This window comes from Scyliorhinus canicula, chromosome 24 (assembly GCF_902713615.1).
Source record: "Scyliorhinus canicula chromosome 24, sScyCan1.1, whole genome shotgun sequence".
In the NCBI taxonomy this organism is placed as follows: domain Eukaryota; kingdom Metazoa; phylum Chordata; class Chondrichthyes; order Carcharhiniformes; family Scyliorhinidae; genus Scyliorhinus; species Scyliorhinus canicula.
In genome coordinates, this window is record NC_052169.1 from 5460109 (window position 1) to 5604287 (window position 144179).

General features: G+C 51.0%; 3 protein-coding genes and 1 non-coding gene across 8 annotated transcripts in view; 2 read left to right on the forward strand and 2 right to left on the reverse strand.

Moving 5' to 3' along the window:
* Positions 1-8677: 8677 nt before the first annotated feature.
* On the reverse strand, positions 8678-51107 carry pgpep1l (pyroglutamyl-peptidase I like). Of its 3 annotated transcripts, none has more exons than XM_038784453.1 (6): positions 51093-51107; positions 22887-22969; positions 20978-21030; positions 14062-14178; positions 12953-13179; positions 8678-9092 (listed from the first exon to the last, which is right to left on the reverse strand). In XM_038784453.1, exons 2-6 carry the CDS (start codon positions 22918-22920, stop codon positions 8777-8779), a joined length of 747 nt encoding a protein of 248 aa, XP_038640381.1. In that variant the 5' UTR covers positions 22921-22969; positions 51093-51107; the 3' UTR covers positions 8678-8776. The 3 variants fall into 3 exon arrangements, with proteins under 3 accessions (XP_038640381.1, XP_038640380.1, XP_038640382.1); XM_038784452.1 differs by lacking the exon at positions 51093-51107 and adding an exon at positions 24466-24476; XM_038784454.1 differs by lacking the exons at positions 14062-14178; positions 51093-51107 and adding an exon at positions 24466-24476.
* fam169b (family with sequence similarity 169 member B) lies at positions 24548-45067 on the forward strand. Of its 3 annotated transcripts, none has more exons than XM_038784448.1 (9): positions 24548-24610; positions 30619-30770; positions 31031-31130; positions 34456-34541; positions 36608-36779; positions 38835-39017; positions 39924-40052; positions 42268-42389; positions 44576-45067. In XM_038784448.1, exons 1-9 carry the CDS (start codon positions 24580-24582, stop codon positions 44792-44794), a joined length of 1194 nt encoding a protein of 397 aa, XP_038640376.1. In that variant the 5' UTR covers positions 24548-24579; the 3' UTR covers positions 44795-45067. The 3 variants fall into 3 exon arrangements, with proteins under 3 accessions (XP_038640376.1, XP_038640377.1, XP_038640379.1); XM_038784449.1 differs by having other exon boundaries at positions 30619-30755; XM_038784451.1 differs by lacking the exon at positions 38835-39017.
* Positions 45880-45953, forward strand: trnai-aau. Its single transcript has one exon. It is a non-coding gene; the product is annotated as a tRNA-Ile (tRNA).
* Positions 51108-98344: 47237 nt separating the features above from the next.
* Positions 98345-144179, reverse strand: part of LOC119956719 (SH2 domain-containing adapter protein F-like) — a 114595-nt gene continuing 68760 nt past the window's right edge. The window contains exon 6 of the mRNA XM_038784055.1: positions 98345-98771. Coding sequence (XP_038639983.1) covers positions 98585-98771 — 187 coding nt within the window. The 3' untranslated portion in view covers positions 98345-98584. The remainder of the gene's footprint in view (positions 98772-144179) is intronic.

Below are 144179 nucleotides of genomic sequence, written 5' to 3' on the forward strand. Positions count from 1 at the left end.
GTGTGTGTGTGTCTGTCTGTGTGTGTCTGTCTTTGTGTGTGTCTGCCTGTGTGTGTGTCTGTCTGTGTGTGTGTCTGTCTGTGTGTGTCTGCCTGTGTGTGTGTGTCTGTCTGTGTGTGTCTGCCTGTGTGTCTGCCTGTCTGTGTCTGCCTGTGTGTGTGTCTGCCTGTGTGTGTGTCTGTCTGTGTGTGTGTCTGTGTGTGTCCCTGTCTGTGTGTGTCCCTGTCTGTGTGTGTCCCTGTCTGTGTGTGTCTCTGTCTGTGTGTGTGTCTGTCTGTGTGTCTGTCTGTCTGTGTGTCTGTCTGTCTGTCTGTGTGTGTGTCTGTCTGTGTGTCTGTCTGTCTGTGTGTGTGTCTGTCTGTGTGTGTGTGTGTCTGTCTGTGTGTGTGTCTGTCTGTGTGTGTGTCTGTCTGTGTGTGTGTCTGTCTGTGTGTGTGTGTCTGTCTGTGTGTGTGTGTCTGTCTGTGTGTCTGTCTGTCTGTGTGTGTGTCTGTCTGTGTGTGTCTGTCTGTGTGTGTCTGTCTGTCTGTGTGTGTGTGTCTGTGTGTGTGTGTCTGTGTATGTCTGTCTGTGTGTGTGTGCGTTTCTAAACGGGACCCATGTTTCAAGTGGCCTGTGCGGATCTTTGATTCGGGCTGCGCCCCCATGTTCATGTCGAGCACACTCGTGTCCCTCAAACAAACTTTGCAAGAAGCTCTCGGCGTTTCGAAAGGCTGGTGCGCTGAGCACAGCTCTGGAGGTCTGTTGCAGAACTGGTTTATTTGCATCGACGAAACATCCCAACCTGTGTTGCTTGGTAACAATTAGAGACACGGGCCTGTTGTCAAGTTGAGGCTGCCGTGTTCATTCAGAAGGGCCCAATAATATTGCAGAGATGAAAGAATAGGCAGGCCCCCCAACCCCGAAGGCGTGAAGTTAGTTTGTGATATTCGCAATCTGACACTAAATACAAACCCTAAGACTTTCCTCGCCGGAAACGTTGTTCTGTTTATTTTACAACGTTTCACTGCCTGTTGGTCAGACCAAGGCAGCGAACCTACGGCAAAATACACCCCGTGCTGGAAATCAGAAATGTAAAATGCTGGAAATTCCCAGCGGGTCAGTCTGCGTCTGTGGAGAGAAACCGGTAACCGTTGTGGGTCAGCGTTCTTTTGTCAGAGCGTATATTGGGGGGGGGGGGGGGGGGGGGGGTAGCTAGCTATCAGCCCCCTGATGTGGCAACAGTCAAATGAGATTTGTGTTAACTGGATCCGGCCATGGTTTCGTGGTGAGATTCTTAAACCCGATGCCTTGGCCTGGGTGGTCCCACGGTCCTGCTGTTTGGGTTGGAAAGTGATGCCGTTGGGGGCCCCCGAGGTAGGGGAAAGAGGGTGGGGGCGTGGGGCCGGGCAGTGCGGGTCAGGCTGCCTCCTGCTGGTCACTGCTGGTAATACGCTCTGGGTGGTGTCCTTGCCGGGTGGGAACGTGTTGGAACTTGGTGCGCAGAACTTTAAGCCTTACTCCATACCGAAGCGATGCATTTAGGAGTGTCAGGGAGAGCGAAGAAGAAAGAGACCAGTAAAAATTCATTTATGGGTCGGGTGGCGGGGCGGTTAGCCCTGCTGCCTCACGGCGCTGAGGTCCCAGGTTCGATCCCGGCTCTGGGTCACTGTCCGTGTGGAGTTTGCACATTCTCCCCGTGTCTGGGTGGCCCTCACCCCCACAACCCAAAAAGATGTGCAGGTTAGGTGAATTGGCCACGCTAAATTGCCCCTTAATTGGAAAACCAAAAGAATTGGATATTCTAAATTTACTTTTAAAAATACATTTTTTTTTTAAAAATTCATTTATGGGGGTGAGATTTTCCAACACTCAGTTTCCTCGGGCTAACTTGAGTCAGTTTGATTTTGGTCATTGTTGACTTTTACACCCAGATTCCTTTTCCCCAACGAGCCAAATTTAACAGCACGGCCAGGGGAACTGGCGCTAATTACCCAGGAGGCAAAGCAGAAGCAGGATAATAGCAGCTTTGAGTAGCTACGGGGGGTCGGTCACTGAGCACGGGGGGCAGTGACTTTGAGAGTGAGAAAACTCTTGCAAAAGCCCAGCCACCCAGAAGCCATCCATCCCGATGTACCAGCAATATTGACCACAGTGACAAAAAGGAGAAAATTGTGGAACTAAGCAGCAATGGGTGCCAGCTTTGAGCGAAAGATAACAGATGTGTTCTCTGTTCTCGCAGACACTGTGTATTTTCTGTCTGAACTGTTTTGGTTTCCATCATTTGTGGGTTTCTAGTTTTCATTTCAAGTCTATTAATAAGACAGTGCTATATTCATTGCAGAAATCCAGGCGATCTTAAATGCCGTGATGGCTGTTGCAAAAAAACTTTAATCCGCATAACAAAAATAATTAATTCTTTTCCTGTGTCACAAAGCAGATCAAAGATCAAAACACGCCAATCATGGGGCAGCGTCTTGTGGTGTCAGGAGAGGAGTGAGAGGTGGTCAGGGGTACAACACTGGCTAACAGTGTAGGGTCAGTTACGAAAGCAAAACAGCACGGCGCCTTCGAATCCTGTGCCGAGAGCAGGTAGCTCTTAGAGATAACCTCCAAACTACTCATTCCATGTGTCAAAATGATGTTCCGTTGACGAAGTTGGCCCGAGTTATGCTGGTGTCAGACACGGGCGTGAAATGCCCCCACCAGCATCCGTCTAATCTGCATTGCATCCCGATTTACAATCAGAGCAGAATTGAGGCCAATAGCATCTATGTTTGGAGTTAGTCACAACTGTAAACATTTGACCAATTTTCAAAAATTATGCTGCGCATTTAGTTGTTCTCAGGGTTGTGATGACTTTAGTGTTCTTGCTTTGGAATGGGGTTAAGTTAATGGTCAGGAAGAATAACACAACAGGGTAAACTCAACTACTGACGAAATGGGCAACCACACCTTGTATACATGGAAGCACCTCTGTAGACCGGCCGGAGTGTTAAAGTTTAATTTTAAGAATGCATCTAGGATCTGATCAGATCCTCTGAGGGCCTGTATTGACTGACCTCCCATGAGGACCCTACTGTAGTCACATCCAATCCGACATGACCCTAACCAGGTTTGACAGCTTAGAATATATCATCATTGTTTTCATTTCATTGGCGTATCAGAATATACATATATATATACAGATATATATGTATGTATAATTATATCAAAAAGAATTTTAGAGAATTAGCAGGAGGTTAAGGTGGATCATGAAAGTATATGTCATGGGGGTTTCTTTTCATAATTTTTGTAACAAAAAATATCTTAATGTATATTAGACGAAACTAAAGGGTTACCTCAAGGTTACTACCAGCATGGTTGAGCAAACCAATCCAGTTTTGTCCAAAAATATTATATAATACATTTTGTAGTGTTGTCCTATGGTTTAATGTTTGTGTTAGAGATTTTTCAGGGATAATGCCTTGTCTAATGCAGATCTGATTGGTCCTATTAAGTGCTAGAATTATTTCTGTTATGGCTGGATTATTTTGGGGTCTCTGACGTAGTGTTCATTCAGTGACCTGGAACATGAAAGTGGCAAATCATTTTTGTCCTCATCTCCTACCTTCCTTGCTTCTGTACAGTCCACTTTCAACCAAGGGTACAAGGTAATCCGATCTACCCTCCTAAGCACCACTCCTTATTGGCTGGCTAGGTAATCAACTTTGGGATCCCGTCAACCAAATCCATCATCTTCCCCCTCCCCAAGGTGGAGTTATTCCACCAGCGTTCCCTGTAGTCTCTCTGGGGATTATGGCATCTTTCTCTCCTCAAGTTGCCGTCACTGGGATTCCAATGCCTTTTCTCAAGGGCTGTTGGATGGGTTTGGCTTTGAAGCGTTATGGAGTGAAGTTGCAACCAAGAGAACGGATTGGATCAAATCTTATCAAGTGTACATGTGCAAGTAATGAACAGGAGGGCTTGCCACCCTCGATCGTTTTAGCGTGTTTGGGAGCTGTTGTGTACGGTTGAAACAACATTCTCTGATCTGCTAAAATCCAGAGTAAAGCAACCCACTCGAGTTCATTATTGCTAGGAGTTTACGGGTATGTTTATTATTAATTATTTTCATTGCTGTCTGTGATCCTTTCTGTTTCAAAGCTGTCTCTCTGTCTGGACTGGGAAAGCAGCGCCGGTTGTTGGTAGCTTGCAAGTAGGGAGCCCCCGAGCAAGATTCCACCCTTTTCTGACTTGCTGTCTTACTCTGCTGCTAAAATGAAAAGTGCCTTTGGCATATGGGGGCCAGTGTGTAAGTGCCCCCCTGCCCTCCCTTGGGCTAGAGATTGGGGGGGTAGGGGGATGAGGGGGAGGCAGAATTCCGACAATCTCAAAGCGCGCTCGTGTCGAGTTTGGACGGGGGTGGTATTGGGGTTGGCACTCGCAGACGGCACTGGGGCTGAACCCAAGCAGATTTTGGTGCCTTCGAGGAAGGGGGTGGGGGGCTGGTGTTGGAGGTTGCCGATCGAGAGCGCGATCGCTGGAAAGAATGAGGTTTTTGGTGGCCGTTATTGTTCAAACACGCAGCTGACCCGCGTGCCAGGGAGTCTGATTAGATTGCCAGTTCTACTCTGGGTAATTTAGACGATGGCTTCAGGCCCTTGCTGAACTGTCTCACATTTGGGTATAGTCTGGCTCAGAGGATAGTGGCGGAGGGAGGGAAATGAGAACATAGAGAGAGGCCCAATTCCCATACCAGCCTCCCCGAACAGGCGCCGGAATGTGGCGACTAGGGGCTTTTCACACTAAAGCGATTTTCATTTCATTTCAATTAGCTCCACATCCCAACTTGAGTTAATCAAATACTCAAACCCTGAAAACATAGATGCCAGTCCTTGAATCACCCCCCCCCCCCCCCCCCCCCCCCCCCCCCCCCGCGCTTTCCTTAGGCCAACCCATCTCAGAGTGGTTTCCACATTAGTGGCCAAGACATCTATCTCTACAGCTTGTCCTTTCTCAGAGTTAAAGGGGGAGGAGGCAGGGCGGGGTGCGCTGAAGTGGGGGCTGCAATCCAGAGCAGGAGCATTGAAGGTTTTTAAATAAACGGGGTCCGCGAAGCTGCTTCTGTTGCTGTTGTAGGTAACTACACCATCCGATTGGCTGTTCGTTATTGTTTTCAGAAATGCTGCAAATGGCCCGATCAAAGCTGGTACGACAGTGCAGGTTCTTCCAGAAGAGGGTTAGAGGGGGGCGGGGGACTATAGATGTCAGCTGCTGGGGGTTCTAGGTGTGGTCTACATAGGGGTCTAAACAATCAAACCTGTGCACCCCTTCAAAACGGAGCGTGCTCAAGAACATTTTGGGTGACGGGACAAAGATACCTTTGTATCTTTGATGGGGCCATCAAGTCACTCGGTGTCGTGGGACAATGGCCACCGGTCCCCGAGTCCAGACGAGACGAGTGTAGCGGAGCATCCGTGAGTTTTTGTCATTGCTGTTGACCCCTTGTACAGTCAAGGAGACCGGGTGAAAACTTTGGTAATTATTGTTATTGTTCGAAACACACGTCATGGGTTCTGGGATTTTTTTCTTTTAAAAAGTGAGGAAGGATTGGTTCTCCCCCCCCCCCCCCCCCCCCCCTGCAAGCCATCTTGGAATACTTTGATTGGAATGTAAGGGATACTGAAGAGGAGTTGTATTCCAGACCAGCGATGGCTTGAGGGTGCAGACTGGCCGAGACCGAGTTGTCACTTGCCTTGTTTTCTCGGCTTGGAATGAAACGAGGGAATGATGGATCTGAATCACTGCACAACACAATTCCATGAGAATACAGCAAGGTTCAGTCGACTGGTCTGGAATGAAGGTCTGCAGGGTTGGGGTGGGGAGGGCGGGTTTGGTGACCTTAAATTCTCTTAAATTCTGGCCAATTCGCTCCAGAAATTATGGGGGGGGGGGGGGGGGGGGGTGCAGAAGTGGAGCTCTATCCACAGCCTGGTGACGCTCAAATCCTCAAATTGTGTCCTAGTTAAATTAAAGGCCCGAAAAAAAACTCTGTGTACAGTTAGTTCAGTTTCAGGCACCAACAGGTTAGTCTGGCTGGAAATCACTACTACCTCCTGGAGGGAAAGAATTAACACTTTAGACAGCGTATTGCAAAGGACGGTTTTTCTCTCTTAGCTGCCCTACGAGTCGTTCGTTAAATGATTTTTTTTTACATGGAACAGTAAAGATGGCCAATTTGTTAAATAAAAAAAAATGACTTGCGGTGTGTAAATTATTCATACAATTCCTGTGTTTATATAGAGATTTGATTCGTTGGTTTAAAAAAAAAATTCAGATGTTTTGTATATTCTGTTGTAAGGATTTATTCCTGTTATTTCGATATTATAGAATCTTCATCCACGAGGAAAAAAATAAAAAAAACTTGCCTATTTTGACTGGCTGAAGCTAAAGCAATTCTAGGTTTATTCTTAGCATTTTCTAGTAGTTACAGTACAAGATTTAAGTTAAATAAAATCTGTATGCAAAAAAAAATCGAGTGGCATTTATATTTTGTGTGTGTGGCTCTTTTTTAAAATAAATTTACAGTACCCAATTATTTTTTTCCAATTAAGGGGCAATTTAGCGTGGCCAATCCACCTAACCTGCATATTTTTTTTGGGTTGTGGGGGCGAAACCCACGCAGACACGGGGAGAATGTGCAAACTCCACACGGGCAGTGACCCAGGGCCGTGATCGAACCCGGGTCCTCGACGCCGTGAGGCAGCAGGGCTAACCCACCGCACCACCGTGCTGCCCCCAAAGGAGCTATATCCACAGTTCAAGTGTGCCTCAAAAGAAAACTTGGTTAACTTGCTGATGCTGTATCCCAAGTGCTAAATGATAAAATCTTTTAATCTTCTAACAATCACGAGCTAAGCAATCCCTTTTTGGCCTCATTTTATTGCAGTCGGAACGTTACAAGTTTGACGAGAGGGAGGGTATTTGGGGCAAGGTTCGGCGCTTCAAATGTAAACAGCCAATGGCACGCCAGTTATCAGAGCCCTTGATCGAAATACTTTGCAGCCTGTTGTTATCCTGTAAAATCACCGCCAACACAGAGGTTAACAGTACAGTTCAATGTACAATCCAGGGCAACAGTGTCAGCTGTAGGTTTAACACTCTGAATCAGGAAGGTGCTGTTTAATGCCCCACTTCAGAGGCTGGAGTACATAATCCAGACTGATGCTCCCAGTGTAGTGAAATGTTGAGGGAATGCGTCACGTGGGAGGTGCCAGCTCCTCAGATTAGACATAAAATCAGCGGCCCACCTGGGCTCTGCGTGCGGACCACGAGACATTATGTTGATCGTTACCACGCGCGGGGTCGCTACATTCCGCTGATTCTCGTCCGGGTAGTTTTATTTCCTACCGGTGTGGCTGAAGTGATTCGCACGTAAAGCGAGGGCGAGTGAAGTGAGACGCGTGCTGATTGCCCACAACAGTGACTGTGAGAGCTGTGCGCTCCCTCTGCCTCCAAAGTGTAAATATTTCTTTTGTTTTTCCCATTTGAAGTTGATGACAGTTCTGTTAATTAATAAATGATTAAGAAATTTCTACAACTTTAGATTTTAATCTTTTTTGTCACGAGTTGGCTTATATTAACACTGCAACTAAATTACTGTGAAAATCCCCTAGTCGCCACACTCTGGCGCCTGTTCGGGGACACAGAGAGAATTCAGAATGTTCAATTCACCTAAAGAAGCACGTCTTTCAGGACCTGTGGGGGGGGGAAACCGGAGGAAACACGGGGAGAACGTGCAGACTCCGCACAGACAGTGATCCAAGCCGAGAATTGAACCCGGCTCCCTTGCGCTGTGAGGCAACAGTGCTAACCACTGTGTCATCGTGCCGCCCATTACCCACGTCGTCCCTTGTGAAATGTTCGGTGAGTGCCCTTTTCCGCTCTTCCAGTGAGCTGGAGCAATACAAAGACTTCTTATCTGACCGTTTTAGAATCATAGAACGTTTGCGGCTCTGTTGAGGCCATTTGGCCCACCTTGTGTACACCATACGAGAAACGAGCCTATCCAGACAACTTTTAAATGGGTTGAGGATTCCACCTCAACTACCATTTAGGCAACGGATTACAGACTCCCGCAACCCTCTGGGTGAAAGGACTTTTCCTCATCTCCCCCCATAATCTTCGACTTTGAATCTATGCTCACTAGTCGCTGACCTCTCTGCTAAAGTAAATCAGTCATGCTGCTGTTGTGGGAGCTTGCTGTGCATACATTTCCGATATTACACTTTTTTTTTTATACAGTACTAACTGGCCTAAAAGACTTTGGGACAACCTACAGTGGTGAATCGGGCGCTACAGCAATGAAATGTCTTTCTTTCCAAGTTGCTGTGTGTTGAAATGCCACATGAAGGACAATGATCCACCCGGGGAAAATCCTGCTTTGGGCGATGGGAACTGGAACTTCTGAACAGGTTTATTTATTTAAGGGCGGCACGCCAGGTGCAGTGGTTAGCACGCTGCCTCACGGCACCGAGGTCCCAGGTTCGATCCCGGCCCCGGGAGACAGTCCGTGTGGAGTTTGCACATTCCCCCCCGTGTCTGCGTGGGATTCGCCCCCACAACCCAAAGATGCGCAGGGTAGGTGGATTGGCCACGCTAAATTGCCCATTAATTGGAAAAAATTAATTGGGTACTCTAAATTTATTTTTTTTTAAAAGGTTTTTTTTTTAATGAGTTTGAAGGTGAACAAGGGGCTCAGTGATCCCCTAACTCGGAGTTTGCACATGAGCAAAAGCAAAACTTGGATCGCAGTTCAGAGATGGTTCTGATGTTCTGCAGGCAGAGGGAGAGAGTGTGGCTGATGAGTCTTGTCCTCGATGTGGTGAGGGTGGGGCAATTGAGTGTCAGCTCTGTGATTCGCCATTCCTTCTCCGGACACTTTTACAAGTACTGCTCGCTCGCAATGCAGTGCGGTCTCCACTTGTCCCAGCATTTCCTGTACAATCAGCTGGAGGGTCTTTCCAATGATCTCGGCTGTGATTCCATCATTGAGCTGAGGGATGTGAATGAAGGCCGCTTTCCTGTTGCCATGGTGCAATGAAAGGTAATAGGCGTAATCGCAAAGATACCTGAGGAAATTTTTCAAGGGTCAGTTCAGGTATCCATTTTGAAGTAACTTAATATTTGCAGCTTACTGTTATATAAAACAGTGTCTGTGATTCTCCCCACACACGGTTATGGGACGGGGGTCTGTGTCTGTGATTCCCCCACACGGTGATGGGACGGGGGTCTGTGATTCCCCCACACGGTGATGGGACGGGGTCTGTGATTTCCCCACACGGTATGGGACGGGGGTCTGTGTCTGTGATTCCCCCACACGTTGTTGGGATGGGGTCTGTGATTCCCCCACACGGTGATGGGACGGGGTCTGTGATTCTCCCCACACACGGTGATGGGACGGGGGTCTGTGTCTGTGATTCCCCCACACGGTGATGGGAAGGGGGTCTGTGTCTGTGATTCCCCCACACGGGGATGGGACGGGGGTCTGTGTCTGTGATTCCCCCACACGGTGATGGGACGGGGGTCTGTGTCTGTGATTACCCCACACGGTGATGGGACGGGGGTCTGTGTCTGTGATTCCCCCACACGGTGATGGGACGGGGGTCTGTGTCTGATTCCCCCACACGGTGATGGGACGGGGGTCTGTGATTCTCCCCACACACGGTGATGGGACGGGGGTCTGTGTCTGTGATTCCCCCACACGGTGATGGGGCCGGGGTCTGTGTCTGTGATTCCCCCACACGGTGATGGGGACCGGGGTCTGTGTCTGTGATTCCCCCACACGGTGATGGGACGGGGGTCTGTGATCCCCCCACACGGTGATGGGACGGGGGTCTGTGATTCCCCCACACGGTGATGGGACGGGGGTCTGTGATTCCCCCACACGGTGATGGGACGGGGGTCTGTGTCTGTAATTCCCCAACACGGTGATGGGACGGGGGTCTGTGTCTGTGATTCCCCCACACGGTGATGGGACGGGGGTCTGTGATTCCCCACACGGGGATGGGACGGGGGTCTGTGTCTGTGATTCCCCCACACGGTGACGGGACGGGGGTCTGTGTCTGTGATTCCCCCACACGGTGACAGGACGGGGGTCTGTGATTCCCCCACACGGTGATGGGACGGGGGTCTGTGTCTGTGATTCCCCCACACGGTGATGGGACGGGGGTCTGTGTCTGTGATTCCCCCACACGGTGATGGGACGGGGGTCTGTGTCTGTGATTCCCCCACACGGTGATGGGACGGCGGTCTGTGATTCCCCCACACGGTGATGGGACGGTGGTCTGTGTCTGTGATTACCCCACACGGTGATGGGACGGGGGTCTGTGTCTGTGATTACCCCACACGGTGATGGGACGGGGGTCTGTGTCTGTGATTCCCCCACACGGTGACGGGATGGGGGTCTGTGTCTGTGATTCCCCCACACGGTGATGGGACGGGGGTCTGTGTCTGTGATTCCCCCACACGGTGATGGGACGGGGGTCTGGTCTGTGATTCCCCCACACGGTGATGGGACGGGGGTCTGTGTCTGTGATTCCCCCCCACGGTGATGGGGACGGGGGTTTGGGTCTGTGATTCCCCCACACGGGGATGGGACGGGGGGTCTGTGTCTGTGATTCCCCCACACGGTGATGGGACGGGGGTCTGTGTCTGTGATTCCCCACACGGTGAGGGATGTGGGTCTGTGTCTGTGATTCCCCCACACGGTGATGGGGACGGGGGTCTGTGTCTGTGATTCCCCCACACGGGGATGGGACGGGGGTCTGTGTCTGTGATTCCCCCACACGGTGATGGGACGGGGGTCTGTGTCTGTGATTCCCCACACGGTGATGGGACGGGGGTCTGTGTCTGTGATTCCCCCACACGGTGATGGGACGGGGGTCTGTGATTCCCCCACACGGTGACGGGACGGGGGTCTGTGATTCCCCCACACGGGATGGGACGGAGGGGTCTGTGTCTGTGATTCCCCCACACGGTGATGGGATGGGGGTCTGTGTCTGTGATTCCCCCACACGGTGATGGGATGGGGGTCTGTGTCTGTGATTCCCCCACACGGTGATGGGATGGGGGTCTGTGTCTGTGATTCCCCCAACGGTGATGGGACGGGGGTCTGTGTCTGTGATTCCCCCACACGGTGATGGGACGGGGGGTCTGTGTCTGTGATTCCCCCACACGGTGATGGGACGGGGTCTGTGTCTGTGATTCCCCCACACGGTGATGGGACGAGGGTCTGTGATTCCCCACACGTGTGGGATCGGGTGATGGGACGGGGTCTGTGTCTGATTCCCCACAAGGTGATGGGACGGGGGTCTGTGTCTGTGATTCCCCCACGGTGATGGGACGGGGGTCTGTGTCTGTGATTCCCCCACATGGTGATGGGACGGGGGTCTGTGATTCCCCCACACGGGATGGGACGGGGGTCTGGGTCTGTGATTCCCCCACACGGTGACGGGAAGGGGGTCTGTGTCTGTGATTCCCCCACACGGTGATGGGACGGGGGTCTGTGATTCCCCCACACGGTGATGGGACGGGGGTCGGTGTCTGTGATTCCCCCACACGGTGATGGGACCGGGTCTGTGTCTGTGATTCCCCACACGGTGATGGGACGGGGGTCTGTGATTCCCCCACGGTGATGGGACGGGGGTCTGTCTGTGATTCCCCACACGGTGATGGGACGGGGGTCTGTGTCTGTGATTCCCCCACACGGTGATGGGACGGGGTCTGTGTCTGTAATTCCCCACCACGGTGACGGGACGGTGGTCTGTGTCTGTGATTCCCCCACACGGTGATGGGACGGGGGTCTATGTCTGTGATTACCCCACACGGTGATGGGACGGGGGTCTGTGTCTGTGATTCCCCCACACGGTGATGGGACGGGGGTCTGTGTCTGTGATTCCCCCACACGGTGATGGGACGGGGGTCTGTGTCTGTGATTCCCCCACACGGTGATGGGACGGGGGTCTGTGTCTGTGATTCCCCCACACGGTGATGGGACGGGGGTCTGTGTCTGTGATTCCCCCACACGGTGATGGGACGGTGGTCTGTGTCTGTGATTCCCCCACACGGTGATGGGACGGGGGTCTGTGTCTGTGATTCCCCCACACGGTGATGGGACGGGGGTCTGTGTCTGTGATTCCCCACACGGTGATGGGACGGGGGTCTGTGTCTGTGATTCCCCCACACGGTGATGGGACGGGGGTCTGTGTCTGTGATTCCCCCACACGGTGATGGGACGGGGGTCTGTGATTCCCCCACACGGTGATGGGACGGGGGTCTGTGTCTGTGATTCCCCCACACGATGATTGGCGGGACCTGTGTCTACAAATTCCACGGTAGTAGTTGGTTACCAAATGGAAACTGGAGCTCCCTGAAGGACTTGGACACTTGGTATGGAGCTGAAAAAGGTGATGGGACCGTACTAATCTGAGACAGCTATGCATGAGAAAACTGGGGGAGAAAATAAGATCAAGATTGCTGACTAAATTTACTCCAGTGAGAGTCCCACAGGCTGGGAGTGGGAGAGCGGGATGATTCTCTTTCTAAAATCTTGTAGCTGCTCATTTGCAAACTTAATTTAATTGCTGCATTTATTAGAGATTTTACAAAATCGTTTTGAGGTGTGGCACAGTGGTTAGCACTGCTGCCTCACAGTGGCAGGGACCCGGGATTAATACTGGCCTTGGGTGAGTGTCTGTGCGGAGTCTGCACGCTCTCCCCCTGTCTGCGGGGGTTTCCTCCGGGTGCTCCGGTTTCTTCCCACAGTCCAAAGATGTGCAGGTTGGGTGGGGGAGTGGGCCGCGGTAGGGCGTTATTTTCAGAGGGTCAGTGCAGACTCGATGGACCGAATGGCCTCCCTCTGCATTGTAGGGATTCTATAGTTCTAAATCAGTGAACTTTAATGTTTGGTATTCACGTTGCCGTTACTTACCTTCCTGCGTCCCTGGAATAAATGATTCCAATATCCGTCCCTGATAATTTTTTACAGATGGCTCGCATGTTGATGAGGGACTCGATCTTCTCTGGACCTCCTTCTACACAACAGTGTCCCACTGGGCAGACCCCACTGACGTCGCGATCTTTGTATCCGTTATTCTTGGCCAATTGTTCCAGAATAATCACCTTCGAGGCAGTTGCTACCCCAACATGGACAGCCAGCTGAACAATATATAAAGTAGAGAGGGTGTGATCGATCTGAGGCCCAAGTGGGCCACTGTTTTGCTGTTTAAAGCTAAGTTGTATCTCTGACGTTCCACCCAGTTTGTGCCCTCTTCTGATCGCTCTGGCTCTAGCTGTGGTGCAGGTCCACGGGCACCGCACGCCCCCTCCCATCCTGACCTTGTACCCCCAGAGCCCAAATAGAGAATACCAGCACAATCTCCCTCTGGCAGCATTCCCATTCAGCCCGTCTGCTCCTTTCCCGCCATTTACGCGTACATGCGCATGTTCACAAACATATACACGTGCTCTCGTGCACACCTATGCGTCTCACTGAAAAAAGAGACATGCTGTCGAAGCTTTTCCCTTGCACTGATCAGGACAGAGCCGCAAGAATGCCGAACCTCTGTACCAAATGGGAAGAGAGGGCCGGCAGATCAGCAAGTTGATTTGCAGATGTGTGCGCACAGCCACATGCGGGCAAGGCGATTGCCTCTGGCAGCGGCGAGTAGGTATCGATCAGGACAGTGCTCTCTGAGACAGCACGGTGGTGCAGTGGGTTAGCCCTGCTGCCTCACAGAGCCGAGGTCCCAGGTTCGATCCCGACTCTGGGTCACTGTCCGTGTGGAGTTTGCACATTCTCCCCGTGTCTGCGTGGGTTTCGCCCCCACAACCCAACCCAAAAAAATGTGCAGGGAAGGTGGATTGGCCACAATAAATTGCCCTCAATTGGAAAAAATTAATTGGGTACTCTAAATTTAAAAAGAAAAGGACAGTGCTCTCTGTCTTTTCTTCCTCTGCCCAGTGTGCTTCAGTTACAAAGCGTGCGCGAAGCAACTGGGCCAGTGCCCGGGGAAATCAGCAGAGAAGCATTAAAGAAACCTGCGGCTGTTGGGTCTCCCACATCCCTGCCAACAGCTCCTGCGTTCGGCAATAATGAACAGGCAGTTCCAGAGCTTCCAGTCGAACGTTCTCCCCCAGACCCAATTCTTTCAGCTTCTGTGGAATCCAAATAATACAATGATTAACAAGATGTATAATTGTTGCGTTAAGTCTCTATCGCATCTGGAATACTGGGCAAAGCTTTAGTCTCCGTATTGCAGTAACAATATCGGATAGGGTAAAGTGAAGATTTGGGGGCTGACGCTGATGAGTCTGAGCAATTTGGGTCCATATTCTCCGGAGTTTGGGCGAATGCGAGACAATCTCTTGGGAACGTTTAAAAAAAATAAATTTAGAGTATCCAATTCATTTTTTTTCCAATTAAGGGGTGATTTAGTGTGGCCAATCCACCTACCCCGCACATCTTTGGGTTGTGGGGGTGAGACCCATGCAGACACGGGGAGAATGTGCAAACTCCGCGTGGACAGGGACCCAGGGCCGGGATGGAACCCGGGTGCTCGGCGCCGTGAGGCAGCAGTGCTAACCACTGCGCAATCTCTTTGAAACACAAGATTCTGAAGGGGGTTTGGCAGGGTGGACACTGAGAGATTGTACCCGCTGGTCGGGGGGACGGGGGCTCATTGTCAGGATAAGGGGGGGGGGGGGCAATCATTTTGGCCTGCAGTGGAGGAGAAATGTCTTCAGTCAAAGTGTTGTGAATCTTTGGAATCCCCCCCAAAGGATTGTGGGTGCTCCATTGTTGAACACCTTTAAGGATGGGGATGGACCGATGGTGTCTCAGGGAATTGAGGGATATTGGGGGGGGGGGGGGGGGGGGGGGGGGGGCAAGATCAACCCTGATTGCATTGAATGGCGGGATTGATGGACACAATTGTCAATTCCTGCTCTCACTCGTGTTCGTTTGTCTTTTCTTCCTCTGCTAAAGGGGTCGCGTTGAGCCGCGAGACAACCCCATCGTCATTGGCGGCCCTAAGCTGGACATACACAATCCTGGTCCTCACCCAGGGAGCTGTGCTCAGCCAAGGCAGCACCTGATTCCTACCCTCTTACGGTCTAGGGGAAGGTAGCATCAGCAAGACCGGCCTCTCCCAATCAGCCTCCTGTGTACCGAGAGGAGAACGTGTCTGCCTAGAGATGGCATGAAAAGATTAAACTCCATTTGTGATGCCCTCATGGCCCAAACAGCCACCGCTAATGCAGTAAATTGACTTCAATGAGGTATCAGTGAGCAGAAAGACCCTTAAAGAGTGAATAGCTCCTGGGTTTCTTTCATAAGATGTGGGCGTCGTTGGCTCGGTCAGCATTTGTTGTCCATCCCTAATTGCCCTTGAAACGAGTGTCTCGCTCGGCCATTTCAGGGGGCAGTTAAGAGTCAACCACAGAGCAGTGCAGTGGGTTAGCACTGCTGCGTCACGGCGCCGAGGTCCCAGGTTCGATCCTGGCTCTGGGTCACTGTCCGTGTGGAGTTTGCACATTCTCCCCATGTCTGTGTGGGTTTCGCCCCCACGACCCAAAGATGTGCAGAGGAGGTGGATTGGCCCTTAATTGGAAGAAATTAATTGGGTACTCTAAATTTATAAAAAAAAAAGAGTCAACCACGTTGCTGTGGTTCTGGAGTCACATGTAGGCCAGATCCGGTAAGGACGGCAGATTTCCTTCCCAAAGGGGGTGAAGGTCAGGTCGCCATGGTCCCAGATGACCATGGGCTGCTTTCCCCTTTGAGGGGGGAGAGCTGACTGGTGGTGATTCAACCTGAGGGTCAACACACCTCAGACGAGGGGCAAGGTCGAGATGGCGGGGCCTTTATGAATAAACCCGTCCATTGACAGGAATTGAACCCTTGTTGTTGGCTCTCGCTCTACATTAAAAAAAAATCAGCTGCCCAGCCAACCTGATGGATTTTTACAACAATCGATGAAAGTTTCATCATCACCGAATCTCACTTTCCGTTCCAGATTTTATTCATTACATTTCACCAGCGCCCATGGTGGGAATTGAACCCAGGTCCCCAGAGCATGAGCACGGGCCTCTGGATTACTAGTCCAGTGGCATTACCAATATGCCACTGCCTCCTCTAACATGGGAGGGCAGGAGTTTGATATTGTTGATCTTCAGGAGAAGGTAGGTCATTTGGCCGAGCCATTAACCGCAAATCCATCTCATCGTATTGTCAGAACAACGTTGGCACCTCAGGATTCGGAAGGATTGTGACCTTGGCTATCGTCTTTTAACAGAGTTCTTTCAATTCCCCCTGACAACAGCAACATCAATTTGACCTGCTCATTCAAATCCTTGAACCAAAAAGGCATAACGATACCCAAAGCTGTGAATCGGGGGAATAAACAGCAGGTTTGTCTGGTCAGACTAAAACACGATGAATCTTCAGCTGCGAGGAATGGCCTTGGAAACGAACTCAAGATTTCAAGAAACTGCTTTGAATGAATCACAAATACTTTCACACAATACAGAAACTGCCCTTCACAGTACAAACAAGCTAAACCTCCCCTGGTTTCCTGACGTTATTTACGCTGGAATTATTTCAGAAGGGATCAGTGACACACAGGTAGATGAGAGCATCTGGGAAACCAAATAAATAACCAAATGAGATTTCTTTCCAACTCTATGTCCCAAAAGGCATCAGTTATCTCTCTGGTTCGCTCTTCATTGACTCAGGAAGGTGTGAATTCAAATCCCCAACTCCGGAGACTTGATTTCAAAGCAGTACAGAGGGAGTGCTGTATTGTCAAAGCTCACGTCTTTCCCCTGATGTTAAACGGGGAGCCTGTCTGCCTGAAAGATCCTTTACTATCTCAAATCGAAGAGCAGGATGCTTCTCGTTTGGAGGGTAGGTCTTATAAGGAAAGGTTGAGGGAGCCAGGGCTTTTCTCTTTGGAGCGGAGGAGGATGAGAGGCGACTTAATAGATAATGAGGGGGATAGATAGAGTGGGCGTTCAGAGACTATTTCCTCGGGTGGATGTAGCTGTTACAAGGGGGCATAAGGTTCAAGGTGGGAGATGTAGGAGGGATGTCCGAGGTAGGTTCTTTACTCAGAGAGTGGTTAGGGTGTGGAATGGACTGCCTGCTGTGATAGTGGAGTCGGACACTTTAGGAACTTCCAAGCGGTTATTGGATAGGCACATGGAGCACACCAGAATGACAGGGAGTGGGACAGCTTGATCTTGCTTTCGGACAAAGCTCGGCACAACATCGAGGGCCGAAGGGCCTGTGCTGTGCTGTACTGTTCTATGCTCTCCCTGGATCCTTGGCTGAAATTTATCCTTCAAACATCGCCCAGCACATTGCCTGAGAGTGCTCCTGGAGGGGCCAGGCAAGGTATGGGTTTAATGCCCCCTCTGAAAGGCAGTGGGTGGAGTATTCCAAATAAATGGCTACGTGTCAGGTCCTGACTGAAAACCGACGTGTTTCTCCCCAGAGTCACAGCCAACTTTACCGCCCTGCCAGATCAAAAATCGGTGGGACGTAATTAGCACCATCACTCTGACGGGGGTGGGGGCCTCATAGAGCCGGCAAACCATCAGACAATAAGTCATAGGAGCAGAATGAGGCCACTCGGCCCATCAAGTTTGCTCTACCATTTAATCATGGCTGATATTTTTCTCATCCCTGCCTTCTCCCCATATTCTTTCACCCCTTATTTTTTTTTTAAATATAAATTTAGTCTACCCAATTCATTTTTTCCAATTAAGGGGCAATTTAGCGTGGCCAATCCACCTAGCCTGCACATATTTGGGTTGTGGGGGCAAAACCCACGCAGACACGGGGAGAATGTGCAAACTCACATGGACAGTGACCCAGAGCCGGGATCGAACCTGGGACCTCGGCGGCGTGAGGCAGCAATGCTAACCACTGTGCCACTGTGCTGCCCATTGACCCCCTTATTAATCAAGAACCTATCCATCTCTGTCTTAAAGACACTCAGTGATTTGGCCTCCACAGCCTTCTGCGGCAAAGAGTTCCACAGATTCACCAGCCTCTGTCTGAAGAAATTGCTCCTCATCTCTGTTTCAAAGGATCGTTCCTTTAGTCTGAGATGGTGTCCTCTGGTTCTAGTTTTTCCTACTAGTGGAAACATCCTCTCCACGTCCCACTCTATCCAGGCCTCACAGTATCCTGTAAGTTTCAATAAGATCCTCTCTTATTCTTCTAAACTCCAACGAGCACAGACCTAGAGTCCTCAACCGCTCCTCATACGACAAGTTCTTCATTCCAGGGATCATTCTTGTGAACCTCCTCTGGACCCTTTCCAAGGCCAGCACATCCTTCCTTAGATACAGGGCCCAAAACTGCTCACAATACTCCAAATGGGGTCTGACCAGAGCCTTATACAGCCTCAGAAGTACGTCCCTGGTCTTGTATTCTAGCCCTCTCGACATGAATGCTAACATTGCATTTGCTTTCCTAACTGCTGACTGAACCTTCACGCGAACCTTAAGAGAATCTTGAACAAGGACTCCCAGCCCAGCTACACAGAGAATGGGGCGCCATCTTTTAAGGGCACTCCGACCAGCGAGAACTCTGAACCCCTTCCCACCTCCCCACGGCCATGGAGGACCCCCACGGGAGCATTGGGACCCACTGTTACCCCCTTCTCAGACCCCATGGTGCATTCTCCAGCACGCGCTGCCAGAGAGCACTCACTGTCCAGCCTTGGCCCTCAACCCCGGGACATCCAGGCACCTATCAGTCGTGTGGTCAACACGACCGGGGGAAGGGATCATCACACAGGGCTAGGAAAGTACGGCATAAAACCGATTCATTTTATTTGAATTGGTGGAAATCACATTCACACCCTTCCAGCGGGGCGGGGGGGGGGGGGCAGGGTAAATCTCAAACAAGATCTCGCCAACGCAAACCCCGTTATGACCCGCTCATGAGATTTAGCTGCCTCAACGGGAATGGCACCCCAGGCCCCGGAAACCGCGCCCAGTACCTCTGACAGTGCAGCACTCCCTCAGTACTGACCCTCTGACAGTGCGGCACTCCCTCAGTACTGACCCTCTGACAGCGCGGCGCTCCCTCAGTACTGACCCTCTGACAGTGCGGCACTCCCTCAGTACTGACCCTCTGACAGTGCGGCACTCCCTCAGTACTGACCCTCTGACAGTGCGGCTCCCTCAGTACTGACCCTCTGACAGTGCGGCACTCCCTCAGTACTGACCCTCTGACAGTGCGGCGCTCCCTCAGTACTGACCCACTGACAGTGCGGCACTCCCTCAGTACTGACCCTCTGACAGTGCGGCACTCCCTCAGTAACTGACCCCTCTGACAGTGCGGCACTCCTCAGTATTGACCGTGCTGACAGTGCCAGCACTCTCTCTGATACTGACCCTCTGACACTGCGGCACTCCCTCAGTACTGACCCTCTGACAGTGCAGCACTCTCTCTGTACTGACCCTCTGACAGGTGCGGCACTCCCTCAGTACTGACCCTCTGACCGTGCAGCACTCCCTCAATACTGACCCTCTGACAGTGCAGCACTCACTCAGTACTGACCCTCTGACAGTGCAGCACTCCCTCAGTACTGACCCTCTGACAGTGCAGCACTCCCTCAATACTGATCCTCTGACAGTGCAGCGCTCCCTCAGTACTGCCCCTCTGACAGTGCAGCACTCCCTCAATACTGACCCTCTGACAGTGCAGCGCTCCCTCAGTACTGACCCTCTGACAGTGCAGCACTCCCTCAATACTGACCCTCTGACAGTGCAGCGCTCCCTCAGTACTGACCCTCTGACAGGGCAGCACTCCCTCAGTACTGCCCCTCTGACAGTGCAGCGCTCCCTCAGTACTGACCCTCTGACAGTGCAGCACTCCCTCAGTACTGACCCTCTGACAGTGCAGCACTCCCTCAGTACTGACCCTCTGACAGTGCGGCACTCCCTCAGTACTGATCCACTGACAGTGCAGCGCTCTCAGTACTGACCCTCTGACAGTGCGGCACTCCCTCAGTACTGACCCTCTGACAGTGCAGCACTCCCTCAGTACTGACCCTGTGACAGTGTGGCACTCCCTCAGTACTGACCCTCTGACAGTGCAGCACTCCCTCAGTACTGACCCTCTGACAGTGCGGCACTCCCTCAGTACTGACCCTCTGACAGTGCAGCACTCCCTCAGTACTGACCCTCTGACAGTGCGGCGCTCCCTCAGTACTGACTCTCTGACAGTGCAGCACTCCCTCAGTACCGACCCTCTGACAGTGCGGCCATCCCTCAGTACTGACCCTCTGACAGTGCGGCACTCCCTCAGTACTGCCCCTCTGACAGTGCAGCACTCCCTCAGTACTGACCCTCTGACAGTGTGGCACTCCCTCAGTACTGACCCTCTGACAGTGCGGCACTCCCTCAGTACTGCCCCTCTGACAGTGCGGCACTCCCTCAGTACTGACCCTCTGACAGTGCGGCACTCCCTCAGTACTGCCCCTCTGACAGTGCAGCACTCCCTCAGTACTGACCCTCTGACAGTGCGGCACTCCCTCAGTACTGACCCTCTGACAGTGCAGCACTCCCTCAGTACTGACCCTCTGACAGTGCGGCGCTCCCTCAGTACTGACCCTCTGACAGTGCAGCACTCCCTCAGTACTGACCCTCTGACAGTGCGGCACTCCCTCAGTACTGACCCTCTGACAGTGCGGCACTCCCTCAGTACTGACCCTCTGACAGTGCGGCACTCCCTCAGTACTGACCCTCTGACAGTGCAGTGCTCCCTCAGTACGGACCCTCTGACAGTGCGGCGCTCCCTCAGTACTGCACGGGGAGCGTCAACCCTGATTTTGTGGTCAAGCTTGAGCGCACGACCCCTGGCTTTGAGCCAACGCTGACACCGATGGACTGTCAGAGAAAACGAACGTAAATGAAGCTCTTCTGTTGGCCTCAGTACCTGAACTGCAGTCCAGCTTGGGTTGGTGACGTACTGTCGGAATGGACCAAAGCCTGTGAAGTGGAGGAAAGGCAAGGCTGACAATCGGGCAAGATAAATCTCACCAGCTTTAAAACCGTGTGAGATCCAGTGACCGGGTGTATTCTTAAAGTTGAGGAGAACTAAACAATTCTGATCTAAGTCCACGGCACACAGCGTGGTGACCATTTGGAAAGGTTGAATAGGGCAGGGGTTGAAGCGAATATTTCAGCAACTTAGAAACCAGAGATGGAGCGTTGAGATAAATATTAATATTCCCCTTTCACCTTGACCAGTCAGCTGGATCTCAGTGACTTCCTCTGTCCCAGACTGTTCCAGCGACTCTTCCTTGCATCTTCTTGCAAGGAAGCATCTGAAAGCTCAAGTTAAGGTTCATAGGAAAGCTCGTCAACTGTGAAGGAAGTCAGCCTCTGGGTCGACCTCTTCCCATCACTGTAACAACAGCAGAGTGTATGGGTTAGTGAAAATGAAGTTGTCTCCTCTAGCCGGCCATAGGCTGCTTTTCTCCCTTTGAGGGAGGGGGCTGACTGGCGGTGATTTAACCTGACGGTCACCACACCTCAGGCCAGGCTGAGAAGGCCTCATGTAAACTCTCAGCCAGCACAGGACTTGAACCCACACTGTTGGCCTCGCTCCCCATCACACACGAGCCAACTGAGCTGACCATGTGGGTTAGGAACAGGACATTATACAATGATTGAGGTAGGGCAGCATGGTGGCGTAATGGGTTAGCCCTGCCGCCTCACGGCGCTGAGGTCCCAGGTTCGATCCTGGCTCTGGGTCAGTGTCCGTGTGGAGTTTGCACATTCTCCCCGTATCTGTGTGGGTTTCGCCCCCACAACCCAAAGATGTGCAGGCTAGGTGGATTAGCCACGCTAAATTGCCCCTTAATTGGAAAAAATGAATTGGGTACTCTAAATTTATTTTAAAAAATAATATTGAGATATATACATGGAAATGGAGAGACCAATCAACAGTGTCCCCAGATCCCAGCAAAGTGTCTAATGCCTCGCTGACAGATCATTGCGGACAGGTTAAATCCCTAAATGAGTGAATTTTCTAAGACACAAGTTTATACAGAGGGAAACAAAATCAATTATCAGATACAATTAACAACATACCCTTAATTTGCACCCCAAAATAACATCTCATTCTATGTGGAACACCTTTTGATCATTATACCTGACTCAATTGTTTTTTTAAAAATTTTGAGTACCCCAATTATTTATTTTTTCAATTAAGGGCAATTTTAGCATGGCCAGTCCACTACCCTGCACATCTTTGGGTTGTGGGGGTGAAACCCACGCAGACACGGGGAGAATGTGCAAATTCCACACGGACAGTGACCCAGAGCCGGGATTCGAACCCGGGTCCTCAGCGCCGTAGGCAGCAATGCTAACCACTGTGCCACCGTGCCGCCCTACACCTGTTGCAATTGTGACTCAATCCAAAGAATGGAAACTTTATTCTGAGTCTCAACAGCCTTTGGATGCAGAAAAGTCAACCTCACCAGATCCCAAAGGCCCCTTTCTCCAGCAGTTGGTTTTAAACAATTCTCGCTCCTCCCAGTGCAAAGCAGCCCAGCTGCCATGGACAACAGCCGCTGCAATAGCTGGCCGAGGATTCCTATTCCTGACCCAGCCAGGCCTGCCGGGTGGTTGCTGGGCAAGGGGCATGTGTCGGGCCTGGTTGTGATGGCTTCATGTTTGGACATCTTGCCAAGGGTGAGCAGGAACGAGCTGCCTCTGACAGGGATGAGGATGGAGAACAGAGATAGTCCTGGGGGCGTATAAAGAATCGATTCTTGTGCTTAAAACGGGGGAAATGAAATAACAGAGAGGCTGCACAGAATATAGAGAGTCTGTGATACCAGTAAGCAGCACGAGTTGGGAGCTGGAATCCATGGGGAAACGTTGGGACGAGCCGACAGTCACCTCTCCGTCTTCGACAGATCTAAACGAGAAAGACTTTGCATTTATCTAGCACCTTTCACACACCAATAACGCTTCCCAGCCACCGAAGGACCTTCTGAGGCTCAGGCACTGTTGTGTTGCAGGAAATGCAGCACCCAATTTATACACAGCAAGCTCCCAATAACAGCAATGCGATCACCATCAGTGTGACTGGTCAAACAATCGATCGGTGAGGACGCCAGGGAGAATGGGCTTTGAAATAGAGGCGGCCGGCGGATCTTCTGTCATCCCTAAGAGGTCAGGCACAGTCCCGGTTTAGTGTCTCACCCAAAAAAAGGCGGCACGTCTGAATGTGGTGCGGCCCCTCAGTACTGCACTGGGGAGCATTGGCCTGAATTTGGTGCTGGGGCGGGACTGGTACCCACAGGTTTCTGAGTCAGAATTCTGAATTACAGAGAACAAGACAGGCCATTCAGCCCGACTGTTCCGTGCTGGGGTTTCAGCTCCTCACGAGCTTCCTCCCTCCCGCCCGATTCAATCTCAACCTACCCGTTAATTCCTATCGCCCTGGTGATTATCCTAATCTTTATGATGTCACGGAGAGTCCACAACGCGTTGTATCAAAGAAAGCTTATTTACGGGGCTACAACGTACAGCTCCCGGTAGATCCCAACCAGGTCTTAACAGGCGGGGGCTTAAGTGCTCGACCTTATATACAATATAGATTGAACCCCCCCCCCCCCCCCCTCCCCCTTAACGGGGGAGCTCACACTCCGTGAGGGACATGGGGAAGACCATCATTCCTGCTCTGTAAGTCCCGTGTGGGTTATGACACTAAGGTGCATCTTAAACATAACTTGCCCCAATCACGCTGATGGGATCCACCCCCGTTACACATGGAATCCTCCCCCCCCTCCGCCCCCCACCCCCCATAGGCAGCCTGAAACATCGACTGACAAACTCCAAAAATAAGTTAAAAAAGCAGGAAAAAAACAAATCGAACCCCTCTCCCCCCCCCCCCCCCCCCCCCCACCACTTAGTGTTTAGTAGCAACAAGTTCCCGAAAGTGGACGATAAACAAACTTTACGAATTGTACAGCCCCTCCTTAGCTCAAATTCCACCTTCTCCGGGGTCAGGAAATTCCGGCAGGTGTTCCCCCCCCCCCCCCCCCCCCCCGTGCGCCCCCCCCCCCCCCCCCATCACCACGCCGAGGCACAGGGCGGCGAGGTTGACCTCCTTTCCCAGCAGGATCGGCCTCCAGGCAATCAACGAGGCGAAGGCTAAAATGTCTGCCCCCCCCCCCCCCCCCGCACCCACCTGCTATGGCGTCCTCCCACACCGCTGGCAAACACCCTCCACCCCTTCAAAGAGTCAGCTCATCCTCGCCCTCGTGAGGCGCGCCCTGCAACACAACCTTCAGCCGTGTCAGCCCCAACCTCGCGCACGAGGGTACGCCATTTACTCCCCCTCCAAAATAGCCCAATTCGCCTGGACAAAACTCCGGGCCAGAGATTTCTCCCCAACCAGTAACTTACCTTTCGAACCTGAGGAGGGGGGTGGGGGGGGGGGGGTGGGGGGTGGGGGGGGGGGGGGGGGAGGGAGGGAGAGCGGGAGAGAGAGAGAGAGAGAGAGAAGGAAGTGGCAGTGAAATGGAGATCGTTCCGACTCTGACTGAACGAGGTAAGCTATCAGCAGAGGGTTCTCTTCCGCAGCTCCGTCACCGGCTTGTGAACAAACAAAATCACTGTCTGACACACTGCTGGGGGGGGGTGGGGGGGGGTCACTGTCTGACACACTGCTGGGGGGGTCACTGTCTGACACACTGCTGGGGGGGGGTGGGTGGGCCGGTGGGGAATAAACCCCTCAAGGAATCCAACTCTTTCAAACTCAGAGACAAGATTTAAAGAGGAGTTACGGGAGCCCAATCTGTAAACAGAGATCTCCGCCTGCCTGTGGCTGTTGACTTTACTGAGTGACAGCAGTTCCTAATATTAGACCCTGCTCACCAGGCCTTCGCTTGTGCTAACAAGAGAATTTTAATATTATTTTTTCACTGGCCGGGCCAGTATTTGTTGCCCAACATTAATTGCCCTCGATCCCAGTGTCTCGCTCGGCCATTTCAGAGGGCGCAGGAGTCAACCCCATCGCCGTGGGGCCTGGAGTCACGTGTAGGCCAGACCGGGTAAGGCCGGCAGATTTCCTTCCCCATTCGGGAACCAGATGGGTTCAGATTTTAATTCATTAAAAATTTAAATTTCGCTGAGTGCCGTGGGGGGGATTTGAACCTGTGACCCCGAGCGTGTTAACCTGGGCCTCTGGATTACACGCCCCATGGAGCGTGGCCGCTCTCATAATATCTACTCGTGCACATAATGGAGTGCAGACAGGCAGCGATTGACACACAGGATGACCAGTGAGCACACAGCACAGAGCAGCCAATCACCAGACAGGACACGCCCACTACAAAGCCAGAGGGCGCTAGGTTTCCCGCTCTCTCTGGACCCAGCCACTGAGACAGTCAGAGTCCACGAGCTAGCCAGTGCAAACACCATGAAAATGAAAATCGCTTATTCTCACAAGTAGGCTTCAAATGAAGTTACTGTGAAAAGCCCCTAGTCGCCACATTCCGGCGCCTGTTCGGGGAGGCTGGTACGGGAATCGAACCGTGCTGCTGGCCTGTCTTGGTCTGCTTTCAAAGCCAGCGATTTAGCCCTGTGCTAAACCAGCCCCACCATGCAGTAGCTAGTAAGTCTGGCCAGGCTACTACTAGGTCTCCAGTCAGATCAGTATAGTGTCGACCCACAGCTGAATATGTTTATCAGTTCTATCGTTGAATAAAACAATGTTGGATCTTCTCCTGTGTTAGACGTCTGTTTCTAACTTCCCTGCATCGAGTGCACGCCACATCGAACCAACCTGCCGGACACATCAGCTGCTGTCTTCCCACAGATTCCTGACAGTGAGCACATAATCTTGGCTGACTCGCCCAGTAAAGTAAAGAGATAGTGCTGCACTGTCAGAGGGTCAGTACTGAGGGAGTGCTGCACTGTCAGAGGGTCAGTACTGAGGGAGTGCTGCACTGTCAGAGGGTCAGTACTGAGGGAGTGCTGCACTGTCAGAGGGTCAGTACTGAGGGAGTGCTGCACTGTCAGAGGGTCAGTACTGAGGGAGTGCTGCACTGTCAGAGGGTCAGTACTGAGGCAGTGCTGCACTGTCAGAGGGTCAGTACTGAGGGAGTGCTGCACTGTCAGAGGGTCAGTACTGAGGGAGTTCTGCACTGTCAGAGGGTCAGTACTGAGGGAGCGCCGCACTGTCAGAGGGTCAGGACTGAGGGAGTGCTGCACTGTCAGAGGGTCAGTACTGAGGGAGCGCTGCACTGTCAGAGGGTCAGTACTGAGGGAGTGCTGCACTGACAGAGGGTCAGTACTGAGGGAGTGCTGCACTGTCAGAGGGTCAGTACTGAGGGAGCGCCGCACTGTCAGAGGGTCAGTACTGAGGGAGTGCCGCACTGTCAGAGGGTCAGTACTGAGGGAGTGCTGCACTGTCAGAGGGTCAGTACTGAGGGAGTGCTGCACTGTCAGAGGGTCAGTACTGAGGGAGTGCTGCACTGTCAGAGGGTCAGTGCTGAGGGAGTGCCGCACTATCAGAGGGTCAGTACTGAGGGAGTCCTGCACTGTCAGAGGGTCAGTACTGAGGGAGCGCTGCACTGTCAGAGGGTCAGTACTGAGGGAGTGCTGCACTGACAGAGGGTCAGTACTGAGGGAGTGCTGCACTATCAGAGGGTCAGTACTGAGGGAGTGGTGCACTGTCAGAGGGGCAGTACTGAGGGAGTGCTGCACTGTCAGAGGGTCAGTACTGAGGGAGTGCCGCACTGTCAGAGGGTCAGTACTGAGGGAGTGGTGCACTGTCAGAGGGTCAGTACTGAGGGAGTACCGCACTGTCAGACGGTCAGTACTGAGGGAGTGCTGCACTGTCAGAGGGTCAGTACTGAGGGAGTGCCGCACTGTCAGAGGGTCAGTACTGAGGGAGTGCCGCACTGTCAGAGGGTCAGTACTGAGGGAGTGCTGCACTGTCAGAGGGTCAGTACTGAGGGAGTGCTGCACTGTCAGAGGGTCAGTACTGAGAGTGTGCCGAACGTCACGGCAGTAATGTCGCTTGCTGAATTGTGTGAATTTGGACGGCTGAGAGAAAGGCGGCTGAAAGATGAGACTCTGACTCGAAAGAAGGTGATAGACGTGTGTCGAAATGCTGAAGTTGTGAAATCTTGCGCCTGGTTTAGCACAATGGGCTAGATGGCTGGTTTGTGATGCAGAACAAGGCCAGCAGCGCGGGTTCAATTCCCGTACCAGCGAAGAATTCTGAATTCTCCCTCTGTGTACCCGAACGGGGGCCGGAATGTGGCGACGAGGGGATTTTCACAGTAACTTCATCGCAGTGTTAATGTAAGCCTACTTGTGACAATGAAGATTATTTATTTATTTATTTATGTCAGCTGGAGTACACGTCTGACACATGTATGGCACACGTATGGCAGAGCAGAGCAGGAGGTACATTATGTTGGGAGACAGGCCAAAAGAGCTGAGCATTTGCAGAGGAAGGGCAGGTTGCAAATAATGCGGAGCAGAGCTGGCCCTGGGAAAGAGGAATGATCCAGCAGCGGGAAAGTCGTGTTTTAACTGCACGAAGGAAAATCATTTTGTGCACAAGAGTCTGGCCAGTGAAAAGCAAAACAGGGACGGCCACTGGAGCGACAATAGCAGCTATGCCTGATCAAGGACAATTCAACAAGTTGGTGCAGTCAACTCTGCTGGAGACAAAATGGTTTGTGAGTGTTGCAATCATGGTCGCAGAGGGAGGGTAGCAAATGAGCAGGAAATAGCAGCCCCTCAACGGAGCATCCTTCACAGATCTGTGGGAAGCGGCTCAACCTGAGGGTCCGAAACTGAAGCCCCCGAAAGTTAGCTTGAGGCTGTGTGACGACACCGGACTCCTCCTGCGAGGATGAATTAGTCTGCTATCCCAATGCAGTGGCAAGGGTGAACAGCTGGGCTTCCAGATCCTAGATCGGGGATGCAGCGGCCTCTTGTTTCAGCTGGGAGCAGGTCTAAAGTTTGGGCTGGTGACTCTGAACATTCCAGGGCAGCACGGGGGGGGGGGGGGCGCAGTGGGTTAGCGCTGCTGCCTCACGGCGCCGAGGTCCCAGGTTCGATCCCGGCTCTGGGTCACTGTCCGTGTGGAGTTTGCCCATTCTCCCCGTGTTTGCGTGGGTTTCGCCCCCACAACCCAAAAGATGTGCAGGGTAGGTGGATTGGCCAGGCTAAATTGCCCCTTGATTGGAAAAAATGAATTGGGTACTCTAAATTTATAAAAGAAAACTCTAAACATTCCAACAGGCAAATGGCAATGAAAGACCCCCCCAGAGGGCTGGCGTGGACAAGGTGGGCCGAATGGCCTCCTTGCTGCGCTGTAACATTTCTATATTCCGATGGATCCCAGAGAGAGGGAGACAATATTCCAGTCTGATGGCCTGCCAACGCAGAGGCACAGGGCAAAGGTAAACATTCCTCAGGATAGCGTTCCCAGTCGGAGCTGAACTGGAAAAGTTGAAGGACAAGATTCTAGCTGAGTCGATACTTTTGAAACCAGAGTCTTCAGTGAACCAAGCCGTGCGAGATCTGAGGCCACGCAATGGTACCAGGAGGGACTGACGGCCCACAATTCCACAGTTGGCAACTCAAAAGCGAAAGTTGGAAAAAAATTCAACCAAATTCACCCACACATTTCCAAACAATGAGTGAAGCTATTCCATCACGGCGCTGCGCCGGTCGTGGTGAAGCTATTCCATCACGGCGCTGCGTCGGTCGTGGTGAGGGCATGTCACCAGCTTCACCGAGCACAGCACCATCAATCCCAGAGGCTCCAGCACCCGAAATGGAACGACAAGTCTCGAAGGCAACAAGGCCCAAACCAAGGCCAGAATCTGGACGAAGAACATCACCCAGATGAACAGTCAATGTCAACACGCGTGTGTTCCATTCACAGACCTGCACAGTTTGAAGACTATGTGTGCAACGCATGTGCGGAAACTGACTAGTCGAACAAACGTTGTCAATGTATCAGAACAGTGGGTGAATTACAACCATTAATGTCAGACCAAATTTGTATATTCAGATACCTAATGCAGTGATGTGGGATATGGGAAGAGACCCCTGTACATTATATTGTCTTTTGTTCTAAAGTACCTTTTCTGAACATTAGTCTTTTGAAGTGACAGTATAACTTTGTACTAGAGAAGTGCGAGGGGCAAGGTTTAGAGGAGATGTACAAGGTCAGTTTTTTTTACACAGTGGGTAGTGGATGCCTGGAACTCGCTGCCGGAGGAGGTGGTGGAAGCAGGGACGATAGTGACGTTTAAGGGGCATCTAGACAAATACATGAATAGGATGGGAATAGAGGGATACGGCCCCCGGATGTGTAGAAGATTTTAGTTTAGACGGGCAGCATGGTCAGCACAGGCTTGGAGGGCCGAAGGGCCTGTTCCTGTGCTGTACTTTTCTTTGTTCTTTGTTCTAGTGGGCAACTTGCAGTCACACAGGATCGTGAATACACATTTTGTTCACCAAAAGAATGTTTGTATCTTTTGTTCAATATGAAAGGGGGGGGGGGGGGGGGGGGGATTTGGGTTTTGAAATGTAGCCAGCCTGATTGACACCTCTTGCTTTCTGCAGTCATGTGACTAAGCCATGAGGCAGCCTCTGGTGGCTGACATTTTCCGACCCATTCAGTAAAAGCCTCTCCCAGCAAGTCACTGTAGAAATAAAGATGTCCTTCGGCTTGCAACAGTCTGGGTTGAGGGAGGGCTGTTGACCAGAGAGAATTCGCTGCCCTCTGTCCAGCTGGGGAGGATGATAATAAACTGGAGGACCAGACTGATCCTCTGGCGACATGGGTTCGAATCCCACCACAACAGCTGGCGGAACTTAAATTCAATTAATAAATCTGGGGCAGCATGGTGGCGCAGTGGGTTAGCACTGCTGCCTCACGGCGCCAAGGTCCTGGGTTCGATCCCGGCTCTGGGTCACTGTCCGTGTGGAGTTTGCACATTCTTCCCGTGTCTGCGTGGGTTTCGCCCCCACAACCCAAAGATGTGCAGGGTAGGTGGATTGGCCATGCTAAATTGCCCCTTAATTAGAAAAATGATTTGGGTACTCTAAATTTTAATTAATTAATTACTAAATCTGGAATATAATATCAGTCATGGCGAGCATGAAACGGTGATGAGATCTCCATCTGGTTCAGTAATCTCTTTGGGAAGGTGTCGTCCTTACCCAGTCTGGCCTACGTGTGACTCCAGACCCACAGCTATGTGGTTGACTCTTACTTGCCCCCTGAAATGGCCGAGCGAACCACCCTGTTCAAGGGCAATTAGGGATGGGCAACAAATGTTGACCTTGCTGGTGACGGCCATGGAAGAATGCATTTTTAACAAAGGGTGTCATTCAGACCCAGTCTTGCTGTCGGCACCTTGGTTTAAAGTGTGATCTGACAATGTAGCATTCCCCTAAACGTTTCCATCTCTAAAGCAAGCACTGTCTCGGAGGTGTGAGCACGACCTTAAGGACCGGTTGACAGCACAAGTCTCGGGACCAAGGCAGTACTGAGTTTTTAAAAAATCGTTGTCTCTTTAGTGACGAGCTACCCTGTGGACATCTTAACCAACCGAGATTGGGACGCTTTGAAACAGTCATCTGAGGCCTACCTATCCAGGCTTTCTGAGGGAGACGAGGAATCCATTGAGTGGTTTTGTCTAACCAATGGAGAACAGGTAACCAATCAACAGGTAACCAATCACCAGGTAACCAATCTTCTCCAGAGAGGAGTCGTCGAATATATTCAAGGTTGAGTGAGACGGACTTTTGATTGACAAGGGGGGGGGGGGGGGGGGCAAGGCAGGAAAGTGGAGTTAAGGCCACAATTAGATCGGCCACGCTGTTGTTGAATGGTAAAGCATGGCTGATGGGCTGAATGGCCTTAACTCCCCTGCCAGTTCTCGTGTGAGTGCCCTGCTGCCGGAGTGACACCCCATGTCTGTCCCTCCAGCTGCCGGTAACACCATCCGCTGTGACCTTCCTGCATGTCCACAAGGAGGTCTCTGAACACAGGATCCTGGCCCTTCTCCATCGACAGGATAACCAGGCAGGTCAGTAATGCCTTGCTCCACTGCCTTTCCAGCTCTCAAACTGGGAGCCGGAACGTTTGAAGTGCGCGCACGCCAGTTAAAAGAAGCAAACAAATACAAAAATAAATTGAAAGGCCAATGGGATGTTAGCTTGTATATCAATGGGAATGCAATTCCAACACCCGGATGCTTCAGTTGTACTGAGCGTCGGTCAGATCCCATCCCGGAATACTGTTGAATTCCCCTCGGGAACGGTGGGGTGAAATTATTCAAGTGCATGAGCAATTTTTTGTGTGTGTGTGTAATACCTGATGCCCACCACTAGATGCCACAAGAGAGCTACAGATATAAATTCCACTGAAGTCACATCAGTTCAGGACTTTAGCCCGGCTCGCATTAGCGGGCGTCCAGCCTTCGATATTCCTCCTCGTACTGGACACACAAATCTTTATTATATCATAGCTAACACCCCCCCCCCCCCCCCATCACTCACCTCAAGCTCCGTGTTTATCCTATGAACACATAGGAACATGAAAGAATGAAATGAAATTAAAATTGTTTATTGTCACAAGTAGGCTTCAATGAAGTTACTGTGAAAAGCCCCTAGTCGCCACATTCCGGCGCCTGTTCAGGGAGGCTGGTACGGGAATCGAACCGTGCTGCTGGCCTGCCTTGGTCTGCTTTCAAAGCCAGCGATTTAGCCCTTTGCTAAACAGCCCCTCATAGGGGCTGATTTAGCACAGTGGACTAAACATCTGGCTTGTAATACAGAACAAGGCCAGCAGCGCGGGTTCAATTCCCGTACTGGCCTCCCTGAACAGGCGCCGGAATGTGGCGACTAGGGGCTTTTCACAGTAACTTCATTGAAGCCTACTTGTGACAATAAGCGATTATCATTATTCTGCTATTTTACCTTTACACCACTATCAGGACCTTCTTTAGTCCTTAACGCTGCCACTGACACTCCCTCTGTCTCGTGCCGGACACATCTTTGTCAAATCCCCCAGCTCCCACCACTCACCGACCTCCAGTTTTGCACCCCCTGCTCCACCCCCTCTGTAACAGTATTAGACCCATCACATTCCTCCCTCTCTCTATCTCTGAAGAAGACTCACTTGGAGTTGAAACGCTAGCTCTGTTTCTCTCCCCATAGATGATGCCGGATCCGCTGATTATTCTCGGCAATTTTCTTGTTTTGATTTCAGGTTTCACAGAATTTACAGGGCAGAAGGAGAACGTTCAGCCCATCGAGTCTCCACCGGCTCTTGGAAAGAGCGCCCCACTTAATCCCACGTATCCACCCTATCCCCGTAACCCAGTAACCCCACCTAACCTTTTTGGTCACTAAGGGCAATTTAGCATGGCCAATCCACCTAACCTGCACATCTTTGGACTGTGGGAGGAAACTGGAGCACCCGGAGGAAACCCACGCACACACGGGGAGAACGTGCAGACTCCGCACAGACAGTGACCCAAGCCGGGAATCGAAACTGGGACCCCGGAGCAGTGACGCAACAGTGCTAACCACTGTGCCACCCTGCAACCTCCAGCATCCCCAGTGCTTTGTTTTAAAATTGCAGCCGCTGTTTCTCTCGATTGTCATTCCTCTTTCGTCCTGAGCTCTGACATCCTGCCCCACGCCCTTACCTCTTTCCTCCTCCTCCCCCCTTCAACATATCCTCCCCCGCAGTCAAACTTCCCCAACTGTGTATCTCCTCCGCTCCCTCCCTCACTCTCTGTACAGGTTACCGAGCCATCAGCTTCTATCCTAACCCACCCCTCTACTGTACCCCCCCACCCCCACCCCCCACCCTGAAAACTCCCCCACACCCTGCCCCCCTGTCCAGCCCTTCGCCCAACTGAGAAAGTGTTTTTAAGCGTTTGACGCAATGCACAATTATTACCAGCAGATGGTGGCAGAGGGCTGTGCAGAAACAATCAGACCCACGAAGACAGTGGTCAGGTCCAGGGATAGGGGTTCTGCAGTTTCCCTCTTTAATCCCCTCGCTCTCCCAGAGTTGCTGCTCTGGGCTGATATTAAAGAAAGCCTATTCAGCCACCCTTCTAGACCATCCAAATTCCTGTCCAACTGTTTAATAAATGGGGGTCTTGGCTTCACTAAACTTTGCTGCAGTTATTGCAAAAATCCATTCCTTTTTTAAAATAAATTCAAAAGTACCCAATTCATTTTTTCCAATTAAGGGGCAATTTAACGTGGCCAATCCACCTACCCTGCACATCTTTGGGTTGTGGGGGCGAAACCCACGCAAACACGGGGAGAATGTGCAAACTCCACACGGACAGTGACCCAGGGCCAGGATTCGAACCTGGGACCTCGGCGCCGTGAGGCTGCAGTGCTAACCACTGCGCCACCGTACCGCCCTGCAGAAATTCATTCCTGTTTGGGCCCAGCATTTATTGGCCATCCTTAATTACCCCTTGAGAAGGTGGTGGTGAGCTGCCTTCCTGAACCGCTGCAGTCCGTTTGGTGTAGGTACACCCACTGTGCTGTTAGGGAGGGAGTTCCAGGATTTTGCCCCAGTGACAGTGAAGGAGCAGCCGATATATTCCCAAGTCAGGGTGGTGAATGACCTGTAGAGGAACCTCCAGGTGGTGGGGTTCCCAGGTATCTGCTGCTCTTGTCCTTCTAGATGGTAGCGGTCGTGGGTTTTGGAAGGTGCTGCCTAAGGAGCCTTGGTGAGTTGCTGCAGTGCATCTTGTAGATGGTACACACGGCTGTCGTTGTGCGTCGGTATAGAGGGTTTGAATGTTTGCGGAAGGGGTGCCAATCAAGCGGGGCTGCTTTGTCCTGGATGGTGTTGAGCTTCTTGAGTGTTGTTGCAGCTTCACCCATGGTGAAAAATATTCCAACCGTGGAGAATATTCTGTCACACTCGTATTCATCACCTGTCCCACAACCACTTCCTCTGCCTCGCTCCCTACACGTCTCTCCCAGCTCCCACCAATCACTGACCTCCTGTTCTGCTCCACTCCTTCTATAACATTCCTCCCATCCAATGTGAAACACAACCAGAGAGTTGGACCTTCCCAAGTCCCAAGGGCCTGAAGATGATGGGCTGGAGTGTGAGAGACCCCAAGGGGCGGGGAGGCTGTTTAGTCGACAGTCAGGCACCGTTCAATCGGGGAATACATTTTTTGGCTTTCTATATGGTGCGAGACGCAGTACGCCACGAGGATGGAGGTGCAGCAAAGTGCTGGAGCGTGGGAGGCGAGTTATGTGGTGAAATCTCCAGGAATACGTTTAATCGCAATTGGCGACCTTATCCGGGGCCCGGCTGATTGGTTCTGTCACTGAATATTTCTTCCATATTTCCCGTTTTCCTAGTGGTCGCTCTGTATCTGGGTGGAAGGTGGTGGTCGTTGGCCGATACCCTCAGGACCTCCAACAGTGCCAGGCGGGAGCTGGTACAGGTGAACCTCGCGCTGGGCGCATGCTTTATGGAGGCTAAGGGGGGGGGGGGGGGGGGGGGAGGAGGTGTCGAGGACTCGTGTCCAGTCAATGGCTCACAGTATGGCTGGGATCAGTGCTGCGCTCTGTGTTGTGGTCCGTTCAGGCAGACACCCCCCCCCCCCCAGTCATTAGGACCCCTCAGCAAGTCAGGCCAGTTTCCTCCTTCTTCACGGTGACTCCTGCTGGATTCTGGAGCTTTAGCTGTGGAGAGGGTGATGCCACCAGAGTCAAATAGCATGCCCATGCCCAAAGGATGGGCAGGCACCAAGCTGCCACTGTCAATAGGCTACAAGAGGGCACTCAGAACCCAGATGCGCACATTCTGACGAGCGGTGGATTTGAAGGATATTCCATATCAGCCAGAACACATCCCAAACACGGGCACCCCCCAAACAGCGTGTGAGGGCGACTGGGAAATACTCAACACGGGATTGAGAAGGTGCAGTTTGTATTGAGCACAGACACTGAGATTAGATCCAGTTTCTATTGAGCAGACACTGAGATTAGATCCAGTTTGTATTGTGAACACTGATATTAGATCCAGTTTGTAATGAGCACAGACACTGAGATTAGATCCAGTTTGTATTGTGAACACTGAGATTAGATCCAGTTTGTATTGAGCACAGACACTGAGATTAGATCCAGTTTGTATTGAGCACAGACACTGAGATTAGATCCAGTTTGTATTGAGCACGGACACTGAGATTAGATCCAGTTTGTATTGAGTACAGACACTGAGATTAGATCCAGTTTGTATTGAGCATAGACACTGAGATTAGATCCAGTTTGTATTGAGCACGGACACTGAGATTAGATCCAGTTTGTATTGCGAACACTGAGATTAGATCCAGTTTGTATTGAGTACAGACACTGAGATTAGATCCAGTTTGTATTCAGCACACACTGAGATTAGATCCAGTTTGTATTGAGTACAGACACTGAGATTAGATCCAGTTTGTATTGCGAACACTGAGATTAGATCCAGTTTGTATTGAGCACAGACACTGAGATTAGATTCAGTTTGTATTGAGTACAGACACTGAGATTAGATCCAGTTTGTATTGCGAACACTGAGATTAGATCCAGTTTGTATTGAGTACAGACACTGAGATTAGATCCAGTTTGTATTCAGCACAGACACTGAGATTAGATCCAGTTTGTATTGTGAACACTGAGATTAGATCCAGTTTGTATTGAGCACAGACACTGAGATTAGATCCAGTTTGTATTGAGCACAGACACTGAGATTAGATCCAGTTTGTATTGAGTACAGACACTGAGATTAGATCCAGTTTGTATTGAGTACAGACACTGAGATTAGATCCAGTTTGTATTGAGTACAGACACTGAGATTAGATCCAGTTTGTATTGAGCACAGACACTGAGATTAGATCCAGTTTGTATTGAGCACGGACACTGAGATTAGATCCAGTTTGTATTGAGCACAGACACTGAGATTAGATCCAGTTTGTATTGAGCACAGACACTGAGATTAGATCCAGTTTGTATTGAGCACGGACACTGAGATTAGATCCAGTTTGTATTGCGAACACTGAGATTAGATCCAGTTTGTATTGAGTACAGACACTGAGATTAGATCCAGTTTGTATTGAATACAGACACTGAGATTAGATCCAGTTTGTATTGAGTACAGACACTGAGATTAGATCCAGTTTGTATTGAGCACAGACACTGAGATTAGATCCAGTTTGTATTGAGTACAGACACTGAGATTAGATCCAGTTTGTATTGAGTACAGACACTGAGATTAGATCCAGTTTGTATTGAGTACAGACACTGAGATTAGATCCAGTTTGTATTGTGAACACTGAGATTAGATCCAGTTTGTATTGAGTACAGACACTGAGATTAGATCCAGTTTGTATTGAGTACAGACACTGAGATTAGATCCAGTTTGTATTGAGTACAGACACTGAGATTAGATCCAGTTTGTATTGAGTACAGACACTGAGATTAGATCCAGTTTGTATTGAGCACAGACAGACTCTTTTGTGGATGGTTTCAGGTACAATCAGTCGCAGAGCAGATTGTGCTTTACCTGCTGAATCGGATCATCTATCGGAAAAGGGAATTTCTCCCGGGAAACCCTCTGTTTCTTCATCATTCAGCAAACCAGTTTGCAAAGGTTTTTTGGAAGGATGGTGAGGCAGTGGGATTTTACACTGTGCAGCAGAAAGGTAACTAATCATTTCACCCAGTAACGGGGCTGTCTTCATATCCCGGTCAACTCCAGTCAAACTGCTCCTTACCCTGTTAACCCGATTCCCTAACCCAGCAACCAAAACACCTTTAAATCAGAAACGAATGCACGTACTAATAACCTTTAGACCAGGAGTTAACTCAACAACTAATACCTCTAGGTCATTAGATAACTCATTAACTAGCTTCTCTAGATTCTAACTTAACGCATTGATTAGCACTACTAAATCATGAGTTAATTCAATAACTAACAGCTCTAGATAATGAATTAGTTCATTGACTAATGCCTCTAGGTGATGAATTAACCCATTAACTCACAGCTCTATCTTATGTGTTAACCCATTAACTAATGCCTATAGGTCATGAGATAGAATCATAGAATCCCTGCAGTACAGTAGAATGCCATTCGGCCCTTTGGGTCATCACCAACTCTTCGAAAGAGCACCCTACCAATGGCCAATCCACCTAACCTGCACATCCTTGGACTGTGGGAGGAAACTGGAGCACCCGGAGGAAACCCACGCAGACACGGGGAGAGCGTGCAGACTCCGCACAGACAGTGACCCAAGCCGGAATCGAACCTGGGACCCTGGCCCAGTGAGGCAGCAGTGAATCCAGCCTGTCTAATCCTGTCAGAAATTTGTACGTTTCTATGAGATCCCGTCCCACTCTTCTAAACTCCAATGAATATAATCCTCACTGACTTAGTCTCTCCTCATGTGACAGTCCCGCCATCCCAGGAATCAGCCTGGTAAACCTTCGCTGCCCTCCCTCCATAGCAACAACATCCTTCCTCAGAGAAGGGCACCAAAACTGCCCACAATACTCCAGGTGTGACCTCACCAATCGACATTCCTGTGGCTGATCCCACAGGACATTCCGAGGAATTGTCCAGGTTGTAATCGGAATAACTTGCTGGTTCTGCTCTGACATGAGGTGACTGGGATTTCCAAACAAATGTAGACGAGATAACTGCGGGATGGTCCAAGTTCGGCCAAGCTAATCGTGCGTCAGTCTTTATTGCAAAGCGGTTTGGAGTATACGTTTGGTCAGACCACACCGTTTTTGTTTGCTCGAGACCAACATTCATTCTCTATCCCAAATTTCGCTGGAACTGAGGGGCTCATTAGGACCATTTCAGAGTCACAATGCTATGGATCTGGAGTCCCGTGTTGGCCAGCCCAGGTAGGAATGACAAATTTCCTTCCCTACAAGACATTGGTGAACCAGTTGGGTTTTTACTACAATCGACAATCATCATTAGACCTTTAATTCCAGTTACATTCTTTCCAGTAACCGTTGTGCCACCATACCACCCATTAACCAACAGATATAGCTGTTAACCCATTAGCTAATGGGTCCAGGTCATGAGCTCCATATCAAGAGTTAACTCAATAACCTCAACCGCCATAATGTCCTGCAGGGTAGCATGGTGGTTAGCATAAATGCTTCACAGCTCCAGGGTCCCAGGTTCGATTCCTGGCTGGGTCACTGTCTGTGTGGAGTCTGCACGTCCTCCCCCTGTGTGCGTGGGTTTCCTCCGGGTGCTCCGGTTTCCTCCCACAGTCCAAAGATGTGCGGGTTAGGTGGATTGGCCATGCTAAATTGCCCGTAGTGTTCTAATAAAAGTAAGGTTGGGGGGGGGTTGTTGGGTTACGGGTATAGGGTGGATACGTGGGTTTGAGTAGGGTGATCATGGCTCGGCACAACATTGAGGGCCGACGGGCCTGTTCTGTGCTGTACTGTTCTATGTTCTAATGTGATGTAGTTATGGGTCTATAAGCAGACTGGGTGCTTCAACATCACAGATACTTGGAGAGAACCTCACAGGCTTTGGCCACCCATTGTGGATACGAGGTCTCAATCCCACAGCATCATTGATGCTTTCCCAACGTACCCCCATCACTGCTTCCAGGGGGCGGTGGAGGGGGGCTACTGATTCTTCTGGAGCCCCCCCCCCCCCCCCCCCCCCCCCGAGATGTGTTTTGTGTTGATGAGAGGTGGTGGGATTATCTCTGCTTGCCTTGATCCAGGTAGCTTGTGCACTGACCACACCAGCCAGTGTTACCAGCTCCCCGTGTTGGACACTGTGTTTGTCAGGCGGACTCACCAACGACAGGGCATCGCGTTGAAGATCCTGCAGGACTTCTGCTGCACCTTCTGTGAAGATGAGGCTGTGGGGATCAGCAGACCCATTTCTGCAGCCATGTATAAAGGTACCAGACAGTAAACCGGTGCACGTCCTCATTCGGCGAGCTGGGCAATATTTGTTTTGAATTGAGCAGCGAAGGTCAGGTTTAATCTGAGCCTGGGCAGCACGGTGGCACAGTGGTTAGCATTGCTGCCTACAGCGCTGAGGACCCGGGTTCGAATCCCGGCTCTGGGTCACTGTCCGTGTGGAGTTTGCACATTCTCCCCGTGTCTGCGTGGGTTTCGCCCCGTAGAGGTGACACTACCACAAGGGGGCATTAACAACCCATATAAAAGGACAGGGCACACATGCTCTTCCTCTTTCCACAGGCGACACTTAGAGAGTAGGACAGGGGCAGATCAGAAGCATCACACCCACCGCATGGCTTAGAGCAGACTGGTTAGTTAGACTGAGTTACTATGGCAACATTAGCAGGAGAGTCGAACTCATAGAGAACTGTGCTGATGGTTCAATAAATTACATTGAACTTACTTCAAAGCCTGGAGTATCTTTTGGTCAAAGCTGCATCGAGTTGCAGCCTGTGTTATCCCAGAGTACATAACACATCATGACCCATACTTTCTGAAAGATGACCTGTGAACAATCCGGTCAGGCGGCTGAGTCAGGGTGTGGATTATCTTGCGTTATAGGGGCCAGGAACATTCTTGGGGCCAACGTCCTCCCATCAGTCTTGAACTCTCTGATCTCCCTCCCGCGGGCGAGGGTGTAGTGAGGCTGGTGCTGGGCTGGAGTCGACCCGACAGCGATTCTCTGGATAAAGATACGGAGTGGGCTGGGGGAGCGGCCAGGGGTTGTGATACTGGGAGGAGGGGGGGGGGGGGGGGACCTCTATCTGTGGGGTTAGTGCGGAGGGTGGATAGAGGAAGGTTGGGGAGGAGGACGAGTTGCAAAGTAACATTTTCTGTTCCAGTTTGTTCCAAGTATTTGCCGTCACGGCCCCGGGATCAGGATTGTCTCTGGGAAGTGGAGGCACCGGGAGACTGGAGCCAAAGGGTCAACGTGTGGCTGCAAATCCAAATGGGAGATGTTCCCTCAGTCAGTGAGTTCCTATTTATCATGCTTCATGTGTACCCCAGGCCCCAGACCATGGAAGTGTCGAGGAACAGGACAGTCTGTGCACATAATAATGTTGGGGATGTTAACGTACAGGCCAGTGTTATTGGCCCAATGGGTAACACTCTTATCGCTGAGTCAGAAGGCCATGGGTTCAAAGGTCACTCCAGAGACTTGAGTACAAGATCATAGAATTTACAGTGCAGAAGGAGGCCATTCGGCCCATCGAGTCTGCACCAGCTCTTGGAAAGAGCACCCTACCCAAGGTCAACACCTCCACCCTATTCCCATAACCCAGTAACCCCACCTAACACTAAGGGCAATTTTGGACACTAAGGGCAATTTATCACGGCCAATCCACCTAACCTGCACATCTTTGTACTGTGGGAGGAAACCGGAGCACCCGGAGGAAACCCACACAGACACGGGGAGGATGTGCAGACTCCGCACAGTGACCCAAGCCGGAATCGAACCTGGGACCCTGGAGCTGTGAAGCATTTGTGCTATCCACAATGCTCAATTTAGATCTAGGCCTTCGCTCCCAGTGCAGTACTGAGGGAGCGCTGCACAGTCAGTGAGGCTGTTTTACAGCTCTGAGATTAAACTGAGGCCCCAGTACCTGATGACTAATATTGGTTAATCTGCCAGATGTCTCTTCACTCAGCAATATCCAGGTCATTATCACAATGCTGCCTTTGGGATCTTGCTGTGTGCAAATCATCATAGAATCCCTGCAGTGCAGAAGGAGGCCATTCGGCCCATCGGGTCTGCACCGACCCTTGGGAAGAGCATCCTACCATGGCCCCATTCCCCCTACCACTCCCCCACCTCATCCCCGTAACCCTACCCAGTGTTTGGGCATCGAGGGGCGATTTAGCAAGGCCAATCCACCTGTCCTGCACATCTTTGGACTGTGGGAGGAAACCGGAGCACCCGGAGGAAACCCACGCAGACACGGGGGAGAAAGTGCAGACTCCGCACCGACAGTGACCCAAGGCAGGAATTGAACCGGGACCCTGGCGCTGTGAAGCAGCAGTGCTAACCATTGTGCACCGTGCCGCACTCCCTCTTTGCAATACAGCGTGGACCCTTCAAAAGTACTTTATTGCCTGTGAAGTAACTTCACCAGCGACCTTAAAGTGATGACTTCTGGTTGGTAAACGATGTTTTAGCAAATATTCCCGTGACGTTTTGTGCTGTAAGGAAAACAATCCCAACTTCTCTGCTCCAGGTCTCTGAAATCCCTTCAGGAGAACGTGAGGATGTGGAACCCGCTCCCTCAGGCAATGGTTGGGCAGATCGGACGGATACATTTCCGGGGAAGCCGAGCAGGGAGAAGAGAATAAATGGGTTAACCACGATAGATTTTTAGGGCGGCACGGTGGCGCAGTGGTTAGCACTGCTGCCTCACGGCGCCGAGGTTCGATCCCGGCTCTGGGTCACTGTCCGTGTGGAGTTTGCACGTTCTCCCACGTGTCTGCGTGGGTCTCGCCCCCACAACCCAAGATGTGCAGGGTAGGTGGGTGAAAAATGTCCCGGATTTCACTTTCACACTGGCTAGCCAGAGGCTGTCTTGGGGAGCGACTGACCTGTTTAAATTAAGTAGCAGTGAAGGAAATGCAGCAAATACTGTCTGGGTGGCACATTCAGATGCAGCGATCCTTCACCGTGCTGCCTGGACTCAGCCCGATAGCTCAGTCTCCAGACACCTTTTTCAAAATGTTGTATCAGCCCCGGACACTAGGTCCCTCCCCCCCCGGGATGGAGTTTGCAGCGAATCGGTCCTCCCGCCAACTGTGAGAGCAGACGCACCACGTGTCACACATCTTTAGCCCTCAACGGGCTAAATTGTCTGCTCGATGGTCGGCGGCCGACTCCCACGTGCGCCCGTCGACCGGAATGTCGCGTGAGTGCATGACGATCTTGGGACGCATGCCGAAAGTCCTCTCGCGCGGATTTGTGCACTTCTAGGTCGGGCGGCGTCCGTTTTTCGGGGGGCGCTCCATTCTCCGCCCAAGCGGGCGATGAAGGGTCCAATTTTTTCTTTTTCCCCCATGCACTTTGAACCCATTGGTTTATTCAGTATGGTTTGTCCAGTTGGGTGGTTGGAGAGGGGAAGTCCAAGCAGAGTGGGGATCCCCAGTAATGGGCCCCAATCCTGTTGTAAAGCTGCCGTTGTCTTTGTTTAAACTGTGTTTCAGACTCCGCGGGAGGCGGGAACTCCTCGCTTCACAGCCCAGGTGAAGAGAGGAGCCAAGGATCAACAGACGGAGACATAATCGGACAATCACCTCGGGCCAACGCCTGCGATCCACACCCTGAGGTAGACAGAGCGTCGCAAACGTCACCACTCACAGCGCAAACAGCCAAAACCTTCCACAAAGTCTACCAACTAGAAGATCAATAAGAAGATACAAAATAGGAGCAGGCGTAGCCCATTCTGCCCCTCGAGCCTACTCCGCCAGTCACTAAGATCGCGGCGGATCTGATTCGGCCTGAACACCACTTTCCTGCCCCGTCCTCCGTAATCCCTCAACTCTCTTCAAAGATCAGGCGAACTCAGCCTTGAATATATTCAATGACCCGGCCTCTACTGACCAGAGAATTCCAAACAAGCCGACGAGGGAAGAAATTCCTCCTCATCTCTGTCTTACATGAGAGACCTCTTTATTTATGGAACTGTTCTCCCTAGTTCCCCCCCCCCCCCCCCCCCCCCACACACACACACACACACACACACAGTATCCCAGCAGATGCACGCGAGAGCCCCCAGGATCCCCTCCGAGCCACTTGTCATCCTGACTTGGAAATGTATCGGCCGCTCCTTCTCTGTCGTTGGGTCAAAATCCTGGAATCCCCTCCCTAACAGCACTGTGGGTGTACCTACTCCAAGGAGGCAGCTCAACACCACCCTCTCGAGGGCAATAAGGGATGGGCGATAAAGTCTGGTCCAGCCAGCCAGCGACGCCCATGTTCCCAGAACGAGGGTTTATTTAAAGTTCAGAATTTGCTGATACCGGATGTAAAAAGGGAAATTTGATCCACCATTTGCCACCTTTTCAACACAAACAGTGGCCGGAATTCTCCGACCCCCCCCCCCCCCCATTGCCGGGCCGGAGAATTGGCGAGGCGCTGCACGAATCGCACCACGCCGCCTCAACGTAATTCTCGGCAATGCTTGTGGGGCGGTCCGTCTATGGGGGCGGCCTCAGTAGTGGCCTGGCCCGCAATCGGGGCCCCCCGATCGGCGGGCTGGCCTCTCTGCCCCCCCCCCCCCCCGGCCTCCTTTCCTCCGCACCGGCCCCCAGTAGCCCTGCGCCATTTGGTGTCAGGGCTGCCGCGGGGTAGGCGGCCCCTGTGCATGCGCCAGTTGGCGCCGGCTCAACTGCGCACACGCGGACCCCGCGGCACCGGGTTCAGGCCGGGATCGGCAGCTGGGGCAGCGGAGGCCGCTCCAGCGCCATCCTAGCCCCCTGTGGGCGGCAGAATGGGGTCCCAGAACGGGCGCTGACGCCGGAGTAGAACACTCCCGTTTTTACTCCGCCGCCGGCAATTAGCCGCCCGCTGGGAGAATCCCGCCCAGTATCTTTGTATTTTTATGTGGTAACTGATACTGAAAAGCAGAATTTATTTTTGGTTAGAGGAGTGTTATTTTTTTCCAATTAAGGGGCAATTTAGAGTGGCCAATCCACCTACCCTGCACATAGAACATAGAACAGTACAGCACAGAACAGGCCCTTCAGCCCTCAATGTTGTGCCGAGCCATGATCACCCCACTCAAACCCACGTATCCACCCTGTACCCGTAACCCAACAACCCCCCCCATTAACCTTACTTTTTTTTTAGGACACTACGGGCAATTTAGCACGGCCAATCCACCTAACCCGCACATCTTTGGACTGTGGGAGGAAACCGGAGCACCCGGAGGAACCCCACGCACACAGGGGGAGGACGTGCAGACTCCACACAGACAGTGACCCAGCCGGGAATCGAACCGGGGACCCTGGAGCTGTGAAGCATTTATGCTAACCACCATGCTACCCTGCTGCCTGGGTAGCATCTTTTTGGGTTGTGGGGGTGAGACCCACGCAGACACGGGGAGAATGTGCAAACTCCACACGGGCAGTGACCCAGAGCCGGGATCGAGCCCGGGTCCGCGGCGCTGTGAGGCAGCAGTGCTAACCACTGCGCCACCGTGCTGCCCGGTTAGCGGAGTATTTGACAGGTGCAGGAACCACATATAAGAATCTTCAATCCAATGTAACTGAGATAGCCACACCTGCCACTTCCCCCATTTAGAGAGTGCTCTAAGGGCCCAACTCCTCAGCATAGATTTGGCAGAATCCAGCTTTACACATGGGGGGGTGGGGGGTTCCTGCGGGAATATAGTCAACTCAAACTGAGTACGGAAATAAACAGAACCTTAAAATGTGCTTCAAGAAGGAGGAAAGGATGAAACAGCAAGTATAAAGAAAATACCTCACTGTGCTTGTTGTGAATTTATCTCAGGTTATTCTGGAACCTTCTGAAGCGATCGGAGGACTGGCGAGCGACAGTCAGGCACTGACAGGTCAGAGTTCAGGAGAATCGAACATGATTGAGGGGAAGAAAGAGGAAGCTCGGAGTGAGGCAGACACAGCGACAGGCAGGAGAAGACGCGACACAGGCCTTCTGGAAGCTTCCAATTTAAAACAAGTGAAGTTGACAGCCCCGCCTCTTTGTGACTGAAGAAGATTCACATTTCAACCAGACACTTCAATCCTCCAGTCACATATCGATGCATTCTGTCTAATCTTTGAGACAAACACTGGTCTATATTGACTTGCTTTCCACTTCCTCTCAGATAAGAACGTCCATCCTTTAAGTCACCTCCTGGGGAACCCAAACACGGAAGTGATTTGAAGAAACCGGGACAGACCTGCATTTATATGACATCTTTTGCCACCTCTCAAAATGTTTCACAGACAATGAAATACTATTAAAGGGATGTTTAACGCAGGCGTTATGTATTCGACCTTCACATCTACTTCAGAAATTGCAATTTAGCAAAATCCACACACACACACACACACACTGGTCAAATGCCACTTATGAATAAAGTTAACACTCAGCGGCTTAGAGATTCATGCACCAAGCCCTTGAGGGAGAAGCTTTCAGAAGTCAGTCTGGGAAACACACCTCCTTTCCTCAGAACCCACAGCAGAGAACTCTAAAACTGAAACTAAAAACAACAGAGAGAGGGCAGGGCTGAAAACGAAACTAAAAAACAGATCCAGCCCCCCTCCCCCACGAGTGACATCACAGCCTGCCTAGCTGTTAACCCCTTAATCGCATCTTTTGCAGACATATAGGGCGTGACCTACTGGCCATATCTCGCCCGCCGGTAAATCACGAGTGAAGCCTCCTTTAGGCTTCCCGACAGCCCCGAGGCCTCGTAGGATCTAACCAAGTCCCACAATGGACGGGAACAGGCTGCCCTCGTGTAAGTAGGCCTTAAACCTGAAGGGAATTAGGCTGTGGGTTTGGACACTCCTTGATTTTGGGAAATAAATAAGGCCTTTTTCATAACTGACGGCTCCAATTTGGGACAGCTTCAGCACCTGTTCATTTTCAGAGACCCATGGATCAGATCCCGAGTGGGCTACGTGGTGGGCAGTGTCACCTCGATGGGATTTTAATTACAGGTCCAAATGGTGAGGGACATGGAAGGAATTGGGAATCTACTCTGCCACATCTGCAGAATCACAACCTTCGGGTCAAGAAAGAAAAGTGTGAATTGTTCAGTTCTTCTAGCAACTCTCTGGGTCACTCGTGGCCGGTTAGCTCAGAGGGTTAGAGCGTGGTGCTAATAACGCCAAGGTCGCGGGTTCGATCCCCATACTGGCCAACAAAGCAACCCCCTCACAAACTCTCTGGGTCACATCATTGATCGTGATAGATAGCATCAAGATCCAAGGAAGGTGGCTGAGATGCTGGCGATCCACTTTAATGAGGACACGGGGAGTCCGCATCAAGTAAAATAAAGAACCTTGGTCTATTTACAAATGCAGTATATACTATTGGATCTCTCTCTGGTCGATCTGTTACCCAATGCTGAATGGAATTGTCCCGCCCCTAGCCGAGGTGCTCGTACTCTGCGAGAACCACGAGGAAGATAATTATTCGAGACCTGTGCGTGTTTGGAGTTTGGGAGAAGACTCAGTTAACCCCGACCCCCACCCTCCAGCACGTGGTTGAGTGCAGCTGAATTTATATAGCGCCTGGAATGCTGCAAAAACATTCACGGGGCACTAATCTGACAAAAATATACAAAAACGCGGACTGGGTGCAGTCAGGAAGAATGGTTGAGTTACTGATGATCGGTGAAAAATAAGTTTCTCAGCGAAGATGCTAACACAATAAATACATCAAAATTCAAACCTTAATGAAATCATTTCATATAGTCGTCAACAGACTTTCCATTGCAGTCAGATATCCAAACATACAAACCTGTTTCATTGATATAACCTGGGGCATTTAACACAGCAAAACTGGTGCTTAATAACAACACTTTTCTTTTTTTTTAGAGTACCCAATTCATTTTTTCCAATTAAGGGGCAATTTAGCGTGGCCAATCCGCCCAACCTGCACATCTTTATGTTGTGGGGGTGAGACCCACATAGACACGGGGAGACTGTGAAAACTTGACAGACAGTGACCCAGGGCCGGGATCGAACCCTGGTGCCCAGTGCCGTGAGGCAGCAGTGCTAACCACTGCGCCGCCGTGCCGCACAATAAGAAATGAAAATCGCTTATTGTCACGAGTAGGCTCCAATGAAGTTACTGTGAAAAGCCCCTAGTCGCCACATTCCGGCGCCTGTCCGGCGATCGAACCGTGCTGCTGGCCTGCTTTAAAAGTCAGCGATTTAGCCGAGTGAGCTAAACCAGCCCCTGAGCACTTTCAGTGGAAAGGGCTGATACCGAGGAGACAGAAGGTGACATTAGGACAGATGGTCAAAGAGTAAAGGAGGAATGTAGAGAGTTTGCAGGCTTAGTGGACATTGTGAGAAATATTCAGACTGTCCTGGTACTGGTTCACTGTCATATTCAGCTGACTCATCAACTCGAACAATGTCAAAGTGAGCTTTCATCTTCGAGAGGGGGTTGGACGAGACTGAACATCTTGTGACTGAATGCACCGGTCTCCTTGCAAAAATCCCCCTGCTCCTTCGAAAGCGTCTGAAAGCTGAAGTATTTCAGTCTGATCCTGTCGACTGGCGGTATGCTCCGGAGAGAGACTGACTGAACATCGGGCAGACACCACTCAAGTTCAAACCTGACATCCCCATTCCGTGATGGACAGCACTGAACCATCTCTGGAGAGCGCCTGCCAAGAAAGCTGCCACCTGCCCAGCCGGGAAACGCACCAAGGCACGTCGTAAAGCGTCTTAAAGGGGCACCACCACCTCGCTAGTTGGCAAACGTAACGGCGAATTGCGTTTCTATATTGGGCTTCCCAACTCTTCAGGATTGACCGGGAATCTCCAGGAATTGAAGGTCAATCTCCAGGACGCTACTGTGCGCAACCCTGGAGAACAACCATTGGAACATTAAAAAATACAGATTTTCAAAACATTCCTTTGAACTTTTCTCTTCACCGGGTATAGAAATATTGAAAATAGAGGAAAAGGCTGTTGGGTTGTCAGTCAGGCATCATCCAATTGGGTCATGAGTTGCTTTGCTTTCCAATTGGTTTAAGAAGGCCGTAGGTCACAAGGATGTCTGTGATGTCGACGTAGTCATCCAGGAGCCTCCTCCTGGGCCAGGAGCTGTTGTGAGCTCCTCAGGGCTGTACAATGTAGCCACGAACACCGTAAGCAAATCTTAAATCCTTGCCGCCATTGAGCCATAGTTTTGTCAACTTGCTGATACGTCACAGGCACGATCCAACGGACACGCTGCCCCCCACCCACCCCCCGGTAAAGCATCGCGCCCCGTCGCAGAGTATCCGATAAAAGCCGGGAGATCCGGCTCCCAGGATCTATACGGCTCGCAAAGCCTCGGCGAGATCAAAGGTGATCTCACGGGACGTTGCGATGTACTTTTCGGCAAATCTGCGTGTTAGAGTGAGGCAGCTGGTCTCATCGTAAAATGCAGATTCCCGAGGCACCCGAGGCGTGGGATCTCTCCCCTTCCCCTCAGGTGAGCTCGGTTCAGTGCTGGTCTCCACAAACGGGGACCAGGTGGAGTGGCACTGGTGGGGGTCTCCCAGGGGATCGGATGTTTGCCCAATGAGCAGGGTGGTACCCTGGCTGTGCTGGTGCCACCTGGGCACCTTGGCAGTGCCACCTGGGTGCCGGCCTGGCACTGCCAAGATGCCCAGCTGGCAGGGGTACGGCTAGGGTACCAGGTTGGTGCTGGCAGGGGCATGGCTAGGGTACCAGGTTGGCACTGCCAAGATGCCAGGCTGGCAGGGGCATGGCTAGGGTACCAGGTTGGCACTGCCAAGATGCCAGGCTGGCAGGGGCATGGCTGGGTTTCCAGGTTGGTGCTGCCAAGATACCCAGCTGGCAGGGGCATGGCTAGGGTACCAGGTTGGCACTGCCAGGCTGGCAGGGGCATGGCTAGGTTTCCAGGTTGGTGCTGCCAAGATGCCCAGCTGGCAGGGGCATGGCTAGGGTACCAGGTTGGCACTGCCAAGATACCCAGCTGGCAGGGGCACGGCTAGGGTACCAGGTTGGTGCTGCCAAGGTGCCCAGCTGGCAGGGGCACATGATGATCAGGCCAGGGCTGCCCTGTGTGGGTGTTGAGGGGGGGGGGGGATGGGACCTGGGGATCTAGTGAGTTGTGGCTTGGAAAGGGGGGGGGGGGGGGGTCCGGGATTCGAATCGGGGGCTCCAGAGATCAGGATGGCATCTCGCTGCACAGCGGAGTGCCTCAGTGCAGGAAACAGGGCAAAGTGCGGTCTTGCTGAGGCTCCATATCCAACCAGAGTGACGTTAGGTAACTGCGAGCGCCAGGAAACACGCGGTTAAACGTGTTCGCTATGGGACTCTGTTCCCGTTTAGCTCAATCGCGCCCTACATTCCACCTTCTGATTTGGTGTGTAGTTTGTTGGCAACACTTTGCTGATTGGCTGTCCATGTGCTGTCAGCAGTTCAGGCAGCCAGTGACAGATTAGAATCGCGTTGGGTCAGCTTTCCCAATGACCTGGGTGATGCAGGCAGCTGAACACAGAAGCAGCCAGATCTCATTCTGTCTGATTTTAGCCAGGAGACTGGTGCACACCGGGGGGAACGGAAGAGCCTAAAATGGAGCAATTAAAATGCAAATAAGGAAGAGAAACAATTAATGCAAATTGAATAGGGACAAGGAGGGGGAGGGGGTGAGATAAGTTCAAAAGAGACATAAATAAATGCTCAGCAACTCTGGTCCACAATGGGGTGATGGATTGAGACAAGGACATTGGAGTTGAACATAGCCGAGCGGGATTTAACCCAGGCAGCAAGTAAATGGTTGGGGAGGGGGTGGGGGGCTTGAATGGAACATAAGGTTCAGTATAGACTGTTGGGTTGTGCCTGTTTCTATGCTCCATATCCTATGTGATCATGTATAATCCATCAGTTGCACATGCCTTTCCTGGTGGAATAGCTGCCATTAAGCTGCGAAGGTATATTAGGTCACGTCAAGACTGTTGTTCTTGTGGAAAATAGGAGGTTGAGAGGATCAAGGTGTTCAAAACCATGAGGGTTCTGGACAAAGTGGAACGGGAGAAACTGCTCCCAATGGTGGAGCGATGGGAACGGATTCAAGATAATTGGCAGAAGCAGCAAAAACAACATGAGGAAAAACATTTATATACGTCGAGCCCCTCCCTTCCTCGCAGCCACCCTCCTCCTTGCCTCCCTCCCGAGCTTCCTCCCTTTCAATACTTTCTCCGGGAACTTATTCCATTGAGTTTAGTAGCCTCTTTTTCCTATTGTCCCAGTTTCTAAAGCTTGTATTTGAACCATTTTCCATGGTGAGCGTTCTGCACCATATTCGTTTACTCAATCTCCTCTGCCAACGGGAGGCGCGGTAGTGCACGCGGCTTCACAGCGCCAGGGTCCTGGGTTCGATTCCCCGCTGGGTCACTGTCTGTGCGGAGTCTGCACGTTCTCCCCGGTGGGTTTCCTCCGGGTGCTCTGGTTTCCTCCCACAGTCCAAAGAGGTGCAGGTTAGGTGGATTGGCCACGCTAAATTGTCCTTAGTGGCCAAGAAAGGTTAGGAGGGGTTAGTGGGTTACCGGGACAGAGTGAGTGAGGGCTTAAGTGGGTCGGTGCAGACTCGATGGGCCGAATGGCCTCCTTCTGCACTGAATGTTCTATGTTCAAACTCCCAAACTCAACACCCATCCTCTTAGCTAAAGGAAGCAAGTCCAACTTGTGTAATCTTCCCTCACAAATTGGGCAGCACGGTAGCACAGTGGTTAGCACAGCGCCAAGGTCACAGGTTCGATTCCCAGCTCGGGTCACTGTCTGTGCGGAGTTCTCCCCGTGCCTGCGTGGGTTTCCTCCGGCCGCTCCGGTTTCCTCCCACAAGTCCCGAAAGACGTGCTTGTTGGGTGAATTGGACATTCTGAATTCTCCCTCTGTGTACCCGAACAGGCGCCGGAGTGTGGCGACTAGGGGCTTTTCACAATAACTTGTGTTAATGTAAGCCCACTTGTGACAATAAAGATTATTAAAAACAGTCCCTGAAAAACTCCTGACCTGACAGCGAGACTTGCAGAGAAGAATGGATTGGAGCTTAGCTGCCGGTTCCCCCTCTCATTTCAAACAATTCATTTTGAAACCATCTCGCACAGCAGGGAGGCCCAGCAGGTGGCAGTATCTCCCTGATTATACACCGCGGTGGGTTCAGCCAGCAACTCCTTTATATCTGACGGAGGTTCTTCTTTTGCACTGAAGGACTAGGTTGGAGAGGCGGTAATTTCTGGGGACTTTTCCCCATGTGCCCCGCTGATTATAACAGAGCCTTGTGGAGATATCTTGTGGCGTGGCCTTACCGAGGGTGTTGGCAGTGTGGACTAACCCACACGGCCTCTGTCAGCAGCCCCACTCGGCACAGTCCAGCAAATGTTTTGACAGGCTGACTTTGTGGGCACTCTGCCAAACTGGGTGCGGCACGTTACCCAATTGCATCTGAGGCTTGTTTATCTTGTTGCCGTCGTTTCCACGGCAACCCCACAGTCAAAACCCATTGGGCAGCGAAACCCGGGTCACTGCTCATCGCTGTGCCCCCCACCCCCTCTCCCTCTCGCTGTCTTGGGTTGGGCCTGGCTGTCTGACACCTGAGCAAAAGGCGATGAGGTGACTTGGCTTTCTTACCGAGGGTCTGAAATGGCAAAACGTTCAATCACTAGGAACTTTCAAAAGGGAACTGGATGTCCAGTTGATAAGGAGACATTTTGGCGGGTTTGTGGGGAGAGGGGAGAGGAGTGGGGCTGATTGAAAAAGTCTTTCAAAGAGTTGGAACCAACAGAATGGCCTCATTCTGAGTGACTTAATTGTAAATGGTCTGAGATATCCCACAGCGTCAGCAGGAAATTCAGCCGTCCAGGGTTGATGTCAACCCGTGTCCTCACCTAAATCCCAACAGCATATACTTTCTGAGGCCTATTGTTCTGCTCCAGCGGAGATTCAACACAGGCTGGGAATTCAACCCCTGACCACATCCCGATCCAGGGACCTCGATCCCAAACTGTCCTTTCCACCAGCTCCGGGGCTGAAAGAGTTCAATTATGACGCCAGATTCACAGAACTTACAGTGCAGAAGGAGGCCATTTGGCCCATTGAGTCTGCACCGGCCCTTGGAGACAGCACCCTACTTAAGCCCACACCTCCACCCTATCCCCATAGCCCAGTAGCCCAACCCAACCTTTTGGACACTGAGGGGCAATTTAGCACGGCCAATCCACCTAACCTGTACATCTTTGGACTGTGGGAGGAAACCGGAGCACCCGGAGGGAACCCACGCAGACACGGGGAGGACGTGCAGATTCCGCACAACTAGTCACCTGAGGCCGGAATTGAACCTGGGACCCTGGCGCTGTGAGGCAGCAGTGCTAACCACTGTGCCACACAGATTGCACAGACTAGACTCGAGTATGGAAGATTGATAAATGATCTCATTGAGATATTGATACTGATTAAAGCATTTGATGGGGTCTACGAGAGGGAAACGATTCCCAGCGCCGGCCCTAGGGTTGCTGGCGCCCCGGGCAAGCTGAACTTCGGCGCCCTTGGGGGGGGGGGGGCGAGGGGGGGGGGCGGGGCCGAGAGGGGGGGCCGGGAGGGGGGCGGGGCCGAGGGGGGGGCGTACCCGACGGGGGGGCGGACCCGGCGGGGGGGCGGACCCGAGGGGGGGGCGGGGCGGGCGGACCCGAGGGGGGGGCGGGGCGGGCGGACCCAAGGGGGGGGGGCGGGGAGGGCGGACCCGAGGGGGGGGGCGTGGCGGGCGGACCCGAGTGGGGGGCGGGGCGGGCGGACCCGAGGGGGGGGCGGGGCGGGCGGACCCGAGGGGGGGGCGGGGCGGGCGGACCCAAGGGGGGGGGCGAGGCGGGCGGACCCGAGGGGGGGGCGGGTCGGGCGGACCCGGCGGGGGGGGGCGGACCCGGCGGGGGGGGGCGCCCTGGGGGAGTGCGGACACACTGGGGGAGTGCGGCCACCGCGCATGCGCTGGTTGGCGCCGGCCCAACTGCGCATGCGCGGGACCCGAGTCTGGCGCCCCCTAGCACATGGCGCCCCGGGCAACAGCCCGAGTTGCCGGTGCCTTGAGCCGGCCCTGACGATTCCCTCTGGTTTGCCAGGGGGGGGGGGGGGGGGAGTTCAGGAAAGGAGGACAGAACCTTAAAATTCGAGGCAGTCCGCTCAGGGGTGACGGCACCTCCTCACACAAAGGGGGTGTGGAAATCCGGAAATCCCTCCCCTAAAAATCAGGCCGGGGATCAATTAACAATTTCTAAACTGAGATCAACAATGCGGTAAGGGGTAAATGGAGTTAAGGTGCAGAACAGCCACGATCTCGTTGAATGATAGAAGGGGGCTAGAGGGACTGAATGGCCTCCTCCCGTTCCTATTGCAGCATTTCATTGGCTATGAAGCTCTTTGGCACATCCTGAAAAGTGCTGTTAAAAAACCCGGACTCGGAAGGTTAATTCTGTTTCTCTGTCCACACAAACTGCTGGACCTATGGAGCTTTTTCACCATTTTCTGTTCTTATTTCAGATTCCCTGCTTTCATTTTACTGTTAAAACGCTCATTCTTTTTTGACTCAAATCTCCGATGTTGGTGAATTTGGTGCATGTTCTGTTGCTACTCTGACTGAGCTCCAGGGATGCATCCCGATCTGGAATGACTGAGTGCGAACGGAGGAAGCTAATTTCACTGAGGTCATCCTAAACTCTGCTGCCCGTGTCTGAGGCACCGGGTCCGGTTCCCGCTGTGTTCGCCAACCCACAGTGGCTCCCAGTCAAGAAATGTATTGATTTAAAATATTCTCATCCTGATTTTCAAATCCCTCCAGGGTCTTCCCACTCCCCGGGCGGGATTCTCTGATGCTGAGGCTGTGTCAACAGGCCCCCAGGAGCAGCGATCCGGCCACCTACAGGGGGCCCAGCACGGTACTGGAGCGACTCACGCTGCTCCAGCTGCGGCCGGCCCAAACTCACGCATGCGCGCTGGGTTCCTTCTCCGCCCCAACCTCGACACAACATGGCGTAGAGCTACAGGGGCCCGGCACAGAGTAAAAGAGGCCCCCACCAGGTGAAGCCGCCCCCCCCCCCCCCCCCCGATCGGTAGGCCCCGATCACGGGCCAGGCCACGCTGGAGGCCTCCCCCCCCCCCCCCCCCCCCCCCCCCCGGGGTCGGATCCCCCCCCCCCCCACCTCCCTCCCTCCACCAAGAGAGTTCCAGAGAGTCACAATCCTCTGAGAGAAAAAAAAAACATTAAAACGGGTGACCCCTGATTTTTAAACAGTGACCCCTAGTTCTGGATTCTCCGAGAAGAGGAAACATCCTTGGAATTCTTGACCCCTGAAAAGGTCAAATTTGAACTGAGGGGAAGGATGGAGGGGGTTCTACGATTCACCGGCGTTATTCATTATGCACTTTCGAGAATTGCATGACATCGAACATTAGAAGGAGGGGCTGGGAGGGTTGGGGGGGGTGGAGGGGGACTTTATGTGTTAATGGTGTCTATGGGTGATTCCTGATTCCTTTTTGTCATTTGTTTATGTTTTTTTTTATTTTATTTTTTCTTCTCCATAAATTTAGAGTACCCAATTAAGGGGCAATTTAGCGTAGCCAATCCACCTACCCTGCACATCTTTGGGTTGTGGGGGGCGAAACCCACGCAGGCACGGGGAGAATGTGCAAACTCCACACGGACGGTGACCCAGAGCCGGGATCGAACCTGGGACCTCGGCGCCGTGAGGCAGCAGGGCTAACCCACTGCGCCACCGTGCTGCCCTGTCATTTGTTTATGTTAACATGCGGGCCAATGTCTGGGGTTTGGTGGGAGGTGAGAGGATGGGACCGTTGTTATTGATATGGGGATTGACATTACATTCGTTACTGATTATTGTTTATTGTTGGGTGTAAGTTTGGGAGAAAATGTGAAGAAGGAGGAGAATATAAATATTTGTTTTTAAAAGAAGAGGAAAGATCCTCTCCACATCCACCCGTTCAGGTCGCCTCAGCATCTTAAAGGTTTCGATCAAGTCGCCTCTTTCACGTCGAAACTTTAATGGTTGCAAACCCAACCTCTCCCACCTTTCCTCATAAGACAACCTGCCCATGCCTGGTAAACCTTTTCTCAATGCTTCTAATGCTTTACTTTTCTCCTTAAATAAGGAGAAGAAACTGTCCACAATACTCCAGATGTGGTCTCACCAATCCCCCTCGCAATAAATTGGAACATTCTCTTAACTTCCCCAGTTACTTGTTTAGCGCTGCTGCCTCACGGCACCAAGGACCCGGGTTCGATCCCGGCCCTGGGTCACTGTCCGTGTGAAGTCTCCCCGTGTCTGTGTGGGTCTCACCCCCACAACCCAGAAAGATGTGCAAGGCCGGTGAATTGGCCACACTAAATTGCCCCTTAATGAGAAAAAGATAAATGGGTACTGTAAAATTTATTATAAAAACTTTCCCAATTACTTGCTGTACCTGTATACTAGCCCTTTGCGATTCATCCACCCCGGAGCTCTGCAATCTCCCAACATTTAGATAAATTCACATCCCCCCCCCCACTATACTCTATTGGTCAGATATTTGCCCACTCACTTAACCTATCAATGTCCCTTTGCAGCCTCCTTATGTCCTCTTCACAACTTACTTTCCTACCTATCTTTGTGTCATCAGCTGATTTAGAAACCAGGCCTTCAGCCCCATCATGGGAGGCACGGTAGCACAGTGGTTACACGTTGCTTCACAGCGGCAGGTTTGATTCCCGCTTGGGTCACTGCCTGTGCGGAGTCTGCACGTTCTCCCTGTGCCTGCGTGAGTTTCCTCCGGTTTCCTCCCACAAGTTCCGAAAGATGTGCAGGTTGGGTGGATTGGCCATGCTAAATTGGCCCATCGTGTCAAAAAAAAAGTTAGGTGGGATTGCTGGGTTACGGGGATAGGATGGAGGTGTGGGCCCAAATAGAGTGCTCTTTCAAGGGCTGGTGTAGACTCGATGGGCCAAATGGCCACCTTCTGCACTGTAAATTCTATGATATCCAGGAGATTTTTAAAAAATAAAATAAATTCAGTGTACCCAATTCATTTTTCCAATTAAGGGGCAATTTAACGTGGCCAATCCACCTACCCTGCACATCTTTGGGTTGTGGGGGTGAGACCCACTCAGACACGGGGAGAATGTGCAAACTCCACACAGACAGTGACCCAGAGCCGGGATTGAACCTGGGACCTCGGCACCGTGAGGCAGCAATGCTAACCACTGCGCCACCGTGCTGCCCATCCAAGCGATTTCTATAAATTTTAAAATGTTGAGGCCCCTGCACTGATCCCTGTGGCATCATACTTGGTTTTATAACGAATGTTTCCTTACATTAAAGACGCCAAGTTGCTGTTACTGAATGCCTGTGGCACTTGATGCAGTCGTGCATACACTCCTCAATTCAACTGGCTAAAGGCGATTGAGAAATGCCAGTTGCTGGATAGATGACGAGAACACACGACACACAAGTTTCAGTCACACCCTGCATTCCATCAACCCAAAGCTATCTGGTGTCAGATTGCGGGTATTTCGAAAACAAAAGAAAAGTCATTTTGCCAGCAAATCCGGATGCATAAAAGGGAGAGATCCATCAGTAGCAGAGCGCCGGTGGGGCTTTTTCAATAGATTAATGGCCTGATGGAACATTTACAATAAACCCAAAGCCTGCCTCGGGGAAAGCCATAGCTACTGCAGATCTCCACAGCAGCGCTCGGAGGATCAATTGTACCCCAGGGTTAAATTAACTAAATTCAGGAAAGCTTTCAGCCACTTTGACCAGTGCTCGAACACTCGTCTCTGGTGTGTGATGCCAGCAGGAATGTCTTTTGTTCCATTTCCGACCAGCGTCACTGTTTGAAAAGATGAAACGAGAGCAACATTAACATTGGTGAGTGGCGGGGCGGCACGGTGGCGCAGTGGGCTATCCCTGCTGCCTCAAGGCGCCGAGATCCCAGGTTCAATCCCAGCCCCGGGTCACCGTCCGTGTGGAGTTTGCACGTTCTTCCCGTGTCTGTGTGGGTTTCACCCCCCACAACCCAAAGATGTGCAAAGAATTGCCCCTTAATTGGAAAGAAAGAATTGGGTACTCTAAATTTATTTTTTAAAAAGGGAAAACAAACATTGTCGGGTGACTGCTCTCCGGGTTCCCAAAAAGCTGCAATTTGCTGCCTGATTAGCTTAATCCTTAGTTAGTGATATTGGGTTAATACTCCATGGATTGGGATAGTGGAACAATCGGTTTCATGGAGTTTACGGCTTGTTATCTCTTTTTTTTCCCTCTCTCTCTATCCCTTTCTCCCTCTCTATCCCTCTCTCTCTCTATCCCTCTCTCTCTCTATCCCTCTCTCTCTCTCTCTCTATCCCTCTCCCTCTCTCTCTATCCCTCTCTCTCTATCCCTCTCTCTCTCTCTATCCCTCTCTCTCTCTATCCCTCTCTCTCTCTATCCCTCTCTCTCTCTCTATCCCTCTCCCTCTCTCTCTATCCCTCTCTCTCTATCCCTCTCTATCTCTCTCTCTCTCTATCCCTCTCCCTCTCTCTCTATCCCCCTCTCTATCCCTCTCTCTCTCTCTCTATCCCTCTCTCTCTCTATCCCTCTCTCTCTCTCTCTCTCTCTCTATCCCTCTCTCTCTATCCCTCTCTCTCCCTCTCTATCCCTCTCTCTCTCTCTATCCTTCTCTCTCTCTCTCTTTTATGGCTTATTATCAACCATAGATTTTTAAAATAAATTTAGAATACCCAATAGTTTTTTTTTTCCCAATTAAGGGGCAATTTAGTGTGGCCAATCCACCTAGGGCAGCACAGTAGCATAGTGGATAGCACAAATGCTTCACAGCTCCAGGGTCCCGGGTTCGATTCCCGGCTTGGGTCACTGTCTGTGCGGAGTCTGCACATCCTCCCCGTGTGTGCGTGGGTTTCCTCCGGGTGCTCCGGTTTCCTCCCACAGTCCAAAGATGTGCAGGTTAGGTGGATTGGCCATGATAAATTGCCCTTAGTGTCCAAAATTGCCCTTAGTGTTGGGTGGGGTTACTGGGTTATGGGAATAGGGTGGAGGTGTTGACCTTGGGTAGGGGGTAGGGTGCTCTTTCCAAGAGCCGGTGCAGACTCGATGGGCCGAATGGCCTCCTTCTGCACTGTAAATTCTATGAAATCTACTCTGCACATCTTTGGGTTGTGGGGGTGAGAGCCACGGAGACACGGGGAGAAGGTGCAAACTCCACATAGACAGTGACCAGGATCGAACCCGGGTCCTCAGCGCCATGAAGCAGCAGTGCTAACCACTACGCCACCGTGCCACCCCTTATCAACCCCATAGTTTATAGATTCTTCGCTGAATCGAGTCCTTAGGTTGGTGACCCCTAGTTAGCGAAGTCATCGATTGTTTTATTTCAAATCATTCGCAGGAATTCCCGTACCAGCCTCCCCGAACAGGGGCCGGAATGTGGCGACTAGGGGCTTTTCACAGTAACTTCATTTGAAGCCTACTTGTGACAATAAGCAATTTTCATTTAATTCATTTCAGGATGTGTTCCTGCACCTCTGGCATGCCCAGGATAGTCCTGTCTTAAACGGCTATTTCGGCCTGAAACGTCGACTGTTTTTCCAGCATTTTCTGTTTTTATTTCAAATTATTTGTAGATTGTGGCTTCCTGATGTAACTGGGGGGGGGGCATTCCCAGCCATTGAACAGCCAGCCACAATTCCAGTGGGCCTGGAGTCAAGTGTAGGGCCAGACCAGTTGAACACGACAGATCTCAGGAAGGGTTTTTGACCAAAACAAAATTGGGGCATTTTATGGTCGCTTTTACCAACCCCTGTTTTTTCCTTTTTTTCCAGATTTATTCATCAATTGAATTGAAATTTCCTGAGCTGCCTTGGTTGGATTAGAGTCCGTGTTTCGGATGAGCCTGGCCTCTAAGATTACGAGATCAGTAGCATTTGTGTAAAGGCAGGTTAATAGATTGGCCTGATCCCTGCTTCATTCCTGAGGTGCTACGGTGGAGTTGATTGGAATTACTGAGTCAGCGTGACGACCAGTCGAAGGAGTAATTTCCCCCGTGCGACCTCTTTTTGAAAGATGTCTTTCCCGGTAATTTCCAGTCGGAGAATTTCCATCAAATATCCGCACTCCCCGTAATGAGGTCTCAGTTTGAGTTGGAGAACGTAGAGATATTTCACTAACTCCGGCCTCCGCATTGTAATCCTAGTCCTTTATTTTAAAAATAATATACGGCATGTGGGTGTTCACAGGCTGGGCCAACGTTTATTACCCATACCTACCTGCCCTCCATTTCGGAGGGCATTTTGCGAGTCAATGCTGTAACCCGCACCAGACCTACGCAGCCGGATCAATCAGCCTCCCCGTGTGTCTCGTCAAGTACGAGATTCGCCTCTGAGCGGCAGGGGCCATATCAGTGGAGCAATGGGCACTGTACCAGCAGAGAAATCCCAACTGGCAACTGTGTACATCATCTAAATAATGACTTATACAGTAAATAACCTGCTTCTCTCAGCTCTCGTGTGGCCACAACAGTCAATCCCCGCTCGTTTGCCTCCCGAAAGGGCATTAGTGAAGCAGATGGGTTTTTATGATAATCTTTGTTGTCACAAGTAGGCATACATTAACACTGCAATAAGGGGCGGCATGCGGCACAGTGGATAGCACTGGGACTGCGGCGCCGAGGACCCGGGTTCGAATCCTGGCTCTGGGTCACCGTCCGTGTGGAGTTTGCACAGTCTCCCCGTGTCTGCGTGGGTTTCGCCCCCACAACCCAAAGATGTGTAGGTTAGGTGAATTGGCCACACTAAATTTCCCCTTAATTGGAAAAAAATAATTGGGTACTCTAAATTTATAAAAAAAAACACTGCAATAGTGTCAAGGGTGGTTGGATCCAGGGTCAAACCAGGGTGGGGACTCGCGATTTTCGGAGTTGCAGTGGAGCCGGGAGTGCAGGAGGCGAAAGAGGCCGGTGTCCTGGCCTTTGCGTCCCTAGTAGCCCGTCGAAGGATTCTGCTACAGTGGAAAGATGCGAGGCCCCGAAGTGTGGAGACCTGGATCAGTGATATGGCGGGATTTATAAAATTGGAGAGGGTCAAATTTGCCCTGAGAGGATCAATACATGGGTTCTATAAACGGTGGCAGCCTTTTCTGGACTTCCTGGCTCAAAGATAGGTATCTTGGTCAATAGCAGCAGCAACCCGGGGGGTGTTCCTTATTGTAGTTGTTGTTAATATGTTGTGCTGTTCATTGAGGAGGGGTGAATGTTTATGATTGCTATTATTATTGTTATTGTTGGTATTTTATTATGGTTCCATGTTGTTGTATAAATACAACATTTTTCAATAAAAATTATTTTTTTTTAAAAACACTGCAATGAAGTTACTGTGAAAATCCCCTAGTTAGCACTGCTGCCTCACGGCGCTGAGGGCCCCGGTTCAATCCTGGCCCCGGGTCACTGTCCGTGTGGAGTTTGCACATTCTCTCCGTGTCTGCGTGGGTTTCGCCCCCACAACCCAAAGATGTGCCGGTTAGCTGGATTGGCCGTGCTAAATTGCCCTTAAATTGGAAAAAAATAATAATTGGGTACTCTAAATTTATCAAAAAAAAAGTTCTGAAACCCTTAATTGTCTTGCTAATAGGGAACATTGTCAATTTTCCCCGGCCGGGACAGAGGGTTGGGATTCCCACTCCCCTTTGTGCTGACGTATAAGGGCAGCATGGTAGCATTGTGGATAGCACAATTGCTTCGCAGCTCCAGGGTCCCAGGTTCGATTCCGGCTTGGGTCACCTTCTGTGCGGAGTCTGCACATCCTCCCCGTGTGTGCGTGGGTTTCCTCCGGGTGCTCCAGTTTTCTCCCACAGTCCAAAGATGTGCAGGTTAGGTGGATTGGCCATGATAAATTGCCCTTAGTGTCCAAAATTGCCCTTAGTGTTGGGTGGGGTTACTGGATTATGGGGATAGGGTGGAGGTGTTGACCTTGGGTAGGGTGCTCTTTCCAAGAGCCGGTGCAGACCCGATGGGCCGAATGGCCTCCTTCTGCACTGTAAATTCTATGATCTACGACATTCCCCCTGCACAGCCGAGCTCAAATGGCAAGACCCTGCTCCTGGTTATGAATTCTACTTACCCTACCAAATCCTACAATCATCTTAAAGCAACTCAATCAGATCACCCCTTATCTTCTATATTCAGGGGGCTGCAAGCCTAGACGGATGCAACCTGTCCTCGTAATTTAACCCTTTTAGCTGTGGTATCATCTCGGTAAATCTGTGGCCTGGTATGTGCTAATTGCAGGACCAGCTGTTGCGCTGGGGAATTGAGTTAGATTTGAACCGATTTACACAGGGGTGAATCTGGAACTGTGATCTGGCCAATTGCATTATGGATGTGTATCGCTGGTGGCTAGTTCCAGGGTCCAGATCTCTCTGTCACTTCCTATGTGTGATGCCTCTCGTCTTTCACTGACGTTGTAGCGGGGCCCCTCCAATATCATATAAAATAGCAGCAAAAGATTTCTTTCGCTCCCCCTTTTGACAAAGGTCTCAAATCAAACAGTTAAAAGGCTTGTTTAGCCCAATTCATAAAAGCTCATTTCAATGTCCACGAGCCCCTGTTTCTGTTGCAATGTCTGTGTTTCTCAACGTGTGTCTCTAACCATGTATTTTGCCTTTGCGTGCTGTCTCTTTAAGCCTGTCTGTTTCGTTATCGGCTAGAGATTAATAATAATAATCTTTATTGTCATAAGTAGGCTCACATTAACACTGCAATGAGGTTACTGTGAAAAGCCCCCAGTCGCCACATTCTGGCACCTGTTCGGGTACACAGAGGGAGAATTCAGAATGTCCAAATTGCCTAACAGCACGTCTTTCGGGACTTGTGGGAGGAAACCGGAGCACCCGGAGGAAACCCGCGCAGACACGGGGAGAACGTGCAGACTCCGCACAGACAGTGACCCGAGCCGGGAATCGAACCTGGGACCCTGGAGCTGTGAAGCAACAGTGCCAACCACTGTGCTACCCTGCCACCTTGAATCCCTGACTGAATTGGAACATGGGAACGCAAGGAGGCCATTCGGCCCATCGAGTCTGCACCGGCTCCTGGAAAGAGCACCCTACCCAAGGTCAACACCTCCACCCCATCCCCATAACCCCATAACCCAGTAACCCCACCCAGCACCAAGGGCAATTTTGGACCTTGTGTATTTTCCAGGCTGCAGAGCCAGGGCGCTCTCATAATTTCGTCTCTTTAGCCTCATGGACTTTGCATGAATCTGTTGTCTTGAATGAAGGGGTGATGTTGGCCCCTCTGGCGGAAGCTCTATTTGAGCGGTCTGGTGGCGGTGACATTGATGACCTCATTATTATGAGTAAGAGCAGGTGAGGACCGACGCTCACTGGAAACTGACCAACCGAAGCCTCAGCTCATTGTTAATTGTGGGATCCTGCTCTGCACAGTCTGGCTGCCACTTCTGCCTCCACCCCAGCAGTGGCTGCTCTTCAAATTACCCAGGACACTCCGGCCCCTCCCTGAACGACAGGATAAATGGAAGTGCGTTCTCTCAATCTAAATCAGATGATAGATTTTTATAGGACAAGTGTTCGGGAGCCAAGATGGAGTTAAGCTGCAGATCAACTGTGACCCGATGGGCTGAATGGCCTCCTTGCGTTCCCATGTTTCCCTTGATCCTTTGCACACTTGACAAAGGATGGCACCGAGAGGGAGGAATGGGCCTTTTATATTAAAGTAATGTTAAAGTAACTTGATTTTAATAATTTAAGCAGGAGTCTCCAATCGATGCAGTCAGCACAGAGAATGAGAGGGACCAGGAGTTGAAGCTCACATATTGATTGACCCAGATCATTCCAATGGCTCTTTCTGTTTACTCACATGACTGATGGAGCTTGCAAAGGTCCTTCAGAAATATTTAACTGCCTCACAGACAGCACTACAGATGAGAAAGCAGCAACAGTGCCCAGAGATTGATAGTTGCTTCTCTTCTTGTCTCTCTTGGCTCGGTTGAAAACGGATTTTTTAAAAAAATCTCTTCCCGTGGAGAAAATTAAACACATTCACAGCTGCATCTTCACCTTTACATCGTGATAGGTATCAAACTTTGATGCATGCAATTCACTTCCCCAATACCCCAGGCCCGGCCTCCCCCCCCCCCCCCCCCCCCCCACCCCCACACACACACACACCCTCTCACACACCCCACACCCTGCTCCCCCCATCACCCCCCCTCACATTCTGTCACCCCCCTACCCAGCAACCCCCCACCCTGCCTCGCCCCCACATCTCCCCCACCCCCTCACAGCCCCCACACCCTGCTCCCCCCATCACCCCCCCTCACATTCCGTCACCCCCCCATCCAACACCCCACCACCCTGCCTCGCCCCCACATCTCCCCCACCCCCTCACAGCCCCCACACCCTGCTCCCCCCATGAACAATCTATGACAGTAAGATATAGGAGCAGAATTAGGCCATTTGGCCCATTGAGTCTGCTCCACCATTTGATCATGGCTGATATGCTCCTCAATCTCATTCTCCTGCCTTCTCCCCATAACCCCTGATCTCCTTATTAATCAAGAAATTCCCCTATTAATCAAGAACACCAGATTTGTGCTGGAGGTGCCGCTACCCACAGGGCTACAGACCAAGAGCTGGATGGTGAAATCAGACAGAAAAGTTATTTCTTAGAACATAACCCGCCTCCCATCCATTGACTCTCTCTACACCTCCCGCTGCCTGGGGAAAGCGGGCAGCATAATCAAAGACCCCCTCCCACCCGGCTTACTCACTCATCCAACTTCTTCCATCGGGCAGGAGATACAAAATGTTGAGAACACGCACAAGCGAATTTAAAAACAGCTTCTTCCCCGCTGTTACCAGACTCCTGAACGACCCTCTTATGGACTGACGGACTGATCTGATCTCTACACACATGTTCTGTACTGAGTAGTGTTACATTCTGTATGCTTCACCCAATGTCCATGTCTATGTATTTACATTGTGTATTTTATGTTTGTCCTATTATGTATTTTCTTTTCATGCATGGAATGATCTGTCTGGGCTGGACGCAGAAAAATACTTTTCACTGTACCTCGGTACACTGTGACAATAAACCAATCCATAAGAACTAGGGGCAGGAGTTGGCAATTTTGCCTCTGGAGCCTGCCATGCCATTCAATACGATCATGGCTAACCTCATCATGACCTCAACTCCACCATCCTGCCCATTCTCCATAACCCTTCAGCCCCTTACTAATTAACGCCTCCTTACATTTACTCACTGCCCTAGCATCTAAAAGGAAATTGGATAAATACTTGAAGGGGAGGAAACTGCAGGAATTGTGGGGGAAGGACATGCGGTATGAGATTAATTGAATTTCTCAAATAGCTGGTCAACAATGGGCCAAATGTTTTTTTTGTTATCGATAGCCCATGTGCTGGATTCTCCGCCCCGCCACGCCATGTTTCTAATTTACCCTGCCGGCAGAGAATCCAGCCCCATGTGCTTTTGCTGTGGAAGAAGATGATATTTTGCCTTTGGGCGATGGTCTCTTTAAGGACTAGATTTTGTTGAAAGGGAATTCCAGCAAGTGATCATGTGACCAGGTTGCCTGGGATATTAATTCGAGGGATAAGAAATAGTGGTTCTGTGGTCAAGCAGTTGCAGTTTAGAGTTTGGCTTTGGGCTGAGATGGCTGCAGGAGGGGGAAAAAAGCATCTCGTGCAAACATAGTTCTGTGGAAATTATGCGCTAACTGGAAGAAAAAAACTCTTGCGAACCAAAGTTGAACTTCCAAGGCGAGGAGGGAGATAGGGAGAGTTTTAGATGTTAAAGAATATTAGGACCAGGCGAGTTCTGACCCTGGGTGGCTATGCTTAAGATGCTAGAGATGCTTGAGTTGAACCTGCAGCTTGCAAGCATCGGATGGTTGGAGGAGATTTGAAGGGGAAAACTTGCCAGAGGTAAGCGGGAGGCCTAAGGAATGTCAACTCTTTGCCGAATTGTCAAAGCAGCCCTCAGAACAAATCGTTCACCTCCTAAATTTTGCACAGTATCTCACTGAAGTGTTGGGTTCAAGAGTAACAGGTGTGGAAGGTATGGGTGTGGAAGGTATGGGTGGGGAAGGTATGGGTGTGGAACGTGTGACTGTGGAAGGTTTAGGTGTGGAAGGTATGGGTGTGGAAGGTATGGGTGGGGAAGGTATGGGTGTGGAAGGTATGGGTGTGGAAGGTATGGGTGTAGAAGGTACGGGTGTGGAAGGTATGGGTGTGGAAGGTATGGGTGTGGAAGGTATGGGTGTGGAAGGTATGGGTGTGGAAGGTATGGGTGTGGAAGGTGTGACTGTGGAAGGTATGGGTGTGGAAGGTATGGGTGTGGAAGGTATGGGTGTGGAAGGTATGGGTGTGGAAGGTATGGGTGTGGAAGGTATGGGTGTGGAAGGTATGGGTGTAGAAGGTACGGGTGTGGAAGGTATGGGTGTGGAAGGTATGGGTGGGGAAGGTATGGATGTGGAAGGTATGGGTGTGGAAGGTATGGGTGTGGAAGGTATGGGTGGGAAGGTATGGGTGGGAAGGTATGGGTGTGGAAGGTATGGGTGTGGAAGGTATGGGTGTGGAAGGTATGTGTGGGGAAGGTATGGGTGTGGAAGGTATGGGTGGAAGGTATGGGTGTGGAAGGTTTGGGTGTGGAAGGTATGGGTGTGGAAGGTATGGGTGTGGAAGGTATGGGTGTGGAAGGTATGGGTGTGGAAGGTATGGGTGTGGAAGGTATGGGTGTGGAAGGTATGGGTGTGGAAGGTATGGGTGTGGAAGGTATGGGTGTGGAAGGTGTGACTGTGGAAGGTATGGGTGTGGAAGGTATGGGTGTGGAAGGTTTAGGTGTGGAAGGTATGGGTGGGGAAGGTATGGGTGTGGAAGGTTTAGGTGTGGAAGGTATGGGTGTGGAAGGTATGGGTGTAGAAGGTACGGGTGTAGAAGGTACGGGTGTGGAAGGTATGGGTGTGGAAGGTATGGGTGTGGAAGGTATGGGTGTGGAAGGTGTGACTGTGGAAGGTATGGGTGTGGAAGGTATGGGTGTGGAAGGTATGGGTGTGGAAGGTATGGGTGTGGAAGGTTTGGGTGTGGAAGGTATGGGTGGGGAAGGTTTGGGTGTGGAAGGTATGGGTGTGGAAGGTATGGGTGGGGAAGGTATGGGTGTGGAAGGTATGGGTGGGGAAGGTATGGGTGTGGAAGGTACGGGTGTGGAAGGTATGGGTGGGGAAGGTATGGGTGGGGAAGGTATGGATGTGGAAGGTATGGGTGTGGAAGGTATGGGTGTGGAAGGTATGGGTGTGGAAGGTATGGGTGTGGAAGGTATGGGTGTGGAAGGTATGGGTGTGGAAGGTATGGGTGGGGAAGGTATGGGTGTGGAAGGTATGGGTGTGGAAGGTATGGGTGTGGAAGGTATGTGTGGGGAAGGTATGGGTGTGGAAGGTATGGGTGTGGAAGGTATGGGTGTGGAAGGTTTGGGTGTGGAAGGTATGGGTGTGGAAGGTATGGGTGTGGAAGGTATGGGTGTGGAAGGTGTGACTGTGGAAGGTATGGGTGTGGAAGGTATGGGTGTGGAAGGTTTAGGTGTGGAAGGTATGGGTGTGGAAGGTATGGGTGTGGAAGGTATGGGTGTGGAAGGTGTGACTGTGGAACGTGTGGGTGTGGAAGGTATGGGTGGGGAAGGTATGGGTGTGGAAGGTTTAGGTGTGGAAGGTATGGGTGTGGAAGGTGTGGCTGTGGAAGGTATGGGTGGGGAAGGTATGGGTGTGGAAGGTATGGGTGTGGAAGTTATGGGTGTGGAAGGTGTGACTGTGGAAGGTATGGGTGTAGAAGGTACGGGTGTAGAAGGTACGGGTGTGGAAGGTATGGGTGTGGAAGGTATGGGTGTGGAAGGTATGGGTGTGGAAGGTATGGGTGTGGAAGGTATGGGTGTGGAAGGTATGGGTGTGGAAGGTATGGGTGTGGAAGGTATGGGTGTGGAAGGTATGGGTGTGGAAGGTGTGGGTGTGGAAGGTATGGGTGTGGAAGGTATGGGTGTGGAAGGTATGGTTGTGGAAGGTATGGGTGTGGAAGGTATGGGTGTGGAAGGTATGGGTGTGGAAGGTATGGGTGTGGAAGGTATGGGTGGGGAAGGTGTGACTGTGGAAGGTGTGACTGTGGAAGGTATGGGTGTGGAAGGTATGGGTGGGGAAGGTATGGGTGTGGAAGGTATGGGTGTGGAAGGTATGGGTGGGGAAGGTATGGTGTGGAAGGTATGGTGGGAAGGTATGGGTGTGGAAGGTATGGGTGTGGAAGGTATGGGTGTGGAAGGTATGGGTGTGGAAGGTATGGTGGTTGTGGAAGGTAGGGTGGGAAGGTATGGGTGTGGAAGGTATGGGTGTGGAAGGTATGGGTGGGGAAGGTATGGGTGTGGAAGGTATGGGTGGGGAAGGTATGGGTGTGGAAGGTATGGGTGTGGAAGGTAGGGTGGGAAGGTATGGGTGTGGAAGGTATGGGTGGGGAAGGTATGGGTGTGGAAGGTATGGGTGTGGAAGGTATGGGTGTGGAAGGTATGGGTGGGGAAGGTATGGGTGTGGAAGGTATGGGTGGGGAAGGTATGGGTGTGGAAGGTATGGGTGTGGAAGGTATGGGTGTGGAAGGTATGGGTGTGGAAGGTATGGGTGTGGAAGGTATGGGTGTGGAAGGTATGGGTGTGGAAGGTATGGGTGTGGAAGGTATGGGTGTGGAAGGTTTAGGTGTGGAAGGTATGGGTGTTGAAGGTATGGGTGTGGAAGGTATGGGTGTGGAAGGTATGGGTGTGGAAGGTGTGACTGTGGAAGGTATGGGTGTGGAAGGTATGGGTGTGGAAGGTATGGGTGTGGAAGGTATGGGTGTGGAAGGTATGGGTGTGGAAGGTATGGGTGGGGAAGGTATGGGTGTGGAAGGTATGGGTGGGGAAGGTATGGGTGGGGAAGGTATGGGTGTGGAAGGTATGGGTGTGGAAGGTATAGGTGTGGAAGGAGTTTGGTTTCAGTAGCTGTAACTGAGTTCATCTTGCTTTTATTTTTTTCCATGATGTGGAGATGCCGACGTTGGACTGGGGTGGGCACAGTAAGAAGTCTTACAACACCAGGTTAAAGTCCAACAGATTTGTTTCAAACACGAGCTTTCGGAGCACTGCTCCTTCCTCAGATTCAGGCGAGGAAGGAGCAGTGCTCCGAAAGCTCGTGTTTGAAACAAACCTGTTGGACTTTAACCTGGTGTTGCAAGACTTCTTACTTTATTTTTTTCACGTAACTAACTGAGTATTGTTATTTGGATTCATGTTCTTTGACTTTCATGCAACAAAATTATTTTGCTTTCAACCGTAACCTTCTTGTAAATACCTGTGGTTTGAGGTTCTAAAAAAATAAATTAACCGCATTTCTGGTCTCTTCTGAGACCTGTATCTGCATCACAGACCGGTGTCTGTCTTCCTCCAACATTTATACTAATAAACTAACTAAACCAGGCATGGCCTGTTGAGATGATAGTCTGAATAATGGAGGCTTTTAAATAATCTAAAGATGGGCCTTGAGGATTCCCAGTGTTGGGACTGTGGCTGTTTCCTTTAGTAACTTGTTCCACTGTAGGTTGCTCCTTGAGAAGGAAGATTGTTGATACGGTGTCTCTTCCCCTCACTCTCCACTCCAACTTCTCGCCCAAACTCCACTCTCCCCCCACCCCGACCCTTCCCTCACCCTCTACTCTCCTTTTCCAGCCTCTACTCCCCCCTCCCTTTACTCTCTACCCTCCTCCGTCACTCTCCACCCCCCCCCCCCCCTCCAAAGCCTCCATTGCACTCTCCCCTTCACCCTCCCTCCACCTCCCTACTCACCTGCACCTCACCTTGTCACCTGCCGGCTTCTCCCCCTCTCCCTCCATCTTCCCCTCCACACTTGCTCTACCTCTCCCTCCACGTTCCCTCGACTTTTCCCCTCTCCTTCCACCGTCCACTTCTCCCATCGCTTCCTCTCTGACAATTCCCTCGCTCTCTAACCTTTCCCCTCCCCCCCCCCCCCCCCCCCAACCTGTCCCCTCAGAGCAGATTCGATGCTGTTCACTAAAAATGGATTTGCTTGGAAGGAGACACTTTCGCTGACATATTGAGCCTGATTGGAATATAGAGTGACTGCCCCTCTCTCGGGTTAGTTTGCTGCTGCATTTACCTCGGCTGCGGAGCTATAAAGATCAGCAGAAGTTCAGTCTTTAATGGTGTAATGTCACGTTCGCCTGGCTGAAATGGCATTGATCGACTTTGAAAGACGTTGCTGAGCTGCACAAAGATCTCTGAGTTCCACCTGTTCTGCCTCAGCCCCCACACGAAACATTAAAAGGCTGCTTATCAGGAGAAATAAATGTTTTTTTTATAAAGACCTCACTGCGAGGTTCAGCTCATCAGGCAGCAGTTAACGCGATGGATTGTTCAAAGAGATGCTTCAGGACGTTAAAAAATGGGTGAACAATCTCCGATCTGCCATTTTCCTCTCCTCTTTTAGCGCTTTGCCTGCTGGCTTTTGAAGCAAGAAGAGTTTAATCTCATCAGACCACCCAGAACATTTGCAGGAGGGAGAGGTAGGGACGGACCATCCCAAACAATGGCCAAGTGTCAGAAAACTGTGATTCTCCCTTTGAAACAGGCAGGTTTTCCAACCAGAACTTCCCACCCCTTTGTCATTCTTTCAAAAGGGGAGGCGCGGTAATTCAGTAGGGCGGGGCGTAATTCAGTAGGGCGTGGGCAGCACGGTAGCATGGTGGTTAGCATCAATGCTTCACAGCTCCAGGGTCCCAGGTTCGATTCCCGGCTGGGGTCCCAGGTTCGATTCCCGGCTGGGTCACTGTCTGTGCGGAGTCTGCACGTCCTCCCCGTGTGTGCGTGGGTTTCCTCCGGGTGCTCCGGTTTCCTCCCACAGTCCAAAGATGTGCGGGTTAGGTGGATTGGCCAGGCTAAATTGCCCTTAGTGTCCTAAAAAATAATGTTAATGGGGGGTTGTTGGGTTACTGGTATAGGGTGGATACGTGGGCTTGAGGAGGGTGATCATTGCTCGGCACAACATTGAGGGCCGAAGGGCCTGTTCTGTGCTGTAATGTTCTAATTCTAATTCTAAACTCGCCGACAAGCCCAAATTCGCAGAGATCGGGCAGCTTTTATCAAAGGCGCCCTGAGCACGGTAGCACAGTGGTTAGCACTGTCTCTTCACAGCTCCAGGGTCCCGGGTTCGATTCCCGGCTTGGGTCACTGTCTGTACGGGAGTCTGCACATTCTCCCCGTGTCTGTGTGGGTTTCCTCCGGGTGCTCCGGTTTCCTCCCACCAGTCCTAAAAGACGTGCTTGTTGGGTAAATTGGACATTCTGAATTCTCCCTCAGTGTACTCCTGCGTTGGAGTTGTGTTGATCTGTAATATGACATTCTTCCTTTGTTAATGTGGCAGGTACCTAGGTGGGATGTATGAGTGGTAGAATCTGCCTGCTGGTTCCGCCCAGCAGGCGGAGCATAAGAGTCTGTGTTACACCCACAGCAGTCATTCTGTACCGGAGCTGCTGTTCATTAAAGCCTTCAATTGGACTAAAATCTCGCTTCAGTCATGATTGATCGTGCATCAGTTAGTTAAAGTATAATAAACGAAAACGAACGGCAATGTCTATGACTTTAAAAATACCAATAAAAAGATTTTTAAAAAAAATAAATATGAGCCGCAGAGTACAACTCTGGGTGGGAAGAAGGGAAGGGAAAGTGGTTTCGGAGTAATGTCACAGAGGCTCAGGCTAATGCTTTGGAGACACAGGTTCAAACCCCACCACGGCAGCTTCCAACAACTCAACGATCTTTGTAAAAACCCATCTGGTTCACTAACATCCTTTAGGGAAGGAAATCTGCCGTCCTTACCTGGTGTAGCCTATACTGGGCGGCAAGGTAGCACAGTGGTTAACACTGTTGCTTCACAGGGTGGCATGTGGCACAGTGGATAGCACTGGGGCTACGGCGCTGAGGGCCCGGGTTCGAATCCCGGCCCTGGGTCATTGTCCATGTGGAGTTTGCACATTCGCCCCGTGTCTGCGTGGGTTTCACCCCCGCAACCCAAAGATGTGCAGGGCAGGTGGATTGGCCACGCTAAATTGTCCCTTAATTGGAAAAAAAATTAATTGGGTACTCTAAATTTTTTAAAAAAGAACATTGTTGCTTCACAGCACCAGGGTCCCAGGTTCGATTCTTGGCTTGGGAGCCTGGACATTCACCCTGTATCTGCGTGGGTTTGATCCGGGTGCTCCGATTTCCTCCCACAAATCCCGAAAGACATGTCGTTCGGTGAATTGGACATTCCGAATTCTCCCTCTGTGTACCCGAACAGGTGGCGACTGGAGGTTTTTCACAGTAACTTCATTGCTGTGTTAATGTAAGCCTACATGTGACACTAATAAAGATTATTATTATGTGATTCCAGACCCACAGCAATGTGGTTGACTCTTAACTGCCCTCTGAAATGGCTGATCAGATCGCTCCCTTCAAGGGTAATTAGGGATGGGCAACAAACGTTGGCCTCTCCAACGATGCCCATTCTCCATGGATGACACTCAATGGGATTGGCCAATCAATGACAAATCAGGAGCAGCTTTGTGTCATGGTTCAGTGGACAGAGCTCCTGGCTCAGTATCAGAAAGTTCTAAGTGAAGGTCCCACGCCAGGGCTTCAGTCCCAACTCCAGCACTGACACTCCAGTGGAGTGCTGCATGGTTGGGAGGGGAACGCTTTCAGATGAGATGTCGAATCGAGGCCCTGCCTTTCCTCACCGGTAAACGCACGAGATCCCATGATGCAACTTTGAAGGAGAGCAAGGGAGCTATCATTGGCCTCATGACTGATATTTAACTCCACAAAACATCTGGGGCTGGAATCTTCAGTCGCCAACGGCCAGAATCGCGTTCGGGGGCAGCACGGTGGCCTAGTGGTTAGCACTGCTGCCTCACGGCGCTGAGGTCCCAGGTTCGATCCTGGCTCTGGGTCACTGTCCATGTGGAGTTTGCACATTCTCCCCGTGTCTGCGTGGGTTTCGCCCCCACAACCCAAAGATGTGCAGGGTAGGTGGATTGGCCACGCTAAATTGCCCCTTAATTGGAAAAAATAATTGGGTAATCTAAATTTATTAAAAAAACAAAAAAAAAGAATCGCGTTCGGCGGCTGGCCGGAGAATCCCCATTCCTGACCAAATCGGGGACGGGGCCGCTTTCGCGATGCTCCGTCCCATCCATAGCGTACGCCGCGCCATTTATCGACGGCCTCAGGCCGTTGCCTGAGGCCCGCCCCCTGATGCTCCGCCCCCGACCGGCCGGGTTCCCGACGGCGCGGGACACGTGTGGCCTCACCCATCGGGAACTCGGCGTGGCCGCTGTCCAACCCCACCACAGTCGGAGGAGGAGGGCCGATCCATGGCCAGGGAGGACCATTATTCAGGGCTGGGGGCACTGTGGGGGTGCGGTCCCGGGCACGTAACACGGCCAAAGGAGGGACTATTTATTGGGCCATGTCTGCGAGCGGCCGGCAGCATGTAGCAGGCCACGGACCCAGCAATTCTCCCGGGCGTAACGGCAGCTAGAGCCAGGTCCTGCTAGCCCCCAGCCAAACCGGGATTCGGTGGCCGTTTTGCGCCATTTTTTCTGGCGTAAATTGTCACCGTTCCCACGCCAGCGTGGGGGCATAGTCCCAGAACCGGAGAATCCAGCCCAAGGTCGTTATTACATTACTGAGGGTGGGACCTCTGTGCGGATAAATTGGCTGAGTGCATGCCGCCTTTCTGATGAGATGCTGAGAGATGTCTTCCTGCTTGGTTGGCATAAGGGATTCAACGGCCACCATTGTGAGGTGGAGAAGATTATCTTCCCCCAGTGGCCTTGGGTCAACATGTATCTCTACATCAAAGTGACCAAAACAGTTGATTGAGTGAGTATCTGTTTATGAGAGCTTTCTGTGGGCAAATTGACAGCTGCGTTGCCCTAAGTGAATTCTCAACAGCACTAGGGAAGTAATTCACAACTTGAAAAGCACTTGGGGTAATCCCTGAGACCCTGAAAGGCGCTATATAGACACAAGCCTCTTCTTTTTCCCTTTAGTTACTTCTCTATTATTTTTTTTTTCTAAGTTTAGAGTACCCAATTATGTTTCCCAATTAAGGGGCAATTTAGCATGGCCAATCCACCTAACCTGCACATCTTTTGGGTTGTGGGGGTGAAACCCACGCAAACACGGGGAGAATGCGCAAACTCCACACAGACAACGACCCAGGGCCGGGATTCGAACCCGGGTCCTCAGCGCCGTGAGGCAGCAGTGCTAACCACTGTGCCACCGCGCTGCCCTACTTCTCTATTCTGCATTCGGGATTCCCAGGTGGGGTGTTAAAGAATGGATGCTCTTATCTGACTGGAAGTGGCAAGAAAGTCGATATACATCAGTGTTTGTCCCAAAGATTAGCCAGAATCCAGTTGACGTGCGACTGGAGGGTTGACGTGTCTGAGAACTGACTCTTCGGTGTTCTTCAATCACAAAGATGTGATGTTGTCAGCTTGACGTGTTTTGAATTGGATGCTCGCAAAAGGCCTCAACAAACATCTAAAATATTATCCGGTCAATTATCGTCTTTCTCTACGTTACAGCAATGGCCACATTTAAAACTGGCTTCATTGAGTGCAATGTGCTTTGGGATGGCCATCGTTATAGAAACGTCATTTATTTTATAAGCGTGTTGGGTCATTGAATGTGAGTTAAAGCGAATCTAAGTCTTCCTGTAATCGTATAATGTGTTAACAGGATATCCCCCCGGGAGAGAACGATGCTGATGTTGTTGCAAACCATTTATGTAACCACACATTCACTAAACCCCCCCCCCCCCCCCCCCCCCCCCCACCCACCCACCACCAACAAGGAAAAACAGAAATACATACACAGACAACAAACCTGGCCCGATAATGTCAGGAAAGCAGAAGCGTGATACATACACCAACACTCTGATAACGAGAAGGTCATCGTCCAGTCACTGTGCTGTAATACACGGACATCCGCTACTAGAAGATAACATCTTGTGTCCCCTTAACAACAGTGTAGTGAAAATATCTGGGTTGGAGGTGCCCTCTCCATTGGGACTCCGTTGGTAGAAACAATTTACTGATCACCAAAGCAGTCAAACCACATCTGGATTCCCAATAAGCCACACTAGGCTCTCGGGTTGGACAACACCGCCGATTGGGCCAGCGTGGTAGAGGCAGAGAAGCTGCCAGAGCCATAGCGTGGAGCGGGTTCTACAAAGACGGGGGTGGGTGGGGGGGGGGGGGGGGGGGGGGGGTGGGGGGGGGGGGAGATGGCGAGAGTCTGAGGGGGAAATCACTGCCGCAGGTGCAGAGTGAAGCTCGAAGCCAACGTTTTGGATGTTGCTGCAATGACACAATGATTGGGATTGAATTAATTCTCTGTGTCTGCTGTCGGGCTGGAGTTATATCAAACATGTCTTTAGTCCCTGCCTGGGACAACTTGCAGCAATCATTTCTAAAAGAATACATTTACACTTGTGTAGCACTTTTCACCATCTCGGAAAGCACTTTAAGATGATCACGTATTTTTGTGACCGTTAGTCACTGTTGGATGTAGGAATCACAGTCGCCAATTTGTGCAGAGCAAGATTACCTAAACACCAACGTGAAGGTGACCGGGTGTTTCGTTTTAACGCTGTTGGCTGTGTGAGGAATGTTGGTCAGGGCACCAGGAAGAAGTCCCTGCTCTCCTTCCTGGAATAGAATCCCCCCAGTGCAGAAGGATTACCCAATTATTTTTTCCAATTAAGGGGCAATTTAGCGTGGCCAATCCACCTACTCTGCACATTTTTGGGTTGTGGGGGCGAAACCCACGCAGACACGGGGAGAATGTGCAAACTCCACACGGACAGTGACCCAGAGCCGGGATCGAACCTGGGACCTCAGCGTCGTGAGGCAGCTGTGCTAACCATTAGGCCACCGTGCTGCCCTGTGGTAACTGTTCTCAGTAGTGAAGTTAAGCCTGATGTCTTTATGTTAAAAGGGTTCATTTTGTCTAATGGATGTTAAAAGGAAGGTGAGATACCCTCAATCACGACACAGGAGAGAAGATAGGTGATTCAAAGGCTTTAATCATCTGAGAACAGAACAGCAGCCGAGAAGTGTGCTCATCACATGCTGCCGAGTGAGCCTAATCTTAAATACCGTTTCCTGGGGGCGGAGTCCCCCAGGGTTCCAAGCCCGGTCTTAAAGGGCCAATGCATTAAAGGTAAGGTACCATTACAGCAGCTACTGATAACATTCATCACAGAAGGTATAAGGATTACTGAGAGTGTTGTATTCTTTGGGGAGTGTATCTGAATTGATGGTTGCGAAGATGTTCGCTGTTTGTTTTAAAAAGGATAATTTGAGTTCATAGAGTAAACATTGTTTTGCTTTAAAAATTACTTTTCCATTTCTGCTCTACCACACCTGTAGAGTGGGCCGTGTGCTCCCCATCCCGCAATCTAGTAAAAGTTGTGGGTCAGGTGAACTCCATGATACACCTTTGGGGTTCTCTAAACCCTGGCCCATAACAATTCTCTATCCCAAATTTCAGAGGGTAGTTAAGAGTCACAATGCTATGGATCTGGAGTCCCGTGTTGGCCAGGCCAGGTAGGTATGACAGATCTCCTTCCCTAAAAGACATTGGTGAACCAGTTGGGTTTTTACAATAATAGGCAATCATCATTAGACTTTTAATTCCAGTTACATCATTGAATTGATTGAATTGACGAGATGGGAGATTTCCCAATTAGGCCTGCCCGTCTCCATTTAAACGGCCCCCACACAAACTATGTTTTACCTTGGAAAGGTGAGCCAGGTTTGATTTGGGTCTGCTGCCTACGGAAGCAGTTTGGAGGTGATGATGAAGGCAGGCCAGGACCAAGGCAGGCTGATGGGTGGGCCTCAGTTCCCTGGGGCGTCAGCCCAGCTGTATGAAAGTCCCACCCGGCCCCCATTCCTCAATCCCACCCCACATGCCACCTCATCTTCCCCAAGTCACCTCCATTCGCACATATCCCCATATCTCCCATGTCTCCTCTCATGCCCCCCCCCCCGCCATGTATCATCCATCAGCACTCACCCAATATCTGCTAAAGGCAGACCTCAGGACCCATGAGGAAATGTAAAAAATGATCTAACAATCTTTTTAAAAGTATTTTTATTTAGCATTTCTTAACAAATACAAAAAACAAGGCAAACAATCAAACACAGCAACATCAACCTCCACCCACTTCACAGCTATATTCTAATAATGTAATAGAGACCTCACTTAAACACCTGATACTGCAAAAACTACCATTCATGAAAACTATTCAAAGAATATAAGTGGTCAAAAACAAACATCTATTATACTAATCTCATCAAAAACAGCTAATCCTTCACTAACCTCTTAAAACTGTCAATCAAAACATATATACATCCTTCTGCTGTGTTAAGTGGTTCTGGGCCTTTTGAAACTCAGCCAAGCATTCATGATGGATTCAGGTATAATAACAAACCTTTGGAAATGCTAAATAATGGGGTCTGTTGAAACTGCAAAACAGGTGGCCATTGCTTTCTAAGCTACACCAGATGGCCTGTGGATCAATGCACTCCAGCAGTGGGTGTCTGTTTTTAAAAAAAACTCTGATTGAAAGCTGCAGAGAGTGATTTAAAGAAAAACGGTTGGGGATTTAAAACACTTCAGATCATGATACTTAAACAGACCTTAAATCCTTCACAAGCATTTATTTTTGCTCCAGAAAACCATGGTTCTCTCTGCGGGTGATGGTCTTTGCAGAACAGCAAGAATGGGGTCTATTTGAACTCAGCACTAATTTCAAATAGTCCAACAGATTTTTGTTTTGCATCCCTTTGATTTATGCCCCGCCCCCTTACCCCTGCTGGCCAAAATGCAAACTGCTGGCAATGGGGGGATTGGAGTCCCTCGCATCGCTTTTTTAAATAAATTTAGATTACCCAATTATTTTTTCCAATTAAAGGGCAATTTAGCATTGCCAATCCACCTACTCTGCACATTTTTGGGTTGTGGGGGCGAAACCCACGCAAACACGGGGAGAATGTGCAAACTCCACACGGACAGTGACCCAGAGCCGGGATCGAACCTAGGACCTCAGCGCCGTGAAGCGGTTGTGCTAACCACTAGGCCACCGTGCTGCCCCTGCCTCGCATCGCTTTTAACGGTCTGCCAAGTTGCCCCGATTGGGTGACAATCTGAACGTAAAGGTCCAACCCTGCCCCACCGCTAAACACCTTTGGTGACCAACAAATTTACCAACCTCAGACTTGGCACCGATTGGTGTTTGAGGAAGCGAGTTCCAAACATCTGCCACCCTCGTGTGTAGAAGTGAGCCCTAATTTATCTCCCGAAGAGATGGCACGTTGGCGCAGTGGTTAGCACTGCTGCCTCACAGCGCCGAGCACCTGGGTTCGATCCCGGCTCTGGGTCACTGTCCGTGTGGAGTTTGCACATTCTCCCTGTGTCTGCGTGGGTTTCGCCCCCACATCCCAAAGGTGTGCAGGCTAGGTGGATTGGCCATGCTAAATTGCCCCCTAACTGGGAAAAATTATGTTTTCAATTTTTAAAAAAATTCACTTCTGAAACGTCCCGCTCTCAGGCCGCACCTTGTACTGCTCCAACCAACAGATATGTCTTCTCTCGATCTGCCCTAACTCTCAGCCAACCCTTTGTTCAGTGAGCACCGAGGTTATTCACGAAGGCCCCGCCTTCTCGGCCTCGCCCCTCGCCTGAGGTGTGGTGACCCTCAGGTTAAACCACCACCAGTAGGCTCACCCCCCCTCCCCCCCCCCCCCCCCCCCCCCTCCCACCCTACCCCTCCCCCACCCCCACTCCTTAAAGGGGAAAGTGGCCTGTGGTCATCTGGGACTATGGCGACTTTACTTTACCTTACTGTGGGATTGAACCATAGAAATGTTACCGTGCAGAAGGAGACCATTCAGCCCATCTGCACCGGCTAAACAAAGAGAGAGAAAAAAAAACTGGCAGCTCATTTCAATCCCACTTTCTGGCACTTTTGCAGGTTCCAGGTCCTCAAATGCAGTTGCGATCTTGTATTGAAAGGCAGGTCCTCAGTTTAACATCTCACTCAAAAACAAACTTGGCATAACGTCTCCTCTGTCAGTCCGTACTGTCAAAGTGATGGCCCGGATTGGACACCCAGGGCAGAGTGGACATCCTCGAACACCACGTAAAGCAGGTTGACTTGTTGGTAAATGAAACCTCATCGTTCTGTAATAAATGAGTTCATTTTAAACTAATAATAAAATATTGATTTGCGACTATTAGTGCAGTGATGCGATCGACCTTCTTCACAATGAGCGATAAATGTTTGATGGAGAAATTAAGAGTGATGGAATGTCTGAATTTTGATGCAGTGATTACTGTAAGGCAGATCACAGATTTACAGTTCTGGGATCACTGGTAATGTCACATCATCCCCAAAAATAAATGGTCTATTGATTAATGGCTGAGTGAATGGACTGTGAAGTGTCTGCCTGTGTTAGAGTGTGTGTGCCTGTCTGTGGCTGTGTTTGTGTCAATGTATGTGTGTGTGTCTGTGTTTATGTCAGCATCTGTCTGCTTACTACGGGCGCAATTCTCCGCTCTCACGAAAATTCGGAGAATAGCGGGCGGCGTAAATTTTTACGGACACGCTGGTCCGACGCCCTCCCGCTATTCTCCCCCCCCACGCCCGCCTCCCGACACGAATCGCTGCCCGCCGTTTTTTTACGGCGAGCAGCGATTCTCTCCTGGCCGATGGGCCGATTTCCAAGGCCTTTACGGCCGCTTTTACAAGCGTAAAACACACCTGCTCTGACCGTTCGTAAAAACGGCCGTAAAGTCCCGTTCTCGGGAACCATGGCACCGATTGGCACGGCCGTGCCCACTGATCGCGGGCAGCGGGTACTTACCCCGCGCACTCTTTCTCCCTCCGCCGCCCCGATGGATCCATCCGCGGGGCTTCTGCGGGGCATAACGGCCTGCGCATGCGCGGGTTTCACGCACAAGCGCGATGACGTCATCCGCGCATACGCGGGTTGGAGTCGTCCAATCCGCGCATGCGCGGCTGACGTCATCTGACGCGTCAGCCGTCGCTAACTCTGGCCAGCGGGCTTAACGAAATTCGTTAAGCCCGCGATGCCGGAGTTCACGGTCGCGCGATACTAGCCCCGACCGGGGAGCTGAATCGGTTCCCGGTCGGGGGGGGGGGGGCGGAGGCTGGCGTCAAACGCGCCCGTTTTTGACGCCAGCTTCCCGAGTTTTCGTAACTCGGGAGAATCGCGCCCGTACATTTATGTCCATGTATGTAAGTGTACGTGCATCTGTGTGCATGTCAGTGTGTTTATCTGTGTGTGCGTGTGTCTGTGCATATGGCTGTGTGTTTTCATCTGTGCATTTGACAGTGTGTGTCTGTATGCATGTATGTACGTGTCAGGGTGTGGCCTATGTGTGTGTGTGTGTGTGTCAGCGAGTATGTGTCTGTATGTAAATGTGTGTGTGTCAATGTGTATGTCTGTGTATGTCTGTTTAATTGTCTGTGTTTTTGCCAGTATCTCTGTGTATATTGTATGTTATGTGTTTGGAGTGTGTGTGGGTCAGTGTGCGGTTTGAGTACATATGTCATTGTTTCTTTGCCAATGTCTGAATGTGTGTGACAGTCTGTGTGTGTCAGTGTGTGCCAGTGTGTGTGTGTCAGTGTGTGCCAGTGTGTGTGTGTCAGTGTGTGTGTCAGTGTGTGCCAGTGTGCGTGTGCCAGTGTGTGTGTGTCAGTGTGTGCCAGTGTGTGTGTGTCAGTGTGTGTGTCAGTGTGTGCCAGTGTGCATGTGTCAGTGCGTGTGTCAGTGTGTGTGTGTCAGTGTGTGCCAGTGTGCATGTGTCAGTGTGCGTGTCAGTGTGTGTGTGTGTGTGTCAGTCTGCGTGTGCCTTTATGTGTTTTTGTGTTTGTTTGTCTCCGTCTCTACCCACAGGCTGCTAAGCTCTGTGGAGTTTTGATTGAAAGGTGCTGAATTCCTAAACCATCCAGAGCAGGAGATGATGTGATTCTGAATCTCAGGATTAGTCTGTACAGCTGACGGAACTGATCCAGGAATCAATCAATGTGAAAGAGTGACAGCTTGGACTGAGCATGTACAATCCCCCAGTGTAATTACTGAAGTCCTGTAGACCGGCAGCTTTACTGAGACAGTGTCTGTGGCACATCCTTAACCCTCTGTGCTTCAATACAGCTGACAAACCTTCCTCATTGGCAATCCATTGGGTCAGGAAGGAAACCCCTTCATAATCCCTGGGGTTTGCCTGTTTGAAGATTGTAGACCTGAGATTTGGAAGGTGCTGTTCCCAACGCTGCTGTCACCCCGATTGGCGGTAATACGCGTATCCAGAATGCTGTTACTGTCAGAGAATTGGGATGTATGCCTGGATTTAAACGCCTGATTCTTCTCCAGGCCGCGTTGTCTTTGAGACAGGAAAATCATGGGACAATCCTGCCCGGGACCCCCTCCTTCATCTCCCCCACTCCTGCTCGGATTCTTCTCTGTGAAGCACCTTGCAACAGTCACTCTTTTAGCACCAGAGGAACAGGAGGAGGCCATTCAGCCCCTTGAACCTGCCTCGCCATTTAATCAACTCATGGCTGATCTCCATCTCAACCCCATTTCTCCATGTCTACTTCATGACCATTGACCCCCTTGTAATGATATGTATAGTACAAGTGTAGTAAAGGGTTAATAAGAGAGATTACTGTAACTCAACACTAGATGGCGTTACTAAGTGATTACATATAAGGCTGCGTCTCTGGACATTCTGGGAAAAGCTGATGGAGATTTCAGTGTAGATATACAGCATGGGGTTCAGTTATAGTGTCGTTTATAGGTGAGAGAGAATATTGATTGCTGTATTGCAGATTCCGTACTATTATTTTATCATCTGTTACTCAGTAAAGTGTGCAAACCTAATCAAGTTAGTAGTGTAAAGATCGCCCGAAGGCGGATCCTGTTAGGGTGGAGATCAACCTCGCCACCCTGTGCCCTGGCGTGGCGGGGGGTGGGGGGGGGAACCTGCTGGAATTCTTGAGGTTTGAAAAGGTCAAATTTGAACTGAGGGGAAGGATGAAGGGGTTCTACCATTCATGGGCGTTATTCAAGATGCACTTTTGAGAATTGGATCAAATTCGAACATTAGGGGGGTTGGGGGTTGGGGGTAGAGGGACTGTATGTATTAATGGTGACTCTGGGTGATTCCTGATTCCTTTTTGTCATTTGTTTATGTTGACATGTGGGCTAATGTCTGGGGGTTTGGTGGGAGGATGGGATAGTTGTTATTGATATGGGGATTGACATTACATTCGTTACTGATTATTGTTTATTGTTGGGCGTAAATTTGGGAGAAAATGTGAAAAAGGAGGAGAATAAAAAATATTTTTTTTAAAAGTTAGTAGTGTAAAATAAATTAGTTTTGACTTAAACGTCTTAGTTTTTATCTTCTTTGTCAACGGATTCTCCAGTCCCCGCTGGGTCGGAGAATCCCCGGGGGGGGGGGCTTGAATCCCGCCCTGCCGCCCCGACGCCAGCTGCCGTATTCTCCGGCGCCGGTTTTCGGGCTGGGTTTACGGCATGCCAGTCAGGGATTTCCGGGCCCCGATGGGCCGAGCGGCCGTCAGTTCCTGGCCAATCCCGCCGGCGTGTAATGAACATGGTCCCACACGGCGGGACGTGGCTGGTAGGCCGTCTAGTGGAGTCGGCGCGGGGGGGGGGGGGGGGGGGGGGGGGGGGGGGAGCCGGTCCCGGGGGGGGTTGGGGGCACAGTGGCCCGGCCCACGATCGCGGCCCACCGATCTGCGGGCCTGTACCGTGGGGGCACTCCTTCCTTCCGCGCCGGCCTCTGCAGGGCTCCGCCATGGCCGACGCGGGGAAGAACCCCCCCCCCCTGCGCATGCGCAGGAACGTGGCTAGTCTGCGCATGCGCCAACTCGTGCCGGCCCATCGGCGCCGGCCTAACCCTCGGAAGTGCGGAGGATTCCGCAACTTCCGGTTGGCCCGTCTTGGCGCCAGCGTCGGCCCATCCCGCCAATTGCGGGAGAATCCCGCCCTACATACCTGGCTATCTTGGAGAACAAGACAAGGAATACAATATCACCCACAAAACTCCATTGAGCCTTATCTTGGAAGCCCCTAGTGTCTCCAAGCCAATTGGAGGGGGAAGTTCCAGATTTCCAACATCCTTTGTAACACTCCTGAATCGCCCACTCGCTCAGAACCTCCCTACCAGAGAAAATCGGCTCTCACGGTCTCCGCAGTTGACTTAATCTAACGTTTAATCACGTCAATCTGGTCGCTGGGGTATTGTTGATTTTCGAAGTTCGGGTCCCCCTTCCTATTGGCCTATTTTGTAATCTGTATTATTGTCACAAGTAGGTTTACATTAACACTGCAATGAAGTTACTGTGAAAATCCCCTAGTCGCCACACTCCGGCACCTGTTCGGGTACACAGAGGGAGAATTCAGAATGCCCAATTCACCTAATAAGCACGTCTTTCGGGACTAGTGGGAGGAAACCGGAGCACCCGGAGGAAACCCACGCAGACACAGGGAGAACGTGCAAACTCCGCACAGAGAGTGACCCAGCCGGGAATTCAACCCGGGACCCTGGTGCTATGAAGCCACAGTGCTAACCATTGTGCTACTGAGCCACCATACTTGTGACACTAACAAAGATTATTGTTAGATACAGAGTAAAGGGACCTCTCTACTGTCCCCATCAAACACTCCCAGGACAGATGTAGCACGCGGTTAGATATAGAGTAAAGCTCCCTCTACACTGTCCCCATCAAACACTCCCAGGACAAATACAGCACGGGGTTAGATACAGAGTAAAGCTCCCTCTACACTGTCCCCATCAAACACTCCCAGGACAGGTACAGCACGGGGTTAGATACAGAGTAAAGCTCCCTCTACACTGTCCCCATCAAACACTCCCAGGACAGGTACAACACGGGGTTAGATACAGAGTAAAGCTCCCTCTACACTATCCCCATCAAACACTCCCAGGACAGGGACAGCACGGGGTTAGATACAGAGTAAAGCTCCCTCTACACTGTCCCCATCAAACACTCCCAGGACAGGTACAGCATGGGGTTAGATACAGAGTAAAGCTCCCTCTACACTGTCCCGATCAAACACTCCCAGGACTGGTACAGCACGGGGTTAGATACAGAGTAAGGCTCCCTCCACACTGTCCCCATCAAACACTCCCGGGACAGGTACAGCACGGGGTTAGATACAGAGTAAAGCTCCCGCTACACTGTCCCCATCAAACACTCCCAGGACATGGACAGCACGGGGTTAGATACAGAGTAAAGCTCCCTCTACACCGTCCCCATCAAACACTCCCAGGACAGGTACAGCACGGGGTTAGATACAGAGTAAAGCTCCCTCTACACTGTCCCCATCAAACACTCCCAGGACAGGTACAGCACGGGGTTAGATGCAGATCCTGTTATAATACACATTCCAGTGACAGTTTATAAATCATCAGACTGCCATATTTCTACAATCCACATATGAAGACAGTTGTTTTGCTGGAGAATCAGTCTCCAGGTCCGATTAGAAGGTTAGTTTTTATTCTGAATAAACCTCAATTCCCCCCTCACTCAGTCCTTCCCGAAACTTCCTCACATTTTGCTGGGAATTGATATTCTGACAGAACCATTATTAGAGGAAAGTTTGGATTCGCTCTCTGGGTGGTGGCTGTCTACACACGAGGTCAGTTAATATCCACTGGAAAATTGTGTTGACTTCTATTTAATGGAAGAGATTGACACGGGGACCTCTTTGCTGCCAGCTTGTTTAATCATTTGCGGGCAGTTTTCATTTTAAAAAGCACACCAAATTTATGGTCACTGGCCGAGTGAATGGGAAAGACGGAGATCTTCATCGCTTTAAAAATGAAAAGTTAGGGCAGCACGGTGGCGCAGTGGGCTAGCCCTGTGGCCTCACAGTGCCGAGGTCCCAGGTTCGATCCTGGCTCTGGATCACTGTCCATGTGGAGTTTGCACATTCTCCCCATGTTTGCGTGGGTTTCGCCCCAACAACCCAAAGATGTGCAGGGTTGGTGGATTGGCCACGCTAAATTGCCCCTGAATTTGAAAAAATGAATTGGGTACTCTAAATTGATTTAAATAAATAAATAGTTACATGTACACTTCACGTGGCGTAACCTACAAGGGCACAGACACAATTTTTTTTGTTTTACTTTTATTTTTAGAGTACCCAAATATTTTTCCAATTAAGGGGCAATTTAGCGCATCCGATCCACCTAACCTGCACATCTTTGGGTTGTGGGGGCGAAACCCACGGAGAATGCGCAAACTCCACACGGATAGTGATCCAGAGCCAGAATCGAACCTGGGACCTCAGTGCTATGAGACCGCAGGGCTAACCCTGTGCTGCCCGACCATACACAAAAATTGGGAAGTTTAGATTAGGCTTCTGTTCCGAGCACACACTCCTGTGAAATTATTCACAGTTCACCTGGAATATCATTGTGGTGTGAGTGACACACACATACAGGCACACAGGTGGCGCAGTGGTTAGCACTGCTGCCTCATGGAGCCGAGGTCCCAGGTTCGATCCCAGCCCCGGGTCGCTGTCCGCGTGGAGTTTGCACGTTCTCCCCGTGTCCGTGTCGGGTTTCGCCCCCCACAACCCATAGATGTGCAGGTTAAGTGGATTGGCCACGCTAAATTGCCCCTTAATTGGGAAAAATAAATAATTGGGTACTCTAAATTTATTTTTAAAAAGAGAAGGTGGTGGTGAGCTGTCTTCATGAACCGCTGCAGTCCCTGTGGTGTGGGTCCACCCACTGTGTGGTTAGGGAGGGAGTTCCTGGATTGTGACTCAGCGACAGTGAAGGAACGATATATTTCCAAGTCAGGCTGATGAATGAGTGAGTTGGAGGGGAACCTCCAGGTGGTGGGGTTCCCAGGTATTTGCTGCTCTTGTCCTAGATTGGAGAGGTTGTGGGTTTGGAAGGTGCTGTTGAACAGGTCTTGGTGAGTTGCTGCAGTGCATCGTGTGGTAGGTAGACACGGCTGCCACTCTGCATTAGTGGAGGAAGGGGTGAATGTTTAAGATGATAGCAGCTTTGGTTACCTGAATGTCCGTCCTCACCATTCTCTACCTGCCCTGACAGAAAGTGAATCGACTATTGCCAGATCCCCAGTCACCGTTGTCCAATCAAAAGAGCCTTATTTCCCCCCCCCCCTCCAATGTTTTAATAACTGGTTCTTCAAAGAAAAATCCACACAGCTCTTCTTAATCCCCATTGTTTTCCCCGGGAATTTGCTCGTGGCAGTGTGTGGGAGGTTAATCTTTAATTCTGGAGCATCCAGGGAAATCCTGGGAAGCCAGAGAGGTGCTGAGATAGCAGGTGCTCTTGGCGCTATATAAATGCAAGCCTTTCTTTCACAGCGTTCGGATGTCCCCAAAGGAGGCCATTTGGCCCATCGAGTCTGCACCGGCTCTCGGAAAGAGTACGCTACCAAGGCCCACCCCCCCACCCTATCCCCTAACCCTGTAACCCCACCAAAGCTTTTGGACACTAAGTGGCAATTTAGCACGGCCAATCCACCTAACCTGCACATCATTGGGCTGTGGGAGGAAACCGGAGCACCCGGAGGAAACCCACACAGACACGGGGAGAACGTGCAAGCTCTACACAGTCACCCAGGGCCGGAATTGGACCTGGGTGCCTGGCGCTGTGAGGCAGCAGTGTTACCGACTATGCCACCCTAATGCCTCATTTAAAAAAACAATAGCACGTCCGACAGTACCACATTCCCTCAGTACTGTGCTGGAGTGTCTGCTGGGATTTCTGTGCAGGATAATCCTAGAGGGTACGCATCTTCATCGTACGTCTATCGTATTCCTTCTTTTTAATAAATTTAGAGTATCCAATTTTTTTTTCCCAATTAAGGGGGCAATTTAGCATGGCCAATCTACCTACCCTGCACATATTTGGGTTGTGGGGGCGAGGCCCACCCAGACACGGGGAGAATGTGCAAACTCCACACGGACAGTGACCCAGAGCCGGGATCGAACCTGGGACCTCAGCGCCGCGAGGCAGCTGTGCTAACCACTAGGCCACCGTGCTGCCCTTTAACTACACTTCTAAAAGTATTCATTGGACGTGAAGCTCAGCGGATGATAAGACACTGCATTAATGCAAATGATTTCTTCTGTGTTGCGAGACCCCTGCCCAATCACAGCTCTATTACCCAGTCTATTAATCTGCCCTGGCATCAAACATGACCTGTGTATATTAACAGGAGAGGTAACAGATGGAGAATGGATACACTGTTAAGAACCATAAGCCCTCTGACTGAGTTGGGATTTGCACCTTAACTCAAAGTTCAACACTCGGGCACGTGTGTGTTGAAGAACAGGAATTGCACATTCATTTCAAATTTATATTCCTGCCATTAATTACCCGGCACGGCCATCTGGTATTCTCTTGGACCTGCTCTGCACTCAGTCCGTGACTAAATCTGTAAACACGATGGAATTGGTGGGTGAGGTGCGCTACCTTCTAACAGAGGCTAACCCGCCTGGATCTGCTCCTCGCTGATCCCCTCACACATCTGGACAGCCATCCTTTCTCAGCTCAACACCCGGAACTTCTTAAAAAGGAAAGAAATGGAGCCATTGCCAAGTCGCCAGGATGTCACAGAGTGATTTGCAGCTGGTGAATTGTTCTGGGGAGCTGTATGGAACCCTCCAGAACAGGAGGAGGCCATTCGGGCCCATGGTACCAGCACTGGCTCTTTGCAAGAGCGATCCAATTTTTCCTGTTTCCCTCACTCTATCGCTGTGGCCCTTACTGTTGTTCATGTGGAACCACAGCCACCGCTTTGCACAGAGTGAGATTCCATAAAGAGTTTTCCTTGTTGATCTGTTTACGCTGATGAAGAGAGAAATATCGGGAAGGACACCTGGATTAAAAAAAAAATTTAGAGTACCCAATTAATTTTTTCCAATGAAGGAGAAATTTATCAAAGCCAATCTACCTACCCTGCACATCTTTGGGGGCAAAACCCACGCAGACACGGGGAGAATGTGTAAACTCCACACGGACAGTGACCCAGAATCGAACCTGGGACCTCAGCGCCATGAGGCAGCAGGGCTAATCCACTCCGCCACTCTGCTGCCCCAGGACACCTGAATAATTCCCATGGAATACAATCCCTACAGTGCAGAAAGAGGCCATTCGGCCCATCGGGTCTGCAGAGGCCCTCTGAAGCAACACCCTCCATAGGCCCACTCCCCCGCCCTTACACCATAGCCCCACCTAACCCGCACATCTTTGGACACTAAGGGGCAATTTAGCATGGCCAATTCACCTAACCCACACATCTCTAGCCACTTAGGGGCAATTTAGCACGGCCAATCCACCTAACCTGCACATTTTGGACTGTGGGAGGAAACCGGAGCACCCGGAAGAAACCCACGCAGACACGGGGAGAAAGTGCAGACTCCGCACAGGCACCCGAGGTTAGAATCAAACCTGCCCCTGGTGCTGTGAGGCAGCAGTGCTAACCACAGTGCCGCCCCTTGCTGTTTTTTTTTTTGCATCTGCATTAACTCTGAGAGAAAGCGCCTCCCACGGTGACGCACTCCCTCAGCACCGCACAGCAAATGGAAGGCTGGAGTATGTGCTCTGCAGGTGGGCTTGAACCCTTAACCTCCTGACTCAGACCCTAGTGGCAGCATGGAGCCAGGGTTGAAACTCCAGCTGAGGGAGTGCTGCCTAGTCCTCCTCCGCCTCGAATGTCCAATTTGTCGCGATCAAATGTTGCCATCACAGAGCAACAGATCCTCGCTCGCCTTAGCTCCCACATCTCCAGCCTCTGAGAGGCCAATCCTGGCCTTGTCAAATTGTGGTGCAGGTTTGCAATCAGTCCATTGACATTTATCGCACGCCCACTATTCCGACGGACTGGGGAGTTATCCCCAGTGTCCAGACCAATATCCATCACCCAATCAACAGCACAAAAAACAGATTCTCTGGGCCATGATCACATCATTGTGCAAGGGAGCGGGCTGCGTGCAAATTGGTTGCTGCGTTTTTTTACATTGCAGCTTCAAAAACTCTTCAGTGGCAGCCAAAGGCTTTGGGATATCCAGCTGCTGCAGGGATTGATACAAAGGCAGATCTTCCTTTTTGCTCATATTCAGAAACAATGTGGGTTTCGGTGACAAATGTCACTGAGCATCTGTACATGGAAATGAGGGGACCAACTGGTATTTGCGACATGGATTCTCATCACCTCCTGCAGTTGCACTAAAGACAGGCAGTGCTTGGAGTACAAGAATGTCAGTGTTTGTTCACACATTACAGGTCTCCCGTGATGTGTCAATTGCGTAGCAGTCTCTGTGAGCTTGTCAGTATTTACAGGCCCTGAGCTTGAATCAATACTTGCAAGGGAGGGTGGTGAGTCAGTGTGTACGAGGGTTACAATATTCAAACCAAATTCATCGGTCATTTTCTTTTTTTAAAGAAATTTATTGTACCCAATTCTTTTTTTTCCAATTAAGGGGTAATTTAGCGTGGCCAGTCCACCTACCCTGCACATCTTTGGGTTGTGGGGGTGAGACCCACGCAGACACGGGGAGAATGTGCAAACTCCGCACGGACAGTGACTCAGAGCCGGGATTCGAACCCAGGTCCTCAGCCCCACAGCACCCGGACAATCTTTGTGTCATCCGCAAACTTACTGATCCCACCCCCCACATAGTCATCTAAGTCAGTTACATACAAAGATGCAAATGTGAACATGTTCAAGCTCTCACAGTCTATGCTTTTCCTTAGCATTTATTGCTCAATAGTATTGTGCTAAAAGTGTGTGTGTGAATGCCAGACTTTTGCGGCCATTTAACAAGTGGCTCCATAAGTGCGAGTCCATACAAGCTTCACCCAGTATTCCATATGTACCAGACATTAAATCCATTGTCTGTGCTGGGATGTTAGGATGCTTTGATTTCAGGCAGGCATTGTTAGATTCCCAGGAGAAAATGGTCCAGAGTTTCTGCTCCAGGTCTTCTTTGCTTGGGTATGCACCGTGGGAAGGGTGCGGCCATCTTTAAATGCCAGCGGGTTAAGGCCATCATTGAGCTTCATCACCTAGGCTAAACCACGAGGAATAACCTCCTGGTTCCACACAATCCCTACTGTGCAGAAGGAGGCCATTTGGCCCATCGAAAGAGCACTCCACCCAAACTCACTCCCCCACTCTACCCCAATAACCCCTTAACCTAACCTGCATATCTCTGGACACTAAGGAGCAATTTAGCGTGGCCAATCCACCTAACCCGCACATCTTTGGACTGTGGGATGAAACCGGAGCACCCGGAGGAAACCCACGCACACACGGGGAGGACGTGCAGACTCCGCACAGGCGGTCACCCGAGGCCGGAATTGAACCCGGGACCCTGGCACTGTGAGGCAGCAGTGCTAACCACTGTGCAGTTTGTGGGACGTGAGGTCAGCGTCAGGATCCCCGGGTCTCATTAATCTTTTAGTTTTAATTCTGGCACCAATTTAGTAAAGAGTCAAATTGGACGATGGGTTTGCAATGTAGTTGGCGAGCTAATAATAGGAACGTCCCATTTAGAACATAGAACATAGAACATAGAACATAGAACAGTACAGGCCCTTCGGCCCTCGATGTTGTGCCAAGCAATGATCACCCTACTCAAATCCATGTATCCACCCTATACCCGTAACTCAACAACTCTCCCCCTTAACCTTACTATTAGGACACTACGGGCAATTTAGCATGGCCAATCCACCTTATCCGCACATCTTTGGAATGTGGGGGGAAACCGGAGCACCCGGAGGAAACCCACGCACACACGGGGAGGACGTGCAGACTCCTCACAGACAGTGACCCAGCCGGGAATCGAACCTGGGACCCTGGAGCTGTGAAGCATTGATGCTAACCACCATGCTACCCTGCTGCCCATGCCCACTCCAGCCCACCCCCTTTAGGAGGACAGTCAACTGACTGTGTTGACAATGTATACCTTGTTTGATGCAAAGTTCTGCTTTACAAACATTTTAACCTAGTCAGAAAAAAATCACCCACTGCTGCCTCACTGCGCCGAGGTCCCAGGTTCGATCCCGGCTCTGGGTCACTGTCCGTGTGGAGTTTGCACATTCTCCCCGTGTCTGCGTGGGTCTCACCTCCACAACCCAAAGATGTGCAGGTTAGGTGAATTGGCCATGCTAAATTGCCCCTTAATTGGGGAAAAAAAATGAATTGGGTACTCTAAATTTAAAAAACAGATTGGCCGGGTGATTAACAGTGAGGCTGAGAGTCTTGAGTTACAGGAAGAGATAGACGGGGTGGTCAAATGGACAGATAAGTGGCAGATGGAATTTAACCCTGAAAAGTATGAGGTGTTACACTTTGGAAGGAGCAATTTGACAAGGAAATATTCAATGAATGGCTTCATACTGGGAAGTCCTGAGGAACAAAGAGACCTTGGGTGTGCTTGTAAATAGATCTCTGAAGCTAGATGGGCAGGTTAATAGGGTGGTGAAAAAGGCATATGGTACCCTTGCCTTCAATCGTGATGTGGCGATGCCGGTGTTAGACTGGGGTGAGCACAGTAAGAAGTCATTCACCTGAGGAAGGAGCAGTGCTCCGAAAGCTGATGATTTGAAACAAACCTGTTGGACTTTCACCTGGTGTTGTGAGACTTCTTACTTTATCTATCGTGGCATAGATTACAAAATCAAGGAAGTCATATTGGGGGTTATATAGAACATTGGTGAGGCAACAGCTGGAGTACTGTGTGCAGTTCTGGTCACCACATTATAGGATGTGATTGCACTGGAGTGAGTGCAGAGGAGATTCATCAGGATGTTACCTGGGATGGAACATTTAAGTTATGATGAGAGTTTGGATAGGCTTAGGTTATTTTCGCTGAAGCAGAGAAGACTGAAGGGTGACCTGATCGGGGTGTGCATAATTATGAGGGGCATGGATAGGGTGGATATGGAACAGCTGTTCCCCTTAGTTGAAGGGTCGGTTACAAGGGGACACAAGTTCAAGGGGAGGGGCAGGAGGTTCGGGGGGAGTTGAGGAAAGGTTTTTTTACCCAGAGGGTGATGACGGTCTGGAACGCGCTGCCTGGGAGGGTGCTAGAGGCGGGTTGCCTCACATCCTTTAAAAAGTACCCGGATGAGCACTTGGCAACGTCTTAACATTCAAGGCAAGTGCTGGCCAATGGTGATTCTGTGATATGTGCTGGTGCACGTCTCCAGGTGCACCAGTGCGTGCTTGCACATGCCAGTGTATGTGATTCTGCATGTGTGCGTAAATTTGTGTGTGGGCTCATGAATGTGCAACTCTGTATGTGCAAAAGTGTGTGTGCAAGTGCATAGTGCATGCTTGCGCGTGTGCGGATTTGCATTTGTAGATGTCAGTGTACGATACACAGTGGGTGTGCGTGCGTGCGGGTTTGTGCAGGTGTGTGCATGTGGATACGGTTAAACCTGTGTGTGCGTTAGCTTGTGTCTGTGTGCATGTGTGTTTTCAGAGTATAGATCTGTTGGGCCGTGGCGCGTATGTGCATGCTTGTGTGTAGGTCTGAGGTCTATGTGTGTGTGTGTGTGTAGAGAGGGTGGAGGGGGGGTGGGTGGTCTGGGGCCTGTGTGTGTCTGGGGCCTATATGCATGTGTATGGGGTGGGTGAGTCTGTGTGTGTGTCTGGGGTCTGTGTGTGTTTGTGTGCATGGGTCTGAGCGTGTGTGTGCCTGGGCATATGTGTGTGAGCCAGAATGGTGTGTGTGTGTGTGTGTGTGTGCGCGAGTCTGAGGTTGTGTGTGAGTGTGTGTCTGCCTGGGGTCTGTGTGGGTCTGGGGTCTGTGTGTGGGTCAGGAGGTGGGTGTGTGGATCCCAGAGGGTATTTGTGGGGGTCAGGGCATGTGTGTGTGTGGGTCTGAGGGGGGTGGGTGTCAGGATAGGTGTGTGTGTCTGAGGGGGGGGGGGGTATGAGGGGGGGGTGGGGGGTGTCTGAGGGTGTGGTAGTGAGGGTGTTTGTGTCTGAGCGGAGTGGGTGTGTGGGTCTGAGGGGGTTGTGCGTGTGTGTCTGGGGGGGTGTGGGTTTGGGGTGGTGGGTCTGAGAGGGCGTGGGTCTGAGGGGTGGTGGGTGTGTGGGTCTGAGGGGGTGTGGGGTGTGGGTCTGAAGGGGTGTGGGTCTGAGGGGGTGTGGGTGTGCAGGTCTGAGGGGGTGTGGGTCTGAGGGGGGTGGGTGTGTGGGTCTGAGGGGGTTGGGGTGTGGGTCTGAGGGGGGGTGGGTGTGCGGGTCTGAGGGGGTGTGGGTCTGAGGGGTGGTGGGTGTGTGGGTCTGAGGGGGTGTGGGGTGTGGGTCTGAGGGGGGTGGGTGTGTGGGTCTGAGGGGGGTGGGGTGTGGGTCTGAGGGGGGGTAGGTGTGCGGGTCTGAGGGGGTGTGGGTCTGAGGGGTGGTGGGTGTGTGGGTCTGAGGGGGTGTGGGGTGTGGGTCTGAGGGGGGTGGGTGTGTGGGTCTGAGGGGGTGTGGGGTGTGGGTCTGAGGGGGGTGGGAGTGTGGGTCTGAGGGGGGTGGGTGTGTGGGTCTGAGGGGGGTGGGTGTGTGGGTCTGAGGGGGTGTGGGGTGTGGGTCTGAGGGGGGTGAGTGTGTGGGTCTGAGGGGGTGTGGGGTGTGGGTCTGAGGGGGGTGGGTGTGTGGGTCTGAGGGGGGTGGGTGTGTGGGTCTGAGGGGGTGTGGGTCTGAGGGGGGGGGGCGGGTGTGTGGGTCTGAGGGGGGGTGAGGTGTGGGCTTTGTGTGTGTCTGTCCGTCAGAAAGTGTAACCCAGGTATGTGAAGATAGTGGTGAGTCTGTCTGCCATCTGCTCCGGGGAACCTAGCAATAAACCCCTGTAACTGCGGAGCTGTGAGATGATCATTGCGGCCAGAAAGCTGGGGGCTGTGCAGATTCGGACTGAGGGGCCACATTCTTTACTGCGGAGGCAAATTAATAGCAGCTCGCAGTCACCAGCAATAGATTCAGCTGTGTGACATTGGAAACCACTTGCTCAGTCCAGCTGGTATATTATTTATTTAAGGCAAAGCAGCCTGTGGGCAAGGTGCTGTGGAGAATGGAAGTGTTCTTTTAGCAGCATTTCCTATTTTAACTTTGTCAACTCTCACACTCCTGTCAGCAGAGGAGACAACGCCAGAGCTATTCCTGAAAATATAGAAGATAAATACTGGGGGTTTGGTCATGTGAAGAAAATATTTTTTATCTTTAAAAATTCCTGCTCAATTCATACCAGTAAATCAAACTGATTGCACTTTAACCTGATTCTGTGCAGCAGATTGATGAAATAAAACAGGCGCAGCTATTTTGTTTAGCTCAATAATAGCTTCAAACAATAACTGGCATTTATGTATCGCCTTTTAACAGAGTTAAAGATTTCCAATGTGTTTTGATGTGCTAATCGTGCACCGGGGGGTGTGGGGGGGGGGGGGGGGGGGGGGGGGGGGTGGTGGGGTGGTGGGGGGGGATAATAATATTAATCTTTATTGTCACAAGTCGGCTTACATTAACTCTGCGATGAAGTTACTGGGAAAAGCCCCTAGTTGCCACATTCCGGCGCCTGTTCGGGTACACAGAGGGAGAATGCAGAATGTCCAATTCACGTAACAGCACGTCTTTCGGGACTTGTGGGAGGAAACTGGAGCACGGGAGAGAGTGGATAAGGGGGGATAAGGGTATGGGAGGAGGGAGAGGATAAGAAGGGAGGGTAAGAAGGGTGAGGGGAGAGTAAGGGGGGGTGGGGGAGGGAGAGAGGGGAGGGGTAGGGGGATGGTGGAGTGGAGAATGGGGAGTGGAGAGGAGGGGGAAGGGGGATTGAGGGGAGTGGAGGGGGATGGGAAGGCATGGGGAGGTTGGAGGGGGGAGGGTAGGGGTGGGGGTGTTGGAGGAGGGAGTGAAGAGGCGTGGGGGTTGGAGGAGGGAGGGAAAGGATGGGATGGCGTTGGAGGGGGGAAGGGGTGGGGGAGGTTGGAGGGGGGAAGGGAAAGCTTGGAGGGGTGGGGGGGTTGGAGGGGGGAGGGAAGGGTTGGGGGGGTTGGAGGGGGAAGGGGTGGAAGGGGGAATGTTTGTGATAGGGAGGGGGAATGGTCAGGGTGGAGAGGGGGGAATATAGGGGGGATGGAGTGCGAACAAGTGAATCATAGAATTTACAGTGCAGAAGGAGCTCATTCAGCCCATCGAGTCTGCACTGGCCCTTACAAAGAGCACCCTATGCAAGCCCACGTATCTACCCTATACCCGTCACCCAGTAACACCCACTTACCCTTTTTGGACACTAAGGGGCAATTTAGCACAGCCAATCCACCCAACATCTTTGGACTGTGGGAGGAAACCGGAGCGCCCGGAGGAAAACCACGCAGACACTGGGAGAGCGTGCAGACTCCGCACAGACAGTGACCCAAGGCCGGGAATCGAACCTGGGACCCTGGAGCTATGAAGCAACTGTGCTAACCACAAGGCTACCGTGCTGCCCTGAAGGGAAAGAGGGGGGAGGGAGATGGAGGAGGTAGAGATGGAGAGGTGGGACTGCAGAGAGAAGAGAGAGAGATGGAGAGGTGGGACTGCAGAGAGAAGAGGGAGAGATGGAGAGGTGGGACTGCAGAGAGAAGAGGGAGAGATGGAGAGGTGAGACTGCAGAGAGAAGAGGGAGAGATGGAGAGGTGAGACTGCAGAGAGAAGAGGGAGAGATGGAGAGGTGAGACTGCAGAGCCGTCCATCGATAATGCAGGAAAGGTCACCAAATTAAAATGTGACGCACTGATACCCAAGTCCATATTAAACGTCTGACAGAACTTTTCCTTGTTTTAATTTTCTCCCCCCGACCTCTGAAAGGTTTGATTTTATTTAGATAGAACGTGACAGCGCAGAAAGACATTCGGCCCATCAAAACCTATGCCAGCTCTTTTGATGAGCATCCCAGTTAGCCCCAAGGCTCTTTCCCCATATCCCTGAAAATGTTCACAATCCGCTGTTTACAGAATTCTTTTTTGAAATAAGCCACTTTCGCTTTGCTGATTTTAATCTCAATCGAATAGCTCTTTAAAAGCGGCAGCAGAAACATGATGACCTCATTGGCCTCCTTTTGTACCTTACGAATGTATTACCTCCTTAAACCTCTCCCTCCTTTAGCATGCTCTCTGAAGCCAGCACGGTAGCATAGTGGCTAGCACAGTTGCTTCACAGCTCCAGGGTCCCAGGTTCGATTCCCGGCTTGGGTCACTGTCTGTGCGGAGTCTGCACGGTCTCCCCGTGTGTGCGTGGGTTTCCTCCGGGTGCTCCGGTTTCCTCCCACAGTCCAAAGTTGTGCAGGTTAGGCGGATTGGCCATTCTAAATTGCCCCTTAGTGTCCAAAATTGCCCTTAGTGTTGGGTGGGGTTACTGGGTTATGGGGATAGGGTGGAGGTGTGGGTGGGTGTGGGTCTGTGTGGAGTTTGCACATTCTCCCCGTGTCTGCGTGGATCTCACCCCCACAACCCAAAGATGTGCAGGCTCGGTGGATTGGCCAGGCTAAATTGCCCCTTAATTGGGAAAAATGAATTGGATACTCCATTCCAGAGGGTGACCATTCCAGAGGGTGACTATTCCTGAGTGACCATTCCCCAGAGTGTCCATTCCACACAGTGACCATTCCCAATTGCGACCATTCCCGAGAGTGACCATTCCCGAGAGTGACCATTCCCAAGTGACCATTCCCGGGAGTGACCATTCCCAAGAGTGACCATTCCCGAGAGTGACCATTCCTGAGAGTGACCCTTCCCAGGAATGAGCCTTTGGGTTATTTGGGATTGGGATCTTTGACATAAAGCAAGTAACACTGTGATGTCTCCTCACGGCCACATGCCCAGAACTAAAGGTGAGATCATCTTAAACAAGCATCAGAATGTTTTTATTTTTATAGATACATCATTTAAGAAACCACATTTCCTGCAGATCAGTTACCATTTTTAATAAATAAAGTGTACCAAAGGGGGCTCCACAGTGTAGTTCACCCTCCCAAGGAGTCATCCCCATCTTCTTCCGAAACAAGTGGCAGCATTGAGTAAGCTTCAAGCAGCTCTGAGATTTCAACTCTTCGGGTTTGTGCTCCTGTTCCCCTCTCACATTCTTCCTCTCCTCTTACGGAAGTGCTGACTGGAACCCGGTGTGATAGACCCTGATACCCGAGCCATCCAAGTGTGTGACAACCTGAGACCCTCCTGTCCTTAACTGCACACCTTCATCCAACAGTTAAAATGCAAGCCAGAGACTTTTGTACCCAGCCCTCGCCAGCAAGCCTGATGACATATGACTGATCGGAGGTTCTTGTTTTTATATTAGATACACGGGCAAGGTCGACACTTATTGCACTACACTAGTTTTCTTAAAATAAATTTAGAGTACCCAATTACATTTTTCACAATTAAGCAGCAATTTAGCGTGGCCAATCCACCTATCTTGAACATCTTTGGGTTTTCATAGAATTTACAGTGCAGAAGGAGGCCATTCGGCCCATCGAGTCTGCACCGGCTCCTGGAAAGAGCACCCTACCCAAGATCAACACCTCCACCCTATCCCCATAACCCAGTAACCCCACCCAACACTAAGGGCAATTTTGGACACTAAGGGGCAATTTAGCATGGCCAATCCACCTAACCCGCACATCTTTGGACTGTGGGAGGAAACGGGAGCACCCGGAGGAAACCCACGCAGACACGGGGAGGACGTGCAGACTCCGCACAGACAGTGACCCAAGCTGGAATCGAACCTGGGACCATGGAGCTGTGAAGCAATTGTGCTAACCACTGTGCTACCGTGCTGCCCCATTCCAGAGTTGTGGGGGGCGACACGGGGAGAATGTGCAAACTCCACATGGACAGTGATCCGGGGTTGGGATCGAACCTGGGATCTCAGCGTCGTGAGGTAGCAGGGCTAACCACTGCCCCACTGTGCCGAGGGGCTACACTAGTTCCCCAATAATGATTGGGTCGACCGGAATGCTCACTTCAGAGGGCAGTAAAGAGACGACTGTGTCGGTGTGGGGCTGGAGGCACATCGGCCCAAATTGGGCAATGACGGCAAATTTCCTTCCTTTAAAAGATATTAGTGAACCGGAGGGGGGGTTACTAGTCCATAACGAAACCACTACACCTTCCCTACCAATGTTCAAAACACAACAGGAATTGGGAAATGTAGAAATGACTTTGCCTTACAAAAACTAAAAGAGGCAGCAATGAAGACATCACTTTGTTCCAGGTTTAAAATATATGACTCCCACAAATTAGTACTGAAAACAAATGGCCACTTTCCCTGCCTCACCATCAATAATCTGATTCAATGGCCCATTAGATGCATTGGATGGCAGACGGCAACTCAACATTGGATATCTGTCAAGGCAGCCTCTCTCTCCCAATTGTACAACACTTCATATTCCTGCTCCAATTAAATGTGAGGAGCAATGTCTTGTCAATTTTTATCACAATGGATAGACAGAGGAATGTGATTGTGAAGGACAAGGTCAATACAGAACGGGGTTAGATACAGAATAAAGCTCCCTCTACACTGTCCCCATCAAAAACTCCCAGGACAGGTACAGCACGGGGTTAGATACAGAGTAAAGCTCTCTCTCCATTTTCCCCATCAAACACTCCCAGGACAGGTACAGCACGGGGTTAGATACAGAGTAAAGCTCCCTCTACACTATCCCCATCAAACACTCCCAGGACAGGTACAGCACGGGGTTAGATACAGAGTAAAGCTCCCTCTACACTGTCCCCATCAAACACTCCCAGGACAGGTACAGCGCGGAGTTAGATACAGAGTAAAGCTCCCTCTACACTGTCCCCATCAAACACTCCCAGGACAGGTACAGCATGGGGTTAGATACAGAGTAAAGCTCCCTCTACACTGTCCCCATCAAACACTCCCAGGACAGGTACAGCACGGGGTTAGATACAGGGTAAAGCTCCCTCAATGATTCTCAGCCCATTCCGAGAGGATCAGTTCTATTACACCAGGTTGCCATTTATCCATTCCCACCCTTGTCCATCTTTTTCCTACCAGTTTGTTTATTTGGTTACTGTATCAGGGGCTGCCTTTTCCCAGCGCACCGAAGCAGCAACACCCCCCCCCCCCCCCCCCCCCACCCCCAAACCCAAAGCTGCCTCTAAAACCTAACTGGGAAAAAATCCTCATAAATATACAGTCAGCAAAGATTCCTACAACATTCCAGAATTCCACGAAGTTTCAGCATTTATAAATCCACAAGTCACTGGTTAAGATTCCGAAACTCCAGATGGGTTTCCTGGCCTCGAGCGTGCTATAATCCGTGGTCTCCCGGTGGGAAGCAGTGTGTGTTGGGATGGCGGGAACTCCGGAGGCTGAACTCTGAGGCTATTCGGCCGGGTCACTTTCAGCATGCACGAGGAGCGTCACCCGCTGAAGGTCAAAGGTTGCCATCGCAGGGCCGTCTGTGAGTGTGAGCGAGCGTGTCTACAAAAGAATCTGTGCACAAATCGTGTCCGTAGGACTTGTCCGAACGACGGCTATAGCGTTCTGATGGCGACTGGGTACAAGAGCGACATATGCTCTGCTCCTTTGATTGGCAGCTTACGGCTGCCGTAATAGTGGATGATTTCAGGAACACTGTCAAAGGGAGGACTGTTCAGACCCAGCACGTATTTACTCTCTTTGGTTCGAGTCAGCTTCATGTGCATGAACCCCTGGTTACTCCTGCAGACAAGAAAATGAAGGGATATTGTTAGAATTAGCAGATTTTACCACCTGCAATAATGCCATCCAGCCCATCACAGGCATGCCAGCCCACCACAAGAGTTATTAACCATGTTTCAATCCCTGGTCCTTGTCCATGGCTGCAGATTTTTATCATTGTATAACACTGGGGTACAGTACTGGTGGGGACGGGTCTGTCACTGTATAACACTGGGGTACAGTACTGGTGGGGACTGGTCTGTCTCTGTATAACACTGGGGTACAGTACTGATGGGGACGGGTCTGTCACTGTATAACACTGGGGTACAGTACTGGTGGGGACGGGTCTGTCACTGTATAACACTGGGGTACAGTACTGGTGGGGACGGGTCTGTCACTGTATAACACTGGGGTACAGTACTGGTGGGGACGGGTCTGTCACTGTATAACACTGGGTACAGTACTGGTGGGGATGGGTCTGTCACTGTATAACACTGGGTACAGTACTGATGGGGACGGGTCTGTCACTGTATAACACTGGGTACAGTACTGATGGGGACGGGTCTGTCACTGTATAACACTGGGTACAGTACTGGTGGGGATGGGTCTGTCACTGTATAACACTGGGGTACAGTACTGGTGGGGACGGGTCTGTCACTGTATAACACTGGGGTACAGTACTGGTTGGGATGGGTCTGTCACTGTATAACACTGAGGTACAGTACTGATGGGGATGGGTCTGTCACTGTATAACACTGGGGTACAGTACTGATGGGAACGGGTCTGTCACTGTATAACACTGGGGTAGAGTACTGATGGGGACGGGTCTGTCACTGTATAACACTGGGGTACAGTACTGGTAGGGACGGGTCTGTCACTGTATAACACTGGGGTACAGTACTGGTGGGGACAGGTCTGTCACTGTATAACACTGGGGTACAGTACTGGTTGGGATGGGTCTGTCACTGTATAACACTGGGGTACAGTACTGGTGGGGATGGGTCTGTCACTGTATAACACTGGGGTACAGTACTGGTGGGGATGGGTCTGTCACTGTATAACACTGGGGTACAGTACTGGTGGGGATGGGTCTGTCACTGTATAACACTGGGGTACAGTATTGGTGGGGACGGGTCTGTCACTGTATAACACTGGGGTAGAGTACTGATGGGGACAGGTCTGTCACTGTATAACACTGGGGTACAGTACTGGTGGGGACAGGTCTGTCACTGTATAACACTGGGGTACAGTACTGATGGGGACAGGTCTGTCGCTGTATAACACTGGGGTACAGTACTGGCGGGGGCGGGTCTGTCACTGTATAACACTGGGGTAGAGTACTGGTGGGGACGGGTCTGTCACTGTATAACACTGGGGTACAGTACTGGGGGGGACGGGTCTGTCACTGTATAACACTGGGGTACAGTACTGGTGGGGACGGGTCTGACACTGTATAACACTGGGTACAGTACTGGTGGGGGTGGGTCTGTCACTGTATAACACTGTTATAACATTGATGTACCATCAATTTACTACAAGATGATGAGAACGAGTGAACATAGGCTTTATTATCCAAGAACTTGCCTGCCTGTGACTGCTGTAACAATGAGCGCTGCCCAGTGAAGTGGTTGAGGCTCCTTCATTAAATGTTTTTAAGGTAAAGATAGATAGTTTTTTGAAGAATAAAGGGATTAAGGGTTATGGTGTTCGGGCCGGAAAGTGGAGCTGAGTCCACAAAAGATCAGCCATGATCTCATTGAATGGCGGAGCAGGCTCGAGGGGCCAGATGGCCGACTCCTGATCCTAGTTCTTATGTTCTTATGTAAACGGGGTGGCCACACGGGGGAAAGTGGTGACAGGGCGGTGAGCCGTCTGACCCCGTGAGCATGGGTCACTGGCAGGGAGAAGTGAGATCCAGGTGGCGGACTGCGTTTCTCCACTGCCCCTTAGGTAAATGAGTAGGTCTCAGAGCCCGAAAAGGGGGTTGTAGGTTATGAGGGTGAGACATTGGGTCCCACGAGAGAGAGACAGAGAGAAGCAGGAAATTCCCGGCCTGGATTTACAGTCTGAGATCAGAGTGACTGAGCAACGCAGCTGTGGCAAGCCTACAGAGCACCAATAAGCATTGTTACCACATCATCCGACCGACCTAGTGTGACTGTCTTTCACAGGAACCAGGCTACAGATGGACGATCAACTGGGGCGCAATTGGTAGACACAATATTCCATTCGTATCTCAGTAGCTCAGGCCTCGTGTGCACCGTGTGTCCTTCTGCTTTGTGCCTGAACTACGAGAAACTAACCCCCACCTCTCATGGTTTTCCTTTATTTTCTATAAGTTTAAAGTACCCAATTATCTTTTTCCAATTAAGGGGAAATTTAGCGCGGCCAATCCACCTTCCCTGCACATCTTTGGGTTGTGGGGGCGAACCCCACGCAGACAGGGGGAGAATGTGCAAACTCCACACAGACAGGAACCCGGGGCTGGGATCGAACCCGGGTCCTCGGCGCTGAGAGACATCAGTGCTAACCACTGCGCCAACATGCCACCCCCACACGGTGGCATTGTTCTTATCACTATGGCTTCACAGCGCCAGGGTTCCAGGTTCGATTCCCGGCTGGGTCACTGTCTGTGTGGAGTCTGCACGTCCTCCCCGTGTCTGCGTGGGTTTCCTCCGGGGGCTCCGGTTTCCTCCCACAAGTCCCGAAAGACGTGCTTGTTAGGTGAATTGGGCATTCTGAATTCTCCCTCTGTGTACCCGAACAGGCGCCGGAATGTGGCGACTAGGGGCTTTTCACAGTAACTTCATTGCAGTGTTAATGTCAGCCTACTTGTGACAATAAAGATTCTGATTATTATGGTTTTCCTCAACCAAAGTCCCCGGAGACTCCTGATTTAAAAGGAGGGCGTGCGATCCTTTCATCATCTTTAGCCGCTCAATTAGATCACCCCCTTAACCTTCCACGCACAAGCGACAATCAGGCGTCTTGGGGTAATTTACTCTCTTAAATATGCCACATAAAGGCAGGCTGCTCTTGTTGTTGTACCTAGGTGCCGCCAATACTCCTAGTCAGACTGTGCCCGTGTGAGGACCACTTCAAATCGCTCCACAACACGTGACTCCCTCTGACCGGATCATAGCTTTAGGAGCCTGTGTGTTGGATGGACGACAGCGGCGTTTGCTCTCAATCGCTCGCTGTCTTTCCCATTTACGTTGTCACTCAGTATTGACCCCGCATTCTTCAGCTGCTTTCTCCGGACGCAGCTAATCTGCTTCTGCAGCAAACACTACACTTCCTTCCCCAGGAACTGACAGTGTCGGGTGTGACAGCTCAGCCAGATTCAAATAACAGGCAGTGCGGGGATTACTGGATCCCCCACTGGCTCACCAACCGAGGGAGGAGGAAAATAACAACACACAAACTTGAGGTGCGGTCACTGTTTTTGTGACAGTGCAGCAGCCACATTGCACAGCAGGACTCCAGGAGTAATCCATGAATGGCCGCTGTACCAGTGCTGATTCAGGGAGGAACACTGACCGGAACACCAGGGAGAAGGCTCCTTGCTCTTCTAGAATAGTGCCTGGGGTGCTTTGCATCGACCCAAATTGGCAGTCGCAACCTCGGCTTAAGGTCTCACTCGAAAGGCGGCACCCCCGACTGCGCAGCACCCTCTTGGTGCGGCATTGGAGTGGGGCCAAGCCCAGGCTAACCCTCTGCCAGCTGTCGTCACGGTCGTGGAGATACATGTGACAGCCAATTAGTACACAGCAAGATTCCACGAACAGGATAATGGGCGTGGTTTACCGGCCTCGTCGTGCCGGACTTGGTGTCACGTTGAATCGCGCCAGAGACCCCTGACTGAGGGAAGAATGTTAACCAGGATGAAGGGACATCTCTGTTGTTCCTTTCTGAACGGTGCGGCGGAATGTTTGAAACGCCCTGATGATGCATTAGGCCAAACAAGAACATTGAAACTTCCTCCTTTACAATGTTTTCGCTCTCAAAATTCCCACAGTTTCTAATTCTCTGAACCCTCCTTCCTTGCTCCCTCTCCCCATCCTTTCCCTCTTCACCCTCAGTGTGTTGAAATCCTCATTGTACCACCTCCTTCTTCACTCAGACATTTGTAACCGTGGAGATTTCCAAACGCTCACCGATCACCGTAGCTTTTTGGGGGTTTTTTTTTTGGTGCGTGTTGGAACGATTCAGCCACGTTATAAACACACCTGTCGGGGCGGCACACGGCGCAGTGGTTAGCACTGGGACTGCGGCGTTGAGGACCCGGGTTTGATCCCGGCCCCGGGTCGCTGTCCGTGTGGAGTTTGCACATTCTCCCCGTGTCTGCGTGGGTTTCGCCCCCACAACCCAAAGATGTGCAGGTTAGGTGGATTGGCCACGCTAAATTGCCCCTTAATTGGAAAAAAATAATAATTGGGTACTCTAAATTTATAAAAAATTAAATAAATAAGTAAACACCTGTCTTGGCCACCAGGTCCTGAGGTGGGATTCGAACCTGGCGAATCTAGCTGAGAGGTGGGGCCGCCAACCCACTGTGTCACAAGGCCGAAAATCAATAGGCCCATAAATCTTGCCATTCCACTTCAGACTTGGTACTGTCGAACCCTGACCTCTCTCGCTCTCTGGAGTTGTCAATAAAGAAACTGACAGTAACCCATTCCAATGGATCTAATTATTTCCTTGCTATTTGAACAAGGTTTCAAAAATAATCTTACTCATCTCAGGTGTCAGGATAAAACACGGCTCAGGGTACAGCGTGTTTTTCCGAGGTTGATTAAAGATCCTGTCCAAATAAAATATAATTCACCACACTCTGGAATCTCATTACTGTGATATTTTGTTTAGCGTTTCTGTCTGTTCTGATGGATGCTCCAGTTAGGTCGAGCTCTCGAAAGGCGGCATTTCATGTACTCGAACCAATCTAAATAAATTTAGAGTGTCCAATTATTTTTTTTTCCAATTAAGGGGCAATTTAGCATGGCCAATCCACCTACCCTCTGGATTGTGGAGGGGTGAGACCCACGCAGACACGGGGGGGGGGGGGGGGGGGGGGGGGGGGGGAACGCTTGGCCCTTTACATTCCAATCTGGAAGAGAAAGAGGCAACGAGGAGAATTTCATTCCTTCGCGCAACCTCCTTGTTGGGGTCAGGAATGCGCTGCCCTTTCGGGAGTTTCAACGGGAACTTTCAAAAGAGACACTGGACAAATTCTTCAAAAAAGGGAGCATTTTCAGGCTGGGGGGGGGGGGAAATGATAGTGGGGCTCTCTTTTAAAGGCTCGGTACAGCAGCGATGGGCTGAATGGTTCCCTCTGGGCAGTCAGTTTCGATCACGATAACATATGCTGAAATGCACACACTTCACAGCTGATTGAAATTTACTTCCAACCACATCAATTACGCATCCATTCACTTTCACAGATTGCTTTATTCAAGTTTATCGCACGTTTGCAGAATTATGAGGTTTAATATTCTACAGTAATCAAGAACGATGTAGCTTTCTTCATCTCATTAAAGGTTTATCTTTCCTGAATTTCTCTCCTGTCACTAGAATGGTGACAATTTGGCGATCACTCGCTCCGCAAATCCGAGGTGGTCGGTCAGAGAGAAGTTCCAGATTCAAAGCAGACAAGCCACCAATGCTGTGCCAGCCCAGGATCTCGCTGGCGCACTCTGAATCATGGGTTCAAGCCCCGCCCCTGCCACTTCAGCATGAAACCTAGGTGGCCACTCGCAGTGCAGAACTGAGGGAGGTGCTGCACTGTCAGAGATACCACCTTCCAGGCGCGACGCCAAACCAGTGGGTTCGATTGGTTGACCTGAGCTAACGTTCCTGCCTCAACCTTTTTTAAAATAAATTTAGAGTACCCAATTCATTTTTTCCAATTAAGGGGCAATTTAGCGTGGCCAATCCACCTAACCTGCACATCTTTGGGTTTGGGGGCGAAACCCACGCAGACACGGGGAGAATGTGCAAACTCCACACGGACAGTGACCCAGAGCCGGGATCGAACCTGGGACCTCGGCGGCATGAGGCAGCAGTGCTAACCACTGCGCCACCGTGCTGCCCCTTCCTGCCTCAACTAACACTGACAAACACACACTATTGGCTGGAAAAATACCTGCGTCGAGTAATGAAATTGGTGCAAAATGGCTAACTCTCCAACAGAATCCACACCTTAACCCTAAAAGGTGTATAATCTGGAGAGGAACAGTCCCAGGGGGCAATAGGCGTGTGGGACCCTGAACCTGGGCAGTCTTGTGGATGTGCAACAAGTGTTAGCACCGAGAATATCTCGTCTTTGCTCAAATTCTCTTTAAACATCTGTTCCCCCCCCCCCCATCAACATCTTTCTGGCCCAAGGTCACCTTTGTCGAATTGCGTGTGTGTACACACACACACACACACACACTCATGCTTCCAACATGTAGCAATAGAAAATGCAGCAGTCAAATTGTTTTTCACAGCAAGCTCGCACAAACAGCAAGGAAAGATGTTGATTTGACGGATAGATATCGGCCGGGACGCTGGGGGAAATTCCTCAGTTCACCTTCGGCCAGGGGATCTTTTGCAGCAACTTGATACTGCCTCCATGTTACATGTCTTAAATCTGGCCCTTCTGGCAGTGCAGCACTCCCCCAGTACTGTCAGATGAAAGTGTGACACCGATACTGAGTAAGCCAGGCGACAGAAATATATACCTGGGACAAATAGACCCATCTTTATTCATCTGTAATTTTGAACATAAAGTATCCCGGATGACCATAGGCTGCTTTCCCCTTTGTAGGGGAGAGCTGACTGGTGGTGGTTTAACCTGAGGGTCATTACACCTCAGGCGAGGGGCGAGGTTGAGAAGGCGGAGCCTTCGTGAATAAACTGGTCCGGGAATCTGTAACACGACTTTGCGTTGCAAACTCATTTCGTAATGAAACCTGCAGGATCTTTCCCAATTCATGGTATTATATTGCTCAGATTGGAGACAGGAGCAGACCCACTGACGGAGGCACAATCTCGCGAACGACAGTCACAGGTGTAGACACAGACACTGTGAAGAGTTACTCGGCCTCCGGAGCAGAGCTGGGAAGGGTTCCCTTGCTCAGAGTGACTCGGGAAGTTCCTGTGAGCTCTGTCAGGTCTGACTGAATAAACAAAAGAGGGCGGAATCTCTGGAATCTCCGGCTCTCTGAAGACGCCCCAAAGGCATTCCTGACATTTGGGTAGAGGAAAGCAGACTGTGGGGCAGGAATGTTCAACAAAATGGTTCACATAACCCTTCCAGGAAACGTGTTAGTGTGTGTCTGGCATATGCACATGCGTGTGTGTAGTCTGACTGTATGTGTGCGTGTGATTGAATGCATCTGTGGGAGTCAGTGCATGCGAGTGTGTCAATGGGAAAATGAGTGTTTGTGCGAGTGCGCATGAGTGTGTTCAGTGCAAGTGTATCAGCATGTGCCAGGGTGTGAGTCAGTGTGTGAGCGTGTCATTATGAGTGTATCAGAATGTGAGTGTGTCAATATGAGTGTGTTAGTGTGTGTGTGCCTGAGTGTGTGTCACTATGAGTGCCACAGTGTGTGTGTATCAATATGAGTGTGTCAGTGTGTGTTAGTGTCAATATGTAAGTTGTGTGTATGTAAGTTGTGTGTGTGTGCCAGTGTGTGAGTACATTAGTGTGTCAGTGTGTGTGCCAGTGTGTAAATGTGTGATTGTGTCAGTGTGAGCGTGTGGTGATGGTCACTTCAGTTAACTTTTAAAAAAAATTTAGAGTACCAATTAATTTTTTCCAATTAAGGGGCAATGTAGCGTGGCCAATCCACCTACCCTGCACATCGTTGGGTTGTGGGGGTGAAACCCACGCAGACACGGGGAGAATGTGCAAACTCCACACGGACAGTGACCCAGGTCCGGGATTCGAACCTGGGACCTCAGCGCCGTGAGGCAGCAGTGCTAACCACTGTGCCACCCTGCTGCCTCATTTCAGTTATCTGAGAATATTCAAAAATATTTTCTTCCCCCACTCTCTCCCTTTTTCCAGCTCTGCATTTTTCCATCCACCCTCCCTTAATTATTAAAAATTATTTCAGGAGATGTGGGCATCGTTGGCCAGGCCTGCATTTGTTGCCTCTGATAATAATAATCGCTTGTCACAAGTCGGCATCAATGAAGTTGCCGTGAAAAGCCCCTAGTCGCCACATTCCGGCGCCTGTTCGGGGAGGCCGGTACGGGAATTGAACCCGCCCTGCTGGCCTTGTTCTGTATTACAAGCCAGCTGTTTAACCCACTGTGCTAAACCAGCCCCTAACGGCCCTCAAACTGAGTGGTTTGCGAGACCATTTCAGGGGGCAGTTCAGAGTCAACCACATCGCTGTGGGTCTGGAGTCACATGTAGGCCAGACCAGGTAAGGACGGCAGATTTCCTTCCCTGAAGGACATTAGTGAACCAGATAGGTTTTTACGGCAATCAATGACAGTTTCCTGGTCAACATCACTGAGGCTAACAATTATTTTCCAATATTTATTTCAACTAATTCCATTTTTGAATTAATTGAATTTAAATTCCACCACTGCTGCCGGGGAGGGGGGGGGGTGGGATTTAGTCTTGTGTCCACAGAGCGTTAGACTCTGATTGGCCAGCAGCTCTTGGCAGGCGGACATCTCTCCCTGGGGTCCTTGATCCCAGTGAAGACTTGCCACTGTCCAGTTAGATGCCTGACTGGTACATAATGCCAAAGTCCTTCCCCAAAATGGGCCAATGCCGGTCTCCCTTGGAAGTGGTGTGTTTCAATGCAACATCTGCCTTTCCCTTGGGGGCGAGACCCACGCAGACACGGGGTGCAAACGCCACACGGACAGTGACCCAGAGCCGGGATCGAACCCGGGTCCTCGGCGCCATGAGGCAGCAGTGCTAACCGCCGCGCCACCGTGCCGCCCATTCCGAGAAATCCTGACCCGTGCTCGAACCTTCAACCTTTAGCTTTGCCGTTTGCTGACCCGACGGCAGTCACTGTTCTGGAGGACCAGAGGGTTTACAGTCGGGCGCCTTCACTGGACTGAGTGCGGTCCGGGGGAAGGATAAAGCCACGAGGAAGATGGGAATGGAGGTCGAGTGGCTAATTTACCAGTTTGGGGGCGAAATGATTTTCACGCCAAGCGAAGGAGGAGACTTCCAGGGATCGCCGAGAAAGATCTCAAAGTGCTTCCCAGACAGCGGATTAACGGGGTGGATGTGGGTTTGAGACCAACACGAGGCTGTAATCCAGGCTGACACTCCCACTGAAGTGGTGTTGCACTTGGGGTGTTGGGCGGGTTTCTCCAGCCGTGCCCGCTGGCGGGGTCTTACAGGTCTGCCGAAGGCGTCCGCCCCCCCCCCATCCCGCCTTGGATTCCTCCACAGCGCGGCCGGCGAGCGATGCAATTGGCCATTACCTTCGGAGGGTCTGGAGGATTCCATCAATGGCTAATGGTGAATTGCTGGAAATCCCATTGGGGGGGGGGGGGGGGGGGGGGGAGGTGGGTGTTGGGCGGCAGAGGGGAGGGGGTAAGGAGTGTAAAATCCCGGCCGTTGTCTTTGGAATGAGATGTTGAACTGAGGGTCCTATCTGCCTTCTTGGATGGATCTAGCAGGGCCCACGGCCTGCATTCCAAAGGGGAGCCGGGGTAGCTCTTCCCAATGTCCGGAACCAACATTCCCCTCCTGAGCCAGCACCCAGTATTGATTGGCCGTTTGCCCACACGGCTGTGAGTGGGAGCTTGCAATGCACGGGAAACTGGCTGGGCGGATAACTGCAGTCACTGTAATTGAAGTGCCTTCAGACATTATGCGAATGGAAACCTCTGAGGAGGGGTCCATAACGGAGGAGAATTTGGTGAGACAGAAAGAAGCTGCTTCCGATAATCGCTTCTCCGCATGTTGCCGCCCTCCAGGCAGGGCTCCGGGTCCCAGGCACGGGTGCCGTTTACGTTTCCCCTTGTTCTTGGAATTAAGTCTTTATTTTTGGTGAAGGTTGCTGCATTTCTATGGCTACAATAGATGGACTTGTTTTTATTGATTCCCGACACGCTTTGAAGAATAAAGAAAAAGCCAGTGGGATCAGTAATCTGTGCCGGATTTTGGATCAGTTTATTATCCTCTAATTGACTGTATTTTATACGTGTAAGCTTCTTGCTTCAGGGTTAAGCATATGTGTCTTTCAAACAGGAGACAGAGGGTAAGCTCTGAATTTCAGGCAAGAAGCTAGGAGGGAAAACTGACACATAGGCACATACGGACATGCATGTTCCACAGATACACACACGCACATGTGCACAGACACACAAGCATGTGCCCACAGACACACATGTGCACCCACACACACACACATGCCCACAGACACACACACACACTCCCACAGACACACACATGCCCACAGACACACACACACACACACACACATGCCCACAGACACACACACACATGCCCACAGACACACACACACATGCCCACAGACACACACACACACACACACACGCCCACAGACACACACATGCCCACAGACACACACACACATGCCCACAGACACACACATGCCCACAGACACACACACACATGCCCACAGACACACACATGCCCACAGACACACACACGCCCCACAGACACACACATGCCCACAGACACACACACACATGCCCACAGACACACACACATGCCCACAGACACACACATGCCCACAGACACACACATGCCCACAGACACACACACACATGCCCACAGACACACACATGCCCACAGACACACACACACATGCCCACACACACAAACACGCCCTCAGACACACACACACACACAGACACACACACACATGCCCACAGACACACACACACACACACACACACACATGCCCACAGACACAAACACGCCCTCACACACACACACACATGCCCACACACACATACAGACACAAACACACATGCCTACAGACACACACACACGCCCACAGACACACACATGCCCACAGACACACACATGCCCACACACACACACACACACACATGCCCACAGACACACACATGCCCACAGACACACACATGCCCACAGACACACACACACACACACACAGACACGCACACACACAGACACACACAAACACATGCCCACAGACACACATGTGCACCCACAGACAGACACACACACACATGTGCACCCACAGACACACATACACATGCCCACGGACACACACAGGAACACACACAGTCATAGAGACATATCCACACCGATACAGAGACGCAGAAATACACAAGCCCAAACACACACACTTAAACAGACTCATACAAATAGATATTACATAGAACAGTACAGCACAGAACAGGCCCTTCGGCCCTCGATGTTGTGCCGAGCAATGATCACCCTACTCAAACCCACGTATCCACCCTATACCCGTAACCCAACAACCACCCCCCCCCCCCCCTTAACCTTACTTTTTAGGACACTACGGGCAATTTAGCATGGCCAATCCACCTAACCCGCACATCTTTGGACTGTGGGAGGAAACCAGAGCACCCGGAGGAAACCCACGCACACACAGGGAGGACGTGCAGACTCCGCACAGACAGTGACCCAGCCGGGAACCGAACCTGGGACCCTGGAGCTGTGAAGCATTTATGCTAACCACCATGCTACCCTGCTGCCCCAATACACGCAGACAGAAACACATACACACATAGACACACACGCACAGACACATAGACACAGACAGACATACACACAGGCAGGCACCACATGCAGCTACAGCTGGGGAGACGGTGAAGGAGTGGTATTGCCACTGGGTTAGTAATCCAGAGGCCCAGGGGAATGCTCTGGGGTCCCGGGATCGAATCCCACCCGGCAGATTGTAACATGTGAATTCAATAAATCTGGAATTAAAATTCTAACGATGACCATGAAAGCATTGTCGATTGTGGTAAAAACCCATCTGGGTCACTAATGTCCTTCAGGTAAGGAAATCTGCCGCCCTTACCCGGTCTGGCCTACATGTGACACCAGACCCACAGCGATGTGCTTGACTCTTAACTGCCCCCTCCAGGGCAATTAGGGATGGCAATTAAATGCTGGCACAAAGAACTGCCAGAGGGCCAGTATTGAGGGAGCCCCGCACTATCAGAGGGTCAGTACTGAGGGAGTGCCGCACTGTCAGAGGGTCAGTACTGAGGGAGTGCTGCACTGTCAGAGGGTCAGTACTGAGGGAGTGCCGCACTGTCAGAGGGGTCAGTACTGAGGGAGTGCTGCACTGTCAGAGGTCAGTACTGAGGGAGTGCCGCACTGTCAGAGGGTCAGTACTGAGGGAGTGCCGTACTGTCAGAGGGTCAGTACTGAGGGAGTGCTGCACTGTCAGAGGGTCAGTACTGAGGGAGTGCCGCACTGTCAGAGGGTCAGTACTGAGGGAGTGCCGTACTGTCAGAGGGTCAGTACTGAGGGAGTGCTGCACTGTCAGAGGGTCAGTACTGAGGGAGTGCTGCACTGTCAGAGGGTCAGTACTGAGGGAGTGCCGCACTGTCAGAGGGTCAGTACTGAGGGAGTGCTGCACTGTCAGAGGGTCAGTACTGAGGGAGTGCCGTACTGTCAGAGGGTCAGTACTGAGGGAGTGCCGCACTGTTAGAGGGTCAGTACTGAGGGAGTGCCGCACTGTCAGAGGGTCAGTACTGAGGGAGTGCTGCACTGTCAGAGGGTCAGTACTGAGGGAGTACTGCACTGTCAGAGGGTCAGTACTGAGGGAGTGCTGCACTGTCAGAGGGTCAGTACTGAGGAAGTGCCGCACTGTCAGAGGGTCAGTACTGAGGGAGTTCTGCACTGTCAGAGGGTCAGTACTGAGGGAGTGCCGCACTGTCAGAGGGTCAGTACTGAGGGAGTGCCGCACTGTCAGAGGGTCAGTACTGAGGGAGTGCCGCACTGTCAGAGGGTCAGTACTGAGGGAGTGCCGCACTGTCAGAGGGTCAGTACTGAGGGAGTGCCGCACTGTCAGAGGGTCAGTACTGAGGGAGTGCTGCACTGTCAGAGGGTCAGTACTGAGGGAGTGCTGCACTGTCAGAGGGTCAGTACTGAGGGAGTGCCGCACTGTCAGAGGGTCAGTACTGAGGGAGTGCCGCACTGTCAGAGGGTCAGTACTGAGGGAGTGCCGCACTGTCAGAGGGTCAGTACTGAGGGAGTGCTGCACTGTCAGAGGGTCAGTACTGAGGGAGTGCCGCACAATCAGAGGGTCAGTACTGAAGGAGTGCTGTACTGTCAGAGGGTCAGTACTGAGGGAGTGCCGCACTGTCAGAGGGTCAGTACTGAGGGAGTGCTGCACTGTCAGAGGGTCAGTACTGAGGGAGTGCTGCACTGTCAGAGGTCAGTTCTGAGCAAGTGCTGCACTGTCAGAGGGTCAGTACTGAGGGAGGGGCCGCACAATCAGAGGGTCAGTACTGAGGGAGTGCTGCACTATCAGAGGGTCAGTACTGAGGGAGTGCTGCACTGTCAGAGGGTCAGTACTGAGGGAGTGCTGCACTGTCAGAGGGTCAGTACTGAGGGAGTGCCGTACTGTCAGAGGGTCAGTACTGAGGGAGTGCCGCACTGTCAGAGGGTCAGTACTGAGGGAGTGCTGCACTGTCAGAGGGTCAGTACTGAGGGAGTGCTGCACTGTCAGAGGGTCAGTACTGAGGGAGTGCCGCACTGTCAGAGGGTCAGTACTGAGGGAGTGCCGCACTGTCAGAGGGTCAGTACTGAGGGAGTGCTGCACTGTCAGAGGGTCAGTACTGAGGGAGTGCCGTACTGTCAGAGGGTCAGTACTGAGGGAGTGCCGCACTGTCAGAGGGTCAGTACTGAGGGAGTGCCGCACTGTCAGAGGGTCAGTACTGAGGGGAGTGCTGCACTGTCAGACGGTCAGTACTGAGGGAGTGCTGCACTGTCAGAGGGTCAGTACTGAGGGAGGTGCCGCACTGTCAGAGGGTCAGTACTGAGGGAGTGCCGCACTGTCAGAGGGTCAGTACTGAGGGAGTGCTGCACTGTCAGAGGGTCAGTACTGAGGGAGTGCCGCACAATCAGAGGGTCAGTACTGAAGGAGTGCTGTACTGTCAGAGGGTCAGTACTGAGGGAGTGCCGCACTGTCAGAGGGTCAGTACTGAGGGAGTGCTGCACTGTCAGAGGGTCAGTACTGAGGGAGTGCTGCACTGTCAGAGGGTCAGTTCTGAGCAAGTGCTGCACTGTCAGAGGGTCAGTACTGAGGGAGTGCCGCACAATCAGAGGGTCAGTACTGAGGGAGTGCTGCACTATCAGAGGGTCAGTACTGAGGGAGTGCTGCACTGTCAGAGGGTCAGTACTGAGGGAGTGCTGCACTGTCAGAGGGTCAGTACTGAGGGAGTGCCGTACTGTCAGAGGGTCAGTACTGAGGGAGTGCCGCACTGTCAGAGGGTCAGTACTGAGGGAGTGCCGCACTGTCAGAGGGTCAGTACTGAGGGAGTGCTGCACTGTCAGACGGTCAGTACTGAGGGAGTGCTGCACTGTCAGAGGGTCAGTACTGAGGGAGCCCCGCACTATCAGAGGGTCAGTACTGAGGGAGTGCTGCACTGTCAGAGGGTCAGTACTGAGGGAGTGCTGCACTGTCAGAGGGTCAGTACTGAGGGAGTGCCGCACTGTCAGAGGGTCAGTACTGAGGGAGTGCCGCACTGTCAGAGGGTCAGTACTGAGGGAGTGCTGCACTGTCAGAGGGTCAGTACTGAGGGAGTGCCGCACAATCAGAGGGTCAGTACTGAAGGAGTGCTGTACTGTCAGAGGGTCAGTACTGAGGGAGTGCCGCACTGTCAGAGGGTCAGTACTGAGGGAGTGCTGCACTGTCAGAGGGTCAGTACTGAGGGAGTGCTGCACTGTCAGAGGGTCAGTTCTGAGCAAGTGCTGCACTGTCAGAGGGTCAGTACTGAGGGAGTGCCGCACAATCAGAGGGTCAGTACTGAGGGAGTGCCGCACTGTCAGAAGGTCAGTACTGAGGGAGTGCTGTACTATCAGAGGGCCAGCACCCATGAAATACCTTGGGGCTTCTTACTGTGTATGAATGCCAGCAATTACTGGCTGGAGGCGGCGAATCGTCGGGAGGGAATTTCAGATTGGATAGTGGAGTGATTAAAACTGAGAAGTGACCTGAATTGGAGGGACACAGAGATCCCGGAGCATCGGGGAGGTTGCAGAAGTTGAAGGGGCACAGGGTTAGTTTATTCAAACACACTCGTATGCGGGAAGACTGCACGTAGCCCCTGTGCAGTCGTACAATAAAAGGGGAGGATAAAGAAAGCAAGATTTGCAGGGCAAAGACCACAGGGAAAATAATTATTGTTTCATGTCAGTCCAGAGGTCAGAATCAAAGTCCAACGGTGTATTCATTCGCTGAGGTCAGCAGGTTGAAAACTGATGCTGGATAATTCACTTTTACAGTCGACTTGACTTCCACGATGAGGTAGGGACGCGGAAATTAATTAGTTTAGTAAGCAATGGTTTAGACGTTCAGAAGTGCAAATAAAAACCGTGTGGGCGGGGGCCAAGCATTCAAACCTGGAAGGAGTCCCTAGATGGAAAGATGGCAGACTAAGTTCTGGCAATAATACAAGCAACTAGGAGGGGTCATGTCACACGACTCTCGTCTCTCCGCTTTGGCTTTGACAAATGGTGAATATCCCTTTGTCCTACCCTTTTATTGTACGACTGCACAGGGGCTACGTGCAGTCTTCCCGCATGAGAGTGTGTTTGAATAAACTAACCCTCTGAGTTCACCCTCTCCCGAGTTGGCTGTGGAGTTATTAATAGAAATTGGATCACAAGACGGGTGATGGGGGAGAAATCGGGGCTATTTAAATTAAACTCCCTCCCCTCATGTCCGTAACAATGGGATACTCACGATCTCTGTCGGAGAAAGAGGGAGTGACCTTTCGGAAGAGTTGGCGAAATTCAGCCAGGCCCTGAACCAAACTACATGGCGAAAAATAATCCCCTCTCTCCGCCTCTCCCCCACTCCCCGAAAGGTGGTGCTCAAAACCCACTCCCAGTTTCAATTCGCGTTCAATGTTAAGGCTTTGATTGATAAAGTGCCGTGGGGATATTTTAGGATGTTAACGGCGCTATACAGATGCGCAATGTTGCCGCCCCCGCCTGAACTCCCCACTGAGCACTCGGTCAGAGCTCTGAGTTCCGTAATTTTTGCATTATAAAGGAGAACCTACAAAAAAAACACAAGAAACAGCCGGAGTTTTGCAATGCTCATCAGTTCGGAGAAGCTGGCTTTGTAAACTACTGGAATGTAATATTAATGCTAATAAGGTCATTAATCATAAACTGGCATTTAATGAAGGAAGTAATTTCAGTTTCAGCACAAAGCATTCTGCAAGTTGGTAATTTCTCACTTTCCTGCCCTTTCGCCACCAGTCCAGTTTTCTCCCTTTAATCTCCAGGCTCTGTACGTACTGTGCAGAAAGTGTAGAGGACACCACCCCGGGGACCCCCCCCCCCCCCCCCCCTTCTCCACCCAACCCTGCGTCCGAGATTCAAACTCACTTCCACAAATGGCAATTGATGCTGGGGCCCATCGCTCACTTTCAGTCTGAGGTTTTTTTTCGGCAACCAAAGTTGTTGAGGGGTAGGGGCGGTCATCCTGGGTTAGGTCAGCCATGGCCACACTGAGTGGGCTGGTGGAACAGGCTCGATGGGCCGAGTGACCAGCCCCCCCCCCCCCCCACCCGTCCACTAGTAAAAGCGACACAAAAACACAAAGGCACACACGCTGACACAGACACACACACACTCAGATACATAGGCCCAGAAGCACATAGGGACATAAACACGCACAGACTCACCACACACACACAGACACACTCAGACATACATAAACACATACACAGGCAGACACAGACAGCCACATACACAGGCAGACACACCCTGAATCACACACACACAGGCACATTTACACAGAGACTCTGCAGACATACATAAACACACTCACAGACACACACATAGATACACACACACACACACACACACACGGACATACTCACATATAGGGCGGAATTCTCCGCTCTCCACGCCGGGTGGGAGAATCGCGGGAGGGCCGGGCGAATCACGACACGCCGCCGTGGCACCCCCTCCCACCCCTCCCCCGCTCGCAGAATCGCCACTCGCTGTTTTTCACGGCGACTCTCCGGCCCGGATGGGCCGAGCGGCCTGACGTTCCCGGCCTGTTCACGCCGGCGGCAACCACACCTGGTCGCTGCCGTCGTGAACATGGCGCTAAATCTTCGTTTGTGGCTTGTGGTAGGCGGAGAGGGGAGTGAGCACCACGGCCGTGCTCGGGAGGGGACTGGCCCGCGATCGGTGCCCACCGATCGTCGGGCCGGCGTCTCCAAGCGACGCACTCTTTCCCCTCCGCCGCCCCGCAAGATCAAGCCGCCACGTCTTGCGGGGCAGCGGAGGGGAAGACGGCAACCGCGCATGCGCGGGTTGGAGCCGGCAGCCGTCGTGACGTCAGCCGTGCATGCGTGGGTTGGAGCCGGCCAACCTGTGCATGCGCGGCTGACGTCACTTAGGCGCCGCTGTCGCGTCAGTCTCGGCGCACCACCTAAGGCCTGGCGGCCGTGATTTACAGAGCGCCGCTCCTCGTCCCCTGGGGGGGTGAATAGGGTGCGAGGAGCAGCCTCCGAGGCCGTCATGAAACTCGCCCGAGTTCACGACAGCCTTCCCGATGCCGCGCTGGAGCGGAGAATTCCCCCCATAGACTCACACAGACATAGATACACACACACACACTCACACAGACCCACACAGACCCACTCTCACAGACATACTCACACACAGACACATACATAAACACACATTCACAGATACACAGACACACACACTAACACATACAAAAACACACAGACACACGCAAACACACATCACAAACACAGGCAGACTCACAGAGACATACGCAGACACAAACACACGTACAGACACATACACATACAGACACACTCACAGATACACACAGTTACAGACAGACAGACAGACACACACACAATTTCAAACAATGTTTTGGATAAAAGCCCAGAGAGGGAGCAGAGATTGCGCGGGGAACTGTTTTGTATCGGTCAATGTCTTTAGCAATTGCAAATTCTCCTTATGCTCCGAGCATGTGGAAAAATGGAGAAACAGCATTTTCCACCTGGCCCTACCTCCTCTTCATACTCAGTGGCGAGCAGAGCTTCCAGTGTCTTTAGACTGATAGGCTGTGTTGAAGGACAGGGCACAGAGTGCAGACGGAACCTCGTCTTCCCAACAGCCTGTGCTTATATGTAACGCTGTTGATCGCAGTGAGGCGGAATAAGGTGTTTCACAGGTACCTCCTGCACATCAGCTGCCAGTGTAGGTTTCATCCGACAAGATTGTGGCGTGGGACTTGAACCCACAACCTGCTGGTTCAGAGGCAAACACACTGCCAACAGCTCCTGCATAATAGCAAGAAGAAAACAGTCATGTGGCTCACCATGCAGCTTGGGTTTTAAGGGCTAGGGTTCCAGACCTGACCCTAACTTTTGCTCGGATAGCGGACAAGAACCCCAAACAATGTTTTTTAATTTATAATACTGTGAGGAATGGACACTTCACTCCAGGTAAGATAACTCTGACCAATAAGTATCTGTTATGGTAAAACAAACTTTAATTTAAACACAGAATTGACCACATTAACACCAAAGAAATAACTTTACAATTATCAGTCAAACAGATCTTAAATGAAAGGAAAAAAACTATCTACCCCGTCACTAATTTCAATTAAGCAACCCAATAAAGTTCAAAAGCCACTTGTAAATAAAGTTAATGATTCAGGTTACCTGCTTAACCATGCAGACTTTTCGAGGGAGTTCCTTTCAAGAGCAGATCAAGCACACCTCCGATCAACCAAACTGCATTTGGAAAAGCTGCTGTTCAACTTCAAATCCTATACAGCCACAAAACTGCAGGCCGACCTGGCTCCTCCCGTTAATTACATCGTCTGCATCGCACTAAGTTCCGTGACCGGCTTGACTAAGACTGAACACCGCTCTCTTAAAATTATCTACACTCCAGGGAATCTCCAGCAAACAAACTATGATTCCATTAGTCCTTTATCTGTAACCAACTAAGTGGTTGGAATGAATGATTACCTCACCTTTTACGACTCTTTAACTGCAGCTTTAGCAGACATACTGCCTGTACGTATTTTAAACCAGGGTTTTTAAGAACATTACTGCCACAAATATGAAATATAATTTGTATTAATTTCTATATCCATCACAGCACCTTGTGGGAAGACCTGAACATAGAGGGAGCAAAGGGTCCCACAGTCCTCACTGCCTGGAAATCGCTACTGTAAGTGAAACCCTTTTAAGTGAAACATGGTTTCCCATAGGAATCAATGTTAATCAGAGTTAGGTTCCTGAGGACAATCACTGCCCAGAAAAATCAATATAAAAATGTAAACACTGTACCATTCACTGTCTGGAATACCGAAAGGTTCAGTACAGTGACTTCAAACTTACTGATTTGCCTGCAGCCCTCCTCCTGACAGAGATCTCTTTCCAAACACCACGGGCGGGATTCTCCCTTCTGGGTACTAACTCCCCGCGCCCTCCGGAAAACGGGCAGGAATCACTCCGGAGGAACATAGGCCCCCCCCCCCCGCCCCCCCCCCCCCCCCCCCCCCCCCCCGCCCCCCCCCCCCCCCCCCCCCCCCCCCCCCCGCGGAATGAGCACATCTGCCAATCGGTAGACACCGTTCGCGGGCCTGGCCACCGTGGAGGCAACACCCCCCCCCCCCCCCCCCCCCCCCCCGAATCAGGCCCCCATAGACAGAACTCCGAGGTCCCTCCGGGTGGAACCACCTGTGAACCACGTGGGCAGGACTCGGTGGAACACGCCAGGCCGCTTTCAACAAACCCCCTGCCGGCACCGCGTCGATCGCGCGCGACGGGTGCCGATTCGCCGGTCGCCGGGGAATCGCGTGCCGGCATGGGTGCCTAATTTGGGAAATTCTCCGCCCCCGCATCGCGGGCGATTTCGGCGCGGAGGGTCGGAGAATCCCGCCCCACGTTTACCACAGGACTGCAAAGAATTATTTCTAAAAACAGAATTCCACAGCAGCTCCTCAGGTGAAATGGATGTCGCCACAATCCCAGAGGGACTAGAGGCTGCTTTCCCCTTTGAGGGGTTTGGGGGGGGGGGGGGGGGGGGGAAGGAGAGCTGACTGGCGGTGGTTTAACCTGAAGATCACCACACCTCAGGCAAGGGGCAAGGTTGAGAAAGCGGGGCCTTCAGTAATAACCTCAGCCAGGTACGGGGATTGAACCCCCGCTGCTGCCTCGCTCTGTATCACGAACCAGCCGACTGAGCTAAACAGGACTGAGGTAAACCAGCACAGTTACAGTACATTACTGAACAGCATAGCGGGGATTCAGTATCTGTGCTGTACATTACTGAACAGCATAGCGGGGATTCAGTATCTGTGCTGTACATTACTGAACAGCATAGCGGGGATTCAGTATCTGTGCTGTACATTACTGAACAGCATAGCGGGGATTCAGTATCTGTGCTGTACATTACACAGCATAGCGGGGATTCAGTATCTGTGCTGTACATTACACAGCATAGCGGGGATTCAGTATCTGTGCTGTACATTACACAGCATAGCGGGGATTCAGTATCTGTGCTGTACATTACACAGCATAGCGGGGATTCAGTATCTGTGCTGTACATTACTGAACAGCATAGCGGGGATTCAGTATCTGTGCTGTACATTACTGATCAGCATAGCGGGGATTCAGTATCTGTGCTGTACATTACTGATCAGCATAGCGGGGATTCAGTATCTGTGCTGTACATTACTGATCAGCATAGCGGGGATTCAGTATCTGTGCTGTACATTACACAGCATAGCGGGGATTCAGTATCTGTGCTGTACATTACTGAACAGCATAGCGGGGATTCAGTATCTGTGCTGTACATTACTGAACAGCATAGCGGGGATTCAGTATCTGTGCTGTACATTACTGAACAGCATAGCGGAGATTCAGTATCTGTGCTGTACATTACTGAACAGCATAGCGGAGATTCAGTATCTGTGCTGTACATTACACAGCATAGCGGGGATTCAGTATCTGTGCTGTACATTACTGAACAGCATAGCGGGGATTCAGTATCTGTGCTGTACATTACACAGCATAGCGGGGATTCAGTATCTGTGCTGTACATTACTGAACAGCACAGCGGGGATTCAGTATCTGTGCTGTACATTACACAGCATAGCGGGGATTCAGTATCTGTGCTGTACATTACACAGCATAGCGGGGATTCAGTATCTGTGCTGTACATTACACAGCATAGCGGGGATTCAGTATCTGTGCTGTACATTACACAGCATAGCGGGGATTCAGTATCTGTGCTGTACATTACTGAACAGCATAGCGGAGATTCAGTATCTGTGCTGTACATTACTGATCAGCATAGCGGAGATTCAGTATCTGTGCTGTACATTACACAGCATAGCGGGGATTCAGTATCTGTGCTGTACATTACACAGCATAGCGGGGATTCAGTATCTGTGCTGTACATTACTGATCAGCATAGCGGAGATTCAGTATCTGTGCTGTACATTACACAGCATAGCGGGGATTCAGTATCTGTGCTGTACATTACTGAACAGCATAGCGGGGATTCAGTATCTGTGCTGTACATTACACAGCATAGCGGGGATTCAGTATCTGTGCTGTACATTACACAGCATAGCGGGGATTCAGTATCTGTGCTGTACATTACTGATCAGCATAGCGGAGATTCAGTATCTGTGCTGTACATTACACAGCATAGCGGGGATTCAGTATCTGTGCTGTACATTACTGAACAGCATAGCGGAGATTCAGTATCTGTGCTGTACATTACACAGCATAGCGGGGATTCAGTATCTGTGCTGTACATTACACAGCATAGCGGGGATTCAGTATCTGTGCTGTACATTACACAGCATAGCGGGGATTCAGTATCTGTGCTGTACATTACACAGCATAGTGGGGATTCAGTATCTGTGCTGTACATTACACAGCATAGCGGGGATTCAGTATCTGTGCTGTACATTACTGAACAGCATCGCGGGGATTCAGTATCTGTGCTGTACATTACTGAACAGCATAGCGGGGATTCAGTATCTGTGCTGTACATTACTGAACAGCATAGCGGAGATTCAGTATCTGTGCTGTACATTACACAGCATAGCGGGGATTCAGTATCTGTGCTGTACATTACTGAACAGCATAGCAGAGATTCAGTATCTGTGCTGTACATTACTGATCAGCATAGCGGGGATTCAGTATCTGTGCTATACATTACACAGCATAGCGGAGATTCAGTATCTGTGCTGTACATTACTGAACAGCATAGCGGGGATTCAGTATCTGTGCTGTACATTACTGAACAGCATAGCGGGGATTCAGTATCTGTGCTGTACATTACACAGCATAGCGGGGATTCAGTGTCTGTGCTGTACATTACTGAACAGCACAGCGGAGATTCAGTATCTGTGCTGTACATTACTGAACAGCATAGCGGGGATTCAGTATCTGTGCTGTACATTACACAGCATAGCGGGGATTCAGTATCTGTGCTGTACATTACACAGCATAGCGGAGATTCAGTATCTGTGCTGTACATTACACAGCATAGCGGAGATTCAGTATCTGTGCTGTACATTACTGATCAGCATAGCGGGGATTCAGTATCTGTGCTGTACATTACACAGCGTAGCGGAGATTCAGTATCTGTGCTGTACATTACACAGCACAGCGGGGATTCTGTATCTGTGCTGTACATTACTGAACAGCATAGCGGGGATTCAGTATCTGTGCTGTACATTACTGAACAGCATAGCGGAGATTCAGTATCTGTGCTGTACATTACTGAACAGCATAGCAGAGATTCAGTATCTGTGCTGTACATTACACAGCATAGCGGGGATTCAGTATCTGTGCTGTACATTACTGAACAGCGTAGCGGGGATTCAGTATCTGTGCTGTACATTACTGAACAGCATAGCGGAGATTCAGTATCTGTGCTGTACATTACACAGCATAGCGGGGATTCAGTATCTGTGCTGTACATTACTGAACAGCATAGCGGGGATTCAGTATCTGTGCTGTACATTACACAGCATAGCGGGGATTCAGTATCTGTGCTGTACATTACTGAACAGCATAGCGGGGATTCAGTAACTGTGCTGTACATTACACAGCATAGCGGGGATTCAGTATCTGTGCTGTACATTACTGATCAGCATAGCGGAGATTCAGTATCTGTGCTGTACATTACTGAACAGCATAGCGGGGATTCAGTATCTGTGCTGTACATTACTGAACAGCATAGCGGGGATTCAGTATCTGTGCTGTACATTACACAGCATAGCGGAGATTCTGTATCTGTGCTGTACATTACTGAACAGCATAGCGGGGATTCAGTATCTGTGCTGTACATTACACAGCATAGCGGGGATTCAGTATCTGTGCTGTACATTACTGAACAGCATAGCGGGGATTCAGTATCTGTGCTGTACATTACTGATCAGCATAGCGGGGATTCAGTATCTGTGCTGTACATTACACAGCACAGCGGAGATTCAGTATCTGTGCTGTACATTACTGAACAGCACAGCGGGGATTCAGTATCTGTGCTGTACATTACACAGCATAGCGGGGATTCAGTATCTGTGCTGTACATTACTGAACAGCATAGCGGGGATTCAGTATCTGTGCTGTACATTACACAGCATAGCGGGGATTCAGTATCTGTGCTGTACATTACTGAACAGCATAGCGGGGATTCAGTATCTGTGCTGTACATTACTGATCAGCATAGCGGGGATTCAGTATCTGTGCTGTACATTACTGATCAGCATAGCGGGGATTCAGTATCTGTGCTGTACATTACTGAACAGCATAGCAGGGATTCAGTATCTGTGCTGTACATTACACAGCACAGCGGAGATTCAGTATCTGTGCTGTACATTACACAGCACAGCGGAGATTCAGTATCTGTGCTGTACATTACTGATCAGCATAGTGGGGATTCAGTATCTGTGCTGTACATTACTGAACAGCATAGCGGGGATTCAGTATCTGTGCTGTACATTACTGAACAGCATAGCGGGGATTCAGTATCTGTGCTGTACATTACTGATCAGCATAGCGGGGATTCAGTATCTGTGCTGTACATTACTGATCAGCATAGCGGGGATTCAGTATCTGTGCTGTACATTACACAGCATAGCGGGGATTCAGTATCTGTGCTGTACATTACTGATCAGCATAGCGGGGATTCAGTATCTGTGCTGTACATTACTGAACAGCACAGCGGGGATTCAGTATCTGTGCTGTACATTACACAGCATAGCGGGGATTCAGTATCTGTGCTGTACATTACTGATCAGCATAGCGGGGATTCAGTATCTGTGCTGTACATTACTGAACAGCACAGCGGAGATTCAGTATCTGTGCTGTACATTACTGATCAGCATAGCGGAGATTCAGTATCTGTGCTGTACATTACACAGCATAGCGGGGATTCAGTATTTGTGCTGTACATTACACAGCATAGCGGGGATTCAGTATCTGTGCTGTACATTACTGATCAGCATAGCGGGGATTCAGTATCTGTGCTGTACATTACTGAACAGCACAGCGGGGATTCAGTATCTGTGCTGTACATTACACAGCATAGCGGGGATTCAGTATCTGTGCTGTACATTACTGAACAGCATAGCGGGGATTCAGTATCTGTGCTGTACATTACACAGCATAGCGGAGATTCTGTATCTGTGCTGTACATTACTGAACAGCATAGCGGAGATTCAGTATCTGTGCTGTACATTACTGATCAGCATAGCGGGGATTCAGTATCTGTGCTGTACATTACTGATCAGCATAGCGGGGATTCAGTATCTGTGCTGTACATTACTGAACAGCATAGCGGGGATTCAGTATCTGTGCTGTACATTACTGAACAGCATAGCGGGGATTCAGTATCTGTGCTGTACATTACACAGCATAGCGGGGATTCAGTATCTGTGCTGTACATTACTGAACAGCATAGCGGGGATTCAGTATCTGTGCTGTACATTACACAGCATAGCGGGGATTCAGTATCTGTGCTGTACATTACTGAACAGCATAGCGGGGATTCAGTATCTGTGCTGTACATTACTGAACAGCATAGCGGGGATTCAGTATCTGTGCTGTACATTACACAGCATAGCGGAGATTCAGTATCTGTGCTGTACATTACACAGCATAGCGGGGATTCAGTATCTGTGCTGTACATTACACAGCATAGCGGGGATTCAGTATCTGTGCTGTACATTACACAGCATAGCGGGGATTCAGTATCTGTACTGTACATTACTGAACAGCATAGCGGGGATTCAGTATCTGTGCTGTACATTACTGAACAGCATAGCGGGGATTCAGTATCTGTGCTGTACATTACACAGCACAGCGGGGATTCAGTATCTGTACTGTACATTACTGAACAGCATAGCGGGGATTCAGTATCTGTGCTGTACATTACTGAACAGCATAGCGGAGATTCAGTATCTGTGCTGTACATTACACAGCATAGCAAGATTCAGTATCTGTGCTGTACATTACACAGCATAGCAAGATTCAGTATCTGTGCTGTACATTACTGAACAGCATAGCGGAGATTCAGTATCTGTGCTGTACATTACACAGCATAGCGGGGATTCAGTATCTGTGCTGTACATTACACAGCGTAGCGGAGATTCTGTATCTGTGCTGTACATTACTGAACAGCATAGCGGAGATTCAGTATCTGTGCTGTACATTACTGAACAGCATAGCGGGGATTCAGTATCTGTGCTGTACATTACCGAACCGCATAGCGGAGATTGTTTTAAAACAATCAAAGGCCACAGAGGTCTTCAACTCGTACAGAATACAGTTAAACAAAAGTTTATAAATGGAGCTAATTTTACTGCTGGGGGTGGCGGGGTTACCTGAATGTGCAGCAAAGTGGAAGACATTCCTTGAGTACACAGTAAGGACAAAATGGCACCGATCACAATCGGTGGCACGGTGGTTGATTCACAGCACCAGGGTCCCAGGTTCGATTCCCGTCTTGGGTCACTGTCTGTGCGGAGTCTGCACGGTCTCCCTGTGTCTGTGTGGGTTTCCTCCGGGCGCTCCGGATTCCTCCCACACATTGTGAAAGACGGACTGTTGGGTGAATTGGACATTCTGAATTCTCCCTCTGTGTACCCGAACAGGCGCCGGAATGTGGCGACGAGGGGATTTTCACAGTCACTTCATTGCTGTGTTAATGTAAGCCTACTTGTGACAATAAAGATTATTATTATTATAACCAGACTCATGGGCAGCACGGTGGCGCAGTGGGTTAGCACTGTGGCCTCACGGCGCTGAGGTCCCAGGTTCGATCCCGGCCCTGGGTCACTGTCCGTGTGGAGTTTGCACATTCTCCCCGTGTCTGTGTGGGTTTCACCTCCACAACCCAAAAATGTGCAAGGTAGGTGGATTGGCCACGCTAAATTGCCCCTTCATTGGAAAAAATTGAATTGGGTACACTGAATTTTTAAAAATTATAACCAGGCTCAACTCACTGATGATGTCAGAGCAGACTCGATGGACTGAATGGCCTAATTCTGCTCTTATGGACTTATTTAGTTCTATGATTTTATGATCTGATATTTTGACCCTTTCCTCCCTCCCTGTTGTCGTTGATCCTTGACTTGGGTTTCTTGGAGAGATGGGAATTAAACTCCTTGGGACAGCGAGGTAAAGTTTCAATCTCAGCATCGAGTAAGGACGACCCCCAGACGTGCGCCCGCTTTACAGACAGGGAACAATGGCTGGCGGCTCAGCGATGGATTCCGTCCCCACTGCATTAGTCACTCATAATCAGCCTCTTGAAAAGAAGTCATTACATGCAATAAACAGAATGAATTTAAAGTAATCTCGTTCGAACACTTGGCAGATTTCCAGTGTTTGGTAATCCACAGTGAAAACGCAAGAGGAACAACCCGCCTGCATTTAGGTAGCACCTTTAACCCAGTGAAACTTCCCGAGTGCTTTGCAAGAGCGTGATTGGACAAAATCTGTCACTGAGCGAGGTGAGGAAATATTGGGACAGGTGAACGAAAGCTGGGCAAAGGAAGTGGCTTGGAAAAAACTTTTTCCAATTAAAGGGGCAATTTAGCATGGCCAATCCACCGACCCTGAACATCTTTGGATTGTGGGGGTGAGACCCACGCAGACACGGGGAGAATGTGCAAACTCCACACGGGCAGTGACCTGGGGCCAGGATCGAACCTGGGTCCTCAGCACCGTGAGGCAGCAGTCCTAACTACTGCGCTGCCCAGGAAAGATATCTTAAACAAGGAGAGAGAGGTTGAAAGGATGAACACTGGTTTCTACTGGTCGGGGAATCTAAAACATATTGGGCTCAGTCTCACTTAGCACGGTACCCACTGCCCAAGAACAAATATTTTAAAAGATTTAAGACAACAATTTAATTTGATCAGTCAAGCTTGTCACATGGCTCATTTACATGGCTCGGAGTAACATACATTTGTACACAGGGGCCGCTGTCTGCAAACAAAAGGAATATGTTCAAGCCTTGCGCCTTTTTTTGAATTTCCCAGGAGTTTGGGGAGCCCAGATTTCCCCGTTGATTTCTCCATGGTAACACCTCAGCCAATCCGAATTGACTTGCCAGCCAATCAGCACTCCTTCTCTGCTGTACGGTAAATTGTTGCGGTTGCTTGAAATTTGGTGTTCTTGCATTTGTCCCGCTGAGTGCAAGGGGAAAAGATTCAGCAACAGGTCTCTCTATTCAGCAATATTCAAATTGTGTCCGAGCAAGCTATTGCATAGAAAAGATCAAAACAAAGATATCTTGTTTGCTCCGCACCGTGACATATTATGGGTTATTCAGAGAAACAGCAAATCCAGACTCATTATGGATGAGACTGTTTCAGGGCAGTCCCCTATTGATCGGCTGGACGCAGAATCAATCCCCTCTGAGCTTGCTAAATAGATCGATACTGTGTGTCAGAAACTGACTGTTCCCATTCAAAGCTGTACCTCTCAATCAATGTGTTAGTTTACAGTGTGGTCATCAGGAGTGGAGGCGAATGTGGCCTCTCGCTGTTTGAGAAAGAGGAGTCGAAGGGAAGCTAGATAGAGGCTAGTACAAACACCAGTATAGACCTTTCGGGCCGAATGGCCTGTTTCTGTATAGAATCCCTACAGTGCAGAAAGAGGCCATTCAGCCCATCAAACCTCCAAAAGAGCACTCTACCTAGATCCCTCCCCGGCCTATCCCAGTAACCCCGCCTAACGTTTGGACACTAAGGGCAATTTATCCTGGCCAATCCACCCAACCTGCACATCTCTGGACTATGGGAGGAAACCGGAGCACCCGGAGGAAACCCACGCAGACACGGGGGGAGAAAGTTGAAACTCCACACAGACAATCACCAGAGGCTGGAATCGAATCCAGGTCCCTGGTGCTGTGAGGCAGCTGTGCTAACCACTGTACTACTGTGCTGTCTGTACTAACAGAATGAGAAAGAGCTGCATTTATATAGCACTCGTCACAGGCACCGGACACCTCGAAACATCTTACAGACAATTAGGTACTTTTGAGGTGCAATCATTGTTGGACTGTAGAAACACAGCCGCTAATTTTCACACAACGTTCGACAATCACCAGTGCGATAATAACCAGAAAACCTGTCTCTGTGATGTTGATTGAGGGATAAAATACTGGCCCCAGAACAGCAGGCAGAATCCCCCCCTGCTCCTTTCCAAAACACAGCCCTGGGGGGTTTTATCCTGACCCGAGCAGGCAGCTGGCGCCTCGGTTTCGCCTCTGATCTGAAAGACGGTGGGGCTTTGGCAGCCCCACACCCCCGCCCCACACCCCCGCTTTGGCAGCCCCACACCCCCCGCCCCACCCCCCCGCCCCACACCCCCCGCCCCACACCCCCGCCCCACACCCCCGCTTTGGCAGCCCCACACCCCCCGCCCCACACCCCCGCCCCACACCCCCCGCCCCACACCCCCGCTTTGGCAGCCCCACACCCCCACTTTGGCAGCCCCACACCCCGCCCCACACCCCCGCCCCCCACCCCCGCCCCACACCCCACACCCCCGCCCCACACCCCACACCCCCGCCCCACACCCCACACCCCACACCCCACACCCCCGCCCCACACCCCCGCTTTGGCAGCCCCACACCCCCGCCCCCCACCCCACACCCCCGCCCCACACCCCCCTCCCCCACACCCCCACTTTGGCAGCCCCACACCCCCCGCTTTCTCAGCCCCACACCCCCGCCCCACGCCCCACACCCCCGCCCCACACCTCGGCTTTGGAACGGCAGCCTCGGGTTTGGCACTCAAGCCCTGGGGCGGGACTTGAACTCACAATCCGGCGCCCAAGAGGCGAGGGTCCTGGCAACTGAAAATACTTTGTGATAGAGAATCAGTGTTAAGAAGGGACAGGGGGCTTGGGGCCAAGTTCAGAGTCCTTGACTGACAAATGATTTCTCTCAGCATTGCGGCTGGTAACTGTGCCTGTGACGCAGGGGCTGGTTTAGCTCACCGGGCTAAATCGCTGGCTTATAAAGCAGACCAAGGCAGGCCAGCAGCACGGTTCGATTCCCGTACCAGCCTCCCCGAACAGGCGCCGGAATGTGGCGACTAGGGGCTTTTCACAGTAACTTCATTAAAGCTACTCGTGACAATAAGCGATTTTCATTTCATTTCATTTTCATTTATTAAACATAATCATTATGTTTCCGTTACCAACTGGATAGCCAGTGACATTAGGAGTTGTGGCTGATTTACAGAGACACATACAGCCTGGAGCTAACAGTTGGATAAAGGTTTCTCCTGCATTCGATAACCAGGTGAACAGTGAGTTCTTCCATAAAAAGATAATTTGACGTTTACTGTCAACTGACCCACGTGTTTTACCCGTGATTCTGGATGTTTGCCACTGAACATTTACTCATTTCGACTCTCCCAATTCACCCTCAGCGTTAACAACCCAAGGGGCAGCACGGTGGCGCAGTGGTTAGCACTGCTGCCTCGCGTCGCCGAGGACCCAGGTTCGATCCCGGCCCCGGGTCACTGTCCGTGTGGAGTTTGCACGTTCTCCCCATGTCTGCGTGGGTCTCACCACCCCCCCCCCCCACAACCCAAAGGGCGGCACAGTGGTTAGCACTAATGCCTCACAGCTCCAGGAGACTGGGTTCAATTCAGGCCTTGGGCGACTGTCCGTGTGGAGTTTGCACATTCTCCCCGTGTCTACGTGGCTTTTACCCCCACAACCCAAAGATGTGCAGGGTAGGTGGATTGGCCACATTAAATTGCCCCTTAATTGGAAAAAATGAATTGGGTTCTCTAAATTTATTTTTAAAAAAGATGTGCAGGTTATATGGATTGGCCGTGCTAAATTGCCCCTTAGTGTCCAAAATGTTAGGTGCGGGTTACTGGGTTATGGAGATGGGGCGGAATTGTGGGTTCTCTTTCCAAGGGCCGGCAAACTTGATGGGCAGAATGGCCTCATCCGGCACTGTATGATTCTATGATTCTATACGCAATGTACTGTAAGAAGTCTTACAACAGCCGGTTAAAGTCCAACAGGATTGTTTCAAATCACGAGCTTTCGGAGCGCAGCTCCTTCCTCAGGTGAATGAAGTGGTAGGTTCCAGAAACATATATATAGACAAAGTCAGAGATGCCAGACAATGCTTAGAATGCGAGCATTTGCAGGTAATTTAGTTTTTACAGATCCAGAGATAGGGGTAACCCCAGGTTAAAGAGGTGTGAATTGTCTCAAGCCAGGACAGTTGGTAGGATTTTGCAAGCCCAGGCCAGATGGTGGGGGGTGAATGTAATGCGACATGAATCCCAGGTCCCGGTTGAGGCCGCACTCATGTGTGCGGAACTTGGCTATAAGTTTCTGCTCAACGGTTTTGCGTGCTCACCCCAGTCCAACGCCGGCAGCTCCACATCATGTGCAATGTAGGTTGATTGGCCATGCTAAATTACCACTTGATTGGAAAAACTAATTAGAAAAAAGAAAATAAAAAATATTTTTTAAAGAACAACCAAGCAATTGGAGGAATTGGATTTGTCTCAGTCGACACAGGTATTGGCTTCAACTGTGGGATGCTGTGGTTCTATCAATGCCCAAGTGCTGGTGTGTCGCAGGAGTAGAGGGAAAACCCCAGTCTAAACAGCCTATTCAGCTACAGTAAGCTTCACAGCGGAGCATGATTCTGCCCTCACCTGATGCCTGCACACACGTCCCCAACAATGGGCGCTCTCTCTCATCCAGTCATACTGGAGAGAATGATGCCACTGTCAATGCCAACATTACCCAAGTCACAGTGGGTGTGCTTATAAAATGCCAACGGGAATATAACAGATTGTCAGATTTCCTCTAGTTTGCTGTTTGTAATCGGCATGAATATGCCTGGATGCTGGGCTAAGGGGAACTGAAGTCTTTAAACAACAGACGGGACTATAGCTACGATGCACAGACGGATAACACAGGATCATTTCACTGCCACACGTGTCACAACAATGAGCCACAGGGGGGCTATCACAATCGCATGGATTCAAAATGAGACAAGAGTGTTCACTGAGCGCTTCGACTCTGAGCCGTTAGCCAGCTTGAGATTATGGGCCATCACTAACGTGACATTGACTGGGTAGACTATGGAAAGCATGTACTGTCACGTTGCAAACTATTTCAGTGAATGGTGAACTCATCCCTGAGTCAAAATGGCCTCTACCATCTAGAAGGACAAGGGCAGCAGATACCTGGGAACCCCACCACCTGGAGGTTCCTCTACAAGTCACTCACCACCCTGACTTGGAAATATATCGGCCGTTCCTTCACTGTCGCTGGGTCAAAATCCTGGAACTCCCTCCCTGACAGCACAGTGGGTGTACCTACACCTCAGGGCCTGCCGCGGTTCAAGAAGGCAGCTCCCCACCAGCTGCTCAAAGGCAAGTAGGGATGGGCAATAAGTGTTGACCTATCCAGTGATGCCTGCAGCTCATGAAAGAATGTTTAAAAACATACAAGAGCCAGGAGTCGGCCACTCGGCCCCTCGAGTCTGCTGGACCATTCAATAAGATCATGGCTAATCTGATTGTGGGCCTAAACTCCACATTCCCGCCTACCCGGGATACCCCACCCCAAAACAAGCTTAACATGAACTGCAGCAAAGGTTGAAAATCTTCAGCTGATGGGGAGATAGAAGTAACGACAAGAGAGAGCTAAATCTTCCTGAAAAGAGAGACGAGTCGCCAAAGCTTTTCAGCTCGCACTCATCTGAACAAATACAAAAATATCCAATTTCAAACAATCACAAGAACTTATACTAAAGGAGAAAAGGGCACTGATTGGCTGGCAAAGTCGACTCTGATTGGCTGAGGCATTGTCATGGGGAAAGCAATAGGGAGCCATAGGCTCCCTAAGCTCCCAGGTAATCCAAAAAAATGCGCAAGGCTTGGACAGATTCCTTTTGTTTGCAGGGAATAGAACCTTGGCCGGACTTTTCTGGCTGTTCTCGCCAGTGGGATCTTCCGGAGAGGGATGCATTCAACGGGAAACCCCAGTGACAACGGCAGGTCCTGAAGGTTCCGCAGCCGCCAATGGTGGGCCATCTCCACCACCACTAAACATGCGGTGGCTGTCTCGGACAATCCCGCCCCTTGCGTATGAATATGCGTCACTCATAACAAGCATAAATGAACTTCAATACCAGCTTGACTGATTATCTTAAATTGGTCAGCAGTCATTAACGCATTCAGGATTGCTCAGCAAGTGCTGCCCAATCGCAGAATCACATCTAACAGTCAGTTGACACTTTGTTTTTGGATTTGGTTTTAGCAAATGTGGGCTGGTTGAATAGGTCTCCACTCTGCCTGTTACAAAAAAAAAACAAAGGAACATGCTTTCTGATTCAATCAGCAAATGGTCGGAATATATGTCCTATATACTTGGCATCACACTGGCACTGAAATTTAGGCATAACGGACTAGATTCTCCACCACCCGCTGTTGGTAGTGGAGTTCCCAATGTGGCGGAGAATCCAGCGTTGGCTAAGTTAACTGCTTTTTGCGGGAGAAAAGGAGGAAGCGAGAGCACTTAACTGCCTTTGAAGTGGTCTAAGCGCTGTCAATCATAGCTAGATTTTTATACACATTGCACTCAGTTTCACAGCAGGCTACTTGAGAGCCACTCAAGTGTGACGTGAAATGAACTAAACAATCCGGACAGCTCTGTTTGTGCAAGCTGTCAATCACAGCCGAGTAAAATCGATTTTAAATTGATGAGAATGAAAGCCTTTCAGATCAAAGATTTGAGGGATTTAAACCCAGTAGTTGTGGTTTTCCCTTTCTAGGAATTTACAGATACTGCTTCCTCTCCCTGAGCCAGCAGGTGTATTTATTGCACAGGTGAGTTATATAGCAGTGACTTAATTTTTACTGTCTCTGTCTGGACTGCTCTCCAGCTTTCAGACAGGGTGCTCTGCAATGGGGGGGGTTTCTGGTGGGAGGGCTCTCTGGTGGGGGGGAGGGGTGTGATCTAGAAATCCCATGGTGGAAGGTGGAATTGCATTGTGGGGCGGGGGCGGCCCAGCCGCCAGGCTTTGCGGTCGGGCTTCCCACTCAGAATGGCGGCCCAATAGCGGGATTCGCAACAGAATCCCTCGCAATCCCCGCCATCCATAAATCTGCAGGGCAAGGGACAGTGAATGGCCTCTGGATTCCTGGCCCCCCCGCAGGAGCCCAAATCGGAGGTGATTGGTCTCCGGCGTGGGAACATCTCCCATACGGAGAATTCCGGCTGATATCGCTCAGCTCTCTGGCAGGTGGGCCGGCTTTTTGGAATGACTGCCGCCTCCTGTTGGTGGAAAATACCACTCGTGTAGCCAGCGCCTACCTGCAGCTTGCTTAACCCGCTGTTCAAATCTTTGGGGGATATGTTCCCGTTGCCCGGTCAGAGACGGGGACCTTTCAGCTCCGAGAGTGGTGGCCTTTGGCCCGTGTGTGAGTTTGCGAGACACGGAGCACTGATCTGATCAGGATAGCCTTTGTCCTGCAGAACAGCTTGGACGTGTTTCATTTCTGTAAGAAACTAAAAAGTCTTCAACTTATCAGTCTCGGGGCAGCACGGTGGCACAGTGGTTAGCATTGCTGCCAAAGGGCGCTGAGGACCCGGGTTCGAATCCCGGCCCTGGGTCACTGTCCGTGTGGAGTTTGCACATTCTCCCCGTGTCTGCGTGGGTTTCACCCCCACAGCCCAAAGATGTGCAGGTTAGGCGGATTGGCCCCGCTAAATTGCCCCTTAATTGGGAAAAATAATTGGGTAATCTAAATTAAAAAAAAACAAAAAAGCTTATCAGTCTCTCCTGAACCAATGGTCCCTCCTTTCTTGTGACATTACCTCTCACTTTAAGCTTCAATTCTCCAAGTTCCGGGCACAGAGGAGTGAGAAACGCAGCCTCCCTTCTGATTTCTGTCTCTGGTTTGAGTCAAAGGCATAGATTCAGGGAGGCCTCGGGCAAACGCACTGACGGACACGCTGACGTGTCGGCCATCTTTGTCACCAGCCGTGTAATTGCCTGAGGAAGAGGGACTTTAATTACTTGTGCAACCCTTTCAGTTACACCAACCGAGTGGCTATAATTGTATTTTAAATGAGTAATTTATATGCAAACTGTGTTTGAAACAGGCAGCTGATATCAGAATAAAATCTGCATATAACACCTCTCGCACAACTCAATGGAAATGAGAGTGACGGAGGGAGAGAGAGAGAGAGAGAGAGAGGCACACTGAGGCAAATGGGAAGAGAGGTACACAGAGATGGAGAGTGAGCGACAGTGAGAGAGGTGGAGGGGAGAGAGGCAAAGCCAAATGAAGAGATGGGGACAGGAAAACAGTCAGACAGGCAAAGAAGGAGAACCATGGACAGAGAATGAGAGAGTGAGTCTGAGACAGAGGGACACAGAGAGACAATGAGGGACAGAGAGAGATAGGCAGAAACAGACAGAGAGACAGACAGAGAGAGGGGGACAGAGAGAGAGAGAGAGACAGAGGGAGAGGGGGTGGAGAGACAGAGGGACAGAGAGAGAGAGAGAGAGAGGGGCAGAGAGAGAGGGGCAGAGAGAGCACAGCAGAGAGAGAAAGATAGAGACAGAGACTGAGAGAGACAATGAGGGACAGAGAGAGGTGGAAACAAAGATATAATGGGGCAGAGAGAGATGGACAGAAACACACAGAGAGACAGAGAGAGGGGGGCAGAAAGAGAGAGAGAGGGACAGAGAGAAAGAGGAGCAGAGAGCGATGGACAGAGTGAGAGGAGGACAGAGAGAGGGGCAGAGAGAGAGAATGGGGCAGAGAGAGAGGGACAGAGAGGGGAACTGAGAGAAAGAGGGGGCAGAGAGAGGGGAGCAGAGAGAGAGGGGGACTGAGAGAGAGGGGGACTGAGAGAGAGAGAGGGGCAGAGAGAGAGGGACAGAGAGAGAGGGACGAAAGAGAGGGGGACTGTGAGAGAGAGAGGGGCAGAGAGAGAGGGACAGAGAGAGAGGGGGCAGAGAGACAGAGAGGGGCAGAGAGAGAGGGACGAGAGAGAGGGGCAGAGAGAGAGGGACAGAGAGAGAGGGGGACTGAGAGAGAGGGGGACTGAGAGAGAGGGGCAGAGAGAGAGGGGCAGAGAGAGAGGGACGAGAGAGAGGGGGACTGTGAGAGAGAGAGGGGGCAGAGAGAGAGGGACACTGAGAGAGAGAGAGGGGCAGAGAGAGAGGGACAGAGAGAGAAGGGGCAGAGAGACAGAGAGGGGCAGAGAGAGAGGGACGAGAGAGAGGGGCAGAGAGAGAGGGACAGAGAGAGAGGGGGGACTGAGAGAGAGAGAGAGGGGCAGAGAGAGAGGGACAGAGAGAGAGGGGGACTGTGAGAGAGAGAGGGGCAGAGAGAGAGAGGGGACTGAGAGAGAGAGAGAGGGGCAGAGAGAGAGGGGGACTGAGAGAGAGAGAGGGGCAGAGAGAGAGGGGCAGAGAGACAGAGGGTCAGAGAGAGAGAGGGGCAGAAAGAGAGGGACAGAGAGAGAGGGGGGCAGAGAGAGGGGGGGACTGAGAGAGAGAGAGGGGCAGAGAGAGGGACAGAGAGAGGGGGCAGAGAGACAGAGAGGGGCAGAGAGAGAGGGACAGAGAGAGAGGGGCAGAGAGACAGAGGGGCAGAGAGAGAGGGGGACTGAGAGAGAGAGGGGGACTGAGAGAGAGAGAGGGGCAGAGAGAGAGGGGCAGAGAGAGAGGGGGCAGAGAGACAGACAGGGGCAGAGGGAGAGCACGACAGAGAGAGGGGGGACAGAGAGAGGGACACACAGAAAGAAAAAACAGAGAGAGTCAGAAAGCACGAGAGAGAGAGTCAGATGGAAAGACAGAGAGAGAGAGAATCAGGGAAAGGGAATGAGAACCGGGACGGTCAGAGAGAGAGAGGCAGATTGCGACAAATAGAGAGAGACAGGGAGAGTTTTTGCCTCGGTCAATATAGAATGGAAATGAAAGTAATCTTTGCCTCAGATAACAACCTATTTAAATAAAAACCAAAGTCCCTTTGGCAATTGCTATAAATTCTTGTGTGAAAAACCAAATGGAACCAACACGTCTTTTAATCCAGGGCACAAGGCAACGCAATTTACACATAAATTAATTCTCAAAAGCTGGTACCTGTGTATATGGAGCTTATTAATTTCAATTCGATTCCCTCAACGTGCTGCCAGATACTTGGGAACTTCATTAAAGATGCATTAGAGATGTATTTAGGAGAAAACCATCGACTATTAAGTGTGACTTAGCTAGCTGGCAACTTCTGTTTGTATCCCGCTGGGGGGGGGGGGGGGTAGACTGTGCAGGACAACAAAGACAGCGGCCAGTGTTGTACCCTCTACCCTGGGCTAAGGGGGTGTTGGGGGTGGGGATTGGGGGGGGGGGGGCAATGAAACTTTACCAGACAGTAGCCTTGAGGAAGGATGGAATTTGCACCATAACACACATGCCCCCAAAACATTGTCCAACTAATGAATCATCTTTGAAGAATGCAAGATCCCACAAATAAGAGTTGAGAGGCAAGGACCAGCCTTGCAAGGCTGATGTAAATTTGTTTACAACATAGAATTTATCATAGAATTTACAGTGGAGAAGGAGGCCATTCGGCCCATCGAGTCTGCACCGGCTATTGGAAAGAGCATCCTATCCCCATAACCCAGTAACCCCACCCAACACTAAGGGCAATTTTGGACACTAAAGGCAATTTATCATGGCCAATCCACCTAACCTGCACATCTTTGGACTGTGGGTGGAAACCGGAGCACCCGGAGGAAACCCACGCAGACACGAGGAGAACGTGCAGACTCCGCACAGACAGTGACCCAAGCCGGAATCGAACCTGGGACCCTGGAGCTGTGAAGCAATTGCGCTATCCACAATGCTACCGTGCTGTTCAGTGTTGAACAGTCCCGAATTTCACTTTGGAAAGGATACGGAGATAAGGCTGGTTAAATGGGGATGAGGCATGGGTCAGCCATGGTCTAACTGCATGGTGGAGGAGACCTGAGGGGCTGAATGGCCTTAGGAATAATATCAACTGCAATTTTTTTTTTTTTTTTTTTTTTTTTTATAAATTTAGATTATCCAATTATTTTTTCCAATTAAGGGGCAATTTAGCGTGGCCAATCCACCTACTCTGCACATTCTTGGGTTGTGGGGGCGAAACCCACGCAGACACGGGGAGAACGTGCAAACTCCACACGGACAGTGACCCAGAGTCGGGATCGAACCTGGGACCTCAGCGCCGTGAGGCGGTTGTGCTAACCACTAGGCCACCGTGCTGCCCATATCAACTGCAATTTAAGTGTCTTTAATGATGGTGAAACATTCCGGAGTGCTTCACAGAAACACCGTCAAACAAAAGGTGACATTGAGACAGAAAGGGAGATAGTAGGGTTGGAGAGATAGGTTCGAGTGAGGTCAAAGAGAGGCAGAGGTTTGGGAAAGACGTTCCGGAATGGAGGAGCCTGGCGGCTGCCGTTGGCGAAGCCATAAAAATTGGGGATGCTTTAGGGTTCCGAATTGGGGAAGCACAGAGATCTGGGAGGGTTGGAGGGCTGGAGGAGATTGCGGAGATAGTGAGGTCCTAGAAGGATGGATGTATTTCCCGGGCCGGAATTCTCCGGGCGTTCGCTGGCGGCGGGATTCTCTGGTCCTGCCGGCAACGCATCCTCGGAATTCCCGGCGGTGTGCCGTGGCTTCAATGGGAACTCCCATTGACAGTGGCTGGAGCTGGGAATCTCGCCACCTTTGTGGGTTGTGGGGGCGAAACCCACCCAGACACGGGGAGAATGCGCAACCTCCACACGGACAGTGACCCAGAGCCGGGATCGAACCTGGGACCTCGGCGATGTGAGGCAGCAGCATTTGTTGCCCATCCCTAATTGCCCTTGAGGGGCAATTAAGAGTCAACCACATCGCTGTGGGGTCTGGAGTCACATGTCGGCCAGACCGGGTAAGGACGGCAGATTTCCTTCCCTAAAGGACATTAGCGAACCAGATGGGTTTTTGCAACAACGATGATAGTTTTGTGATCACACATTCAACTTGTTTGACTGCGGTTATGAATGCATCTTCTGGGCAGTGCGGTGGTGCAGTGGGTTAGCACTGTTGCCTCACGGCGCTGAGGTCCCAGGTTCGATCCCGGCTCTGGGTCACTGTCCGCGTGGAGTTTGCACATTCTCCCCGTGTCTGCGTGGGTTTCGCCCCCACAACCCAAAGATGTGCAGGGTAGGCGGATTGGCCACGCTAAATTGCCCCTTAATTGGAAAAAATGAATTTTTTTTCCCCCCCCCCCCCTCTCCCACCAATGGGTTACGTTGAATGTCTGGGGATTTGGAGAAGATGTGTTGGCGTTTGGAGTTCTCGGTGAGGAAGGTTTGTCAACACGCTAGCCAGGAACAATCTCTGCACGAGCCAGAGTAAGCCAGTCACCACATCAATAATGGATGACTGGAAGCGAGTATCACATTCCTCATTCTGTTTAATATTTATGGTACAGTTCTGTTTACACTGTGAAGGCTGTCTGCTACTTTACATGTTAATAGACGAGCAGCGTCATTATAACTAATCCTGTGTATATACACATCCACACAGCCAACATTCCTGACTCCAGCTATTGGAAACAGGACTCTCCAAAGGACAATCCAGCACAGGAACAGGCCCTTCGGCCCTCCTAGCCTGTACTGATCATGAGACCAACCTTGGCCAAAACCCTCAGCACTTCCTAGTGCCGTATCCCTCTCTACCCATCCTATCCCTGTGTTTGTCAAGATGCCTTTTGAACGCCATTGGTTCCGCAACCTCCCCTGGCAATGCCTTTCAGGCACTCACCACCCTCTGTGTCAAAAAAAACTTGCCTCGCACATCTCCTCTCAAGTTTTCCCCAGCGACCTTAAACCTATGCCTCCTGGTAAGTGACCCCTCCACCCTGGGAAAGAGTGCCTGCCCATCCACTCTATCCATGCCCCTCATAATCCTGTAGCCCTGGATCAGGTCACCCCTCAACCTCCGTCGCTCTAATGAAAACAGTCCGAGTCCATTCAGCCTCTCCACATAGCTAACACCCTCCAGACCAGGCAACATCCTGATAAACCTCCTCTGCACCCTCTCCAAAACCTCCACATCCTGCTGGTAGTGTGGCGACCAGAATGGTGTGCAATATTCCAAGTGCGGCCTTACCAAGGTTCTATACAACTGTAGCATGACTTGCCAGTTTTTATACTCGCTTGCTGTTTATGGGATATTGTTATGCACACATTGACTGCCAGTCTGCACGACAACATTAGTTCAGGAGCCTGCTGGCAGGCCCTTTAGTTCAACAGGAGGATGTGCGAAGATGGACAGAAATGCTCTTTCCTTCTACATTTGGTTAAGGTTGAAGTACCAAGTCTGGCCGAGGTCCCAGGTTCGACCCCGGCTCTGGGTCACTGTCCGTGTGGATTTTACACATTCTCCCCGCGTCTGCGCAGGTTTCGCCCCCCCCCACAACCCAGAGATGTGCAGGCTCGGTGGATTGGCCACGCTAAATTGCCCCTTAATTGGGAAAAAAATGAATTGGGTACTCTAAATTTATAAAAGAAAAAGAAGTACCAAGTCTGTCCCACAGACTCAGGGACCAGGGCACTCGCTCGCTATGGCCGTGAAGTCCACGGGTCCCAGACTCGATCACTATCCCACATTGAATCCAGAGACCCAGGAGACGTGGGTTCAAATCCCGCCACGGCAGCTTGGTGTCCTCGTGCATCAGTCGCTGAAAGTAAGCGCGCAGGCACAGCAGAATGAAAAGAAGGCAAATGGTATGTTGGCCTTCATAGCGAGAGGATTTGAGTGCAGGAATAGAGATGTTTTACTGTATAGGACATTGGTGAGGCCACACCTGGAGTATTGTGGGCAGTTTTGGTGTCCGTATCTGAGGAAGGATGTTCTCGCTATGGAGGGAGGGCAGCGAAGGTTTACCAGGCTGATTCGTGAGGTGGCGGGACTGATGTATGAGGAGAGACTAAGTCAGTTAGGATTATATTAGAGTTTAGAAGAGTGAGCAGGGATCTCATAGAAACTTACAAAATTCTAACAGAATTAGACAGGGTAGATTCAGAAAGAATGTTCCCGATGGTGGGGGGGGAGTCCAGAACTAGGGGTCTTAATTTGAGAAAAAGGGGTAAACCATTTAGGACTGAGGTGAGGAGAAATTTCTTCACCCAGAGAGAGTGGTGAATCTGTGGAATTCACTCCCACAGAAAGTAGTTGAGGCCAGACCTTTGTGTAATTTCGAGAAGGAATTAGATCTAGGCAGCACGGGGGCGCAGTGGGTTAGCACTGCTGCCTCACGGCGCCGAGGTCCCAGGTTCAATCCCGGCTCTGGGTCACTGTCCGTGTGGAGTTTGCACGTTCCCCCCGTGTCTGCGTGGGTTTCGCCCCCACAACCCAAAGATGTGCAGGGTAGGTGGATTGGCTGCGCTAAATTGTCTCTTAATTGGAAAAAATGAATTGGGTACTCTAAATTTATTTTAAAAAGGAATTAGATATAGCTCTTGGGGCTAAAGGGATCCAGGGATATGGAGGGAAGGAGGGATATGGTGGGAAGGCGGGATCAGGATATTGAACTTGATGATCAGCTATGAACATAATGAATGGCAGAGAAGGGCCGAATGGCCTCCTCCTGCTTCTATTTTCAATGTATGTTTCTCTGAATGCAAAAGATCGTATGGCCACTGTCTCGAGGAGGAGCAGGGGGGTATCCTTGGAGTCCTGGTCCAGAACCGTCCCTCAATCAACATCTTCAAACACAGATGATGTGCCGCAGGCTGCTTCTTCTGGGATCTTGCTGTGCAGAAATTGGCTGCCGCATTTCCCACAGGGGACTGCTCTCGGAAAAGGATTGGAATGCCTGGAGATCACGTAAGGCGCCATGTGAATTCAGGTCCCTGTGCGCACCCCCCCCCCCCCCCCCCCCCCCCCACCCCCCCCGGCCTGCGGAGAGAATGCAGTCTGACAGAAGTGGATTGCTGATGGATTGCTCTTGATGCCTCATGCATTATTACACATACTGTTCAATAGTAATCACACACAGCTTAGAGCAGACAGGGCTGACAACTGAATCATCCAAAACCGTGCCAGGGACGTCAATGAAAGTTTGACAAGACGCAGAGAGGAAAATGAATCGAGACCAAATGGACGGCCTGCCGTCCCAGGCAGTCCTGCGCAACCTGCCAATCGATGCCGAATTGCAATTTTGGATGCCAAAAATATTCACGCCAGCAAATTGTAATTCTGCGGTGATTGTTAAAGGACACAACTTCAAATCCCGCAGGTTCACAGCGCGCCCGGAGGCTAACGGTCCAGTCAGCGAACTGCTTCACTCCTCCAGAGAAAGCTCCTCATTCCAAACCCCCCCCCCCCATGTCTCAGTTACTGCCCCCTCAGCTTCATGTCCCCGGGGATGGGGAGACAGTGGCGTAGTGGTAACGTCTCTGGGCTAGTGACCCAGAAGCCCAGGCTATCGAACTGGGGACAGGGGTTCACATCTCTACCCAGTGGTGGAATTCAAATTCAGGAAATATATTCTGGAATTATAAAGCCGGTCTCAGAAATGGAGACCATTAAACAATCATCAATCGTTGTAAAAAAAAACCATCTGGTTCACGACTGTAAAGGAAGGAAATCTGCCGCCCTTACCCGGTCTGGACTACACGTGACTCCAGACCCACAGCAATGGGGTTGACTCGTGCGCCCTCTGAAATGGCCGAGCAAGACACTCAGTTCAAGTGCAATTAGGGATGGGCAACAAATGCCCCCAGCCCAAACAGGGACGCCAATCATTACATGTCATATGCCCCCCCCCCCCACAAAGCCTCACACCCACTGGCTGCCTGACAAATCCATCACAGCGATGCCCGACCCTGGAGAGAAATGGGAGCAGGACCCTGGCAGTGTTTTGCTGCAGAAGCCTTCACACAAAACAAAGGCAATTTTAGCAATGGCACGACCATATTAACGAGGGTCAGCAATTAATCCTGGGACCCCGGGATCCTTGGGACGGTATTGTGGCACAGTGGTTAGCACTGCTGCCTCAAAGCTCCAGGGACCCGGGTTCGATTCCGGCCTCGGGTGACCGTCTGTGCGGAGTCTGCACGTCCTCCCCGTGTCTGCGTGGGTTTCCTCCGGGTGCTCCGGTTTCCTCCCACAGTCCAAAGATGTGCAGGTTGGGTGGATTGGCCGTGCTAAATTGCCCCTCATTGTCCAAAAGGTTAAGCGGGGTTACAGGGTTATCGGGATAGGGTGGTGGCAAGTAGGGTGCTCTTTCCAAGGGCTTGTGCAGACTCGATGGGCCAAATGGCCTCCTTCTGCACGGTAGAGATTCTATGATTCTATGACATTGTTTCGTATTGCTCCTCCTGTATATGTGCGACATTTATCTGACTGTGAATTTACTGGTAAAAAGAAAACCCTGCACGAGAATGGCAGCATTAAGTATAATTTTGGTGCCGTTTCCAATCTCTGTAGCACCCTGGGGAATATTAATCTCTCTAAAGAGCAAGACATAACAGCGAAGGACTGAACTCTAAATGATCGCCCTTCGACGAATGACAAAACAGGAAGATTATCCTTGATATTAAGTCTGATGGGACGGGGTGTGGAGGAAAAGCTGGGGGTTTCAGCGAAGCTCGCTCCGTTCCCCTTTCTAACGCGGTGAGTGTGCCTTTTTCCCGAGCTCAGTAAATATGCTTTCAATTTGCACCAAGCTGCTGTCACTTCCAATTTAGCTCGCTCATAACAAAAGGTTGAATATAGGCATCTACGAGCGCTCGTGTAACCCTCTGAGCAACATAATGGCAAATTGTCAGCTCCCATACACAGAGCTGTAATCGTGATGTGCCTCCTCCTGGGAAAGTGGCAACTGATCAGGCGCTGCTCTCTCGGGGTGGGGGGGGCACAGACAACAGGAACGCAATTGCAATTTTCTGACGGTATGGGAAGCAACGACCTTGTTAATTCATGCACTGAGGCGCCAAATATTAATACTTTTAAATGCATTTACTTATTCTTTTGTATCTCCAGCAGTGTCGTGAGGAGGGAGCAAACTGCAAATGCAAGTCTTTGGCAGAGAAAGCGAGAGGGGAGAGGGAGTGGCGACCGCATCAGGAAACACAAGCCCATTTCCGATCTGTCGGTATTTTTAATGTCGCACTCTGTCAAAACGTTTGGGAAGCAGAGTTTGGTTACAGTACAGCTCGGCTGTAGAAGGGGAGCACCCTAAAAATGCGGTGCTGCACTGCCGCCACAGGTGGGAGGTGGCAATTGTAGCGTGACATGTTTACATGGATTTATAAATATGGAGAATAATTCATTCTTTGATGGGAAGCGGGTGTCGCTGGCGAAGGCAGAATTTGCCGTCCCCCACCCCCCCCCAATTGCCATTGAACTGAGTGTTTCGCTCGGCCGTTTCAGAGGGCAGTCACGTTGCTGTGGGGCTGGAGTCACACGTGGGTCAGACCGGATAAGGATGACATATTTCCTTCCCTGAAGAGTCTCTAGTGAACCCAGATGGAGTTTTACGCCAATCGATGGCAGTTTCATGGTCACCATTACTGAGACAGGTTTTCAATTCCAGATTTTTTTTATTGATTGATTCGAATTCCACCAGCTGCCGTGGTGGGGTTTGAACCCGTGTCACCCAGAGCATCAGCCTGGGCCTCTGGATTGCTAGTCTAGCGACATTACCACTCTGCTATCGTCGCCCCATCAATATGGAGAATAGAAACTTGCACAATTAGAACATAGAACATAGAACAGTACAGCACAGAACAGGCCCTTCGGCCCTCGATGTTGTGCCGAGCAATGATCACCCTACTTAAACCCACGTAACCCGTATACCCGTAACCCAACAATCCCCCCATTAACCTTACACTACGGACAATTTAGCATGGCGAATCAACCTAACCCGCACATCTTTGGACTGTGGGAGGAAACAGGAGCACCCGGAGGAAACCCACGCACACACGGGGAGGACGTGCAGACTCACAGACGCACAGACAGTGACCCAGCCGGGAATCGAACCTGGGACCCTGGAGCTGTGAAGCATTGATGCTAACCACCATGTTACCGTGAGGCCCTAAATTCTGTGATCAAACTGCAAAACGTTGGATGTTCCCATTGCTCCTTAACAACAATGAAATGGTGTGGTCATAAACGCTTCAGTTTAGCTAAATAACGCTGAATGCAATCACAATCCTCCTTTTTCTAAAACAAGAGCAACAGTGGTGGGGGCAATCTCCTGGAGCGGAGTGTGGCGACTAGGGGTTTTTCACAGTAACTTCATTGCAGTGTTAATGTAAGCCTACTTGTGACAATAAATTTTTTTTTTTGTTTTAAATTTAGAGTACCCAATTATTTTTTCCAATTAAGGGGCAATTTAGCGTGGCCAATCCACCGACCCGGCACATCTTTTGGGTTGTGGGGGTGAAACCCACGCAGACACGGGGAGAATGTGCAAACTCCACACGGACAATGACCCAGGGCCGGGATTCGAACCCGGGTCCTCAGCGCCGTGAGGCAGCAATGCTAACCACTGTGCCACCATGCTGCCCCTTGTGACAATAAAGATCATTTAATTTAAACAGACACACAATCACAGACAGACACACAAACTCATATTATTATTATTATCAAGCCCTTTATTGACTAAGATGCGGAGCATC

What these genes read in the sequence shown, in the direction of transcription:
- pgpep1l (XM_038784453.1), bottom strand. Translation starts at nt 22,920, where the DNA reads ATGGATTCCAGCTCCCAACTCGTGCTGCTTACTG. An exon ending in CAAGCTGGACTGCAGTTCAG is followed by an intron (nt 14,179 to 20,977) that starts GTACTGAGGCCA and finishes TGGATTCCACAG; the next exon opens with AAGCTGAAAGAATTGGGTCT. An exon ending in TATTCCAGGGACGCAGGAAG is followed by an intron (nt 9,093 to 12,952) that starts GTAAGTAACGGC and finishes AAATTTCCTCAG; the next exon opens with GTATCTTTGCGATTACGCCT.
- fam169b (XM_038784448.1), top strand. Translation starts at nt 24,580, where the DNA reads ATGGAGATCGTTCCGACTCTGACTGAACGAG. An exon ending in CCAGGCGGGAGCTGGTACAG is followed by an intron (nt 34,542 to 36,607) that starts GTGAACCTCGCG and finishes GGATGGTTTCAG; the next exon opens with GTACAATCAGTCGCAGAGCA. An exon ending in TTACACTGTGCAGCAGAAAG is followed by an intron (nt 36,780 to 38,834) that starts GTAACTAATCAT and finishes GCCTTGATCCAG; the next exon opens with GTAGCTTGTGCACTGACCAC.